Genomic DNA, 103,146 nt, shown 5'->3' with positions numbered 1-103,146 from the left:
GCACGCTCACAATTGGCCACTCACAGAAGTTTGCGGGTCTATTATACAACGTCATCAACATCCAGAGTCCCTCCTGCACTTTTTCAGGTTTATCCCGCTGTGAAAAAAACACCCAACTAAATCAGGTATTTTTTTTTAAAGCACAGAATCGGTAGCGTGTAATGCCGCCCTAGCACTATATTTCAGCCACTAGATGGCAGTGCCTCAAGGAAAACATAGGAAAATGCCAAAATGGGAGGTTTCAATTCAAACTACTTGGTTGCCCATGTCCATCTGTGTAATCCCACAAAGAATCAGGAAGCAGAAAGGTGGTGGGATTTTCCATTACGGTGGAGTAGCTCTGAGTAAAGGCACAATCCTATGCATGTTTAGACAGAAAAAAGTAATACAGTTCCCTGGGGAAAGCTGGGAGTTATAGGACTTTTTCTCTGTCTAACTGTGCATAGAATTGTGCCCTAAACATATATAGGATTGCACTATAAGGCAATGGTGGGGAAGGTGTGGCCATCCAGATGCTGGACTACAACTCCCATCAGTCCTAGCCCTCATAGACAGTGGTGAGGGAAGATGGGAGTTGCAGTCCAAGAACACCTGAAGGGCCACACCTTCCCCATCCCTGCATTAATATAAATAACCCATTTAATGAAAGTTGTTCCACACCGGCTTAACCCAAGCCAGTAAAAGCCAGGCCAGATGAAAAAGGTGACAAGCTCCATCAGTATGGTCCCATTGGTCTTGGTAGGAAGGCTTTTTGGTGTTGCACTGTTTTGCTTTTCTTGTGGGGGGCGGTGGGGGAGTAAGCCCTGCATTTTAAGAATCAGCCAGCTTTGGCATACATTTGACCATGTTCCAGAAATCTGCTCTGGGGGATTAAAAACACTGCTTGCAAAAACAGTACCACGACCCATTTCTCTGGGTTGCTCCACCTGTATTCCCAACAGGTCCCACTGTTTCATCTCTCTCCTCTATTTATTTTGGGACATCTTTTTCCCCCTCTGGACTTTGAGACTTCTTTGTTTGTGATCATAATTGTTATCATTAACGGCAGATGCCCTTAGTTAGAGCAAATAAAACGGAAAGAGATGTAAATAGCATAACACGCGGCACAGGAATGGGACCTTCATGATACACAGATGGAGGAATTTGCGGCTACAGGAAGCCACTGATGCTAATTGGGTTTAATAAAAGATTAAATTGCTTGAGACCAATAACTCCATTAGTAGTTATGCATGTTAAGAAAAAGGTCATCACGTTGCATGCAGCAGGGACTAATATGATCTCCATGGGGGCACCCAAGAAACATTTTCCTCCTTTCTCTGTCACTTAGCACAATAGGGCAGGTCAGCCCTGCAAAATTCTACTCATTCAGGGAGAATAATATTTTCTGACATGCGGGTAAAACACTGTTTGGTTATTTTCTCTCTCCCCCACCCCACATCATCACTGAAATAATGGCTGAACAGGAAGAGTTTCCTTGCCACCCGCTCATAACTTTTATGGACTAGTCATATTCTGGGACCCGTGTTCATAATAAATAGGAACTTTATTGTAGACAGACTTGTAAGGGGTACATAAGTTAGTATGTTGTTATAAAATCAACAAACACTACAAATATAATGGCCTGGTTTGCACATAATGCTAACTCATGGTTTATTTAATCCATGCTCTGTGGTTTGTTGTCTCTGTGGTTTGTTTCCCTCCTCTTTCACTTCTCCCTCCCTGTATCCCAAATGCCTTTGCAGTGCTGTAGTACTGGTGTGCAGAGCAGCTGGGTGTGTTTTTTTACCACTCTTGCCCACTTCCTCTGTAGCCAGGCAAAACAACCCATGAACAACCCATGGTTCTGGGTTTGCACGTAATGACAACCCACAGTATAAATAACCCAGAGTTCACAACCCAAAAATAAACCATGGATTCCCTTCCTGGGTTGTTCATCATTAACAGACCATGGTTTGTTAGCACATTATGACCAAACCAGGACATTGTGTCATAAGCTTCCCAGGGCCAGATCCCCAGGGGAGCTGATGGATCCAATTTCAATGGGGTGGAGATTCCATTCTAGGTTTTAGTTACAACCAGCCAGAAGTCTAAAGGAGCTATCCAAGGTGCCGGACCCATTTGGGGGGTAGAGTCCAGCACCTTGGATAATTCCTTTAGACTTCTGGTTGGTTGTAACTAAAACCCAGAATGGAATCTTCGCCCCACCAACTTCAGATCCACCAGCCTCCACTGCAGATCCCACTTCATCAGATGCCCAGAGTAGTCTCAAAGTATATATGCACAAAGGTAAAGAAAGAAAGAAACACTTTTTGAGTACATTTTTACAAAGTGAAGCCAATAGGCAAACAATGCAAGAGATAGAAGTGGGTGTGACACACCAAAAATTGAGTTGCAGGTGCCATATGTGTACGAACAAATCTCAGTAAGTCCCCTGATGTTATTTTCAAACATATGGTTTGGGAGGAAGAATGAGTTTCTGGATGCAGCCATGAGTAACAGCAAGAATGAGAATCTCTACACCAGCCTAAAATCCCGCATTTAAAACCGGGCTTTCTGCTTCCGTTTTAAATGCAGGATCACAACGGACTCCCTTTGCACGTGCTTCCCTTTCTCCCTCCCCTTTCCTCCTCCTTTTCCCCCTTATCTGAGTCTTCCGTATGTTTCATTGATCTCTCTTCTCTTCTTGCAGCTTTTCCTTTTTCATGGAGGGAACTCAAGCAGAACACAAGTGGGGTAATTTGATACCTCATTACCTCTGATCTATTTAAAAATGGAATAAAGGTCATTTAGTTCAGGAGACACAGTGGAGGTTCATAACGCCATCTAAAGGGCCCACAAACTTCCGCGAGTGAGCAATCTCAATAGCAGGATAAAGACTCCATGTAAAGAAGCTCAATGTCTTCCGAAAACTAGATTTAAATAATACTGTACTGATGTATCGTAAGAACATAAGAAGAGCAATGCTGGATCAGACCAGGGGTCCATCTAGTCCAGCATTCTGTTCACACAGTGGCCAACCAGCTGCCCACAGGAAACCACAAGTAGGACATGAGTGCAACAGCACCTTCCATTCCATGTTCCCCAGCAATAGGCTTACTGCCTCTGATACTGGAGGTAGCATATAGCCATCAGGACTAGTAACATTGACAGCTTCCTCCTCCAGGGATTTGTCCAGGCAGAATCCATTCTCATCCTTTTTATTCTGGTAGAGCTCCTTTGCTTCTAACAGCTGGTTCTTGGGCAGCAATTCAACTGATGGTTTCCACCATTACTGCACCTCCAGCTTCATCTGATGAATTTCTGCCATGTGGTGTCAATGCCAATAACGTAGAAGTCCCCCCTAGTGTGAAAAAAGGACCAAAGACAATCCACTTTATAATGGGTAAAATATCTGGGCTGCAGATGTGGCAAACTTCTGGGAGAATTTTCTGCCATTCACGCATCTCATATTTGAGTGTGACCAAACACACCTTACAAAGACACACTTCTGTGGCCATTTCAAACCAACAAACCAACAAACAAATGCCTATATTTTTTAAAGGATTTATGGAATCGGACATTAGCTCCTGCTGGCCTGGTTGGTGTTTCTTCCAGACTTTAACAATGCATGTCATTAACCAAACTTGGGGGCAATACCCTGTCTGGGAATTGACTTCTGTGTACTGCAAACAAAGCTAAGTGGAGTACATACAATCAGAACCAGCTCTCTGTATGGAAAACTGGGAACTGGACATGCACACACACAACCTCATATCGGTAACCATGGCAGAAGCAGTGGCTCTTCTGTTTCATGGGATCTAGGCCCCCATGTCCCCTCCCACCTGATATTTTTGTTTAAATATTTGTTTACTTCATGCTCCCGTTATTCCAAAGGCTTCCAGGCCAAACTGTACTCTGTCTGCTAAGCAAAGAGAGAGGGAGGAAAAGAGAGGCAAACTGACTGAGAGTAGAACAGAACCTTCACACGGGGGGTCAGGAAAGGAACTCCCAGTTGTGCCTAACAGAGACTTCCTGTGGTTCAGTCAGTGGGAACACTAAGTAAGAAATGGGAGGCTGCAGGAAAAGGAAACCTTCAACGGATGGGAAAGAGGAGGCTGTTTTCCTGAGGAGGAAGATCACCCTCATCCAGGCCATTGCGTTGGCTGTAGGCACTATGGTGGGCAGCGGTATCTTCATTTCTCCCAAGGGGGTGTTGCAAAACTCAGGCAATGTAGGGGTTTCATTGCTCGTGTGGCTGGCTTGTGGGATCCTGTCTCTGTTTGGTGAGTTATTTGGCTTTTTTTCTTCAGTCACTCATTTTTCCAATCTGAGGTTATTACAAAAGTGGAGGGGGGGATAGAGCCTCCCACCCTCCCCACAATGTGTGAAGAAATGGTAGTGTATCAACTTAGAAGGATGTGTCCACACAGGAATTTAGGGGACTGAATCCCTCGAAATGGGCTCCAATGGGGAAAGGGAGAATCTGCTGTTAAATGCAGAGAGTGGGTTGGATCCAGCATCTGCCTTCCACAAGAGGAAAGGCTTTGCTCATGGAAGGTCCCCCCATCCAGTTTTGGGGGATGCCCTCTTCCCGCACACACACACACCGCTGTTCACCCCATTGAGCATGATCTCCTGACTCTCTGTGAAGCCTTTCCAGGGGACTGGAGGGGGTGCCATGGGAAGGAAGGGATGGTCCACTTCTACCAGTGCCATTATCCATCTTAAATCTGGATTCAACCCCTTGAATTGGTGCAGAATGTGTCCTATTTGCTGGCTTTGTGATGACCCCCACCCCCACCCGTTGCCATGGAAATAGCCAGGCGACCATTGTGGGACTCAGTGCAGGGCACCATGTGAGGGCCAGACACACTGAATGAAAGAATGCGCATCTCTGGAGCATGTGTGTCTCTCTAGTTTGATGACAGTCTTTGGACATCTCTGTGTAGTCACTTCCTGCTGTCTCCATTCACCACTGTCTCACTAAGTACAGAAAAAGTGAGTGGGGTTGAGGAAGAAGTTTTCTTCCACAACTTCTCCACTCTACTCCATGCAAATGGCCCCAAATCAGCCAATGTGCAATGTGGACAGGAAGGCATCAAGCACAGGTTGAAGACTTGAGCCGATTGTGGGGAGTCACGGGTTCATTGAAAGAATGGTTTTGCAACCTGGATGCACTGTATGTCTCTCTCTGGGAGTCAATCTGATGTTCCTCTCCTCTTTGGGCTCATGTGACCTTTCCTTCTTGTTCACATCTCTAATCCTCCACGCTCCTCTACATGTCATGTAGCTCAGCAGTCCTGTGCCTTTCTTAGATCTATTCACTCTCAGTGTAGCAGTCACAATGGGAAACATCAGATCTATGTGGGCTCCCAACCCATGTCTGCCACTTGTGAGCATCCACTGGCATGCGGAGGATTTGAAAAGCCACTGCAAACATCACTATTCAGTCGATGGTGCTGGTGTGCCTGAGGTGGCCTTTTTTTTTTTAGCTGGCAAATTATGTACAGCCCAGCCACATGCCAAGCCAGTGAGCACAATGGGCTTTTCTACATGAGGCTATTAATCCACTGACTCTACTTTTGGTTTCATTGCAGAATTGAGATCTGGCCACTACACGAAGAGCATTCCCTTTCCTGCTTTTCTGCTGCATAACTTTTAGGTGGCACTGTGGTATAGCAGAATAGCACAAATAGACAAGTGAGAAAAGTGTTTTCTTCTGATTTCACAATTAAATGCTGCATTTCCCCTGCTCTAAAAACTCACACCAATAGTGCTCTTTAGACACAGAAGTGAAACTGGAGGGTCATAATATCATCTAAAGAACCTGTAAACAACCATGAGTAGGGAATGACAAGTGCACAATAAATGCCTTGTGTAGAAAAGCTCAATGAGGAAGACATCAAGGGGCTTGCTACAAACAGGAATATTTGTGATGTATGATCTTAATTATATCAACCCTTGTCGATAAACTGGATTTGGTGACTTTTGCCCATGTGCAGTGGGGGGGTAAGTGAGATCACATCTTCCCGCCAAGTCCACCTGATGTGCCTGTCCCACCTCTGACACCCATGGACATCTACATTTCAATAGGGTGTATACATGTACAATCCAATCCTGTTAGGCCCAAATTGCACAGTGGATTCATGAACTGAAAAGTCTGAGACGCCTTAGACATGCATAAAGTGCTTGCGGGAGCCAGTGTGGTATAGTGGTTAGAATCTCAGACTAGGACTTGGGAGATTCAGGTTCTAGTCCCCAACTCAGCCATGAAGGTCACTGGGCGACTTTGAGCCAGTCACTAACTCTCAGTCTAACCTACCTCACAGGGTTCTTGCGAGGATAAAATGGAGAGGGGGGCCATGTAAGCTGCCTTAGGTTCCCTGAAAGAAGAAAAAGGTGGGAGGAGGAGGAGGAGGAGGAGGAGGAGAAAAAGAAGAAGAAGAAGAAGAAGAAGAAGAAGAAGAAGAAGAAGAAGAAGAAGAAGAAGACGGTCAAGTATAATGCTGGCATGCTAAATATTATATGTAAATAGGTCAATGCATACGGTAAGTACAATTCACCATGACAGGGTGGGCATGGAATGCTTACATGCATATGTTCTTTACCTGTGACCCACTATGTCACATCTGTTTTAGCCCATAAAAAACGAACCGAACAACATTCTCATCTATCCCTCATGATCAGTAACAGTGAATCCTAGGGGTGTACATCAACCACAAGATTTCGTTCAGACCCTGACTGAATGATTTGGAAAACAGCCCAGTTCATCCCAGTTCACATGATTCATTCAGTGAATCAGCTGCCCAATTCGACTCCGCACAGATTTTGATTCGGAAATCCGAAGCTTTGTTCCTTCCACTGGAAATCAACGAATTACTATAAGTTTTCTGGTGTTTGATAGAACTGATATCTGCAGGCTCAGCAGCCCCTTGTGAGGAGCTGAGATCTGCTAAATTTCAGACAAATAGATGGAGGGACCTGTGTGCGAGGTGCCTATATTTTGCTTTCGTTAAAATGCAAGCTGCCAATAATTTTTTTTTTTCATTCTGTGGTGGATCTGGATAAAAATTTCAGGCATAATGGCCCCTTCTGAGGGGACCAAGCCTGCCATGTTTCAGATGAATAGGTCCAGCCCCTCAAACAGAGAACTGCCCTATGTAAAGTAGGATACACGGCAACACTAATTGACAGCATCAGCCAGGCATTCTGGAGTAGCCATTTTAAATTTCCCACAATGTCCCTGTTTAAATATCCTTCCAGGACACTGTGGGAAATTTAAAATGGCAAATGGAAGTGGCTTGGTGTGGGGGACTTACAGCATGTTGCAGTGCCACAGTGGACGGTGCTGTGGTGTGAGGGCAGTTGCCCAAGGATGTGTTTTTAAATAGCTGGGGCTATTTAAACTTGTGGTTCTCAACAGAAGAACAGATACAGCTCTCTTCATCCCATGCAGAACTATTTGTTGGGTGGGGAGGATAAGGGGGTTGTATTTTTATCCTTCTCTGAATTCAGAAATCTCCAGCGACAGCTCAGGTGACATAGTAGAATTCTTTTATTGGATTTTCCTTTTGTATTATTCTTTCTGCTGTTCTGATTATATTTTCAATGGTTCCTTTTGTTATACTTTATAGTTCTGATGTTGCTTTTAAGAGCCTTTCTAAACGACATTGTCATCCTCCAAGTGAGGACCTATGCTTTGTGACCATTATCACATTTTCCCCCCTAAATGGGGAAAGTGAGGTATTTTTTTCTGAATGGCCTCTATAATGCCATAGAAATCTCAACTGCACAATTCCCCTATACCACAGCGCCACCTAGTGGTTGCATAATGGAACATATAGAAAGGCAGAAACAGACACACACACCCTCCCCAAGGGTGGGGAAGGTATAAAGGAACCAATCTTAATCCTGCAAAGAATCCAGAAGCCTTGGTAAAGGTGTGGGTTAAAAGCTTCATGTAGAAAAGCCCTAAGTTTGTGAGCTGCTTTGGATGTAATTTTTAACAGAAAAAGGTGAGCTAGAAATATTTTTAAATCAATAAATAAATCGAACTGGAGAAACCCAGATTTGAATCCCCACTCAACCATGAAACTCATTCGTCGACCTTGGTCCACTCACCATCTCTCAACCCAACCCAACCTACCTCACAGGGTTGTTATGAAGATAAAACATGGAAGCCATGTGTGCTTTCAGTAGGGCTGTTTATATATTTGATAAATAAAATAAATGAGGTGAAACTTTGCATAAAGACTTTAACAGTGCCATCCTATACATGTCTGCTCAAAAGTAAGTTCAGTTGAGTTCCGTGGGGAAACTCCCAGGTAAGTGGAAGTTACCCTGCAGCCTAAATTTCTTGTTTTGTTTCTAGGTGCTCTGTCCTATGCTGACCTTGGAACGAGCATCACAAAGTCCGGGGGACATTACATTTACCTTTTAGAGACTCTTGGGCCATTGCCAGCCTTCTTAAGATTATGGTCTGAATTTGTTATGATCCGGTAAGGGCGGCTTTACTTTCCATTGTTCTGCAAAAGGGAGAGGCATTCTAGACGCTGGAAGAGTTATTGGGAGCTTTGTCTCTTTAAATCTCTCGACCGGGGGCATGTTCCAGCTGTGTTTTTCAAAGCAGCCAGCTGGTGAATACAGCTCCACTGTGATTTAACAAAGGTTGGGAAGAAGGGAGAGGAAAAGGCATCTAAGAAAGACACAGAGCAGTGGGGGAAGAATGAACCAAAGAAAGAACAACAGGGAAGGCCCCAGGGGAGAATAAAAATTGAAAACACCCACAGACCGAAGCCCATCTCCCTATGTCACGAGATAGATTAATATTTTCTTCCAATATGCAAGACACCAGTGTACTTTTTGCTGCGACAACAATGAAAGTGTTCTGGCTCTATAGAAATCAGCTTGATTTCTGTTCCTCCCCCCATCATCCCAGAGAGCAACTAGATAAACAGAACTGTCTGCCACAGAACATCTGGGAGCTGCCTTCTCCAAGGCAAGTGAGCTCCCAGCTTGTTCGAGAGAATCCTTGCAGCACTGGGATGGATTCTCTCAATGCCCACTGCCCTATTTCAGTGCCAATGCAACACACACAAATAGTCATTGGCCACCTCACAAAGGTCAGAACAATGAGTTCAGAGCTTGTTCCCTTTCTGTTTGTTTACCTTGTTGTCACACACAAAAGCCACAGCCTTTAGAGATCAGAAAATGGGGTGGAAGAGGAAAGATCTTTTCACCACACCAGACAAGAGAGACGGAGTATATTGTAAAGGGCTGGCCATCAAATTTCTACAAACACAATTCCAGGGGGATAGCTGTGTGAGTCTGACATAGCTACACTTCACATTTCAAGGCCTTTGCCCCACTGTGTACATTTTCCTCTCTCTAGCCACGTATGTATTTGTGTGTCAGCAGACCTGAGCCAAATATTTGCTGAATTTAGACTCAGGCCGTGAAATTTGAAAAAACAAAAACAAACAGGAGTCTATGGGTAGTACCCAATGTTAGTTCTACATAGAGTAGACCGGCTGAAACGAGTGAGACTTGTTAGTCACAACTACCTTAAGTCCCATTCATTTCAATGGGTTTACTCTATGTAGAACTAACATTAGATACTACACAATTTCTCGACCTTTTCAGGAGAACATACATTTCACTGTCAGTGGGTCATGGGTGGCTCAACATTAGCAGCAGTGACAAGTATCTTTCCCACCACCCCCTTTCGGGGGCAGCAGCAACACCCAAGCACTTCTTTCATCAGCTCGGCCACCATTTTGTGTCTTCCATAATGATCTGGATGCAGTATTTGAGGACAAACTGTGGTTTGCACAAACCATACCTTGTGCCATTTGGAATGGCAAACTTTGGTTTGCCGCAAATTAGAAGGATGTGTCTAACCCCACCACACACACACACCATGCACAGGGGGAAGGGGAGGAGAGAGTGCAAAGCTGAGGCTCACAGCTGCTCGTTCCCATTCTCCTGATCATGTTTTGGAAGCAGTGAAGGCTGGTGGCTCTGAATTTGGTGGGGCTGTAAATCTATTCTGGGTTTCAGTCAGAACTCTAAAGGAGCTATCCAGTGTACTGATTCTATTTTGGGGATAGGACAGCCCCTTGGAGAGGTCCTTTAGAGTTCTGGCTGGTTCTGACTGAAACCCAGAATGGATTTACAGCCTCACTGAAATTGGAGCCACTAATCTCCACTGTTCAGAAGATATCCTGAATGCAGCCACTGTTTTCATGTGTCATTATGGAAAAGGAGCGAAACTGGCAACAGACAGAAAACACAGCTGAGAGGAAGAGAAGGTAGCCAAAGAAAAAGATAAAAATGCCTCTGATGCAGTTTCTTGGTTACATATTCCAGCCCTGCAAATATGGCTGTGGTGTCTCTGGCATTTGGTCGATACCTCATTGAACCTTTCTTTGCCCCGTGCCACGTCCCTGCCCTAGCTGTGAAATTGATCACTACAACAGGAATCAGTGAGTATCAATGAATACTAAGTATCGTGGGCTGTCATTCAATCCTAAAAACAGACTTGCTTAAGGTTAATTCCCACTAAAGTCTATTGAATTTACTATTGAGTGTCTTTGCTCAGGATCAGGAGGCAAAGTGGCAAGACTTTAGGGCCACTTATTCCAAAGTAGTCCTATTCAAATTTGTGAGGCTATACTGCCATATTTCTAGAACATAACCATTCTCCATATGAGAACTGCTGAGCTGGGATAGTCTCCAATGTTAGCCCTACATACAGTAGACCCATTGAAATGAATGGGACTTAAGTTAGTTGTGCCTGACTTAAGTCTCATTCATTTCCATGGGTCTACTCTATGTAGGACTAACATTGGAGACTACCCCTGCTGTCCCACTTTTTCCTCCCCACAACTGGCATTGAATCAGGCCAGCAATAGCTGTGGTTGGTGCACACTCCGAACTTGAGTGCTTTAATGCAGGAGTAGGCAACCTGGTGCCCCCCAGGCATTTTGGATTACAGCTCCTATCAGCCCCATCCAGTAATGCCAATGGTCAGGAATCCTGGGAGTTGTAACCCAAAACATCTGGAGGATACCATGTTGCCTGCCTCTGCTTTAATCTCCCCAATAAGGGGCCATCCAGATGTTTTGGGCTACATCTGAGGGGCCCATATTGGCCATGCTGGCTCGGGCTGGTGGGAGTTGAAGTCCAAAAGATCTAGAGGGCACTACAATGGGGAAGGTTGAATTAAGAGATTAACGCAGACACAGGCAAAATGGTGCTCTCCAGATGTTTCAGGCTACAACTTCCTATAATATGGAAGAAGGGTTGTGGCTTCCCAATCTCCATCTAATACCAGCACTCCCACCAATTCCTAATTCCCATTTCTACCAGAAACCTTTTCTGGCACTTATCAGCCCCAAGCTCTATTTCAGCATGGGCAAAAGTGGTGAGAGCAGAGGATGTACGCTGGTGGAACAGGCATTTCCTCTAGGATGATGGCCACTGATGGAGCAGCTTATGCCGCCTTCTCCTCTGCATCCCAGCAGCCAATCAGGGGCAAGGGTGTCGGGACTCATGAAAGATGACAAACAGGAAGTGTCAAACAGTTGTGTGGGCCACAAGCTGCCTGCTTTCCCCAGCTCTCTAGTTCCAAAGCAGCATTGCGAGAACTCCCATCATACCTGGTGGCTGGGGCTGATGGGAGTTGTAATCCAAAACATTTGGAAGGCACTATTTTGCAGAAGGCTGAATTAGAAAGAAAGGCTGATTAGAAAGGCTGATTTAGTAACATTTAGAAAAAGGCTGATTTAGGGTCGAACGACACATTACGTTATCTCTCTTTTTACTAGAGTAAGTCTTTCCAGCCCTGATTTGGATCAGAACCACTGAACACCGAGAGGGGATTAAACTTTCCCCACCCCCATTGTTTGCTTCCTGAAATTCCACCCCACCCTGCACGGGGGTAAAAAAAAGAAAAGAAAAATAGCTTCCATCGATGCCACTTACTCTAGAGTTAAAAAGAGAGCAAAGATAAGCCTCAGCTACACACTATGCAGTAATGGTACAATGTAGTTTGTACATTAGAAGCATCTGGAGGGCACCATGTTGAGGTGAACATCTGATTTAGAATCATTCTGAGCTTTTAAATAGGTTGATTTAGAAACACCTGGAGGCTGATTTAGAAAGCGCAATCATGCAAACAGAGGATTTTGAATGTTTGTCTTGGAGAACTCCTCTGCCTTTAACAGTTTTGTGGCTGGGAGAAATACAGGTGCACCTTCCCACAGGGTAGAGATGCAACAACAGTCTGCTGAATTTCTGCCTGTCACACTGAAGTGCTGCCAGAAAAAATTGCCAAGGATGGGCGATTTTTCAATACTCAGCACTTTTATACAGAAAGCTTGCTGGGAATGACAGTGATTTGAAATACTGCCATCCCAACTAGTTGTTCTGACACCCAAGTTTGTGTTTGTTTTTTAATTGTCAATATTTTCAGAATGATGATCAAATAAAATTGTAATTGCTTGCCAAACAACAGGCCAAAAGCATAACTGGAACAAGAACAACAGCTATTCCTTGTACGTTTTCTAGTACATTTTCTCTCCTACGTCCCAGCCCTAGTAATAGCTCTGAATTGCTGGAGTGTTAGCTGGTCTGCCAACATACAGACGGTACTCACAGCTCTCAAGATGGTCACCGTTGGTCTGATTATCGTTCCCGGGATGATGGCTCTTGGCAGTGGTAAGATCAGTCAGAATTCTCATGTGAAGTGAAACTGGGAAGGGGCATTGGGAGGAGTGGAAGTTAGCAGTGTCAAAGACGCAAGGGAAAAAGAGAGGATGGATAGCCAGAGGTAAACATATGGTTTGACAAAGGAGGCCTAAGGGTGGAACATTTCTAGACAGGGGGTGGCCAGGTGTTCTACTTTACAGCAGACAGTTTTTTTATTTGAAGGGCTGTCCAGTTCAAGTTCGGTTTAATGATAAAGGACGCTAAGAACAGACAACAGAGGCCTTGTCATTGTCCGTCAACAGTTAACACTAGTGATGTGGCCGAATTTTGTAACTAGTTGGCTCACTGGTTGACCTTTGCCTGTTCATAACGCTCACCTTTTTAACAAGCCTGGACCGTTGTTTTACAAATTCACTATTAAGTTGGGAATTGATCGCAAGCTTCTGAGCATGCAGAGTCGATACCTAAACAAAGCCTTTTCTGTGCATGTGCTGACTTGGTTGGTTTAACCCTTGAATAATCCAGTGCGCCCAGCGCTCCCTCCCTCATTGTCGTTGTCACAGCTCCTTTCTTTTATTTTTCAAAAGAAATTACAAAAACACATCAATATTGATTCAGAATCCCTCCCCAATCCCTTCCCCAGCTTGGACAGTTTCAGGATTCTTCTTCTCCCCTCCTTTATTTTCTATTTCTATTCCAGGGTAATATATTAATTCATCCTGTTTCATTCCTTTATTATCTTCTTCTTTTCATGAGTCCCACAAATTTCTATAAGCTTCTACCAAGGTTATTCTATTCTTTTTTCGTAAAACCTATATATTTTCGCCAATCCTTCTTGAAGGTGTGTCTTTTCTTTGTTTCCTTTGTGCGCTCTTAACTTCTGTGTCAACTTTTCATTTATTGCTATGTCACAGAATTTCTTTTTCCACAATGATATTGTCAGCATCTGGGCTGTCTTCCAATTACTTGCAATTAATTGCCTCGCAGCTGTCAGCAAGAAACCAATTCCCCCCCCCCCTCTAACTTCTCTATTTTCTTATACAAACATATTCAGCAAAGCTAATTCTGGTGTTTTACAAATCTCTTCATCAGTAATTCTTTCTATTTCTTGAAAGATCTTGTCCCAGAATTTTCTGACCCTCCTACATTCCCACCACACATGCATTTGAGTACCATTAATTCCATATCCTCTCCAACACAAAGGTGATAGATTCTTATTCATTTTTGCTAACTTCACTGGTGTCAAATACCACTTTTGAACCAACTTTAGTGCAACCTCTTTTATTTTCGTGGATATTGTTTGAAAGGGAAATCAATCTAAAGTTGTTTCCAATCTTCTTCCTCTGTCTCCTCTTCAATATATTTTTCCCATATCTGCTTTATTGTTACATTTCCCCTTTTTTTGTATTTGTTGTTTTATATGCTTTTTAATATAAAACATATTCTGTAATTCCTCTTCCTTTAATCTGATCAATTCCCTGTCTATTTCTATCCAATTTACCCTCAGTCCTTCCTTCATTACTGTTAACATATGTCTTAATTGATACACATTGTAATATGTTTTTAAATATGGTATACCCCATCCCCCTTCTTGCATAGATCTATATCTGAAAACCTTTGCTGTTTGTGGCCTTTTAGTCTTACAAATAATTTTTCTATACTTTGTCATGTTGTAAACCTTTTAAATGGAATTTCTTGTGGAAGCACATTAAAAAGATAAGTAAATTTTGGTAATAACATCATTTTTATAGTCATAATCTGATCAGAAAATGTTTTAAAAAATTATTTTCCCATCTGGCTATATCATTCTTTATTTCCTTCCATGACTTCCCATAATTTAGTTTTAGCACATTCTTCTGTCTTTTAGGGACTTGGACTCCTAAATACCTAAATGCTTTTGTTACTAAAGGGATACCTGACATTTCTGAAATTTCTGTTTGTTCTTGTGGTCCTATACTGACTCATCAAATCAGATTTCTTTATTTACCTTTAGTCCTGCCACCTGTTGAAATTCTGTTAATTCCCTTATCAGTTCCTTATTCCCTTTTCTGAATTTCCTAATGGAAATAAAATGTCATCTGCATATAGGTTCAATTTAAATTCTTTCTTGCCTATGAGAATTCCTTTGATATCCTTATTTCCTCTGATTCAATCAGCCAGAAACTCAATTACCACTGTAAGCAAGAGTGGTGAAAGGGGACACCCCTGCCTTGTTCCTGAATTAAGCCTTATTTCTTCTGTCTCTAATCTGTTGTACCTTATTTTTGCTGTTGTTTGTACATATATTATCCCTATTATATGTTTAAACTTATTCCCCAAATTGTCATCGTCACAGCTTTGGCTCTGAGAGGAGGAGAAAGAGAACTCTGTGGGTCCATCTTCTTCTCTCCTCCATAGCAATCAGTGATGGCAAGTAAAGATCACATGAAATAGGCCGGCCGCATGAAAATGACCACCCAGGAAGGGGGTACATAACATGGTGACACAAGATGTCACAACACACTATGTGTTTTCACATAGGTCTTCCTGGGGGGACCTAGCTGGTCAGCTAGCTAGATGCTTCCAGGATGCTGGAATGGATCGGGGTGGTGAACCTATGGAAACAGGATGCTGGAATGGATCAGGGGTGATGAACCTGTGGCCCTCCAGTTAATGTCTGACTCCAATTCCCATCAGCCCCAGCCAGCATGTGCAATGGGCAGGGATGATGGGAGTTGTAGTCCAACAACATCTGGAGTGGCACATATTTCCCACTCCTGGACTAGAAGGATGCTGGATGTTGGTTTGATCCAGTATGACTCTTCTTGTATTGCCTGTTAGAAGGGGGAAAAACCTGTATTTCTACCTATTTTGATCAGGTCACTATGAAAATTTCCAGGATAGCTTTGACACAAGTTCGTTGACCTTCGACAAGCTGCCTCTTGCTTTTTACTCTGGGATGTTTGCCTATGGCGGGTGGTAAGTTTCTAAGTTATCACAGAAGTTCCCTTTGGCATTTGCTTAAATGACAAAAGGGGCAAACGTGCGCTTGCCACAGTTGGTGCGAGACTAATGATTGCAGCCGCTGCAGCCCCTCCATTGCACAGCATATTTTGACTCCGTGATTCTTTATTTCTTTTCTTCAGGTTCTATATAAACTTTGTAACAGAGGAAATCGTAAATCCGAAACGGTGAGTGTGAAGGAATGAAACTGCTCAGCCATTTTGTCTTTGTTCTTTGTGATAAAATGGTTGCTTTCCCTTCAGACTTTGGGCCATTTGGTGTTTAGAGATTGTTCTTGCCAGTTCATGAGGTCATGGAAGGTACAACTGGTCAGTCCCAGAAACTGAAACCTAGCAGGTGAGGGGGAGAGGAACGTAGTGACTAGGGGAACCAGAAACTTTGCCCAAAAAAAATCTACTGCCCCTCTGATGGGCTAAAATGTCAGGAGCTGGAGTTGAATAATGTATATAAGTGAAGCTAGAAAGCAGCCAATCAGTTCACATCCCTACCATTAGGCAGTCTAAGGCAGCTGGTTTGGGGTGTCATGCAAGGGCAGCAAATTGTTGATTATTTAATGTATTATTTTATTTTTACTGCCAGGGAGGGGGAGAGGCAGCTGCGGAATTTTCTGCCTCAGGTACCAAGATAACTTGACCAGCCTTGGGTACCATGTATCTTGACTTAGGTGTGCGGGTAGGGGTTGGGGTGGTATTGGATGCTCTGCCTCAGGCAGCAAAATGCCTTCGGCCATCCCTGAACGGGACCCTCCACGAGTGCCACATGATGATACCTGGTGAGATCAAACATTCATACGGAGCTCTTGTGATCAGTGTCCTCACATGCCCTGCTTCAGAAGCCAGTGCTAGGCAGCCTATGGCTCTCTCATTAGTTTCAATACCCTTCTCAAAACCCACCTTTCCTGCAAAGCCTTACGATCCCTTACAGCGGCTGCTGTAACAAAGCTCAAGAATATTTAACTGAAACAAATGCATTTTCTGTCACTACTTACCTTTGCCATCCTCTGCCTGCCTACCTGCTTGCCTGCCTGCCTGCCTGCCTGCCTGCCTGCCTGCCTGCCTGCCTGCCTGCCTTCCTTCCTTCCTTCCTTCCTTCCTTCCTTCCTTCTGTTGTCAACCCTGTGTACAAACACAGTTCAGGACCTGTTTTCTTGTACTCTGTAAAGCACCATGCAAATTGATGGCACTATATATCATTCTATAAATAGATTAATACAATTTAAGATAAACAGTGGAGAACCTTCTGCCAGGTCCTCAGGCTGAAAAAGTGACCATCATGGTGAGAACATTTCTATACCACCCTTCAAACTAATTAGGATTTCAGATTCAGAGTAGGTATTATGAATACTAAACTTGTTCCTATTTTCATGGTAGGTCCATTTGGAAATAGCTTAACAGTGTAGGAAATATGGGGTAGGAGGGAGAGAATTTGCCTTGAGTTGTGAACCAAGTAAAATTCTTGAACTTCTTTATTTTCCTGTTCTTACATTCATACATTCTGTGTTTATAAAGGAGAAAATAGCTATAGGCCAAAGGAAAATGTACATCTACAGATGAACTGTGTAAAAGAGATGCTTTTATTCTTCAGGAACATCCCACTGGCTGTTATGGTGTCCTTAACAGTGGTTACAGTATGTTACATCCTTACCAATGTGTCTTACTACACAGTCCTGACACCACAAGAAATTCTCAATTCCGATGCAGTAGCTGTGGTAAGTCTGGTAGTTCTTTCACTATTTGTATTTTATAAATCGGTATTATCAAGGTTAGGGGTGGAGAGGGAGATGGTTTAGCAGGCCTGTTTGGAAAGTCACTCAGGCTTATTTAAAGAAAATAACAGATTGTGAATTCTAGCACCTAAAGCAGACATCTGTTTCCATGGGCAGTGAAAAGGAAGATGAGCTCACCTCCCCAAACAAGAGTTTAAGAAGAATCTTTTGTTTGTATACCTATACGTGAGAAAAACCAGATATATATTATAGATTACTAGATTCTGAGCATTTCCAAAGCAAGTCACCTCTGCTCTGTGTAAAGTGATCATTTTTATGATATCTTTCTGCTATCAGACTTTTATGTTTTAACAGGCCTTTGGTCTGTCAAGCTGACTTAAAAAAAGGAAAGAATTATGTCTCACTTTAAAATGGCCTCTCTTGTTGGCTGGTTGTGTTGCTCTTCTATTTTATTTAGGTTTTTTCCCTCCAAAACATGATTTTTGAAAATTGTTTTATTGTGTTTTTATTGTTAGCTGCCTTGGGTAACAATTACAGAAAGAAATTGAAATAATAATGAATTTCTTCTCCAGAAAGATATAAAAATATACAGAGGAAAGGGTAGAGTGATGGGCTGATAAGACTTTCTGGATTTACTCCTAGAGCTTTGCTGATAAAGTTTTCAAGAGCCTTTCCTCTGTGATTCCAATCCTTGTAGCTCTATCATGTTTTGGCGCTTTGAATGGAGGAATCTTTGCTGCATCAAGGTAAAGGTTTCAGAATATCTTCTCCCAATGACAGGAACTGTGTCTGTTTCAGACCCAGTCTACAGTTCCTGATCTGACAATGGCTCTCCTCTCCCAAAATGGTAGTGCAGAAGGAAGAGGGAAAGCAGCTATCTTTCCACAAATCTTACTTCTGTACAGAAATTGCATTTTTAAAAATCACCATTTCATCCAGGTACATAGTTTCAAAAGTCTACATTTTGCTGCACTTACCCATTTAGAAGCTGTAACACAGAGGTGTTGAACCTCTTTCAGCCTGATGGCCAAATTCAATTTCAGATCAGCTTTTGGGGGCCACATTCCAGTGGTGGGTGGGGCTGAAGGCAAAACAAGGTGGTGCCAAAGGCAAAGGGGGTAGAGCCAAAATAGTCAAAATACCGGCATATTGTAATTTAAAACTCTCACTGCCAGTGACTAAGCCTGAGGAGAGGCAATTCAACCTTTTAGAATAAGGGAAAAACTGCACAAAACAAAATGGGTGAGGCATGGGGAAGGAGGCGTGACCATCTGGGGAACCTCAGAGCAGAGGACTGTGACCTAGTGTCGTGTTCCTTCATCCTCCCCCCTCACAATCAGCACACTCCAGGACACAAAGCTTTGGGCTACACTACTTTATTAGTTAAGGATGAGCTTCTTTACAAATGCAGATTCTAGGAAACTCTCAGACTGCATAGAACCACCTAATCCACACATCTATGGATATCAATAGAGGAGACGAAGTGGAAGTTAGAGAAGTTGCCAGCAGTCTGGGCAAGAACTTCTTGGCCAAACTAGCTTCGCAGGGATGCCCCTCCCTTAGGGTGGCTCCCTCCGACGTTGGCTTGCACAAGTGGCCAACCTGATGGACCATCTGAGCCCTGCCCCTAACTTTTCCTGCTTCGCTCTGTGACGGACCCTAGTGTCCCTCAAGTAATGCCCCTCACCTTCCTCCTCCTCCAAAACCAGGGTTCTCATGGTGGAGAAATAGCAGGGGGGCATTCAGGCTGGGCCATCTGTGTGTCAAGGTCTTGGGAAGAAAGTCTCGCCATATCTAGGCTCACCAGGGAGGGTGCCTCCCCCATTCTGGTTGTTCCCATTCTGATTCTGAATCTGAGCGGCCAGACATCTCCATATGCTCAGATTTATTCCCGACACCTAGGTGGCCTGGATTTGGCCCATGGGCCTCAGGTTCTGTACCCCTGCTGTAAGAGGAAGTAGCTTCCAAACATCAGCAAATTGTGGAAAAAGAAACGCCACACTAATCTAGCACATGTGTATATATTTTTCCCCTTCAAGATAAGGCCTCTGCTCTGCAGAAGAAAAGTCAAGCATGCTGGTGTGGTTACAAAAGCAGTTTCTCCCTAACTTGACATATCATACTCAATGCAATTCACATGAACAACAGCTGCTGCGTTCTGCTACTTGATCATTTCATGAAAAAATTAAAAAGGAATATTCCAGTCAATTGCCTGATGGTGGCAGCTTAAGACTAGGGGAAACTACAGGGTCATCTTGAATGATGGTTAGATTTCAGTCGAATAAAAACAGGTCTTCAACATTTCGGACATTCTAGGCACATTGCTGCTGAGGTTGTAGTGCAGCCTTCCCCATACTGGTGCCCTCCAGATGTTTAGGACTTCAACTCCCATCAGCCCCAGCCACAATAGCCATTGGTGAGATAGTTGTAAGCCAAAACATCTGGAGGGCCACAAGTTGCCCACACCTCTAGTAGTGCTTTTGCAGCTGAGGGTTTCTAAGATAAAATACATTGATTTATGCATCTTAAAGAGCCAGTGGTAATTCTAGCGCTAACAGGGGAAGCTTGATTCAGTGTGCAGCCATCACTTGACAATTTCAAATTGCACCATATTTAAAGCTGGCTTTGTTCTACAGGATGCCGTTTGCAGCTGCACGAGAAGGACAGTGGCCAGCTCTCTTTTCAATGATACACCTTCAAAGGCACACTCCTCTCCCAGCCCTGATATTAATGGTATGCACAATGGAAAGGTTTAGAATAAGCAAGGAACGAATCCGCCCAGCTCCCTACTCCTAAATGAATGAACAGGGCATTTGGAAATGAGAAGTAGACATTTCTCTTTTACATGATGGCACACTATGATCTATTCTTCCCATCACAGTCTTAAAAGCAAATGGTCCTTCCATGTTGTCATTACTTTCCTGCCCATTGGTAAAGCATCAAAGTACTTCGTGGCTCATATGCAACAGCCCTCAGTAACTCTTCAGTAAGCCCAGCTCACCATTTGGGAACAGGTTCATGTAAATGAACTCAAGGTGAAATTTGTTCTTGGAAACAAGTCCAATATACATTGGTTTCCACAACTCTCCTGTTGTGGAAACCAACACTAAGGAAAACTGCACACAAGGGAAAACTGGTCTGCAAATCAGTTCTGAGTTATACATGGAAAGGTATTAAAATAGTGGGAGATATAAATGGCTTTATAATATATTGACGTATTTCGCCACCACAAATTTTCTTCCTGTATCCAGTTGCCATTGATCTACTTGATGGTGTCCATTGGTGACCTCTATGGGCTGTTGAACTTCTATAGCTTCTCACGCTGGTTCTTCATAGGCCTTGCCACTTTGGGGCTTATAGTACATCGCTATCGGCATCCAGAAATCCCAAGACCTTTTAAGGTAAGAAGGTCAAAACTGACACTATTGGAGAGATGGGAAAAGGTAGAGCTGCATTTCTATGATGGCCTGCCTAGAGAGAGACATAGGCACATAGAGGAAAAGCCAAAGTGGAAAAATCTCAGAGCACACAAAAATGAACTTTTTTGCCTAGTGCAGGCATAAACCACTTAGAGATAATTTTAAATATGCTCAGTGGTGTCTAAATCTCTTAAATAAATGAGTAAATTAAAAAAATGCAATCTAAGCCTCTGAACTTGGATGCTTACAGCCATCCTATGCAGAGCAGGAGGAGTGGTGGTGGTGAATTTCGCCTCCGCGCTCCTCCCACTCTGCATTTGGCTAGATGGGCTTTTTTGCCTGTCTAGCTGGGGTTCTGCAGAGGAGGAGGGAAGGAGGCTGGGGAGGCCTGAGGGTACATCATAAGCCAGCCTCCCCAGCCCCCTCCCCACCCACCAGCATGCCCCCTTTTCTCTCTGCACCAGCTGCGAGGAGGAGGGGAGCTTGGATCCTGGCTCTGAGGTCAGAGTGCTGTCTCCAACCTCGAATCCAGGAATCCAAACTAGTCTATCCCCCCACCCCCCGACTCTGTCTAGGGGCCATAGGATTACTCCCTCTGAGTGGTTTGTTGCCCTGTTCTTATAAGATCCCAAACGTACACTGAAGCAGTGAAGCCATGGTTTACTTTGCCAAACTAAACCTTGACCTCAGAGGGGAACACTAGTCTTGGAACTTTTGCTTTTTTTACCATACAAGCAGAGAGATGCAAGAACTACCTTAACCACAGTTTGCTCAGGGCAGATGAAACTTTTAACACCAAACCATGTTTTGACATCCCAGTTTACAGCCAATCAAAGGATGAAAACTAAACAAAGAAGTGAATTAAGGATATGCCAGAAATGGAAGCAGGGAGAGACTGTCACAACCATGTGGGAGTATTTAGGAAGATGCCATGAAGAAGTCCAGAACTAGCTCCTTTTCCTGTATTGTTTCAAAACACAATGAGTTAGAAACAGCAGCATTACTAGAAAATGTTGCTTAGAGCCAGCGTGGAGTAGTGGTTAGAGTGCTGGACTGGGAATCAGGAGACCATGAGTCTCGCTTTGAGCCAGTCACGGACTCTCAGCCTAACATACCTCACAGGGTGGTTGCGAGGATAAAATGGAGCGGAGGACTGTGTAAGTCGCCTTGGGCTCCTGCAGGAAAGGTGGCATATAAATGTGACAAATGAATAAACAGTGCAGGGGTAGGATATGCACTGTACCATCTTCAAGACTAAGTAACAAATAACACATTTGGACCACTCTTCATCATGTTCAGATCAACATGATCATGGAATCATAGAATAGTAGGCTTGGAAGGGGCCTACAAGGCCATCCAGTCCAACCCCCTGCTCAGTGCAGGAATCCAAGTCAGAGCATCCCCGACAGATGGCTGTCCAGCCTCGTCTTGAAGGCCTCCAGTGCGGGAGAGCCCACCACCTCCCTAGGTAATTGGTTCCATTGTCGTATTGCTCTAACAGTCAGAACGTTTTTCCTGATGTTCAGCCAGAATCTGGCTTCCTGTAACTTGAGCCCATTATTCCATGTCCGGATGATCGAGATTCTGGCCTTCCTGATCTGTTGCCTATATGCTTAAAATAGGTTTAACCAGTATAGGTTGTGCTCTTGATTCCCATTTGACCCTCTTTCCTTTAGGTGCCTCTGTTTTTCCCACTGATATTCACAATAGCCTGTTTCTTCATTGTGGGGACATCCCTGTATTCCGATCCTGTGAACACCAGTATAGGTTGTGCTGTAACTCTGTCTGGCTTGCCTGTCTACTATCTGGTGGTTCAGAAAACTAGAATACCAGGCTGCTGCACATCCAAGTTCAGTAAGTATGGCCAGTGGTGCTGCTAAGTTTGAGGAGGCTCTGAGCAATGTGCCCTCCTGTCCACCCACTCCCAGCCGCTGCCCTGCTGTCTCTCCCCCTCCCCGCCCGCCAACTTGACAGGCACGGGGCAAGCAATCTGTGAAAGAAATGGAAAAAGAAACATGTGGCCCACTAGGTGTGCACTCCTGGTGTACAGTGCAAATCCTCGGCAGGGAGGAGCAACAACCACAGCCTATGTAACAGCTAGGGCCTTTTATTGTGGCGCATGGGGCATGTTTGTATGAGGATTAGGCCAGAAAGTTAGTTGAATCCCAGGGAGAAGCTTCATGGGTGACGGTTGTCCATCCTAGACCGAACTTAAATAAGGACTGTTGTGCTCCACGTACACTGATGTTTGGAGCTCTAGATTCTGATAAAAGGAAATATTGGTTTCTTACTGTATGGAAATGCATGTCTCCCCCTCACACTTTGAGCCATAAACACTGGCATACATGTGTCAATTGTGAAATTCTCCCTAATTTATGCCAATTTTGAAGCCTCCCTTTAAGGGTTTTGAGCTGCCATAGTTGATCCCATATGTAGGGGTGTACAACTCACGGGCCACATGCAGCCCCTGGCTGTGTGATGTGCAGCCTCTATGCTGCCACCACCAAATTCCTCCCCTCTCCCACATTTCTTCATTTATTTTCATTTCTATACCACCCAATAGCCGAAGCTCTCTGGGCGGTTCGCAGAAATTAAAACCAAAAAGTGCAGGATAAATTATCAAATATAAAAGCATTAAAATCACATTGCTGAATTTCTCCTATCCTCATATGTATGCATACGTGTATCTTTGTGTGCACAGCCCCCAGCTGACACCAGGTGTGGCTATCAGGACCAAAAAGATTGGGCACCCCTGCTGTATATACATGGTCAGCTTTTGGTTAAGCTCATGCAAATTAGGAAATGAATAAGACTTCCAGGAGCTCTACAGTGGCAGTAACATAAGAGCACTTAAGCAAATAGCCCTTCTTTCCAACAAATTATATACAGAAAGGAGCACTTAGGAGGAAATCTTCCACAGGCATTCCTCAATGCCATTTCACACCTTACAAAAATTAGCAAGCATACACCTGAATGGAGCACTTATCTGCCTTGTTAATGAAACTCACAAAAGCCATACTGGTATTTTTAATTACATATACACAGAGGGAGCCAAGCAAGATAGGTGCATCCTTCATAGAGAACATCAGGGTTGATATGTGTAAGTCCAATTGATGATGCGGCCCAAGTTTTGTTTTTTGCTGAAGAAAAATTCTGAACGATGGCTCTCTCAAACTAAATCCTTCTTCTTTATTTATTTCTTTGTTACATTTCTTTAGACTCCATGACAGTGAAACTGCAGATCCTGATGAAAGTGGCTCTCCAGGAAGTCCAGACTTACTGAAGGAGTTGTGCATCTGAGCAAAGAATGTACAGACCTCAAGGCCCCTTTGCATCAGTTCCTCTGGGAGCTCCTCACACTCCCAACAGTGAGGAACACACCCCCAGTCCATTTTTAAGCAATGAGGAGAGAAGTACAACAAGCTATTATCTCCCTACAAATTATCCAGAGTGGTTATTTTCTGCACAACAGCTTCAACAAGCACATCCTAGCTTTGCTTATATGCTAGTATTTGAAGCTCAGTATATAGCAGGGGTGGGCAAATTGTGGCCTTCCCGATATTTTGGCCTACAACTCCCATCATCCCTTACCACTGACTATGCTGGCTAAGGCTAATAGGAGTTGGTAGGACAAAACATCTGAAGGGGTGCATGTTGCTGGGCCAGACAAATGGTAAATCTAGTGCATACCAAACTTTGCAGCATATTAAAAGCTGCTGCCCAGGTGAGGAATTTTGTTCACCTCTATGCTGACAGGGACTGAAAATGGAAAATTCTGTATCAACACACAGCCCTACGAACAGATCAAAGTGACTGTTGCATAAAGACAGGCAACTGGATTTTCAGGGGAATCATTATACAGTGGCTACTCTCCAGGGCTGGGGTAAATGGAAAAACAAACCTAGCTCCAGGTTTGCCACCACTAGCTTAATTTGTTTTATATTCTATAAAACTTAACATTGAAGAAACTAGTAGCTGTGAAACATGGGCATACCCTAGAATGCATAGATCTGAAGGTTTGCGGTCAAGGATATGTAAGCAAGGAATCAAAATGAATCAAAATGCTTGATATAAAAAATGAATGGTATCAATATCTCCATAAAAATAACTCGGAAGCTTATCTGGCCCAGAATATTAAGACACCTGACATCCTTTTGGAGAACCCAGTTCATTTTTGGAAGTCAGGAAATTGAAAGATTAAACTTCTAGGTTATTCATTTAAGGGTAAACCATGGTTAGCAGACAGTGTGCAAGACCGATTTGGGCAAAAGCATTCAATTTTCAGTATAAAAAGATATTTGGTAAGAGGGCGTTTCACTTTCTAGAGATGTGAACATTAAGGAGAAAGGTGTCAAGATTAGTCAGTAGGCAGTATCCAATCCTTACTGCTAGTGCAGCGGGAAGCTAGTGGCTCCAGGAGCAAGTGGAAATACTAGTTTCCACAATGGGGCAGTTCAGCAGAACTTACAGAAGGAAGCTCTGCTGATGAGACCCAATCCAGAAACAAGCATCTCTGCTCGTTTCCAGGGTTGCTTTAAGAACCACTAGCTCTCTGTTGCACAAGCAATGAGATCAAGCAGGAGCGCAGAGTCAGCATTAGACACTGTCCATTGTTACTCAACTCTTGCAAAGTTAAAAGTAATTTATAGGTCAGGAGAAAGCCTATGGTAGGCCTGTAACCAAAAAGGGACTTTTTTCCCCACATCGATTCAAAACTGTTAGCAGGAACTATGTAATACCTTACAATAGTCAACAAGTCCCAAATCCACTGTTTTTTACTGTTTCATTCAGTACATGGTCATTATGTGCTTATCAAATACAGCTTTTCTCATTCTTTCTCATAGAAACTAAAACAGCTTGCAGGGCTACCAGTGAAGCCACGGACACATAAAGTGTTCCTCCTCCTCCAGAGGAAGCTCTTGTGTCAAGTTACACAATATGCCTTGCTCATCCTGAAGATTTCCTTCTGACATTGCTTTTCTAGTTTACAAAACATTTAAATGAGGCACGTCTTCATCAACCCCCAAACATATGTTCTGATTTTATAAATGGAACCTTCATTTTTAATCTACCAAGACACACGAGGGTTGATCCTAAATGAGTAGTATATGGTGCTGGAAGGTTTAAGATATATATTTCAGATTAAAGTATTGTAATGACTTGCTTTAATATTTGTTCTATTAGTTATTACTTTAAATTTTAATTGTACATTTTAATAATGAAAATAAAATATAGTTATAAAAACATACCTCGACAAATTAAGCCACTCTACGAGATGGATCCCTGCATCAGAGCAGGGAGGCCCCATGCAGCACTGGTCTCACCTCTCTTTGCACCAATAGATAGGCAGAGATTTCTGAAGGCAATATCAACTGGGCTATCTTGCATCTGTAAAGAGATGCCTACCTATTGCTCTGGGTGTTAAGAAAATGCACATCTTTGAGAGTGAGATATGTCTCTAGTCCTAATCTGGAATAAAGCACTGTGCCCCAGGAATCAAAGTCTGAGAAACACTCACTTATACCATGGGCTACTGCCCATGTGCATTTTGTCAGCAAAAGCTGCAAACAGTAGGTAACTGTGATTCATAAGTGATGCTATTTAAAAATATTGTGTATGTTCACCTAAACTTTAAGTGAGGTTTCCCATGCCTGACCCAAAGTAACATATGATGCATCCCTTCCAATTGGAGAAGCGGAGAACCCAGGAGTGAGAGACTATGAGTGAGAAAGAGGGGTGTGCATGCAGGGTTGGGGAGAGACAAAGGAGAATTCTCAGTGGCCACTTCTCCATGGATCCAGAAACATGCCTGCATGCTACCCTAGAAGATAGGAACCAGGTCCCTCTGATTCACCTCACACAGGGACAGGATTGGGAAAAACAGGCTGGTAGGGAAGGGTATATGAATGCCAGTCTTCAGAACGCAACATTTATGTCAAGCAGCCTGGATTTCTCCTAGATGTTTGGTTTGTACAAAGTCTAATCTTTTTAATCCAGGTGCAACAACTGCTGGGAAAGCAGATGACAATTTATATCACCTGTCAATTTAGTATTTTGTACCTCAAAAACTTTTAGAAACAGTTTGGTTTAGCCTGTGCATTCAGGATTCCCAGAACGGATAAGTTATCGTAAGTTCCTTCATCGATAGGAAGCATCGTTTTGCCATTTCATTTTACAGACCAACACCTCATATGCCTAAACTGCATGATTACATGTCAGCAAACTATTGCTTTCCTCTTTAAGTCAGGGGTGTCCCCGTATCTTTGATGTTCTGCTGCAAACTCTTACGAGCTGAGCCACTAGACAGAAGCCTGTTTCACGTGCTCAAGGAAACAAAAAAAGGTGGTCACATGGAAGCCTTTATATCCTAAGGGAAGTGACTGGCAACAAGCCAAATTTCACAGGCCAAGTTTGCTTGGAATTCTACTAGGGCCTATAAATACAGGTTGCCAAGCACCTGGCATGGTGCAATTTGTGGCTGTTACATTACGTACAACTTGGCAAGCTTGTTGAGTGAACAAAACAAATAAGCAAAAAGCTCTAAGATTTTATAGGTACACATTTGCCTCCCCCTCCCTACAGACACTACTGGATATTAAAGTAGATCAATTTCAAGATATCTGACCTCCAAATCCTTCCCCTTATTCATTTCACAAAGATGTTTGGCATGTTATGCACTACCACAGCTGTATCCCATTCTCAGATGTTTTTGAAATAAGCGAAGCTACTACTCTTATTTTGGGAATACATTCCAAAGTCAAGTTTGCTCAAAATCAAGAGCAATGGAATAACAGAAACAAAGGCTACAACAATCAGAAGTAGAAGTGAATTAAGCAATATTTCATAAGACATTCTGTTTCACATTCAGTATTTACACAGTGAACAAACATGAAGAAATTAAACACCTGAGTGCTAAAATCAAAAACATAAGTAATACAGATTTTAATTTCAGTATTTTAAAGTACAGAAAGTGGAAACTATGGTCAAATACAAATTTAAACAAGCCACTTGTCCTCCCAAACAGTAAATCAGTAAGCTACTTATAGAAATGTACAAATTTCAAAGTAAAATTGAAACGAAATAAATACTGTACATACACTTTCCCTGCCTGCAGGCAAAAATGGGTTGGGAAACACTGTTATAAATTGAAAAAAATGCTCTTAAAGCTGCAGCATCGCATTTCCCAGCCAAAACACTCCACACAGTAGTGTGCTTCTGTAAAAAGGAGCAGAGGACACACAAATCCCTATTCAGAAAGACAGCTATTTCACAAACATTCAAAAAAGTTAGAAATTAGACCGACAATAGAAAAAAGGTGTGTGTGGGGGAAAGACACATCAGCAAAACACTACTACAAAACTAGTAAATATAGCCAAGACCTATCCCCTTTTTTCAAATGTAATGAATATCCCCAAAATGCCAAAGCACTGGCAAAGTTAAACTTTTCCCAGCAGAAGTGATAATTCATAATAATATAATCTCTTAAAGTGATTTCTTTCATTCCCTTCCCACAGCAAGAAACTATTATGGCTTAAAATTTATCAAAGTCCTTTTCCAGGGAGAAATGCAGCTTTAGCAGCAGCTACATCCCCTAATCAGTGCTAGTCTCATTCCTACTCAGTACTGCACAATTCACTCATTTTGTACACAGATCTTTGCCTTTTTGGAAAAACAGATGTTGCAGCTTTTAATCCAGTTTAAACTACAAACAGTAAGGCCCTTAAATTCAGTTTATATTTCTTCCACAAAATAAAGTTGCCCAGGATCATGAACAGTTTTTAATGGTCTGGAAGTATGCACATAAGTTATTACAAAAAGATGCCTTGAGATTTTTTGGTGGCACAGAAATTGTGGGTGAAGAGAGGCACTATGTAAAGGATTGGGCCTCCTCAGTTTCCTCCAAGTTACCAGTTACAGAGTTGGCAAAACTGTTGAGTCAGGCCAGGGGTTGTGTGTTTTTTGAGTCCTACAAAGATTACCGAGTTTAATGACTACACATCTTGGTGAATGAAGGCAGTCTGTGGCATGTTAAAAGCTTAGGTGAACTAAAGTTTCTTTAATGTGATCATGACACTGCGCTCTTATCCTGAAGAACATTAATATAAGCACTTCAGCTATGACAAAATTGTGGCTGGAAAGGCAGGCCTTCTTGTTCCACCCTCTTGAAATGGTTTGAGAATGATCATATGTCAGTGTTACTGATTGCATAGGTAATCTATCACAGAGGTTATTTGAGGCTACTTTGTAGCTTGGGTTTATTAATAAGTATTGTAGAAGGACAAAGAGAAACGCTGCTGGAGTTGTTGCTGCTAAAACCACTAGCCCTATTTTCTATCTCCTCTCTTCAGCAAAACCCAAACACTTAACTTCATATTACCTTTTCACTCTGCCTGCTCAGGAGAGAACTGGTCTATAGTAATTCTAGCCTACAGCTGAAATTCTTGTTCCGATGACTGAAAAATGTCTCCGTTTTAAAGTGTGGTTGCACTGAGGACACAGTAACTTTCTGCCAAATATGGCTTAAGCACTGTTTCCTCTCCCTCCAGGAAGTGAAGTAACTACAGCAGGGCTACAGAATCTAATTCAGACCGTTTACTACATATGAAAAGTCTGGTGCAAGACGGATTTCTACCAAAATAGTTACTAGCATACAAACACGACTGCCCATTCAGCTACCAAAATAGTTGTTGCCACTTTTCAGAGGAACATATTTTGAAATGCACAAAATAAATTTGATTTGTTTATCAAAATAAATCTTATCCAAAGCCATATTTCAGTCAAAGCCTTATTGAAGTGGTGATAGAAAGATATTTGCCTCAATTTGAATCTGAGACATGGAAAGCTGGAAGAATCTTTTAAAATAGTGTATTTCTTTTGGTAAACTATGAAGAGATGTTTGTATGCTCATAACAATGAAGAGCCATGGGATGAGGGGGCAGAGGTGCAGGGGGAGGGGGAGAGAATGAGAAAAGTGATTGGAAATGCCACTTAAAATATAGTTCTAGCCAAAGCCTTCCCCTCCTTCTCCACCATCACCATCTGTCCCCCAATATGGCCATAGCTATATATTTTATTAATTAGGATGCTTAGAGAAACTAGATCAGTTATGAGACCTGTTAGCTACTATGGTCTAACAAGAGAGAATTTATTATTCTTATATATTTATCATTGATTGAACTGTGTTCTCAGTTTAAGAAGTTTTATTCCTCTGATTTTTTTAAGCAAACAAGTAATTTCCTTAAAATATACGGCTTACTAAAATTAGAACTGAACCAAAGCTTCAAAACCTGGAACCCTAGAACTGTTTTTCTGTCTACATCAAAAGGATCACTATTGTTACTTTATAATGGTGTTGAGAACACACAATACAAATTAATATTTCTACTTAAATGAACTACAGCTCAGTTAAAATATATATTGACTGCTGAAAGGATCACTTTCTTTTATCAATACTGGAAAGTGTGTTGCTCCAGATTTACTACTTTATCACAGTTGTTTCTAAATGCTAGTATGGTGTTCTCTCTTTAATCAGCTCTACTTATAATGCTGGGAACACGTAGGTTCTCCAGTTTTGTTGTACCTAAATAATTTTGACACACACATGCTGAGAAAAAAACATGTGCTGAGAAAAAAACTATTATTCAAGAGGAAAGGAGGATGAAGAAAAACTGTATGATAATTTTCAAAACCTAGGACATATCACAACCTTGTTGTCTGATTTGAGTTTTATCCACTTACACTCCAATCCTGATCATATTTACTCAGAAGTCAGCCCCATTGATTTCAATGGGGCTTACCTCCCAATTAAGATTGCTACCTTGATGTTTTTGGCTGCCACCCTGGACACAGTTATACACTGATAAGTTCTATTCAGTTAAATTGGCTTAAGAGGCAACTTTGTTAAGGACTGCAGCCTTGAAATGCCTTCCACTGAGAAATTTGTCCAAGTCTTTATAGCTGCAGTAGCCAAGAACGCCTGACTATTCTGATATGGGACAAGGACATAATGTATAGTTTAATACAGATACACATACATAGATGCAGCAAATACTGAATATATAAAACGGTTTAAGCAAAGAAAAGTCCTATTTTTGGACTTCTATATATTTTATTTTAGATATAACCTGAAGGCTGGGAAGCTTTTATTGTAGTCAAGCAACTGAGTAGCTTTGGCCATGCTTTAACTCTTGATCAACAGGAAAAAAACACCAAAGCAGGTCTCTAGTATTCCCGCTTTAGTATTGAATAGCCCTCTTACCAAAGTAGTAGTATAGGTACCTCCCCCTTTCCTCCCAAAAGAGCTTAAATATTCAATTTTATATTACAAAAATACAAATTTATCATCTAAGTTATTTACATGCATTTTAGAATTGGCATTTACTACCAGATCTTTGCAAAGCAAGAGACAAAATAGTCATTCTGAGATTTAGCAAGCTATCAAACACATTTACATATATACAAAAATGACTTAAGACCTTTAATTGGCTGGCATGTGTAGACAATCAAGCAAAACTCTGCCACCATAATAGCCTTTCTCCACAAAATGCATTTAAGTTTCTATACTTAAATCAATAGCTGTAGTGCTATCCTTGGTGTACTGCTACCCATGCTCCGCATGGATCATTCTCTATGACATGGAAACAAGTAAGGTGGGAGGGAGCACATATATGTGCAAGAGCTGTTGCTAATATTATACCAATTTATAGTCCAGAATAAATACGGTGAAACACAAGAGGAGGAAGAGGCAGGAGCAGGGATAAGAGAAGAAGGAAAGGTTAACTAAACTGGCAGAGAAGACGTACTTCAGAAGTCAGTGGAAAAGCTATCCATGACCTTACATAAAGAACAGAAATTAACATGTGATTTCATGTGCCTTAACTTAATGCATCACATCCATGTTTAAGACTATAACCTGTATATCAAATGCTTGAATCCAGAATAAATCATTCATGTGGCTCTCCACTGCAGAAAAACAGACAGACGGACATTAAAGACAAATAAAAACCTTCACATTCTTCACATCTAAAATTAAAATCGTAATTCCCACAAAAATGCGTTCCAAATAAATAGTTTAAAAATGAATTCAATAGTTGCCAAAAATCTGTCAAATAAATTATTGATAACCACCTTCATCACACTCTTCCATTCGTGAATTAGCTCAGATACTACCAGAAACAATAAAATGATTGAGCCCTGAAAAAAGACCATCTCCCAGTCCACAGTCTCTCTGAATATTCCCCTGTTTCACAAATGGTTATTGCTGAGCAGGTGTGGCACAGTGAAAATGCAGCATTGGGTTTTTGTTCATCAGGCAGTGTTCTAATAAGGTACATGCATTCTGCTTCAAGCAGATGAATAAAACAGGAGCTCCAGGCACTGTTACCCTCAATACTGGTCTGTGTATAAAAGGACAGCAGCAATGGAAGCAGCTACTGCATCAAACAAAGAAGCGTGCATGGCCGTTTCGGTTCAGCTTTAGAATCTTCCCAAGACGCTGTTTGGCAGTTGCCATTCCTTTCTTTGGACGCTTGCCTGAAAAAAGAAGAAAAAGCTGGTACTTCTGAACACCACCACAACACAGGTATATACAGTCCCACATTGGCCCAACATAGAATTTTATAGGCAGGATCATGAACACGAGGCAACACAGGCTGTTGGGCAGCTAATTATATTGGGTTGTCTCCACTGCTGTGATTCCACTAGCATAAAGCTTCTTCCACTTATGGAAACGCTGTTTTTATCATTGAAGATGTCAAATCCAATACTTTAATTCTGCTTGCGCAAGCTGTTTCACAAGCCATTACACAAGCTGGTCTGCAAATCATTGCACAACTCATTATGACTTCATTAGACTAGGTGTTGCCTGCACTAGCTGTGCTAAGTTCTGGATTATATCCAGTGTTATGCTAAAAATTACAAGCACTGGCACTACTGTGCTAGCAGTTTCACAGCAGGCCTGTAAGTTAGGCCATTATGATGATGATGATGCCCATATTGCTGATATGGGGTGGGGGGTGGGGGCTGACAAAGAGACAGAGGCCTGACTAAAGCTAGCAAACTCATACTCAAGGCAAGATTTGGACTAAGTATTCCCCAGCTTGCATGTTATTTAAAGATATAATGCAACACCAGCTTTACATCTTTAAGGGAACTTTTCTAATGTGCTTTGAGGGTTTTTGGGAGGGGCGAGAAATTTGTACAAGATAATCTCCCATGTTAGAAACTATGGGAGTTCACAATTTCATAAACACACATGAACTGGGTGATCCTGGGCGTGAACCTGTTTTCTGAATGTTCACATCTTAAGCTAAGCATCTGCTGCAACTTGGTTTGCAAATAGCAATAGCCAGTAATTTGTGGCTAACAGAAATGAATACAGATAACTACACCACCTTTTGTTGCCTGGTTGCTGATAGGGGGTGGATTTGATGCTGGCCTCTTGGTTGGATGAAGAGGTATAGACAACGACGTTTCACCATATGGCCTGTCAGGGCTGAGGCTACCATCACTTAGCCTGCACTCCCCTTCAATCAAGCTACAGTCCTGTATACATTTGCCATGTGGGAAGTTCAAACCATTATTATGTAAGTGACTCCTGCTTTCTTGAATTCTGTAACTGCCATCCAATGCACCTTCTTTCTTAATGTATTTCTGAGTTTTATTTGTATCCTGTAGAGGGAAAAAAGCAGTTTGGTTTTGTAATGCACCTAATGAACTACTGGGCACATGGAGCATTTATGAATGCTCGTTTGTAGGCTTCCACAAAACAGCAGCAGTGTTTTTGTAAAATAAGTAACTCAATTTCTTGTACCATAATTTATCTACAGTTCAATGCTATAAGCAGAAAAAGTTACACAAACTAAGGTTGCTATCCTATACACATTTACCTGGGAGTAAGTCTCACTGAACTCCATGGGACTTACTCCCGGTAGACATTCATAGAATTGCACTGTAAATAAAGTAACTGATTCATGTCAGTAAGTGCCCGATGGACTTTCATTATTGAAGCTGAGCAAATCTATCCAGAATCAGGAGTCATAAAGTGACTTTTTTCAAGCTGGTGCACTCGTTCCCTCCCCTCCCCCTAGCCTTCCACTAGCTGAGCTGGATTTAGACAGCCTCATTATTATTATTTATTACATTTCTATACCGCCCAATAGCCGGAGCTCTCTGGGCGGTTTACAAAGATTAAAAACATTAAAAATACAATACACAGAGATTAAAAATCATTTACATAAAAAAACACATGAATAGACAATATACACAAAAGCAACATGTATCTAAAACAACTTCAAACAAACAACCTCAAAAACCAACAACCATAACCATAAGACAGTCCAGGATCAATTAAACACTTATCATATACTGCCGAATGCCTGGGAGAAGAGAAAGGTCTTAACCTGGCGCTGAAAAGATAACAAAGTCAGGGAGATCATTCCTGGTGGCCCATAATTTGGGGGCCACCACCGAAAAGGCCCTCTCCCTTGTTGCCATCTTCCGAGCTTCCCTCAGTGTAGGCAGCCGGAGCAGGGCCTTAGATGTTGAGCACAGTATAATGGTAGGTTCATGTAGGGAGAGGCGCTCCATCAGGTACTGTGTCCCAAGCCATGTAAGGCTTTATATACAGGCAGCCAGTGCAAGCAGGCCAGAGTCAGTCTTATATGTCTGGACCTTCTGGTCCTCGTTATCAGTCTGGCCACCGCATTTTGCACAAGCTGCAGTTTCTGAACCGTCTTCAAAGGCAGCCCCACATACAGCGCATTGCAGTAATCTAACTCGGATATTACCAGAGCATAGACAACTGAAGCCAGGTTAGCCCTGTCCAGGTAGGGGCATAGCTGGGTCACCAACTGAAGTTAGTAGAAGGCACTCCATGCCACTGAGGCCACCTGAGCCTCAAGTGACAAAGATGGCTCAAGGAGAACCCCCAAGCTATGAAACTGCTCCTTCAGGGGGAGTGCAATCCCACCCAGAGCAGGTTGAGCACCCACCATCTGGTCAGAAGAACCACCCACCAACAGCATCTCAGTCTTGTCTGGATTGAGTTTCAGTTTATTAGCCCTCATCCAGTCCATTGTTGCAGCCAGGCACCAATTTAGCACATCCACAGCCTCACCTGAAGAAGATGAAAAGGAGAAATAGAGCTGTGTGTCAACAGCATACTGATGACAACACGCCCCAAAACTCCAGATGACTGCACTCAATGGTTTCATGCAGATGTTAAATAGCATGGGGGACAGAACTGACCCCTGTGGCACGCCATACTGGAGAATCCACACAGCCAAGCAATATTCCCCAAGCACCACCTTCTGGAGCCAACCATCCAAGTAGGAGCGAAACCACTACAATGCAGTGCCTCCCACTCCCAGCTCAGACAATCGTCCCAGAAGGATACCATGGTTAATGGTATCAAAAGCCGCTGAGAGATCAAGGAGAATCAACAAGGTCACACTCCCCCTGTCTCTCTCCTGACATAGGTCATCATACAGGGCGACCAAGGCTGTTTCCGAGCCAAAACCTGGCCTGAACCCTGATGGAAATGTATCTAGATAATTGGTCTCATCCAAGAGTGTCTGGAGCTGGCTGGCAATTACCTGCTCAAGAACCTTGCCCAGGAAAGGAACATTTGCCACTGGCCTAAAACTACTAAGATTTTCTGGGTCCAGGGAGGATTTCTTTAGGAGTGGTCTCACTATTGCCTCTTTGAGGTGGCCCAGGACCACCCCCTCTTGCAAAAAGGCATTAATCACCTCCCTGGCCCAGCCAAATGTTCCTTCCCTGCCAATTTTTATCAACCAAGGGGGGGGGGGAAGGCTCCAGTACAGAAGTGGTTGCATGGACCTGCCCAAGCACCTTGTCAATGTCCTCAAGCTGTACCAACTGAAACTCATCCAGGAGAACAGGACAAAGCTGTGCTCCAGATACCTCACCAGATTCAACTGCTATAACACTGGAGTCTAAGTCCTGGCAGATGCAAGAGATCTTATCCTGGAAGTTTCTAGCAAATGCATTGCAGCTCTCATTGAGAGCTGTCAAAATCCCATGAGGCTGACACAGTAAGTGCGAAAAGGGGGAGATGCACTTTTCAATGAAAATGGGTCCTGCCAACTTGGAGTAGGGTTGAATAGAGGAGGCACCCCCACTGGTGGGGGCAAGACTTTAAATCGAGGTGGCGCTTGGTTAACTAGGGGATCTTGAGCACATTCCTCAGCTGTCAAAAGTGCTAAGATCACACAGTTAGCCAAGGACCCCTGCAATTTAAAATGCCCCATTCCCCTGCCCTATGGATCGCATCCTCCTAGTCCAGCCCTCCTGGAGTCTTGAGCATCCCATTTCCATATAAAAGTGGGTGCCACCCCATTTTCCCTACCTTAAAGGAAGTAACTGCTTCTATTTTGACAGCTTTCAAAATAAAGCAGTGACAGCGATTTGAGGAGAGGAAGGGGGTGGGGGATCAGGCACCCATAAAAACTGGCGGAGGGGACTCAGGCAAGTGCAGATTACTAGCAGGTACTGCCAAGATTCAGGGCAAGGTATTGAACCCTGGGGATACCCTTGCTAGGGGGTGATCTACACCGTTTCCCCACCCGTCAACTGTGCAAAGCTGTCAAAATAACCTTGCTACAGTGTTACTTGAGATACAAGGGTGCAGCCAAGGCAAGCCCCTATATTTCTGGATACCCGTGGTTGTGCACTTCCACAACTGCAAATAACTGCAATTAAAAATACATACATACATATGTAAAGGGCAGCGGGGGCTGGTGGCTCCAATTTTGGTGGGGTTATGAATCCATTCTGGGTTTCAGTTAGAACTCGAGAGGAGCTATCCAAGGTACCAAACTTATATTGGTGACAGGGTTCAGCACCATTGATAGCTCTTTTAGAGTTCTAGCTGGTTCCGACTGAAATCCAGAATAGATTCACAGCCCCACCAAAACCAAACCCACCAGCCTCCACTGATAACGGGGCCATTTGCACACATAAACAGGGCTGGGAAAATGCGACAAAACTTGTCCCATCCCCATGTTTTGCACAACTTTTTAAGGGGTTCTGACTGGGATTAGAATTGCAGTCTGAGTCAGGATGGGGGTTTGGCAGGAGCCAGGGGGTCAGGGGCAGCCCCCACAAAATGCCTTTGGGGCACTTCGGAGGGGCTGCCACTGGCAAAGGGCACTGGGGAAAAAGGGGCTCTGGCCATGATTGGAGAGGGGACAGGGGGCTCGGTGGTAGGGGTTCAGAAGAAAGGTTCTGCCGCCAAGTCCCCTGGGATGCCAGGCAGAGTCAGCTGGAGAACTGGGGGGGAAGGGGAAGACAATCTACACACTGTGGGTGGTGGGCTTGATCATCTGTCAGGCACATCAACCACGCACTGTGGGTTGTTTGCTAAACAACCCACAGTGCATAGCTTGTCACCTATCATGGGTTAGCCTGTCATGTGAACGTGCCCACCATGGCCATTCTTAAAGATTCGCACACACACTTAGGAATACAAGACACATTACATATTCCAACAAAATATTAAAGCAATTCACACACAGATGCTTGAAAGTTCAGCACAAACCTTTCTGATAGAAATTTCCAATACAAAATTACAGGTCATTAAGCTAAATATCAGAAGTCTTACCAGCTATAAAATCTGCAAATCAACATGCTTTTTGCACCAGCTGTACTTAACTTCTTTTATGTGAAATCCAGTCATGCCCCCTATATTTCCCCTCATGCTATTCTTTAAAAAAATCAGAAATACCTCTGTCTCCAAGTTAATATGGCATTTTCACAAACAGTACATTCATGTTAGAGACTTCCACATATTAGCCAAGGGCAATTGAAAAGTTTTCATTTGTAGGTTTGCAGAATGGGGCATACCTTAATTAAAAAGCTAAACACCTCTGAATTTTAGCATGCTATGTATTGTACATACTGTTATATTAAAGGCAAAATATTCTCTTACCTGAGGATTTACTTTACAAACTGCATGTAATGGTGTAGTTAATGTTGAACCTCCTGTATCTTTTCCTTCTTTTATGTGCTTACCTAAATAAAAAAATGAAATTCTCAGAAATATTTAAAGAATATTATATAGCTCATAAATACCTGTTTTAAGATAGAAAGTATTTACTTCCTAGACAAGCCACTTTCCAGGGAGTGGACAGCAGTAGACATCTTGTTCACTGTTTGTTCATTCTTTATTTATTCTCCACAACACAATTTACACATAACCTTCCACCTAGTGCACAACTAGAGTAATTAACTGGAAGTTCAACTAATTGAGAAAGGGATTATCTCTACTATAGCGTACATACCTACTTCCATGATAACGTTTTCATTTAATTTTGTTTATGAGTGAAGCAGATGACCCCCTCATATAGCTGGTACCTAAAATCAGATTGCATATTCCAAGATAAGACTTTCCCTCTCCTGTAATGCAGTATAGAATGCCGCTCAAGAGCAAAATCATGTGATTCACTGCTATGGTTTATCTACTGATAAGTTTTTATCCTATTAAAAGCACACTTCCTACTAAAATAATGCAATTACTCATTATCTAGTTAGAGGACAACCATTTCCTTCATGCAAGCAATTGCTAGCTTACATAGAACCAAACTGCTTTAGGGCACTCTAGTTTGTATACAAAAAGGTATTCAGTTCTACTGACTGGTATCAATGAATCTACAAAGTAACCTAGATTGGCTCTCATCTGCAGCAGTGAACGTGAGGACATAAATGTGAAAGATCACAAACATGTCATAGTTATCAAAAGCTCTCAGGATCAGCTTTAAGATTTCAGGCAGCATTAGATTTCCCCCAATATGCAAACGTAATTTGAATCATAGTGGAAGTTACTTTTTCCAGCCAGAAAACTTAACCATTTTGGATCAATATAGTTTGCCTTTGCCATCTGGATTTCTTAGTAACCATAGATATGGGGGGGGGGGGGGTGAGCATCAAGCAGATTACAGTTGAGACAACATCTGCTGTCACAGCTGTCAACTTACTGTTTTTTTGTTTTTGCTAAAAGCAAAAGCAAACATACTGCTGTCTCCCTAAAAAGATCAAATAAAGTAGTTATTGGGGTAATGCAAAAATATGACCAAGTTCTAGATTGACAGCTAACCCACACTACTGATAACCTTGTATTAAGAGTATTCATGTACAGTAAGGATCTTTTTTGCTGTATATATATATAACACAGAACCGTTTCTTTCACTGAAAATGCTATCGTTTTTTAACCTCTGACAAAAGGCTATGATTTATTAAGTAAAAGAAATTCCAGTATTCCAGAAGCAGCAACTTAGCAACCATTTGATGGCTCACTGGAATAAATGGTACTTCTCCATATTTAGGGTCAGAGAATAAGCAATCCCACTATATGCCTCTGTTTTTCCATTATTCTACTGTAACTCATTCATTTTCACTTAGCTGGGAGATTTGGCATTACATGAATTCTTTATTTTTTTTTAAAAAAACTAGTTTTAAGACTGTATTAAGAAATATGGCAGATCAATAATTCAATTGATAAATGGGATTTTTGGATGCTGCATTTTCTATCAACCTTAATTAATGAATATGATGTTAAATCCAATTTAAAGACTTTACTAAAGTGTTGTTCACAGTCATTAATATCTGTATCAAATGCTATACTTACTACTTTAAAGACTCCCTACTGTGGTAGTATTAACATTTAATACTAGTAAATATAGTGTTAACACAGATATTATTAATCCTGTAAGCAGCCATCATAGGGTGGTGTGTTTTTAACCCTCATCTTACATTGAGTAATGTGATAATATGAATGCTAAGAATTTAATTACCTCTCTGGCTAGAAAAAGAAATCCATTTGTTAATGCAAGAACACATGAGCGACTGCAACTGTTTGTTACCTACTGAAACCTCTTCACAATACTGCCAACTAAAAATAATTACTTCAAGTGTAATAGATTTAATACATTAAGAACTCAATGTCTTAAGCACTTTATATTAAAAAGAAAAACTATAGCATTTGAACAATATGCCTTCTAACAGTACAATTCCATGCATGTCTACTCAGATGTAAGCCTCATTGAGTTTAATGGGTCTGGCTCCCAGAAAACTCTGCACAGGGCTGTAGCCTTAATTTAGAATGGGGGAATATACCTATGCATCATGTTTTCAGCAGTCAATTTTACTAGAGATTGCTTGACTAACTACAAAAACTATTTTTGGCCTTGGCACAAATATTCAAAGTCAGATGCTTCTATTTTGCTTCTACAGGCAACATATAAACTCATCAAGTTGGCTTAGAAACCTAGGGAATCTAAATCTGAGCAAAAAGACATATTACAGTTATTCTGTCGATCCATTAGCTACCTGAAGGGGATTGCAACGTTCAGCTAATGCGTCCTACTTTCAGAACCTACAGTTTAGGCATATTTTAGGTCTGGTACAATATACAACTGCAAGACAACCTACCACAATCTGCTTTATGACTCTGAGAAGACATCTTGTCTTTATGCCTACTTTTGGGATAGTTTCTGTGTTCCTGAAGAGAGCTTCTTCTATTAGTGCAGTCTGTGCTCTGTGTATGACCTGGTAAACAAGTGGTATAGTGCAATCCTGCCATAGAAAGCATGCCCTGAATAGCTTCTTCCTCCATACTTGTCGAGGTAGGACATTCCCTGAAAAAGTAAGTGGGGAGTAGAATGCTGTTTCACAAGCATAAAATATATTACATTCCTATTCAACAGAATGCGAGAAATACAATTTTGCTTGAAAAGCCTCCATTAATTTTTGGATTTTAAATCTCTCATTCTTATACTCACCTTTTATTTGCAGTTTCATGTCTAGATGGCTTCTTTGTGGTTTGGAAGAAGTCATTTGTTACTTTAGATTCCTCTTTAAAATTTGAAGTTACTTCCTGTTTCTCATCACCTGAGCTTTCTGACTCCTCTAAAGAGGAATCCTTTTGCTGAGGACAGAGGGGAGGAGGGAAGATAGGGGGGGGAAAAAACCCTAAGCATTTCACAGAACAAACACAAAAAACTTCTACAGTAATTTATACTTAATATTTTCATCATAGTTAATTGTTACCAGTTATATAAATAACAGCATATAACACATGGCTGCAAAAGACTAACAGAGGGTGAACACCTTTGCTCCTATCCAAAATAGGATGTGAGAAACTAGCACTTTAGTGGGAATCCTACACTTCTAAATACCAGAGCTCAGGACAAAGCCACCCTGAAACTCAGGAATATCTTTCTCGGTGATTTGCAGTCTTGGGATTGCTTCACAAATATACGTACATCACTTGATGACTTGCACTTGCATGTGTGAACTGCATGGTCTGAAGGCACATGAGGCAGCCACCTTGCTGAAGCTAAGCAGGTGTGGGCCTGGTCAGTGTTTGGATGGGTGACCACTTGGGAACCATATGTAGCCACCTTGAGTTCCACGATGGAGGAAAGGTGGGATATAAATGTAATAAACAAACAAGCAGACTTGGGCCAAAAGCATTGTGTTCTATCTCTGATATTTGATTTGAGGTAGCAAATTCACATGTTTTAAGTCACCATCTTATGCTGCAGTTAAGGACCAAAGAAAGGTGAACCAAAAGGGGGACCAAGTAGGAAAAGCAGAAACTAAGTGCAGTCAGGAAAAAGAGCAATGACCATTCTACAAATCTTTCAAATGCTGGGTATGGTCATATAACCAAAAGTGGTACCATATGGTATCCCTGCACAAACCATCCTCATCCCCACTTATTCTCAAAACACCCTCCAAGATTTCTGACTGTGCATAGATGCCATAATCCATTCACTTGAAGGTGTGATGCTGGTACAATACCAGGACACACTATTTCTTCTCCAAGAAGATTTCCTGTATTGTTATTAGTGCATTAGCTAGGAAACTAGAAGCACAGCAAGGTCCTCTGCAAACAAGTTCTAGAAGTGCAGGGGCACCCCTTGGAGAAACAGAAGATGAAGACACTGCAGGTATAGTCTAATACGTATCCCTGGAGTAGATGCTAAGTTAGGAGGAAGGAGTTCCCTCTGGAAGCCAGATCTTAGACAACAAAAGATGCTTGGTGTGCTGCTTGACTTTAGTTACAGATCTAAAAAACTAAAAATTAAATGGATTTTTAGAAGGATTATTCTACAAGACAGTTTCTGCTTAGCTGACTTCTTATCTAACCTATTTTTTAACACACAAAATTATTGTCCATTTTTTCCATTAGCTTTTTTCAGAGCTAGATATTCTTTGAATACTGAAAGTTTAATGCTTCATTTGACCACCACCTGCGATACTCAAATATTTACCTGGTTAGTGCAATCAGGCTCAGATTCTTCTGAATCAGAAATATCAGAGTATTCTGAGTTTCCATTCCTGAGTTCTGATTTCACACTTTCAAAGAACACTGGAAGAGGGAAAAAGAAGGGAGATTAGGAGATTTTCCACACATTCTCCATATATGATCTCTTACACATTCTTGTCCCAACTGACCCTTTCATCCTGACTGCACACTGCTTTGGGGCCAGTTACACGCTTATAGTATACATACACACACTCCAAAAATGATATTTGGTGACACACTATTAAACAATATAGGAATGAAAGCTAAGAAATTACTTCTAGTTTTAGGAATTAAATTATTTCCTCAAGAAGTGCTATAATTGTGAGGAAACACTATATCAACTATAGATTAAGGGAATCTCTATTAGAAATTATACTAAAGGTAGATTAGATCTGATTTTCTTCCATCATCATAAACACAGTCTATTTCTTTATGCAGGAATAACACATTGCATGTATTAATAATCAGCAGCTCCATCTCCGGCTTGCTTTAATGGGCTATAAAATCTGTTTTGTCCTGCCTGGCTTTTGTTGGTTTTTAAACTCTGTTCACTGATTTGGTTTTTTAAAGATTGTTCTGTTCTGCTTTTAATTGGTGGTTTTGATATATATTATTGTTTTTTAAAATGTACATTGCCTTTTGGGGTGAATGGCGATTCAAAAATCTTTTTAAAAAATAATTAATAATACCTTAATTAAGGTCCCCTACAGATCCAAGCTCACAAGTCTCTTGAAACTCAATCCTACATATTCCCAATAAAAGACATAGGCCTATATTTATCAATGCAGCTATGGCTCGCTCGGCATGTGCAAAAACTATACGTCTAAATTGGAATTACAAAGTAACAAGTTTAATCTTCTCCCCAGCATTATACATATTGAGGAATACTGAAAATTCATCCCACAGTCTCCTTTGGTATTGGTCGATGGAAATTAAATTACCCTGATGAAAGATGGCACATTCATCAGCAATATATAAAGCAACACTTTATAAAGAGATATGTACAATAGCTCTGGATTACCTAGTTCAAGGGAAATAAACTTACTGTTCAGTGGTTTCTGTGTATCTGCATTGCCATCTGCTTCCTGGGAGTTCTGATCTTCTGTCTTAACAGTTCTTTCCTTCTCTGACTCTGTCCTGTCATCATCTTCACTGTCTGCGGTGTAAAGACTTGGATCTCTAAAGGGATGCCTCTCATCTCTGTCACAAAATAATCTGTTATAAAGGGTATCCATTGAGGCTTTTCTCCATCTTTCTTCCCTATCTTTTTTGAAGTCATAACCAATTTTCACTGCTTTTAAATACCTTCTTAGAACAATGACAGTAAAAATTCTAACTGCTGTCTAACAAGCAAATGCTACAAGCGGTTCATTTTATTAAATATTAATTCAGTCATGATCCTCCTGAATTTGGTCATATTGCATTTTTGCTTAAGAATTTTCAAAAGACTGCCAATTGTTGGTTCTTTTTCTCTTTAACATAAGGGTTTAAATCTTTTTCCATCAGTTTAAAACAACTCAAGTTGTTTGCTGATTGGTGTCAGCAAATGGCATTTTCTGGCAGGACCCACCACCGATGCCTGCCCTGGGCTCTGCTTTTTTTTTTCCTGGTCCAACACTACAAGCAGCACCAGATAGCTGGGTTTAATCTCCATTTTAATTTCCCACAATACCCTGACCTAATGTTCTTCTGAGGCATCATGGGAAGTGAATACGGTAACTAGACCCAGCTGGATGATACTGCTTGGAGTGCAGCTGCTCTCTTCTGGGGCCCACTGCAGAGGAGGGGGCCCAAAGGGCGCATTGCCCTGGATCCCCTCAAACCTGAAGCTGCCCTACAACTTACCACCACGCAATAAGTCTCCCTTTGTTCCCCAAAGTATTTATCTTCCTGAGTTTGCTTACAGCTGTATTCTGTTATATTCCTTTCTCAGCCCAGATATGTCAATAAAATACAAAGTGGACAAGATTTGCAAAATTGCCTAAAGCAAAAGACATGTAGCATGACACAGGCTGATGTATTTTATACCTAATTATTCTTCCATTTGACAGCAAAAGCCGTAAATCATTGTCCTTCATTCTCCATTCAGGAACAGTGGAAGATGGCTGAAGAGGCTTGTTAAACCTTCCATTTAATTTATAATTTGCTGTGTCCTAAAGCAAGAGACAAAAGAGAGAGTTCACCTTTATTTAATAGTACTTTAATAAGCGACTTCTCAGCATAATCCACATCAGTGTTGGTGTGCTGCCAAGCCATACTGATAACATTGACAGCAAGCAAAGGAAGAAATATTATATTATTAATAGCTTCTATGGCCCAGAGACGTGAGTTTCATGTGTACAATTATCTGACATACACATATACACTTACTACAACACTTTCCTCCTCCACCACACTGGATTCCTCTTTCGTTCTCTGGATTCTTAGGGCTTAGTACACATATTCACTATCAGCATGTCTCAACTATCCATCTTGGGAAGTATTGCTGGATGTGATTTCCTCCGAGTGTTATTTTAAGTCACAAGACTGCCACAGTAACTTTTACAGCTGAATTTTAAAAACATATCAACGCAAATATTCTTGAGTTTAAACATCACGAAGTTTCATTTTTTTCTCACCACATCAGTGGTAACCCATGACATGGAGCAGTAGTGGGGAAAACATTGTGACATCAAGAGGTTACAGAGATGGAGATAGAAGTTTAGCATAATGTCTAGTCTGGCTCGCTAGTTTCCATATCCTAAATTTCATTCCATTCCATCTACATTTTTTCTGAATTATTTTGGACTTAGGTCTATCAGTATGAGCACAATTTACTAGTTGAAAATTAACCACTGATGATGTATCATAATACTTTCTACCACAGCATTTATTTAAAAAACCAAGAACTTTCCATGTTTAGTGTGGCATCTGGTTTGTATATTTACATGTTTTGTTTGTGCCTTACTTTATTCTAATATGTAATACTTGCCTCTTCCCATGGGGACATCTCTAGTCTTTTGAGAACTTCTTTTGTGTGGAGCTCCAGGATGTCCAAATTAGAAGGAGCTTTGATGGCATGGTCTCGCAACTTCCTCGCTTTTCGTCTGGAGTGATGAGCGGAAGCCGATTCATTTGATGACCGTGAAACTTGGCACACACTTATTCCCTGAGTTTTAACTGGTTTGCTGTTCTCCTCCTTTATATAAGAGAAACTTATTTAAAGCAGCCCATTTGACAGTTCAATGCAGTTATACCAAATCTCCACTTTCAAATAATGGTGTAGCAGTATAAGAAGCCAAAGAGTTTGACTTGGATTATTTTATCCTCTTCCTGTACTATGTCTATTACAACAGTACCTTGTGAGATTGTGTGCAATAAGTGAAAGAGAATTTTATACTCCAAATCAAAGTAATTTCCATTTGATTCAAATAATCACTTACTCCAATCTTACTTTATAAATTTCTCATAAAACTTCAATCCTTGAATTCTGAATTTTAAGATAGGGTAGACTATACTTAGAATATTCTATGATCATATCACATTGCCAAACATGTTTACTATCACAGTTTTCTTCTTACCTCTACAGAACGAATCACCTTAGAGAGTTCTTTAATGAGCTGCCCAGGCCTAATATTGTCCGGAATTTCAAAAGCATGTTCTGTTACAAGCTGTAAGCAAAATACAAAAATCAGCTAAATTCCCCTAAATATTAATCAAAATAATATATACAGAAAATTTACAAAAAGGCATTGCATTTATAAGGCTCTCCTTTAAAGATAAAGCATAAGTTCACTAAAAATTCTGATGATACATTTGAACTTACATCTTTTTTCATCCATAACTTTAAAGCAGTAAGTAAAGCTTTTACTCCTTGTACTAAGAAGGTTTGGGGCTGAAATCCATCTTCTCTCAGCTCTAGAAGAAAAAATGCATATCAGATAAATATCAACATCAACAAGGATTTATCAACTGATTTCTCTCTAAACCTCTAAACCTGTCAAATATGACCCAAGCATTCAAAATAATGAATGGTAAAATGTACGTTTTCTGCATCAATACAAAGAACAGGGCCTCTTTTTAAAAGCAAGTGTTTATAATTTACAAAAATATGCATCATTCTTAATAAAGTTACAGGAGAGAAAGGTAAAATGGCTGGGGACAGATGATATCAGTGGAGGGGGTGGGTCCAAACTCCCTGACATCATTCGGACTGCTGGACTGGGGTTTTTTTTATGGAGGGGGGCAATCCTGAAAGTTTCCCCACCCTTTTTCTTAGCTATTCTCTCTCACCCACCTGCAATATGGAGATAATATTGAAATACTTTAAACATAGCACTTAAAACAAATTCCAAGCATCTTTGGGGAATGCTGAAACTTGTGTTAAAGTAACTTTAACTAGAGATTAAAACAAAAGCCATAAGGTATCCTACGATTCTGACTCTACGATCCTTCTTCCTCCCTCAGTTATTTCAGAGGCTATTCCCAAATGTTATGCCTTAAGAGATAGATACTTCCTTCTAAATTTTCAACCTATATTAATTAATAGCCAATATATAGGGCAATAACCAAGTCAACACAAGTGCTAGCATAAATTACACTGCATTAGCTTTAGGGATCTGTAGCACAATGCCAATAGCATTAGCTGATGCAACAGGATTCCCCGGAACACCTGCTGCACTCGCTAACACTATTGTTGTTGTTGTTCAGTCGTTCAGTCGTGTCCGACTCTTCGTGACCCCATGGACCATAGCACGCCAGGCCTTCCTGTCCTGTGCTCTCTCCCGGAGTGTGCTCAAGTTCATATTCATTGCATCGGTGATACTATCTAGCCATCTCATCCTCTGCCGTCCCCTTCTCCTTTGGCCTTCAGTCTTTCCCAGCATCAGGGTCTTTTCCAGAGAGTTTTCGCTTCGCCTTAGGTGGCCAAAATATTGGAGCTTCAGCTTCAGTATCTGTCCTTCCAATGAGCACTCAGGGTTGATTTCCTTTAGGATTGACTGATTTGACCTCCTTGCAGTCCAGGGGACTCGTAAGAGTCTTCTCCAGCACCACAGTTTGAAAGCATCAATTCTTCGGCGCTCAGACTTCCTTATAGTCCAGCTCTCACAGCCATACATTACTACTGGGAAAACCATAGCTTTGATTAGACGGACCTTTATCGGCAAGGTGATGTCTCTGCTTCTTACTGTGCTGTCTAGGTTTGCCATAGTTTTCCTCCCAAGGAGCAAGCATCTTTTAATTTCATGGCTACAGTCACCATCTGCGGTGATCTTGGAGCCCAGGAAAGTAAAATCTGTCACTGCTTCCATTTCTTCCCCTTCTATATGCCAGGAAGTGATGGGGCCAGATGCCATGATCTTCGTTTTTTTAATGTTGAGTTTCAAACCAGCTTTTGCACTCTCCTCTTTCACCCTCAACAAGAGGCTCTTTAGATCCTCTTCGCTTTCTGCCATTAGGGTGGTATCGTCTGCATATCGGAGGTTGTTGATAATTCTCCCAGCAATCTTAATTCCGACCTCTGATTCATCCAACCCGGCGTTTCTCATGATGTACTCTGCATATAAGTTAAATAAGCAGGGTGACAATATGCAGCCTTGTCGTACTCCTTTCCCAATTTTGAACCAATCGGTTGTTCCATGTCTGGTTCTTAGTGTTGCTTCTTGACCCTCGTACAGGTTTCTCAGGAGACAGGTAAGGTGGTCTGGTATTCCCATCACTTTAAGAATTTGCCACAGTTTGTTGTGATCCACACAATCAAAGGCTTTAGCGTAGTCAATGAAGCAGAAATAGACATTTTTCTGGAATTCTCTTGCTTTCTCCATGATCCAGCGAACATTGGCGATTTGATCTCTAGTTCCTCTGCCTCTTCAAAACCCAGCTTGCACTTCCGGTAGTTCTCGGTTCGCATACTGCTGAAGCCTAGCTTGTAGGATTTTGAGCATCACCTTGCTGGCATGTGAAATGAGCACAATTGTACGGTAGTTTGAACACTCTTTGGCGTTGCCCTTCTTTGGAATTGGAATGTAAACTGACCTTTTCCAGTCTTGCGGCCATTGTTGAGTGTTCCAAAATTGTTGGCATATTGAATGCAGCACTTTAACAGCATCATCTTTTAGGATTTTAAATAGCTCTGCTGGAATACTGTCATCTCCGCTAGCTTTGTTGTTAGTAATGCTTCCTAAGGCCCACTTGACTTCACTCTCTAGGATGTCCGGCTCAAGTTCAGTGACCGCACTATCATGGCTATCAGGGACATTCAGATCTTTCCTGTATAGTTCTTCTGTGTATTCTTTCCACCTCTTCTTAATCTCATCTGCTTCTGTTAGGTCCCTGCCTTCTTTGTCCATTATCATGCCCATCTTTGCACAAAACGTTCCCTTGAGATCTCCGATTTTCTTGAAGAGATCTCTAGTCTTTCCCATTCTGTTGCGTTCCTCGATTTCTTTGCATTGTTCATTTAAGAAGGCCTTCTTGTCTCTCCTTGCAATTCTCTGGAACTCTGCATTCAGTTGGATATATCTTCCCCTTTCTCCCTTGCTTTTCGCTTCCCTTCTTTCGTCAGCTACTTGTAAAGCCTCATCGTTGCGCTAAATGTCTCTTATGTTAGCACAATATAATTTACTTAGCGCTCATGTCAACTTGGATACTGCCCAGAGTTATTAATTCCTATACTTACAGTCTTCTTTAACTTGCCCCCCTTCCCCACATACAATGTGTTCTCATTCTCTCTCTCTTTCTTTCTCTCTCTCTCTCTCTCTCTCTCTCACACACACACACACCCCTACCGCTCAAACTTAAAAATGTCAAAGAGGATAATAAATAAGGCCTCTCAATAACCCCCTTTCTAGTAATCTATACAAATGGATAATTGAACTACATTTCAAAGTATTTTCCCATGGTCTTCTAAAAAGGAGTTTTAACCGTTACAATAAAAGAGACAGATGATGTAGTGTGGTGACTGAAACAAGAACAAAATCTTGTGGCACTTTAAAGACTAAGAAATTATGTCAGTACCTGTGTTACTGAGCTTTGAATCAAGAAGCCAGCCTCACCCCCACTAGCTGAAGGATAATTACCACTTTATCTCACAGGGGGGGTGTATGAAATACAAGACTATGAAGTACTTTGAGCATTCTAAAGTGCTATGTAAAAACATAGTATTAATATATGAATAGACTGTTGTGCCATATTATCTAGAAATTCAAGGCCAAGTGCATTTTCCTTGTACAGCATTCATAAGTGTAAACATGTTTTATCTCTTTCTCATAGGTGGACATTCTTTTTACAAAAAGAAGAACTGTTTTACTTTGCTATTATCATTTGAGCTACCAATATGTCTTGTGGCACCTTAAAAGATGAACAAATTTATTATGGCATAAGCTTTCGTGGACTAGTCTTCATCTGATAAACTAGACAGTAGTCCAAAAAAGCACATGCCATAATAAATGTGTTTGTCTTTAAGGTGCCACAAGACTCTTTGTTGTTTTCCTACAATAGACTAATAGGGCTACTACTCCATAGTGCTTAGGTAATACTACCAGTATGGATGAGTGCCTATCTCCCAATCTCTTTACAGGCCCTATTACCTGTCCAGTTCTTTGGAAAGGGTTGGTGGGCTGGTTGACCTGGGAATGAAGGTATTTCCAGATTTGATTTTTAAATTGAATTTAAAGAGGATTTGGCTGCCTGGTTCAATTCTGAAGAACAGGTGTGGTCAGACATGTTTTACACACATGCACACACACACACACACACACACACACAAAGAGCATGTCTTCTGTATCATATCAGTTGAACAGTTTTGAGTCTGAAGTAGCCTTTGTACCTTCATATTCAGTCTCCTGTTGATGGGCACTGATAATCCAATAGTCAGTCTTAAGTTTACTGATTTTAATGCAGATGTCAAACAGTCTACCAGCTTTGGTTATTTTTTCCCAGTGACCTAACCTTGTCTAAGTTCCTGATGCTTTGAGCATCATTTACTGAACATGTGTCTTACAATTACTTAGGAAAAAGCCAGTGTTAGAGAGACTGGCTGAGACCTTAAATCACATGTGGGCAACCTGCAACCCTTAGAAGCTATCTGTGCCACCAGCACATGTGTGCAAGCTGCCAAACTCCCCCCACCCCAACTGCCAAATTGTGACAGAGACAACAGAGTGTGAGGATAGTCATCCCTGCACATCATCCCCCATATGGAAATCATGCTCCCCAGACACCAAAAAGCTGCTTGGTGGGCTGGGGGAGCAGGTGTGGGGAAACTGTGGACCTCCAGATGTTGGACACTAACCCCATCATCCCTGACCCATGCTGGCTGGGGCTGATGGGAGTTGGGAGTCCAACAACATCTGGAAAGCCACAGTTCCACATCCCTGCTTTAGAGGGCTGTGCATTAATGTGATCCTGAATCAAGTATTTATTTTCACTTCCAAATAACTATATTTCACAGTTACAGATCACTGCTATTTCAAGATATACCTACTCTGCAAAGAAAAGCCTAATACACCTTCTTCCCTTGTCATATCTTTTGAACTCTACTACTCATGGATCATATGCACATTTTTTGCTGCAAACATTTTTAATTTGTACAATTTTTGAATTATATCAAAACTGAACAAAGTAGCTACACTGACATTTCCCAGTTACAGATTCTAAGTAACTTGCTTCTCCTTTGACTGTGATGCACATTAGGCATGGGTTTTCCCCCAAATGATAATAAAAAGCCTAGCTGCAAGTTCTTCTTAAAATATGAAATGAATTACCTTTCAACGTTTCCAGTAAGTTTTTGGCCACAAACCAACAGATGGCTTCAAAGAAAGGGAATTTAAAAAGATCTGGGGTTTTTAGCCTTTTCTCCATTTCATAACACCTAAATAAACAATTCAGAAGGATTATTTTATCTGATCACCATTAAATATGTTCACCCAAATTACATGATATGCAGCAAAAATGAAGCAGTCTGTCAGGGTGGACACTGAGCCCATAGAACCTCAGAGCAGTTCTGATTCTGAGGAAGAACAGCCATCCGTGGGGGAGGAGCGCGCTCGTCCCTCACAGGCCCTGCAGCTGGCAGAGATTCCTCCTGCCGGCATTCCAGAGATAGATAGCGGTCCTGGGAGTGAAAGAGTGCGGGAGGAGGGCCTGCTGGATGCTTGACGCAGACGCAAAGAGCGACGAGCTATGGAGGGCACGGAAAAGAGTCGTAGCGCCCGTTTGGCGCGCAAGCAATGGTCGCATCCAGAGGACCCAAGGGAAAAGGGGAGGGACCCTCCCTAGCCCATAAGTTCAGGGTCTGCAAGTGATTCTCATTCAAACGGGGACCAACTGTTTCTAACCTGGGGCATAGGTTACTCTGCTGTTCATAGCTTAGTCACTGGTGATAGAGTTATTAAGTTGTAAAAGGAATAAAGCCTTGAAAAGAATCCTTTGTCTGTATCTGGAGTTGGCTACTGGAGTAGACTGAAAGAGGCCGGCTAGGGCCCCCTGACACAGTCCTTAACAAACAAGATGCATCAAGATTCATAGTCAAGTGTAGTAAGACCAAACTTGACAAAGTTGGGATACCCTTATCCAGGCTCTAGGCTTATCAGTCTCAATTGCTGCACAGAGAGCTACGTAGCTGGACTTCATAAAACTAATATATAAGCCCAACTTTAAAAAGACAGAATGTAAGCAGATTTTACTATTAGAGTAGGTTTAGAACAATAACTCACTCTGAAGTAATGCTGAAGAAAAAAGTTATTTTCCTCTTTCCCAATTGAGCTTACCAAATTTAACTTTATTTTTATGTAATCTCCTGTTATCATGTTAAATGTCAGGGGCAAGTGGATTCATTTCTTTCTATCTGGAGATCAGTCTTGCAATAATCAGTCCATCCCCAGCCAAATATCAGCGTTGTCCCTTTATAACAGCCTCACACCATTTTATTCCATTTAAAGTTATGATATTAACTGAATGGAAGAAATATTTTCAAGCTTATGGAAGAAGATAATTAGACAAAAGCGAACATTCCAGGACTAACCTGAGCTGCATGCCAATATTGAGGTTGTGCAAAAAGTTCCCTCCAAAAGCCATACAGTCCTGAGAAGTGAGCACAGCATGAATCCAGCCTGAAATTACAAGTGAAACATGAATATCTCCATGATACCTGAAAACATGAACTACACTTTGCATTTCAACAAAATACAAGATAGGACAATTGGTCTGAAGGATTTACATACTGCTCGTCAATGTTTTACAACTGTATTGGTATCCCTAATCTAACTGGGTGACAAAGACATCGGCATCCTATTAAACTGCCTCTAGCTGTAGCAGTCTGATTCCCCAGAAGAAAGTTCCAGACCCACTCAAGCAAGCCAGGGCAAGCCGTACACATTATCTTGCCCCAAATTCAGACATCGCTGTTCATTCAAAACCCTTTTTGCAAACAAACTCACTCCTATTTTCCCCCAAGGTAAGGGGCCTGGGCCAGCTTGGAGGAAGCAACAAATGAGAAAGGCCTCTGGCACTCCATGCGTGTGTGTATATATGAGATTGGACAGATCTACCTAGACACACTACTGCAAAGGTTCAAAAATCCCTTAACATTCAGAACGTGTGTACATGCATACACACACCTGGACAAGCCTTTGGCAAACATTATATCAGTGTTTTACCCTTTTTATCAGAAACCTCCTTAGCTTCTATAGTTGAAATTTGTAATTTTTAATTGTACTCGATTAATTTCTTGCACAATGTTGAATTAGTGCTTTACAAGCAATCATTATGTGACACATTCAACCTATGAGCCAATAAATATACATTGCAGGTAATTTAACATGGCCAAAACAGAACAAGTAGACATGGAGGGATGATTGCTGTTTTTCTGGATTCTATCTGTGGAGCCCTGAGCTCCATTATGTCCTCATAACCTCAAAGCTAGACTGTAGCATACCCTGTGCTGAGCTTTTTACTTCACAACAGGCAGACCATTTTACCAGTAATCTAAGATTTGCATTCACCTCAGACAGTCTTCCAGGCACACACCAAACTGGTGGCATTGACCTACAAATCATTCAGCAACCTCATCCTACGTATTATAAAGAGGTTGTTCAGACGATCAGCAGGGGAAACAATGCAGCCTCGGTTGTTTCTCCCACTCATGCCAGTTGTGTGACCAGGATTACCCTAATCACCTGCGCCATGCTGCGGGTTGCTGTGTCGTCCAAACCTGGTGGGTGAATCTTCACCCACTCTACTGCAAGCCGTGGGTTGTAGAGTGGGTGAAAATTCACTATGCCTGCACCACACACCAGGTTCAGACAACATGGCAACCCACAATGCAGCATGGGGAATTAGGGTAATCCCGGTCGCGTGACTGGCATGGGTGGAGGAAACAACCAACATGTGTTATTTCCCTCGCTGATCATCCGAACCCATTAAAAGATTGTTGTAAGCCAAGCTTGGTCAAGCTTTTCTCCCAACAAACAATCCTGAAGCACAAATCTAGGCAATCAGTTGAAACACAAATTGAAGCTCCATTGTATTGCTAATGATCTTGCTAACTTGCAAGATAAAAGTTACAAATGGTTATCTATTAATTCTTGCAGTAAAGATTTACTATAATACTGTAACACATAGAGCCAGGAGCCATTTTCTTTATAAGCATTTTACTGTTCTCATTAATACAAACAGTATGTTAACTAGTAAGATCAAGACTAGGATTCTTTCTCAAATTTTAAATGTACAAAGATGGACAATATTCAGGCTGGTAATAATTCACTAATAATTTACTAATTTTCTCACTCAAATTCTTTACTGGTCCTACCTGCTGCCTTTTTTATAATTAATTCAATATTCAAACCCCAAGTCCCTCTCCTGAATTAGTCTAAAATTGCTAAATGCATTAGCACCATTGAGAATAAATTGAATTAAGAGTTCTCTGAATGCCAGCCACCAAATGTAGCATATTTGAGAATGGTAATTCATTGGGGAAGGCATTTTACCTGTTGGAACAAATAAGGTATGTCCTTGCTTCACAACACATTTGTAACACTTGTCAACTTTATCTCCGAAGTACACTTCACTCTGGGTGACAGATGAACTCCAGGATTCATAAATTGCAAGGTTTTCATCAGTAGGTTTGATCAAGTAGAAGATCTTCTCACCCTATACATAAAAGACATTGAATGAGGGGCTGTATATCGTTAATGCCATTTAATAACTACTAATGTCAAACAACCCTGCAACTTAATGGAAGTATAAAATGCAGTAACACCATCTTGATTTAGGGCTGCCATTTAGGAAGAACTGAGAAGCAGTGGAACGAGAAGTTTAAGGGGAGGTAGGAGATGACAGGATGGAATCCGTGAGGGGAAATAATTTCTGAGTTCCCACCCAATTGGGTATGTAATTGTTTTGGACCTAGCAAAACAGATAACTCAATAACATACAATTAGATGAGGCTGTTTTTATTAATTTCTCCAAACATTAGGCTTACTAGTGTTCAGGCGGCGTTTTTAAAGTTATCAGGTCAATAGTCACAGAACGGTAAGAAATATGATCAATCTTCCTTCATGCCTTTACTTGAACTAATGGTTTCAACACAGTTACAAGATGGGGGATACTTGCCTCAACAACACTACAAGCGAGAAGGATCTTGGAATTGTTGTAGATCATAAGCTGAATATGAGCCAACAATGTGATGTGGCTGCAAAAAAGGCAAATGCTATTTTGGGCTGCATTAATAGAAGTATAGCTTCCAAATCCCGGGAAGTACTAGTCCCCCTCTACTCAGCACTGGTTAGGCCTCATCTGCAGTACTGTGTCCACTTCTGGGCACCTCACGTTAAGAAGGATGCAGACAAGCTGGAGAGGGGTCAGAGGAGGGCAATAAAGATGATCAGGGGACTGGAAACAAAGCCCTATGAAGAGAGACTGAAAGAACTGGGCATGTTTAGCCTTGAGAAGACAAGACTGAGGGGAGATATGTTAGCGCTCTTCAAGTACTTGAAAGGTTGTCACAGAGAGGAAGGCCAAGATCTCTTCTCGATCATCCCAGAGTGCAGGACACGGAAAAATGGGCTCAAGTTACAGGAAGCCAGATTCTGGCTGAACATCAGGAGAAACTTCCTCGCTGTTAGAGCAATACGACAATGGAACCAATTACCTAGGGAGGTAGTGGGCTCTCCCACACTGGAGGCATTCAAGACGAGGCTGGACAGCCATCTGTTGGGGATGCTCTGACTTGGATTCCTGCATTGAGCAGGCGGTTGGACTCGATGGTCTTGTAGGCCCCTTCCAACCCTACTATTCTATGATTCTATATGCAGAACATAACCTTCAAGAATATTTTTTAAATGAGAACACTGTACATTTTAGAAGTCAGCTATGTTTTCTTACCCAGAGAACATGATACCAGACAGAAGTGCCCCCAAAATCAATATGAAAATCTGTGTAGCTATCTTGAACTCCCATTAAGCAGTACTTTTGAACAAAAGGCTTAGGAAAGACTGAATCATCTGGCCAGTAGTTTTCCACCCATGAAAGTTTTCTGGCAATATCAGGGACTTCCACTAATTCAGACATCCTTAAAAATAGAAAACATACAAGATTAAATAAGAACACAGTGACTGAGTTTTAGTGAAGGCATGGAGATGTAACAAGTGTTTTTCTCCTAACAGTATTTTGATCTGTATCATCAGCTATACTGAATAGCTCTACAGTAAGAGACCAAGGAAAGACAGACTTTCAGTTCATGATATTAAATGTAGCATGTTCTCAGATCTAGGACTCACATGCTACACTATATCATAGTATATTTAAATACAATAGAAAGGCAATAAAATAACTCATTTAAATCCAATTTCTAGTATTTGGTTGTAAGTCAAAATGTTTTAATGGTTATATACCCAAAATAAATGGTCTTTTATTTCAAAATATGAACTTTGTCTCTTTGTGTTCAAGATTTTCGAGAAGCAAAGGCTGGAGGTTAATTAATGGATTGACTCCTGTTTTATGGATTTTTAATCACCAACTCACTGCTGCAATATTATTTGTTATTGTTTTTACCATTTTTATTATTTTTATTTTATTATGTAACTTGGTGGCTGTGTTGAGGTTTATTCAAAATGTAGGATATGAATTCCTAAAATTAAAATAAATAAATAGTTATTGGGAAGAAGAATATCTTCCCATGAGATAGGAAATAAGTCTTCATGTTGTTCAGTTTGTAGGTAGGTTCAAATATTTATTATTTTAGTATTAAGCTAATTGTACAGCTTAAGTAGTTAAATGGCATATAACAGGATTGGATACCAAGGTGGACTCCGTAGATTATCCTCCTGAAATAGGACAGCCTCTCATGGAGGTTGATCCCAATGTGTGTGATGACTTGTCACTTCCTGTCACTCTCCCAATATAGCATCCATAAAAAAAACATTTATCTTATTTATTGCATCACATGTATAAAAACCCTGATTAAGGTAGAATCTTTTTCCCATCGCTCCCTGCAATAGCAAATCTTTAATGCAATATATTTGACAGTGGGTCATGGATTCAATTAAGAGATTCTAAGTGTACGTTTTGTTTTAACAGATTTGTATTAAAAATTAACCGCACTATTTTTAAAAAGACATTTACTATAACAGAAATCATTTAAAATATTTTTATTTCCTTTGCTATATAGGGATCATATGTAGCCCAGTCCTTGTTCTACGCAAAAGAAGATCAATAGAACTCATTCACTCTTTCAAACAAAGTTTGATTAGGGTAATCCCTGCTAAGCTTGAAACGCAAGTATCATAGTCAAGTTACTATTAAACTTTCATTTATCTGCAAATTGCCACATGCCAGCCTCCAAGACCAACTTTCCTCCTTATTATTGCAAGTCTTTAGGAAACGAAGCAATTATATTGCTACATTTAATAGTTTATCTTTAATGTAATCCTCTTCCTGTTATTACAGGAAATCCAAACAAGCACATGAAAACTGTATACTCACTTTGTGTCTGAGAATTCAAGGCTGATCACATTTAATACTTTTGGTCTGTCAGAGTTTGTGAAATACTTAACATAATTATGGAGCTTCATTTTACTGTCTGCTTGTCTTGCCACATCAATAACATCTATCACTTTATCACCGCCTGGAAAAGCAAGACATTTTAAAGTCTCTACGTAAACAGGAACCACCAACCAATAAACATAACTGAGAATCACATTTAGGGATTTTAGCAAGGCGTTACTTTCTACATAACTAACTGCTTCTACTTACTTAAAGCTATCTGAAAACAAGAACCAACTTCATATTCTCGGGCTGTTCACACATAATGACAACCTATCAGTTTAAAAACCAATGGATTGTCAGGGATGTGCAGTGTGCCCACCACTTCCACTTTACAGCACAACCCACGACTGACTCCTTCGTACGTTTGCAGCATGACGTGCAAACCACAGGGTTGTTTAGGGGCTAAACTACTCAGTGGTTAAACCAACAACAAACCATGGGTTAACTGCTGGGCTGTTTATCCCCTAAACAACCCCACAGTCTGGGTTTGCACATCACATTGCACAACCAAACGAAGGAGCCGATAATGGGTTGTGCTCTAAAGGATTTTAAACCAATGAGTTGTCGTTGTCATTGTGTTACTTTTTAATGGTAGAAGGCATTTAAAACAAAATGTGTAGTGCACTGACATAATTCTATAGTGGTCATAGAAACCTGAAAGTTGTCCCTCAGAAACTGAAAGTTGTCCCTCACATACCCACTAACTTATCTGTTTTATTGCCAGTGTGGAACTGCTACTCCAAAGACAGTGAAGACACTAAAAATGTACATATCAAACTTTTACTTTTGGAATAGTGTCACTAATTCTGATGAGATTAGTTTGAAAACAAACATTTAAATTGAAGCACTAATGTGTCAAAAATTCAGCTTAAATGCATTTTTATCTTATCACAGTGTGCTGCAAACAAACAAAAACAGTGTCTAAACTTCCAAGTGTGAATTTTTATCCTTCCCGTCACGTTCAGTTTTAACTGCAGGGGCCCAAAACCCAAACACAAAAATGATTGTTTCACTGACTACGAGCTGACAGGTTAAACTCAGCACACCACATTCACAGAGTAGACTGGAAAAGGTTAAACCTCCATTAGCAACTGCATGCATCTCCTTAGGTAGCCCCACCTCAAACTATAAGAACCACAGTCTTAATTTTTTTCAGAAAAATTGCCATTTTAACTCCTAAGCCCATTTTTACCCTATTATGTGTATCTTGAAGTACAGTCCATACCTACATATCGTTCCACATCCAGAACAGAAAAAGTAGAGGGTGGAAGTCTGAGACCTAAGCCATCTAATTTAGGAATCATAATGGGAACATCAAACCCATGTTTCTCCAGGTATCTTTGTGTCAACTGGCTGCCATGCATTTTCAAAATGATTTCATCAGCACTAGAAAAGAAAACAAACACTAACATTTAAAAATTAACCAACAGCAGAATTTAAAAAGAACCTGAGTTTAGTTACACCACATTCAAAAGTGCAATGGGTGCGTGTTTAATTGCTGCAGTTAAATAAAGCAATAGAAACATCTTGTATTCTCTGTGAAAGTCAAGGCTTCCACCCTCCCTAACATTTGTAGTGTACATGTACACAAACTGGGTATTTTCAGTGGCTTGCCTTAACTGACTATAGTGTTGTAAACTGCCACTGCAATTCTGATCTACTGACATCAATAGGATTTTTGCAGGATGATTGTCTCTAGCATTATCAGATACCTTGGTCAAATAAACCACACTCAATTTCCATGGTTTCTGGAGTGGTAAAGTTTAAAGCATGAATGCAGAATTGATGTTTGAAGCAGTTAGATATACCAAAGACTTTTCCCTCTTTATATGACTTCTAACTTCTAATGCAACTTATCTTACCTTGGGAATGAACGGGTGCGTAGCTGTTTAACAAATGCTCGTGTTCCAGCTTGAACTGGCTTGGAACCATCATCAAATTCTGTATAATCATGTCTGTGCCAGTTCCTTCTCTTCTTCACTAGACAGTGAGAAATAAAATACAAATTAGCTTTTAGAATTAATCAGTACCACTACATTTGTGGCATAAGGATTTGTGTGTCAGATTAGGACTGGAGAGACCCAGATTCAAATCCCCAACCAGCCATGAAGCTCCCTAGGTGATCTTCTGACAGTCACTAACCTGGTTCAGACACTCAAATCAGCCACGGTGGCTTGTTTTAATCCCAGGTGTGTGGTGGCACGTGCCAGGCACCATTACCCTAATTACTCGCCCAGGCACAGCTTGTCGTGTGGTCTAAACCCAGGAGGCATGGCTTGTTGGAGGGGGAAACAACCCACAAATAACCCTACAACAGGCCTCCACAGAGCTGCTGGCAAAATATCAGTAATCCCATCTAGACATTTCATGTTCATTAAGGTTTCATTATTTCAAAATTGAGAAATACCATTGCTACAACTAATTAAATGAGAAGAGTATTACTACAATAAATGCTTGAGTGACCTCCAATATTTTCAACATGTTCACAAGTCACATTAATACTAACAAGAAGTTTGAAATCTTAATGAAAACAAAACGCATACTCCTAGCCAAACTCTGCACAGTGATCAAATAGCTACTGGGCTACTTCAAGGAATACAGGGCTGTCAAGTAATCTGGGACTGGCAACAAAAATTTGTGTTTGCCTGGATAGCAGCCTTCCAAAGACCAGTGCTCACAGGATGGTCAGCACATGGAAACCATTTTCAATAGATTCCAAAGAAAGCTGTCTCTGTACTACAAACCACTGTATGTAGCAGCTCACCACAGGGACCATGGCATTTTCTCTACACCAGCACAGGTCTTTAGGGAGAAAAAAGAATGTGGTATCCTGGATGATGCAAACAAACAGCTTGCTGTATAGAAGCAGCTGCTATAGGGAGCCATTTAAAACAGCCTCCATGTGGCAACCGTTTTGTAAGCGCCAATCTTCAGTGAGCATATTTTTGTGCAGAATGATGTATATCATTCTTTCCATGTGTACACACCTGTTCCTTCAAGCTCAATGACCACTTTGGAAAGCAGCCAGTGGCATCTGACAGTTATTAAGGTAGGCAGCTGCACTACAAAAGGCGCAAGACAAAGCCTCTGATGTAACTGAACTCCTCTAAAGGACAAATCGGTATGTCTGTTAAAAGGCTAGTGTTACTTACAACTAGTTATAGTCTTACAAAGTGCATTTTTAAAAGGCAGAGATTACTCTATCTAAAGTGTTGAATATTTACTCTAAAAAGGAGTTAGATTTATTCAGAGAAATAGAAACAAACCTCCATTTCAACAGGTGAAGAGGAACAAAATAAAGGCCCAGCTGTTATATGGTGTTCCCATATGGATACTGCATTGAACATGTTCTTTCAGTTTTTTTGTACTCTATATGGTGTGCCTAGATGTATATCAGCAGCAGTACTTCACTTGGAGGCTGGGCTCTCTTCTGTTGAATGTAGAGCACGGTCTCTAGCTTTTAGTTTCTGGTTAAAGCTTGTCTTCGCTGAAACATCTGAGTTATTTGTACCTTATTCAGCAAGATCAATATGTCAGCTCACTGTGCAAAGCCTTTAGTAATTAAATACAACTTTTAGGTTTCTCTGTAAATTTTCTGCTCACACGGGGCCATTGTCAGGCAAAATCCATTGTTAATTGCCAGATAAAGGATATGGACAAACTGTGTCCGCAGCCTGGGAAACTTGTTCTCTACTCCATTTAGAGGTGTGCATGTTTTACCTTCCAAAGAGTCAGCAAATTCTGGAGAACATAACTGTCCCCAAATACCGCTTGATTTTTTTCCCCAGGGCTGAGTTTAATGGTCTGCCCTCTGCTCTACGGCCATTTCTCAGGTACTCCTTATAAAGAATGGGTTTGCCCCTGTGAGGATGGGGTTATAGAAACACTGGCCCATGTCTTTTTTGTATGTAGCTTCTATAAACATGACCGAAACAGATTACTGACTCCTACTCTACTGAAAGTCCCAGGTAGGACTTTTGAAAAGTATCTGGTCTATTTACTAAGGACAAGGAAAAAATAAAGAAATAGTGGCCAGATTTCCTTTTTTTAGCTGCAAAGGCACATAACAGGATTTGATCTGCCTAAACTCAATTTGTTTCTTCCCTAGCTTACATATGTACCATATATTTTAATTTCTATATTCTAATTTATTATTGTATACATTGTAGTTTATACATTTTAATACATTGCATCATATAACATAACCTCGATATTTTTAATTTAGCACATCATATTTTTATCCTGGTAATCTTAAAGTATTGTGTTACTTATTTCAGTCTGTACAGAGTAATGAATTTATGTTACATTTGACTGATTCTGGTGTGCCTCTGTTCATTGAATAGGCCTGTGACTGGATAATAAACTTTGATTGATTGAATTTAAAAAAATAACTATTTTGGTATGCAGCAAAGCCCATCTAGACGGAATGCACTTATACACTGACTATTAAAAAGTCTGGCATCCAATTAATCTGGAACTTCAATGAAATACTATATATCAAAGGTAATTACCATAAAATGGTACACTGATGTCTTATTCTGCCTTCTAAAATATACTTAACACATTTTGAATCAATGAAACATTGTGACCCAACATGAAAAGCAAAGTTGTAGAATTAATTTAATGATCTGCAGGTTAAATAATATTCGGGAATACTTCATAGATAAAAATCAGCCAAGTTTAAAATATCTGAAACAGCCAATACATTGCTTTGTACTTCACTAGTGACTACATCAAATTGAGATTCTCAGGGCTCTACACTAATACAGATATTAGGGCAGATGAACAAGATACATGAAATCAGGGTGGATCCCCACCTATTACCACAAGAGAAGACAGACAATAGACTTGTTCAGGGATTCAGCAGACAGTATCCAATGGTACTCCTACACAGAGTAGATGACCCATTGAAGTGAATGGGCCTGGGTAGGGCTACGACTGGATACTGCCCATCCAGTCCTCCATGGAAGGGTTTTTCCAATACCAACAGTTTGTAAAATCAGATTGGACTGGCAGCCTTTCTCTGACACAGTGCCACAGAAAGCTAACAATGATTTCTTGACTGCCCCTCTTGATTTTCTGGCACTAGAAAAGCAACCCTCTGCTGTTCTTCCTTGGGTGTGACCAATTCCCACAACAGTAGGCCATGTGTGTGCATACAAGAGCATGCTAAATCTTGAAAGCCATCTCCCAAACGGATCTAGCATCCTGGAGCCTGATTCAGAGACTTGAAAGTAACACTAAGCACATTGACAAGTGTGAGGCTCTAGAACATGAGACAAAGAAGTTAGGAGCTTGGGTGACATTCCTACCAACAATGATTCAACCAGAAATAGGCAAAGAAAAAGTTAAAACACTTGGCTGTGCAGGCAACTCTGAGAATTGACCAGATATTTATTTATTTAAAACATTTGTGCCCCTATATTATTAAAATCTCAGGCCAATGTACCGATAAAATCAATTTAAACAGTATAAAACAATAAATAATTGAAACAGCTAAAACATATTAAACCATTAAACAAGCTAATGCCAATTAAAATCTAAAAGATTACAGGATACATTTTATTTTTTTTAAATGTGTTTCAGCAACATAGTAAGGAAAGGCTTTAAATTGCATAGGATATGGAGATGTGATCTCTTAACTATTATATTCAAGAGCGACGGCACATGCCACACCCCAAAATAAAGGCAACAATTGGGCCCCATAAGAGACTATTACTAACGAGAGATTCTAATATACAGTCAGGCCAGAAATATTGGAACAAGGATAACTGTTTTGGCAGTTGGCCTCTGTACACCACCACATTGAAGTTGAAAGGAAACACACCCAGATGGGAGCGAAGTCAGGACTTTCAGCTGTAATTCAAGGGGTTTGACAAAAGTGGGGCACTAGCCATTCAGGAAGGACAGCCAGTGGCATACACACACACCCATCATTGGTGGCTCATAAGTAATGGAACAAACCAACATCATTTCAAATGTAAGGATCGCCTTTAATACTTGGATGAAAATCCTTTGCGGTCAATGACTGCCCGAAGTCTGGAACCCATGGACATGACCCAATGCCGAGTTTCCTCCCTCAAGACGCTTTGCCAGGCCTTTACTGCAGCTGCCTTCAGCTCCTGCTTGTTTGTGGGTCTTTCTGCCTTCAGTCTTATCTTCAGGAAGTGAAAAGTATGCTCTATTGGACTGAGATCAGGTGACTGACTTGGCCATTGAAGAACATCCCACTTCTTTGCCTTGAAACTCTTGGGTAGCTTTTGCTGTACGTTTTGGGTCATTATCCATCTGCAATATGAAGCGGCATCCTATCAGTTTGGCAGCATTCGGCTGAATCTGAGCAGAAAGTATAGCCCTATGCACTTCAGAATTCATCCTACTGCTTTGATCAGCAGTCAAGTCATCAATAAACATCAGTGACCCGGTTCCATTGGCAGCCATACAAGCCCATGCCATAACACTGCCTCCACCATGTTTGACAGATGATGTGGTATGCTTTGGATCATGAGCTGTTCCATTCCTTCTCCATACTTTTCTCTTCCCATCATTTTGGTACAAGTTAATCTTGGTTTCATCAGTCCGAAGAATCTTATTCCAGAACTGGGCAGGCTTTTTTAGGTGTTTGCTGGCAAAGGCTAATCTGGCCTGTCTGTTCTTGAGCGTTACCAATGGTTTGCACCTTGTTGTGAAGCCTCTGTATTTACATTCATAAAGCCATCTCTTGACTGTAGATGTTGACAATGACATTCTTACCTCCGCAAGAGCGTTCTTGACCTGGCTAGATGTTGTGAAAGGGTTCCTCTTCACCATGAGTAGAATTCTGCGGTCATCCACTTTAGTTGTCTTCCGTGGTCTTCCAGGCCTTTTGCTGTTGCTGAGCTTGCCAGTTAATTCCTTCTTCTTCAGGATGTTCCAAACTGTTGTGTTGGCCACTCCCTATGTTTTTGCTATCTCTCTGCTGAGTTTATTTTGTTTCCTCAGCCTAATGATGGCTTCCTTCACTCGCATGGACACCTCTTTGGACCTCATGTTGGGAGTTCCAGTGAACAGCTACCAAATGCAAATGTAACACTCAGAACCACCTCCAGGCCTTTTATCTGCTTGACTGGTCATGGGGTACCCAGGAAACAGGCCACACCTGGCCATGCAGCCACTTGTCAGCCATTCGTTCCATTACTTATGAGCCACCAACGAGGGGGGGAGGGTGTATGCCACTGGCTGTACTTCCTGAATGGCTAGTGCCCCACTTTTGTCAAACCCCTTGAATTACAGCTGAAAGTCCTGACTTCGCTCCCATCTGGGTGTGTTTCCTTTCAACTTCAATGTGGTGGTGTACAGAGGCCAACTGCCAAAACAGTTATCCTTGTTCCAATATTTCTGGCCCTGACTGTAGTAATACAGGAAATATGTAAAACAAAGTAGGCAGGGTACACACTGTCAGTAGGCAAAGTAAATGCTGAACTCGTTAGCAATACCAAGACAATGACCTGGTTTGCAGATACAATCCATGGTTTAAACAACCAATGGGTAGCTGTGCATGAACAGGAGAGAGCAAGTGCACAACCTCCATGCATGACTTATGGAGGTACCAGTGGGGACTGAGGCTAGCCAGCATGATCCCCTCACACATATTTTCAACACGTAACAGGGGTTGTGTGAACTCTTATGTGAGAAGGGAAAGTAATTTAGAACACAGAATTCAAAATGGGACACACAGAGCAGATAAGGCCAAACTACCCAGTGCCTATTTAATTTCCTTGTTTCATAATAAGTGTTTAGTGAGGAAACATTTAGAAACACATTTGTAGAAGGAATGGGAGAGATCACATTTCAGAAGTAGAAAAGTTTATTTCCTAGACATCTGGTTCACTTGTAGGACTGATAGGGTTCACCCTTAGGGTATGCATGTGTGTGTGGTGTCTGTCAGTGTCAGAAGAGGGAAGTGCATTGTGTCTCTGCAAGCTGTGCAGAGACATCTTACATTGTCCCTGAAGGACCTGCCAGTGCAGGCCCTGCAGCAAGGGTGGAGGGCAACCTTTGCTCTCACTGAAGTGTTTCAAGTGCTTTACTTTTCTCAACAGAAGTGAATGGCAACCATTCAAATTTATCTGAGAAATAAAGGTGTGTAGTTGGAACACAATATATATAGTATGTTATTCTCTGAATTCCAAGGGTAGGGGAGTGAGCTCAACTTGCTTTTGACAGTACAGAGAGATGCCTTTGTGAAGACACGTCCTTATACCCATCACACCAAGCTAAGTTATGGGGGAAGGAGGCTGCAGGAGAAAAGGAGATTGTAGTTTGGCTCACTGCAGAGCACCCTTGCAGGAATTCCTTCATCTCCCATATCTGTTTTAGTGAACTGGAATCAGGCTAGAAGAAAGGGAGAAAAATAAAGCAGCCTCCTTTAGTTTTACCCTCCGACTCCTAAGGAATTCAAAGAAGGCTCACTACCAAGGAAAACATGCTTCTTAGTCAAGAAGCCATGTTTACCAAGTAACTTGTTTCCATGTTGGGCAGCAGTATGCCTGCAGTGCACCCTAGGTAGGAGATAAGGAACACCCCATGGGCTCACACACTCCTCCTCCTTCTCCTGTCCCTTTCATTTCCAGAGCCAACCATGATACAGTTTAATGTCTATGCAGGCATTTTCACAACTGTAGTTAGCTTAAACAACAGTTTGCAAACTGTGGTTTGGAGTTAAAGATAGAGAGAGCATTCGTGCATATGGAATGCTGCACCATGGTTAGCTCCAAAAATTCATTCTTGTGCAAGATGGAGGAGAAGGAGGGAGAAGGAAGGCGTGAGTCTGCACGATACTCCCGAACTTGCAACCACGGTTAGGAGTTTCAGCAGCACTGCATTTGTACTGATCCACCATTGGCGGCATTAATCTGTGCTGGTCCAGCATCTCTTAACTTGTGACTGCCTCTACACACGTAATTGTAGGTGTGTACATAAACACAAAAAGTAAGGGCCTGTGACCACAGGTACTTTTTACTGAATTTGGTAATTAGCACAAAACACAGATTTATTACTACTACTACTACTACTAAATGTTTAAACCTTGCCAATAATTCTGTTTCATCTGCTACTTGTTTTATTATTTTAATTTTGTAAGCCACTTGAGAACCAATCTGGTGAAAAGCAGTAAAGAAATATTTTAAATAAAAGAATACAACTTTAGCCATGCTTCAAAAAGATATTTGTGTGTAACTAGTTGCACGAGAGAGTGGGTGGGAATGCACGTTAAAATACAAATTCCAGTGAAAGTAATGCAGTACAGATTAATATTTTGGGATGCACTTTTCTATGTGCATCAATTTTATGCTGATAGTTCCTGATCCAGCAAGTGAAACACCCAAAGGGGCTGTTTGCACGTCACAACAAGCCATTGTGGATTAATTTACTGGTGGGGCTTGTCATTGTGCGCCAGCCGATATGTTTAGAATGCAAGCTACAGCGTGAATGTGCTTGTCATGTCATGTGAACCCAACCAGGGTGGGTTGTTGGTGTAGTTAATGAACTACCCATACCTCTAAATGAGACATGGTTTCTGGGTGGCTTATTAACCACGCCAACAACCCACCCTGGCTGGGTTCGTGCAATACAACAAGCTGCAGCGCACCTGCGCTGCGACTTGCATTTTTAAAATGTCGGCCAGTGCACAACGACAACCCCCAGGGTAAAATAACCCACAGTGGCTTGTCGTGATGTGTGAACAAGGTCAAAGAAACCTGTTTACATGCATGGATCTCATTTGCTGGGTAAGGATTTAATTAATTAAATTTCTTAATCGCCCATCTGGCCGGTCACCCAGTCACTCTGGGCAATGTACATCAATACAAACAGTTTTAAAACAATAAAATTTTACATTAAAACATCCTATTTCTAAAAATACTCTAACTCACCCCAAAAAGCCTGCCTGAACAACCACGTTTTTAACGCGTGGCAGAAGCTCCTTAAAGCTCATGACAAAACTCCTGCAAAAAATGCCTCTGGATGAATGTGAAGCCCTTCAAATGGATACTATCAAAGATTATGTGGATCAAGTTTACATTTTCCATCCCTTTCTACTGCCAAGAAATTGCAATAGGTTTAGTAACTGAACACAACAGGGGGAAATTCAGCAGCAGATTTGGAATCATTTCCCACATCCTTAACCGATGTATATTCCCTTTGCCCCAAGGCTCAGAGTTCCTTCCTCTTTACCTTAACACCATTCTTTTCATTGACATCCCCAAATGATCCCATATCAATGACCATGATATACATGCAGAGCCATATTTCAAACACTTATCTGTAGCAAGATTCAATTTGCATGAACTGAAACTCATCTGATACAGTTCCTATTCCATTAAAAAATAAAATATAATGTATCACAGCTACTCAAATCAATAGGACGAGTTTTCAACATATTTCTGTTCAGTTTTTACACTGCATTTTTTACAATAAAGATGAACTGGGCAGTATATCAAGAAAAGTTCGTTATGTCAGATTAACTTTTTATGTCAGATTATTTTAAAAGTTACGATTTATGGTTGAGTTCTCCCACTTCTTCCCAATTATTTTTCTTATTCTGAGATGGAATGATCTGGGAAATATAAATAGTCAAGTGGAATATGGGGTTGGGTGCCATCAATATGCTAATGACAACCAGCACTCATTCGGCGTGTTCACTCATCACGACAAGCCACCATGGGTTAATTCATTTATGGGGCTTTGTGACATGTGCCAGCCAGAATTTTGCATATGACAGTGACAGCAGGGGAACACTGTGGCTTGTCGTGTCATGCGAACCTGGTGTCTAGGCATAGTGAAGGACTGGACGTGCGTTAACAAACCGAGGCTTAATCCAGACAAATTGGAGATGCTGTTGGTGGGAGGAAAACTAATCTGGATTAGGAGTATCGCCTGTTCAGAATTTATTGCACTCCTCCTTAGAGGACCAGATTTATAGCTTGGGAGTACTCATGGAAGACTAGGCAGAAACTATGGCCAGGAGCGGATCTATGCAGCTTTGGCTGGGGCAGCTGTACCCTTTCCTGGATAAAGCAGAAATTACCACTACCAAACCTTCCTTCGTTGAATCCAAACTAGGTTACTCAAACACACTATACATAGGACTGCCCTCGAAAAGCACTCTGAAATTGCAGCCAGTGCAAAATAGATAAATAAGAGTGGTTACTGGGGCTAGCTTTTTGGAGCATATGTCTCTGGTTTTGTTTAAACTGCATCATATTACAGTTTGTTTCTGGGTTCAATTCAAGGAACTAGTTATTACATATAAAGCTCTAAATGGTTTGGGATCAGGGTATCTGAAGGACTGCCTACTCCCTTATGAACATGCCCATCCACTGTACTTGTCACCCAATAGCTTGCTCCACATCCCATTAGCTTCAGAAATACAGTTGTTTGGAACATGGGACAGGGCCTTTTTGGTCATTGCACCTAGGCTGTGGAACTCCATCCTCTGAAAAGGTTGATTGGCTCCCTCTCATGGTTTTTAGGCAAGCTGTAAAACCTTTTTTTATTTCTCCAGGCATCTGGCCTGCCCTATACTTCTTTCTGTTGTTTGATTGTTTATAAATGTCTCTGCTTTAAGGCTCTCCATTTAAAAACAATATTATATCTGTGTTTTTTATGCTTGCAAGCTCCCTTGGAGGCCCTTTAAAGGCTGAAAGGTGGGGCGCACATAGGGATGTCAGAGAATTCTGCCACGAATCTCGGGGAGGCCGAATGGCAGTGCATTCGGCCCCCCGAAATTGGTGGCGGAACGGTCTGCCCCCCCCCCCGACAGGACTTACCTTGGGTGGATCTTCCTGGCAGCAGTGGCTCCGGTTCGGTGGTGGTTCGGCAGCGGCAGCTGCGGGGGCCGGTCTTCTGACCGGCTGCCGCCACCACCATTTCCAGTTAAAAAAAAACAAAAACGTGATAGGCTACGTAAAGATTTACGTAGCCTATCACAGCTAGATTTTTAAAAAACACCGTGATAGGCTACGTAAATGTTTACATAGCCTATCACGGCAGATTTAAAAGAAAACAACAACGCGCGTACGCAAATGGCGGTGCCCATGGGCGCCGCCATTTGCGTTCCTTATTTTGGCACGTCTTAGTCTGCGTAAATGTTTACGTAGACTAAGACGGCGAAAATAAGGGGAACGCAAATAGCGTAGCGTCTACACTATTTGCGTTCCCCTTATTTTCGCCATCTTAGTCTACGTAAATGTTTATGTAGACTACGACATGCCAAAATAAGGAACGCAAATGGCGGCGCCCATGGGCGCCGCCATTTGCATACGCGCGTTGTTGTTGTTTTTCTTTTAAATCAGCCGTGATAGGCTACATAAACATTTACGTAGCCTATCACGGCTGACTGCAGGGACGCAAACGGCGGCGGCTACAGCCGCCATTTGCGTTCCTGCTAGCCAGCGGCCGGAAGTCTGGCCGCTGGCGGAGCCAGCTGGCGGCTCCGCAGAATCCCTGCAGAGCGGAGCCAGCCGGCCAGAATTTCAGGGGAGAGGGACGGAGCGCCTCCCCCCCCACCGCGACTCACCCCGTCGAAAAGGTAAGTGACTTTCGTACATCCCTAGGTGTACATGATTTTATAAATAAATAAAATAAAGTGCATCACTGCTTTAAAATCCATTACTTACTTAAAGAGGGTCCATGAAGAACTGCACAATTGGGACAGTGGTAGAGGTCAATGTCAACAGCATGGTGCTCTTCTACTCTGACACAACTAAAAAAGAGAAGAAAAAATCTTCAGGAATTCTACATTGTAATTGCACCTATGTATGAAAATTATCAGGAGTTACATATAACAACTTTAGGACATTCTAGATGCCAGGCGCTGAACACAGTTTCAACATTTTATTCCTAGGCTTCTAATAAGGCCTAGAAAACAAATAATTACCCTGGGTTGGATCCAGAAAAAGTTATTTTAATAGGACTAAAGCATGACTAACTTAGTCTGGGTCCAACCCCCTGAAAAAGCCATATTGACAACTCTACCCCCATCCCACTTCACAACTGATTCAGACTCTAAACCACAGCCTTCCAATATGGCAGCTGCCCTGCCTTATGCTCCCACAGCTAGAAAAGTCACTCACTGCTCCCTCTTTGGTATTCCTAAGAGAGGGAAGGCTGTTCAAATGCTTCATGCTACTTACACAAGTCATGACAGCAAACCACTATTGTGTAGTGGTTAGTCTGCCAGGCTGGAAAGATCCACATTCAAACTCCCACTTAGTCATGAAGCTCACTGGGTAATCTAGGGCCAGTTACAAGTTCTCAGACTAACCTACCTCATAGGATTATTGATAAAATGGACAGAAAGAGGAAAGAAACAAATACGATGCTTTGAATTCCTTGAAGAAAGGTGGGATATAAATGTAGTAAATGGATCATAAGAACACGAGTTTTCTTAGGCCCTATGGAAACGGTATACTCGCTGAAGCCATAAAGAATCAGTCGCAATTGCACTGAAGGAGCCGCAGTGTTAAGTGGGATGATTTTATCCCACTTACCAGCTATAGGATACCACTTTAGCAACTGCAGCGCAAACCTGTTTGTGACACAGTAGCAGAACAAAATGTGTTAAGAGCAATTCCCTGGGTATTTATTTTTCACTGATATCAATAGGACTTATTTCAGCAAACTACAGCTGGAATAAGGATCCAGTTGCTAAACAGATTGAGGGTCGATTCAACCCCAGAACGCTTCTGGGCAGATCCTTTGGCAAGAAGCTATTTCCAACCAGCTACTCAACTTCCCCACACCACCTGCTTTGACATCATGCAGATTATCAGAAGAAAATTCCTTTTTAATGAGAACTTACTTTCCTACAACCAAACCTAGAAGAGAAGTACTAAACAGAAATCTTACCTGGGATTTGGTGTAAACTATACTAGCTTCTCCCAAGACATATTCTGTGAGGAAAGTCGGTATGAATTCAACAAGTTTGTTAGATGATGCCTTATAAATGCACTCAAAATAGCTAGACCCATAGAAGTATGCTTAAGCACAGGTTGGAGAAACTTTTTTCTATAAAGGGCCAGTGAGCCCAGAAAGAAACTATGGGGGCCAGAGCCAACACCTTCAAAGCTGAGCCTTTTGTAACGGGGTCTCCCGTATCTTCCATCCCCTAACAGCCAGTATCCAGAAAGTACTTTAAGAAGTGAGTTACTGGCATCATAGAATTGGAAAGGCCTTGGAGATTATCTGGTCCAATGGCCTGCTCAATGCAGGCAGTTCATCAACATGTTAAAAGCAAGCACACATGGCAAATCAATTGGACATAGGGTGACAAAGTAGATGTGGATGGATACCAGCTTCAAAAATGACAACAAAGGTTGTTTTCAAGGTCACATAACATGGGTTTGGCTACTCTAAGGGAAACTGTCACAGTTCTGAAACCCTCTTTGTCACCCTATGTATAATTGATCTGGCATGTGTGCCTCCTCTTAACATGCTGATACAAGAAAGAAATGACATTGTGGCTTGCCTACTACACCTTCTCTACTACTGACCTTGGCCAAGGAGAACCACGTGCTATCTAGGCGGATGTCGTTTCAACATGAGCCACTCTTTGAGCTGAACTGCAGTGGAGGTTTCCAGCCTCCATTACATGCTCACTGGTAGAAAATGAGAAGCAGTTGTAAGTAGGTAAACTCACTTCAGACAGAGCCTTGCTTAACTCAGAAGCTAAATGTATTATTAATTAACCAGAAAGGGAAGAGTAAAAGCCACAAACGAGGCATGCAGCTGAAATGGTGTTAACATGCCTAACAACAATGCAGCCTACATACTGGAATATTGCTTGGGACAAGGTTTTCAGGCTTGCTCACTCTCTGATATTCAGCCCACATGCAGTCCTCTCTTACTCTGCCTAGTATTCTATCTGTTTTTGCCCCTTAAACCTCCCTATCAGCATTTTCCAAGGAATTAAGTAAACACCATTTTATGTAGTAGGAAGAGGGAGGAATAGCATGAATCCTGGGTTGGATCCAGACTAAGATAGCTGCACTTGTCTCATTAATTTCAGTGGGAACTAAGTCATGAGTAACTTGTCCCACTGATCTCAATAGGACCTACATTAAACTAACTGAATTTGGATCTAACCTAATATCTGTCGGATTAAATACTTTCACATTTGCAAGGAGAAAACTGTTAATATCCTGTACCAAACAAACAACTAGAGCAGCAATACAGAAATGAGCAGTTGAACATTCACAATTGTACACCTGAAGTAAGATTCAATCTAATGCTTGTGAACATATATGCCGATAATTTCATTAGGTTGTCAGCCAGTGAACTGTAGTACACCTGTAAAAAAATTACTCACTACATAACCCTGAATGTAATTTGATGGATAGGTAAATTATTATAAACAGTAGATAATAGGAATGTGTAGTTAAGTTTCATTCAATAATATTGCTGCCAATGCTCTCCATTAAGCATTATCCTGAACACCAGCTTTAAATAGCGTTCCTATGAAATAGGCTTATTCTGTTCTGCCCATTAAAATGTAAAACTCCAGGCACTGTCTATTTTAAATGCTATGTATTGTAGAATACTTTATGTTGAAAGTGATTTAGAAATAAGTATTACTACTTATCAGTGCAAGACTAAATTAAAACAAGTTAAAAAAGAGGAAAGGATGAGAGATTTGGATAATAGACACCAATGTTTGTAAGCTTCAGACTTCTACTGCTTAATTAAAATGCAAATAGCCAGAGACTGCATTGCCCCAGCTGACTGAACATATCAACACATTACTAGATATTTTCAGTATGCTAGTAACTGACAAGCCTATTTTAACCAAATCAACAAAGTGCCTTATTAATTCTCTTTCTCACATACACACTTATCCAGTTTATCCTATTTTCGTAGCCTTAAGATAAGATATACAGTTCTCAAACTGGGAGGCCATCTTCCCACAGGCAGAAACACTCCTCCCTGAACCCCAAAAGCATGGACTTCTGCCATAAGCAGGACTTGTTCTGAAAGGAAAGGAAGTAGCAAAGTGCCCTCTTGCTGGCTTGGCAAAAAACATCACACCAACTCTTGGCAGCAATCTAATCAGCCAGTGGCCATGAAATAAAAGAATCATTAGCCTTGGAGAGGCTTCTGGAGGTTTTTTTTCAACTTAGGAGGGATGGTACTGAGGAGGGTTTTCATAGAGGATAAGGCTATCAATGACTACTAATTTTGATGGCTGCATATTGCTCCCAGTACGCCTCTCAATGCCAGTTGCTGGAGATCATAAGTAAGTGGGTGCTATAGCGCTTAAATTCTGCTTGTGGGCTTCCCACAGGCATCTAGCTGGCCACTGTGGGGACAGAATGTAGAACATGCTTTTGGTCTAATCCAGCATGGCTCTTCTTATGTTCTTACTGACAGGCTAGAGTACCTTCATTTGATGTACTTGTTTCTCAAAGTGCAAACCTTACTGATTAAATTACTAAAATAACTTTCCAATAAGAGTATGGAAGCTGCCACACACTTCCACCTGAATACTCACTAGTCCAGCCCACCTACTGCTACCATACACATGCCCAATGAGGCCCAAACACCACAAATGGGCTGCTGTGCCAATTTCACAAGAACAGGAATAATGACACATGCTTGGTCATTAACAATTATCAAATTACCAAGAATGTTTTTCTGCCTCCAAAGGTGTGATATACAGGTGGCTCAGGGATCTCTTTTATGAACTAGCCCCAAATACAGAGGTAACAAAAAGGCGACCTGCGCTCTCTCACTTTCTACCATGCTACTTGTTACCTTCTTCACTTGTCCTGTACACAGCTTCATTTCTAACCCAAATACCTGCAGATTTTCCCCAACCTTCCTATTAACATTTAGAGGTTCAGATTTCATGAGAAAAGGAGCTAAATCCCTGACGGAGGCGGGGAGGGAGGGAGAGAAAGAGAAGAAGGTAAGGTCTTTCAACATACATACATATTCCTTCACTCAATAATAAGCTTAAGGCTACAGATTATAGTTCTGTATATATGTTTGTGTTTATGAACAACCTAGGCCAGAAGCAGGCCTGGTGTTTGAAGCTTTCAGTTCATGAAATGTCATCCTTCCATTTCCCCACTTTGAACAGCCTTTAAAAATGAATAAAACATGTAAAAATAATAAAGTGTATGAAGTGAGTTCAGCAACCTACTTGCAGTATGTCACCCAACAGCTTTAGATGAAAATAAATAGATTTTATTCCACAATATATTAAAAATTCATGACACTTTCTTACTGTAGTTAGCTTTTTAAAAATAATGTAAAAGTGATTTCATGTAAAAGCTTTTCGCTTTTGTGGCAACATCAGCATTCTACCCTGCTGAGCAAGAATGAATTCAACATTTTCCGCAAGAATCGCCAATTTAAAGGCCTACTTTACTTAATGTCAGACTAATGGAGATTAAATACTAATTCCATTCAAAGCAGACCATGACCTGGAAAACTAGTGCTATCTATTTAGAGCCCCTAGTACCAGTATGAGGCAGACTGAAGACACATGGAACTTCTAAAGAATTAAACAATAGTTTGGCGTATTTTATGTCAATGGTCATATCACTGATATTAATAAGATACTCAAATGAGTTAAATCCCCATTATCCTGAATTGCCAGTGCCTCAAGCTTCCTGTTTCACCTCATTGTTTAATGTCCCCTGGTGGGGAGACGGACAAGCTGTGCCCACACTGTAAATCTATGTTGACCATTATAATAATGCAGTGGGCAGGAAGCGCAAGGTAATTGTGCTTCCTGTTTCCTTTGGTTTTGTGCAATGTACGAAAGCCATGGGGTGGGAAGGTGTTTTCAATCCAAGATCACTCTTTCAGTCAAAGAGGTCTGAACATGCACATGGTGAACCAGTAGCTTGATAGGTTCATGGCAATTCCAGACAGAGAGCCTGTGATACACAGAGAGATTTTCAAAAATTTCAGCTGGACAGATCAAAAAGGAAATGGCTAAAAAGCAAATGGCTTAGAAACAATAGCAAACACAATATATTTAAGTCTCTTGAAATGTATGCATTTCGGCATTCAGATTAACTCAAGAGTTGTACTATATTAGGTACGGTGGATTTAATTATGTTGAAATATAATTACTAAATCATAATGCAGAAAGTTTTGATATACAAATTGAAAATTAGATTACATCACTGTATGTTCAGAGTAGGGATATTTTAGGCTAGAAGTTACTGTGATACAAATGCACAAACTACATGAAGCCCTCTGAATTGGAGCCTTGGTATATACAAATCTTAAGGGTTTATCAAAGAGAACAAAAAGAGCCTTGTGGTATCTTAAAGACTAACAGACTAACATAAGCCTTCATGGGCCAGAACCCACTTCAGATGCGTAAAGTGCTATCCTAAGTGTTCTCTCTCTCACACACACACATGCACACACACACACAGCACAAAAAACAAACCTAAAACCAAGTAAAAGTGGGCCAAATGGCTATGAAGAATAAGAAGTACAGTCATACAGATCACGTATTTGATTAAGTAGGTGCTAATGCATGAAAGTTAGTCACAACAAATCTATTAATCTGGAAAATGCTACAAGACTGTTGGTTCTTCTGCAATTTTGTTGTTGTTGATCAGTCATTCAGTCGTGTCCGACTCTTCGTGACCCCATGGACCATAGCATGCCAGGTCTTCCTGCCCTCCACTCTCTCCCGGAGTGTGCTCAAGTTCATATTCATTGCATCGGTGATGCTATCTAGCCATCTCATCCTCTGCCATCCCCTTCTCCGTTTGCCTTCAATCTTCCCCAGCATCAGGGTCTTTTCCAGGGAGTTTTCTCTTCGCATTAGGTGGCCAAAATATTTGAGCTTCAGCTTCAGTATCTGTCCTTCCAATGAGCACTCAGGGTTGATTTCCTTTGGGATGGACTGATTTGACCTCCTTGCAGTCCAGGGGACTTGTGAGAGTCTACTCCAGCACCACAGTTCGAAAGCATCAATTCTTCGGCACTCAGCCTTCCTTATAGTCCAGCTCTCACAGCCATATGTTGCTACTGGGAAAACCATAGCTTTGATTAGACGAACCTTTGTCAGCAAGGTGATGTCTCTGCTTCTTACCGTGCTGTCTAGGTTTGCCATAGTTTTCCTCCCAAGGAGCAAGCGTCTTTTAATTTCAGGGCTACAGTCACCGTCTGCAGTGATCTTGGAGCCCAAGAAAGTAAAATCTGTCACTGCTTCCATTTCTTCCCCTTCTATATGCCAGGAAGTGATGGGGCCAGATGCCATGATCTTTTTTTAATGTTGAGTTTCAAACCAGCTTTTGCACTCTCCACTTTCACCCTCAACAAGAGGCTCTTTAGATCTTCTTCGCTTTCTGCCATTAGGGTGGTATCATCTGCGTATCTGAGGATGTTGATAATTCTCCCAGCAACCTTAATTCCGACCTGTGATTCATCCAACCCGGTGTTTCTCATGATGTACTCTGCATATAAATTGAATAAGCAGGGCGACAATATGCAGCCTTGTCGTACTCCTTTCCCAATTTGGAACCAATCAGTTGTTCCATGTCCAGTTCTTAGTGTTGCTTCTTGACCCTTGTACAGGTTTCTCAGGAGACAGGTAAGGTGGTCTGGTACTCCCATCTCTTTCAGAATTTGCCACAGTTTGTTGTGATCCACACAATCAAAGGCTTTAGCGTAGTCAATGAAGCAGAATCCAGCGAAAGTTGGCGATTTGATCTCTAGTTCCTCTGCCTCTTCAAAACCCAGCTTGTACTTCCGGTAGTTCTCGGTTCGCATACTGCTGAAGCCTAGCTTGTAGGATTTTGAGCATCACCTTGTTGGCATGTGAAATGAGCGCAATTGTACGGTAGCATGAACACTCTTTGGTATTGCCCTTCTTTGGAATTGGAATGTAAACTGACCTTTTCCAGTCTTGTGGCCACTGTTGAGTGTTCCAAACGTGTTGGCATATTGAGTGCAGCACTTTAACAGCATCATCTTTTAGGATTTTAAATAGCTCAGCTGGAAGACTGTCATCTCCGCTAGCTTTGTTATTAGAAATGCTTCCTAAGGCCCACTTGACTTCACTCTCGAGGATGTCCGGCTCAAGTTCAGTGACCACACTATCATGGCTATCAGGGACATTCAGATCTTTCCTGTATAGTTCTTCTATGTATTCTTTCCACCTCTTCTTAATCTCATCTGCTTCTGTTAGGTCTCTGCCTTCTTTATCCTTTATCATGCCCGTCTTTGCACAAAACGTTCCCTTGAGATCTCCGATTTTCTTGAAGAGATCTCTGGTCTTTCCCATTCTATTGTTTCCTTCAATTTCTTTGCATTGTTCATTTAAGAAGGCCTTCTTGTCTCTCCTTGCTATTCTCTGGAACTCTGCATTCAGTTGGGTATATCTTCCCCTTTCTCCCTTGCTTTTCGCTTCCCTTCTTTCCTCAGCTACTTGTAAAGCCTCCTCAGACAGCCACTTTGCTTTCTTGCATTTCTTTTTCTTTGGGATGGATTGAGTTGCTGCCTCCTGAACAATGTTATGGACCTCTGTCCATAGTTCCTCAGGCACTCTGTTTATCAGGTCTAATCCCTTAAATCTATTCCTCACCTCCACTGTATATTCATAAAGGAAATGATTTATAAGGGATATGATTTATGATTTATCCTATCAGCATAATAATTATTAATCCAAATATTAATCAACATAGTTGTTGTTGTTCAGTCGTTCAGTCGTGTCCGACTCTTCGTGACCCCATGGACCATAGCACGCCAGGCCTTCCTGTCCTGCGCTCTCTCCCGGAGCGTGCTCAAGTTCATATTCATTGCATCCGTGATGCTATCTAGCCATCTCATCCTCTGCCGTCCCCTTCTCCTTTGGCCTTCAGTCTTTCCCAGCATCAGGGTCTTTTCCAGAGAGTTTTCGCTTCGCATTAGGTGGCCAAAATATTGGAGCTTCAGCTTCATTATCTGTCCTTCCAATGAGCACTCAGGGTTGATTTCCTTTAGGATGGACTGATTTGACCTCCTTGCAGTCCAGGGGACTCGTAAGAGTCTTCTCCAGCACCACAGTTCGAAAGCATCAATTCTTCGGCGCTCAGCCTTCCTTATAGTCCAGCTCTCACAGCCATACATTACTACTGGGAAAACCATAGCTTTGATTAGACGGACCTTTGTCGGCAAGGTGATGTCTCTGCTTCTTACTATGCTGTCTAGGTTGGCCATAGCTTTCCTCCCAAGGAGCAAGCGTCTTTTAATTTCATGGCTACAGTCACCGTCTGCGGTGATCTTGGAGCCCAAGAAAGTAAAATCTGTCACTGCTTCCATTTCTTCCCCTTCTATATGCCAGGAAGTGATGGGGCCAGATGCCATGATCTTCGTTTTTTTAATGTTGAGTTTCAAACCAGCTTTTGCACTCTCCTCTTTCACCCTCAACAAGAGGCTCTTGAGATCCTCTTCGCTTTCTGCCATTAGGGTGGTATCGTCTGCATATCGGAGGTTGTTGATAATTCTCCCAGCAATCCTAATTCCGACCTCTGATTCATCCAACCCGGCATTTCTCATGATGTACTCTGCATATAAGTTAAATAAGCAGGGTGACAATATGCAGCCTTGTCGTACTCCTTTCCCAATTTTGAACCAATCGGTTGTTCCATGTCTGGTTCTTACTGTTGCTTCTTGACCCTCGTACAGGTTTCTCAGGAGACAGGTAAGGTGGTCTGGTACTCCCATCACTTTAAGAATTTGCCACAGTTTGTTGTGATCCACACAATCAAAGGCTTTAGCGTAGTCAATGAAGCAGAAATAGACGTTTTTCTGGAATTCTCTTGCTTTCTCCATGATGCAGCAAAAGTTGGCGATTTGATCTCTAGTTCCTCTGCCTCTTCGAAACCCAGCTTGTACTTCCGGTAGTTCTCGGTTCGCATACTGCTGAAGCCTAGCTTGTAGGATTTTGAGCATCACCTTGCTGGCATGTGAAATGAGCGCAATTGTGCGGTAGTTTGAACACTCTTTGGCGTTGCCCTTCTTTGGAATTGGAATGTAAACTGACCTTTTCCAGTCTTGTGGCCACTGTTGAGTGTTCCAGATTTGTTGGCATATTGAATGCAGCACTTTAACAGCATCATCTTTTAGGATTTTAAATAGCTCGGCTGGAATACTGTCATCTCCGCTAGCTTTGTTATTAGAAATGCTTCCTAAGGCCCACTTGACTTCACTCTCGAGGATGTCCGGCTCAAGTTCAGTGACCACACTATCATGGCTATCAGGGACATTCAGATCTTTCCTGTATAGTTCTTCTGTGTATTCTTTCCACCTCTTCTTAATCTCATCTGCTTCTGTTAGGTCTCTGCCTTCTTTATCCTTTATCTTGCCCGTCTTTGCACAAAACGTTCCCTTGAGATCTCCGATTTTCTTGAAGAGATCTCTGGTCTTTCCCATTCTATTGTTTTCTTCAATTTCTTTGCATTGTTCATTTAAGAAGGCCTTCTTGTCCCTCCTTGCTATTCTCTGGAACTCTGCATTCAGTTGGGTATATCTTCCCCTTTCTCCCTTGCTTTTCGCTTCCCTTCTTTCCTCAGCTACTTGTAAAGCCTCCTCAGACAGCCACTTGGCTTTCTTGCATTTCTTTTTCTTTGGGATGGATTTCGTTGCTGCCTCCTGAACAATGTTACGGACCTCCGTCCATAGTTCCTCAGGCACTCTGTCTATCAGGTCTAATCCCTGAAATCTATTCCTCACCTCCACTGTATATTCATCAGGGATATGATTTAGGTCATACCTGAACGGTTTAGTGGTTTTCCCGACGTTCTTCAATTTAAGCCGAAATTTTGCAAGAAGCAGCTCATGATCTGAGCCACAGTCAGCTCCAGGTCTTGTTTTTACTGACTGTATGGAGCTTCTCCATCTTTGGCTGCAAAGGACATAATCAATCTGATTTTGATATTGACCATCTGGTGACGTCCATGTGTAGAGTCGCCTCTTGTGCTGTTGGAAAAGAGTGTTTGCTATGATCAGCATGTTCTCTTGGCAAAACTCTATTAGCTTTTGTCCTGCTTCATTCTGTACACCAAGGCCATGCCTGCCTGTTATCCCGGTGATTTCTTGACTTCCTACTTTAGCATTCTAATCCCCTATGATGAAGAGGACATCTTTTTTGGGTGTTAGTTCTAGAAGGTGTTGTAGGTCTTCATAGAACCGATGAACCTCAGCTTCTTCGGCCTCAGTGGTTGGGGCATAGACTTGAATTACTGTGATGTTGAATGGTTTGCCTTGGATTCGTACTGAGATCATTCTATCATTTTTAAGATTGTACCCCACTACTGCTTTTCCCACCCTTTTGTTGACTATGAGTGCGACTCCATTTCTTCTAAGGGATTCTTGCCCACAATAGTAGATATGATGGTCACCTGAATTAAATTCGCCCATGCCTGTCCATTTGAGTTCGCTGATTCCCAAGATGTCGATGTTCAATCTTGCCATCTCATGTTTGACCACCTCCAGCTTACCTTGATTCATTGATCTGACATTCCAGGTTCCTAAACAATATTGTTCTTTACAGCATCGGATTTTCTTTTCACCACCAGACACATCCACAGCTGAGTGTCCTTTCGGCTTTGGCCCAGCCGCTTCACTCTTTCTGGCGCTACTTGGAAATACCCTCTGCTCTTCCCCAGTAGCATATTGGACACCTTCCGACCTGAGGGGCTCATCTTCCGGCGTCATCTCTTTTAGCCTTGTGATACGTTCCATGGGGTTTTCTTGGCAAGAATACTGGAGTGGGTTGCCATTTCCTTCTCCAGTGGACCACATTTTGTCAGAACTCTCTGCCATGACCTGTCCGTCTTGGGTGGCCCTGCACGGCATAGCTTATGGCTTCACTGAGTTACGCAAGCCCCTTCGCCACAACAAGGCAGTGATCCATGAAGGGGAATCAACATAGTAATGGGTAATTATTAACACTTCTTTTTGTAACCCCCCCCCCCCCGAATTATGATAGGCTGCTACCACAGGCTGAACATGGCCGTCTAGCTGTTTGGGAAGTTGCAAAGCCGAATTGCAAAGGACCTGTCCTTTCAGGCTAGAAATATTAAACATTAAGGAACTTTGGATTTACTTTTCCAAAGCAGAGAGGACACAGAACTTACAGAGCTTTGTGAACTATCCTTGGAACACCTAAGAACCATGCAGCCTGAGCAGATGTGGAAGATTTTAGTGAGAAATTCCATTTTAAAACAATACAGCTAAATATAAAGGTTTAAAAAGAAGTTTATTTGGGTGGGATAAGGGGGAAAGGAAGCGAAAGGACAAGGTGGGCACCAAATAACACACAGACTTCAAATGAAGATGTCAATTTAACTTAGTTTGGTTCAAAGTACCTGTTTGCACAAAGTTTTGGGTTACAGAGTATGTGCAGAGTTCCTTCCAGAGCAGATGGTCTGAGGAAGAGTATCTTTGGACTCCTCAACGAAGGGTTCCAAGAAACAAAATACTGATATGAGGCTTCACCTATTTATGTGAATTTGAGCCCAGCAAAGCTGCCCCCTTGATGAAAATGGACGGTTGTTTTGTAGGTGCTTTCACCATCGGACATCTCTGATATAAGTAAGTGGTCCAGCTAGCCAGAAATTTACTTAACAGTTTGCTTCCACCTCCTTAATGATACATGACATACATTACAAAAGAACCAGCCAGTTAGACTAGCCGAGGTATTGTAAAAAGGATTAACCTCAGAATGTATATTGAGGAATAAAAGATAGGGTATTGTTTGTTGTGGACTTCCAGAGGAGCGGTTTAATCAGACACTCTCTGGAACAGTGCTGGTCTGTTCAGAATATAGGGTTTGTCACATCTGCTAAATGTGAAAAAATTAATGAAAAATGTACAAAGATAAATCATATATTTGAGGCACCATAGCTCAGCGGTAGAGCACCTGCTTTGCATGCAGAAGGTTCCAGGTTCAATCCCTGACATGTCCAGGTAGGGCTAGGAAAGAATCCCACCTGAAACCCTGGAGCGCTGCTGCCCGTCAGTGTCGACAATACCGGACTAGATGGACCCATGGTCTGACTCAGTATAAGGCAGTTTCCTATGTTCCTATATATAATGCCTTGCATTATCTTTGCATAAATTAGGGGATTCTACAAAGTATATTAAGTAATAACAATGTATAAGAAAATTATAGCCAATAATATGGTAAGTGGATAGAAAAGATTAGAAATCACGAATTAAGACACTAGATAGAACATGATGAATGATATGAACCTGCTCTATGAAGTCTAATTAGTATTGTAATTTACTGGCTTGTGGTTTCTGCATAACTGAAAACCAATTGATAAACCACACTATACATACCCATATAGAATCAAACATGCTTTCCGCTACACCTGTTTTCTACACAGACAAAATATAGAATCTATTAAGTCAGAGATGCCATCAAGCTCTGATTCAAACTGGGTTTTTTTTTTTCTAGTGATCTGATCCAATGTGTTTCCTTTCAAGGGGGGGTGTCCACCCAGGGTCTAGAATCTATATTTGGCCTGAAACAGGGTTAGATCTCCCCGAAACCAGTAGGCCCTGGCAATAACGCTATCACTGGATAGTGGATAACAGAGCACATAAGCTTCATACCCTACTGATAGCCTTAACAGTGCAAATTGAGTCCTTCTAGCCATGTTTCTGTCTGTCTCATATTTACATTTCACTAATCATACATGGCTTATCAATCACTGGAAATTCTGTTTGATCCAAAATGGGCTCTTTTGCGTGAATCACATCTTCTCAGATGTCCACACTACCTTCAGCAGACAATCCAGAGAATGAAACCTGTTATTCTGAAATCATTTGCTCAAGGGTATGGTTAGTTCATGTATCACTACTAAAAACAATTAAGTTTCCTTACTCTATTCTCAAGAGATTTAAAAAGTTTCTAAAGAGATCAAACATACATGTATGTCTGTTTAACTTGGTAGTTGCTCATTGGAGAGAACAAACAATTTCCAAACAGGCATACTGAACAAGCAAAAATAGTATCACATACACACACCAAATAATTTTTATCTAAACTGTACAATATGTATGCTCCCAGAATGATGACACCATTTCAGCCAAGATAAACAGACTACAAATGCTCTAAGAACAATTCTAGTGCCTCTAATTTAATCCAATATTAATTCAAGAAGAATTCAATGAAAGAATGATTGCCACGTTTTCAGATAATATAAGCAAAACACTTTCTATATCTGAATATAGAAGGAAAGGCTTGGTAAATGCCTGAAATCCATGCTATGCCAGCAAGGATGCAGCTCTGCTGATATTTCCATGTTATGTAATGGGATCGTGCAGAACAGATTAAAGTTACTGTTCCAAGCAGGTAGAAGCTATTTGCAAACTGACAGCCCCACCTGTACACTTTAACACAATGACCTCAAAGATCATGGCCAGATGGACAAAGCTTGCTGCCAAAAGTAGACAGATTATATCCTGATGTAGCTGCTCTAGTATTGCCAAGAAAGGAAAAGCACATGTTTTCAAGAGATACATGAGATGATCTGGACTACACTGAGGAATTTACGGTTTGCAGCAGAGGTGCATTTTACATTTGTATCCTAAAGGGGATACATAATGGGAAACGTGGAACACAGAATAAACACGGGCCAGGGAGCTCTACTGGGCTGTGTCTAGAGATATAAAATTTCTGGAAATTTTGAAGCCATGGAAAAAAACCATTTTTCCCATTTTTTCCCCCAGAAAAACTGATGGGGGGGGGGGATTGAAAAATAAGCAATACTCTTTTTTAGTACTCTTATGGATTTAAAGTCACTTTGTTGCTTTAGGACAGCCTTCCCCAATCAGGTGCTCTCCAGATATTCTGGACTTCAGCTCCTATCAGCCTAAGGGTCAGGAATGCTGGGCATTTTAGTCCAAATCATCTGTAGGGCACCAGGTTGAGGAAGGCCGCTTTAGGAACATAAAGCAGCCTTTTTGTTCCTGATTCTTATATTTGAAAACTTTAAAAAGTTAACTCAGTAAATTTGTAATTGTTGTCTGAATAAACTACACTTTAAAAAATATACCAAACATGATTAATTTTATGCGCAAAGCAAGTTATGCAAAACATATTTTAGGTCCATAGTTTATGTCTGACCAGAAGGAACTTCAACAAATAGTCCCTGAAACATCTGAATCATCCTAGAAGCCAGAAGAATCAGGAAGAACTAGAGGCAGAAGGAGACAAGTCCAGAAACACAGAATGCTCAACACAGAACAAAATCCAAACTGTCAAGAGTTCTTCCATTTAATGCTATGGTGACTTGATTCACATGTTGGGAAACTGAGCATGACTTGGAGCATCCCAAAATGTTTATTAGTAAAAGATACACTGGATCAATAATTTTAATAAGAAATGGAAGAAATAAGAACACTGAAAATCTTACAGAGAGATTTAAAAAAACTTTTCCCCATGGCTTCATTACTTCCAAAGATTTTACATCTCTGGTCTTTCTATAAAAGTGTTGTTATTACATAGTTTTTAGAAATCACTGGTGGGTGGGGGGAGTAAAGGCTTGGTGACAATATATAAACACCTTGTCTTAAATTTAAAAAAAAAAAACCTATTTCATAATCCAAAGCTGTTCAATTTTTCAGAAAAAAAACAAAAACAGTCCTTGAAAAAAACCTGTCCCGTCCCCGTCCCCCCCCCGAGTTTTTCCAGGGGTTTTCAGGGCCTTCACATCTCTAGCTGTGACTATCTGGCTCATGTATTTGCATGTTTGGAGATGTACAACCACCCATCACACTTTGGCTTGATTCATATATAATGCCAAACCACAGTTTGATGCTACATTATTAAGTCACAGTTTTGGACAGTCCCTTCTCCCCATGAATTTCTTCCCTAACTTCCTGGTCTGCAGCAAACCAGTTTCCTGGTTTGGATGGAATGGCAATGTATGGTTTGTAATTCTATGCACACTTACTTGAGAGTAAGCTCCTTTGAACTACACCCAACTTACTTCTGAATAACACAAAGGATCCAGCTGCACAGCTGAAGAGGTTTCTTCTTCAACTTTGATAAGGACACCACTTTGATAAAGAAACAGCATTTATATTATGACTACAAGCATTAGGGTTGGCCAGAACTTTTCTTGGACTGCTGCCATAATTAGGAGGATGCAAATATATCAAATTATACATGCTTGAAGAAAATTTAGGTTTTTGTTTTGTTTTTGTTTTTTTAAGAATAGGGCAAAATAAAAATGCAACCCGCTCTTATAAACTCCATTGGACATTTGGCCCAAACATACTTGCTCAATGAACCATCAAATACTGTCAAACAGCAAAGTATTTAATGTATTCATTTATTAGATTGACAGGTGCAGGTTAAACCAAGTTCTGGAATGATCTAGTGGCCTCTAGACAGTATCTGAGGGGCCACAGGATAGTTTGGATTCTCAGATTTGAGTTTGGGAATCAGAGCTCCAACCACCATCCCCTTTGCAGCTGGCATGGAAAGAACCATGCTGGTTGCTCTCCAAGGATGAGAATATAACCTCAGAGGGGGAAAAAGGGGGCATTTCAGTGGGCAGGGAGGAGACTGGAGAGGCCAGGATACAAGTTATTCTGATGCCTCTCCAGCCTCCTTCCCTCCCCCTCCAAAACACTTCTGCTAGGTGGGCAAAAAAGCCTGTCTAGCAAAAATGCAGGGCAGGAGGATGGGGAGGCACAAATCACCTCCAACGCTCCTCCTGCCCTTCATAGGATAACCATAACCCGCCGAGTTTGGAAGCTTACAATCATCACAATAGGACTGCACCCTAAGTCTGTTCATTCCATTTCATAATAAATACTGAGCCAACTGCAATAATTATTTAACAACTGAAAAATATCATGCCTTCCCCAATCTGGTGCCCTTCAGATGGGCTACAATGCATCATCCCCAGCCAGTATGGTCATAGACAGACATTACAGCATAGCCATAGACTAGAAGTGAGCAACCTTTTTTCTATCGAGAGCTGCACTCCCTTGTGGGTAATGTCAGGGGCTGGATGTTGGCGGTTGGCAGGGCCAGAGCCAAAAGTGGGTGTGTCACCATGACCTCTTTTCTCTTTCTGCTATATATTTTTCACTCTTTTCCTCTTACCTCCTGCCGAGCAGGCTGTCAGGAAAGGGACAAATTATTCTTGCCAGAGGTCTGAAGTGATCACATACGAGGGCTTTGAAATTAGGCTGATGGTTGCAGGTTGCCCACTCCTGCTATAGATAAGACATTAGAGTATCCTTTGTTACTATGACATACAAATCAGATAGTAAGTCTAATAGTTTGAGATAATTAAGATGCAGCAGGTATTCATTATGAAAAACAGATGTGTCCTGTTGCCCTTATTACCTGCAGCGATCATACGTTTTATGACAATGCACCATCTATATCCTACCTATTTCACCAAACAACTAGAAAACTGATTCTACTACTGACTAACAAACTAAGGGTGCAATCCTATGCATGTTTAGACAGAAAAATGTCCTACAATTCCCAGCAGTCCTTAGCCAGCATGGCTGGCTGAGGAATGCTAGGAGTTGTAGGACGTTTTTCTGTTTAAACATGCATAGGATTGTGCCTTACGTCACTTCAGAGTAATAGTAATACTCAAGATATATGTAGGTCTTTTAAGTGTTCAAAGCACTTCACATGCATTATCTAGTTGTAATCCTTACAACAACACTGTAAGGTAAGCCAGTACACTGCCCAGAGAACTTAAGCTATTAGACAGTACAGAAATGTAATAAATAAATAATTATCGTCCATATTACAGATAGGGGTACCAAAGATAGTGGCCTGCCTAACGTGTCCTAGCAAATTCAACAAGCAAACTTGCAAAATCTGCTGTTCCAATAGAATTCCCAAACAAAAAGAGACAACTATCACTGTAATTCTTATTAAAAGATGAGGATGCTTAAAAACACCACTTCCACCAGCTTGGCAATGATTCGACTGAATCCTGCTGACATTAATAAAACATCTTGTAGTTAGAATATTTTAATAAAGCACCTGCAGTATTTCACGAACTTAACATTTTTGGAACTGAATTTACACCAACAAGACCAAACATTATTGCCATATTTATTTATTTAAAGTATTTTAAAGCTGCGTTTAAGGACTATGCCTTCCCAATGGGACATACAGGAGAAGTGAAAAACAAGGTACAAATTACTGGTGATCAGAACAGATGACCAGGAGTTACTTACAAAGCTGTTCTGCCAACATATGGAATCAAACACAGCCTTGAAGAAGGTCTTCTAGGCCTGCCTAAAAAACAGCTGAAAGTGCATGGCAGAGGTTGCTTGGAAGGGAGTTCCAAAGATTTGGAGCCATCTTTAAGAAGGCCCTGTCTCTGGTTTGTGCCACCCTTGCTGATCTTAATGGCCATCATTGAGAAAGATCCCCAAAGTAGGTCTTAGGATACAGGCAGGATTATATTTGCTACTGAATAGGAAAGCTAAAAATGTACAAATGCAGTATATTATGTCTAAAGCAGGGGTGGGAAACTTGTGGCGCTCCAAATGTTTTCGCCTATGGCTCCCATCAATTCTAGCGAGCATAGCCAATGGTGAGGGATGATGGGAGTTGTAGGCCAAAACATCTGGAGGGCCACAAGTTGCCTAGTACTGTATACATAAAATTCTAAACTAAAACACACGAATTGTAGAAAGTCCTTACCTGAAGGAGTCTCAAGCACATTCGGTTAGGAGTAAACCTCACTGAACTAACTCAGTGGGACTTACTGCTGAGTAAACATGCATAGGATTACATTGCACATTTAGATTAACAAATATAAAAGATGTGTTACTAGCTGGGATGGTTATTGAGGAGAGAGGAGAAGAGAGGGGAGACCTAGAATAGTACCCAGCCTGATCATGCTAGCGAAAGAAGAAATACATCTGGACTATGTTAGCCAACTGCAAAAGCAGTAAATGCTCCATGATTTGTCAGAGACCAAACAGGGCTAGAAAATGGAATGGCTACTTGGATGTTTCATAAAAACTAATTTAAGAAAACAAACCAAGACTGTCATTATATAGAATATATAGCTACTGATGCATGTGGGGGGGGGGGGGAATGGGTGCCTGTCCTACCGCACTTTCAAGAATACATATAAATCTAAAGCTGCAGTATCCTTCTTCTGAAAGTTATACTTGGTACACCAGCACTAAGTATTTAGAATAGGGCAAACCAATAGCTGTACTAGAACATTATCACAGCATTTCTCCAGCACAGCAGGGTGACGTACAAGTGTTTAGGAAGAAGCAGCAATCTGTGAGGTGACTCAATTCTTCTAAACCCACTAAAAAGATTATTTTATACTAGGCTGGAAAGCATTACCAGTATTAAAGGTGACAAATCAAATTCCCAACACCCTTGCAACCAAGAACCTGAGATTGTTCCCATCCAGTGTTAGGATGATTAGCGATGGATCTTCAAACCAGCAGACTACCAAAACTGATTCAGTTCCCTGCATCGACCTCCTTGAACAGACTGACAGCTTTGGTAGTGCTAACGCAGATCATCTGATTTGGCTATGAGTACGATTTCCAGTTCAGCGGGGGATGCATGTGTACCACTCACAGTGGATTACTGTGATCATATAGATTAGCATTTTCTAAATACATAGTCTCCAGAACTAATTCTGAAGTATTATGTAAGATCTGAGGCAGCCAACTCTGAAGAACAGATTGTTCAATACATTCTTCACAAACAGTGAAGCAAGTAGATAAGCCAATTCATTTAAGTAGGCACCTGAGTATGAATGAGGATAGTTTAAGTATAGAACAACACAAACTCTTGAGGCCCAGTACATTGCTTACCCTTGAGGTCTTCAACATGGTACCTTCAGGCATCAGTGCACCAGTGAAGGCCAACTCTGGCACACATGCAGACCTATGATATCCAAGCAAAAAACAAAAAGCAAACCCCAGGCTTTTTTCTCCCTTCTGCTGCAGGTAGTCCCTCCTTACTCTGTTTGGACCTGCCTGCATTTCATAGCTTGAACATGTCATCTTCTTCCATTCAATTCTGACCCTCCCTTCCATTCTGAACACCAACAAAAGGTAGAAGAAAAGAAGCTAGACAAAGCTAGGCTTCTGTAAGTGAGCAAGTAGCCGTAGTTGGACAAGGCAAACATAGGGACCTAGACACAAGGCAAAGGCAGGAGACCAAAGGGAACCTCTGGAGGTGTGTGTGTGTGTGGGGGGGGGAATTTCCATTAGCCTATCCACCCACCTGCCTCCTCCAATCCATAGCAAGAGACATTCCTGAGCCCAGATCAGTTGCACCAGCCAGTATAAAGCAGACCTGGCATTTCTGAGCAAGCCTCCAAGCAACTAAACGTTGATATTCAGGCCATGCCTGCTGGTAGTGTAAAAAAACAGAAGAGCACAAGAGGCTAAAGGGTGGCTACTGATGGGGGGGGGGTCTTCAGTCTCCCCAATTCCTGTCATTCCAGATCTCCAGCCACATAAGAACATAAGAAGAGCCATGCTGGATCAGACCAAGGGTCCATCTAGTCCAGCATTCTGTTCACACAGTGGCCAGCAAGCTGTTGACCAGGAACCCACAAGCAGGGCATGAGTGCAACAGCACTCTCCCACCCATGTTCCCCAGCAACTGGTGTACACAGGCTCACTGCCTCTGGTACTGGAGGTAACACATAGCCATCAGGACTAGTAGCCACTGATAGCCTTTTCCTCTAGGACTTTGTCGAACCCCCTTTTCATGCCATCCAAATTGGTGGCCATCACTACATCCTGTGCTGTGTGTAGAAGTACTCCCTTTTATCTGTCCTGAATCTCCCACCAATCAGCTTCATAGGATGACCCCAGGTTCTAGTATTTTAAGAGAGGGAGAAAAATGTCTCCCTATCCACATTCTCCACACCATGCATAATTTTGTAGACCTCTATCATGGCTTCCCTTGCCCTCCTTCTTTTCCAAGCTAAACAATCCCAGCTGCTGTAACCTTCTCTCATAGGGGAGATGCTCCAGCCCCTTCATCATTTTAGTTGCCCTTTTCTGCACTTTTTCCAGCTCTACAATAACTTTGTTTAGGCGTCCAGAACTGGACACAGTATTCCAAGTGTGGCTGCACCATAGCTTTGTATAAGGGTAGTATGATATTGGCAGTTTTATTCTCCATTCCTTTTCTAATTATGCCTAACATGGAGTTTGCCTTTTTTTTACAGCAGCGGCACACTGGGTTGACATCTTCATTGAGCTGTCGACCACAACCCCAAGACCTCTTTCCTGGTCGGTCACTGCTAGCTCAGATCCCATCAGGTTATACTTGAAGTTGGGATTTTTTGCCCACATGGCTTCCACCCACCACCTCAGTTTCCCTGGTCCTCCTTTGCCCCTTCATAAGCTTGTCCTCAGGGGCAGAGGGGCATCCTTGTGTCACTTCCCCCTACTCAGTCATGTTCTGGCTAACTTCAACTAAACATTCTTCTGCCAGCAAAGAGTTAGCCCCATTTCCTGGGCTATGAACATTCCTTAACCATGGTCAGGAGCCATGGTCCTAACCACCAATCCCCCAGTGGTTAGTTCTGAATCTGAGTTCAAATTAAAGATGGACCTGCATGATTTTTACATGGAATCCAAGCCATCAAATGACAGATCACATCTTTCTCTGTGATCTGAAATGAAAGAACAAAACAGATCCAGTGCTCTCCAACACCACTATGGTAAAAAATGTGGATCTGAGACAGAGATCCTTACTGAGCCTCATGATCTTTACTGGGGTCCTTCCCAAAGCCACAATGAAATCATAAGACGTCTGTGTCCACAGATGTGTTCTGTCATTTGATGGTAGCTTTGGTGATACTCCATGTCAAAATCATGAGGACCCCTGCTTCTGATCCATGTTTTTGTACTGTGGCAGTGGTGAAAGCACTAAATCAGGTTTTTCTTCTTCTGTCCATACAGACAAGTGTGGTAGTGGTCTGATGCACATTCAGTGCCCATGACACTTTCACAGAATTCCACATGTGCCCACAAGGTTGGGGACCCTGGCTTACTGCATTTTACAGCCTATTTCTAAATATGTTTATTGGAAGAACATACCACTGAATTCAGCAGTAAGTATTATGCAGATAGTATAAAAGCTTAAGCTTGTTCTCTTATAATAAAAGTTAAGCTCAAAACCTTGGAAAAACTATGCAAATGAACTAACTATACTCTAAGACATTGCCTGTCAGTATTATATTATGGTAGACTCTTTAAAAGTAAGTTTTCATGATGTATGAATTAAGAATATGTTCCTTGCTTAAACTGAAAGCAAGGAACAATGGTAACAAACAATGGTAACAAACAGTATATGAAAATTATATATATTTGAACAAGAACCAAAACAGCTTACTTGCATATAAATGAAGTTTCAAGATTTGCCTTTTTGCATGCCAGATTAAGATCACAGGCCTGATCTAAATGCGACACTAGCATGTATGAAAACATTCCTGCCATGCAAGCAGTTCAAGTGTAGACAAACTGCAGGTTTAAGTGAGACAACAGGTGTATAGAATGCTACATATTTAAGGGAGCAATCTGATAGCCACTAGCCACTGTCTAGAGGGCCACAGGATTTTTTGGTTTCTGGGAACTGAGGTTAGAGCCCTGGCTCCAAGCTCGGTTCCTAGAAATCGCACTCTCCACCCGCTCCCCCCATAGCCAGCTCAATGTTGGCTACTTCTCCACCTTTGGAAACAGAGCGCGGAGAGGGTGAAAAGGGGGTGGTCTCAGGAGCGGGGAGGAGACTGCAGAAGCCACTGTACGAGGCTTTCTATGTACCGCACAGCCTCCCCCAACTCCTACTCCAAAATCTCCGGCTAGATGCACAAAATCGCACATCTAGCCAAAAATGCAGGGCAGCCAGAGCATGGCGGTGAGGAACATCTCCATGCTCTGGCCACCCTGCATTGGACAGACATCAGCCTCTGAGTTCGGAAGCTGATGTCTATCTCCATTGGATTGCACCCTTAGTTATTCTTATACACTCTTGTCACATTTAAAACAGGTTTCAGTTTTAAACATGAGCATCAGTTATTTGGTGGTATAGAAATGTAATAAATAAAGCAAATAAGTATCCCTCTGGCCTGTAAAAAACTTATATGCAGGGCATCCCAGATGCAGATATTATTCACTGCAAGTCACCAGGGGAGAAAATATTTTAGCCAAGGTATAAAAAGGTATCATGCCTAGCTTACTCTGACACTCTAGGTGCTGAAGGGGTAATTAAAAGGTTAATGAGAGTTTACAAGCAGTTTCAGATTTTGTACCTGAACAAGTAGAAGTGACCAACATATAATCCAACTACATAATTCAGGGTGCTACAACAGTAAACAAATAGCAACAGAAATAATAAGAAAACGAACCAAGCAGCCAACATTATAGCAGTTCAAATTAAGCTGAAAGTTGCTTGTGAACTTCCTTGTGGCACAAGGTTGGCCACTGTAGGAAGAAAGCCACAGCAATACTGTTCTCAATCTTGTTGCTGCATACTCTGATTTCAGGAGCCAAGTTATATGCTGAAACATATATTAAAATACAAGCAAATGCTCTTACAGGACAATCCTATACATCTCCACTCAAAAGCAAGCCCACCAACTTCAAAAGGACTTACTCCCAGGTAAGTATAGGACTGCAGCCTAAGCCCCCCACTTAATGCAGCTGGTCTTACATCTGAATAAACATGTATAGCAAGGGTGGGCAATGTGTGGCCCTCCAGATGTTTCAGCTACAACTCCCATAATCCCTCACTATTGGCTATGCTGGCTAGGGCTGATAGGAAATACAGGCCAAAACATCTGGAGGACACTGCCCACCCCTGATGTTTAGGGTCGGGGTGTATGTCATTTAGATGTAGTTATCTAAAGTTATTGTATGCAACACTGATCAATATAAAGAAGTAGAGGTTGGTTTGTCCTCTTTTTTTCCATTTTACTGCTGTTTGCACACACATGAATAAAAAGGAAATTAAAAGCCACTACACAATACACTCCTCAACTGGACACAATTCACAATTTACATCTGCCCTACCATAACTCAGGAGTATCCTACTGCCCTACATGCCTTCTTTTCCAACTTTAAATTGAACTAACTTTTTAAAATGTTCAACAATACTTTGCAACATAAAACCTGCAGTATCAGTACAAATATTCTTGCTATTCAGTAAAATCTGATACAGAATATTCATGCGATGGTTTCTTCAACTGCATCAAAAGGTTGCTTACATAACCATTTAGAAGCCCTGGGCTTAGATGTTTTGATCTAATTCAGGAGAATTGTTTTTTCACCATTTTCTTAGAAATGCAGCAGTAACAGAAGTAAGTTCATTTCATTTATGACTGAAATGAACACTGGGGTGTACTTTCACCTATTGGCGTCATGGAACCACCATCCCATAAGGCACTTCTGAGAGCACTTACAATACAATCCTGTGCAGGTCGACTGGGAAGCAAACCCAGTTTAATTGGACTTACTCCCAGGTAAGCGTGTGTGTGTTTGTGTGTGTGTATAGAATTGCAGCTTTTCTTAATAATCCCAGTGTCAAGATCCCACTTGAATCTGTTTAAAGACAAATACAGAGCTACATGGTGACAAAACATGTGCACCTGCAATGGCAGGCTGGTGCATTTTGGAGGCGGGAGTCAGCCTGGATTCAAATGCGAACAATGGATTTGCAGGAATCATTCTGTGTGACTTGACTCTTGAGGCACGGTTACAGACGCCTTCAGTTATCTCTGTCTCTTTTTCTTTTTTGAGTATACATCTCTCTGATCCGGGCACACACAGAGACGTGGGGTCTGGCCCTTTAAAATTAGCTTCCCCTCCAAAGCCAGTAGAGGGAGATGAGGCTGTCTCGCCAGCTCCACCGTGACTCTGTTTTTGTTAAATGGGGGGTATTTAAATGTCCTGTTGTCAATCAAGGCGCACTTCCCTTTACAGCCGCAGCAGCAGCCGGGATTCCGTGGATAAATATTCCCAGATCGCTGCCTCTTCCTCCAAACTTCAAAACCGTCAGCCAGCTTCTGGCTCTGGCCAGGTAGTTGGAAGATCAAAGCCAACCCGAGGGAAGAGAGCCACTTGCGCCACCACCAAGGCAGCCCTGAAACTTACTCCTTTGTTTAAATGCCCATGGATTCCACCCCCCCATCCTCCCTCTCAGCCAAGAGGCGGCTGCGGCTACCGCTAATGCGCCGTGTGGCCTTTTTTATTAGCCTCAAAGCTCACACCTCCCCCTCCACACAAAAAGAAGAAAACCCACTCACGCGTGGGCGACGGGCACAACGTCAGAAAGTGTGCGTAGCGCAAGCAACTCGGGCACTGTGAGCCCGAACAGGCAGGAAACCACCTTCAAAAGCCCCACTCATGGGGGACGGGCCCGAACAGGTCAGGGAGCCCCACACGCGCGCCCCCCAACCCTCAATACACACCCCCACACACTAAAACACGCTCAGAGAATCCTCCTCTCGAGGCTTGAAATTACCCCGAATTAATAAAAACACGCAACTTTTCGGCCACCTCCGAACTCCTCAAAAGCGCTCCCCCTGAAACCTCTGCTCCGGAGTCCTTATGTAACTCCCGGGGGGGGGGGGGGGAGAGATCGAGGATACAGGAGCGACGGCTCCCAAACGCCGCTTCCTGGTTAAGCGAGAGCCCCGTAAACACACAAGCGCACCAGCAACACGCACAGACCGGCCTCTCCCTCATTGTCTTCCTCTGTTCGCTGTTTCCCCCTCCGCGCCGGGCGAGGGTCTCTTCCCCCCTCCGAAGGGGGAAGCAGTGTTTTGTTGCTGCTGCTGCTGCTGCCGCTTTCCCTTGAAGGAGGACAAGAGGCTGCCAACCCGGCCCTTTTACCTGCCGTGGAACCAGTCCTTGCATATGTCGCACTCGATCATGAAGCGGCTCACATCGTAGGGCTCCCGGCACACACAATACACCGGGGTCGCGCTGGTCGCGGCGGCGCTGGCCGCCGCCGCCGCCGCGGTCGTTGTTGCCGTCGTCGTCGCCGCCGCCGCTCCGGCCATCTTTAAGGAACTCGCTCGCTCGCTCGCTCGGCTGACTGACTGACTGAGCCACCCCGCTCTCCTCTCTCTCGCGCCCCCCCTCCCCCTCAGAGCCCCAACCAACCGCCGCCGCCGCCGCCGCCAGCCCAGCCAGCCAGCCAGCCGGCAGCACCAATAACAACAGCGCGCGTGCTAGACGCCTACATGGAGCGCGCGCCCGCGCGCCCGCGGCTTCCACAGAGGGCGCGCGCCCGCGGCTGCTGCCGCCGCCGCCGCTCCCTCCTCCCTCTCTCCCCCCCGCTTCCTGGAGAGCGGACAAACGGCAAGGGCACGCGGCGGAGAGGGGCAGTCACGTAAGGTACACTTCGGTACATGCGCCATAAAGAGGCGGAGAAGAGCGCGGAGCGGAGGCAGCGAACGCCCCCGAAGCCAAGACGGCTGGAATCGTACTCCGCTCGCTCTCGCTCTCGCTCTCTCTCACACGTCAAAATGCGCGCGTGCGCGCCAAGGAAACAAAGTTCTGGGCCAAGGCGCGCGCATCCTTGCCGGAAGCGGCTCGAACGTACAGCCAAGAGGGGCGAGCGCGTGCCGCCGCACAGCCTCCGTTTTCTCGGCCCCCCCTCGTGGGCGGAGCTCGAGGCTGAACAAACGGATAAGGTCCCGGGCACACGTTGGCTCCGCCCCGTTTCAGCCCTCTCCTCCCCCTCCCGGAGTCGTCACGTGCTGATGAAGGAAGGTGCCGCGAGGACAGAGCGATTGCAAAAAACAAAACAAAACAAAAATCCTCGAACGCTCGTCGGACGCCGTCAGTGTTGGTCCGCGCCTCTCTCGCTCTCTTACGGACTCCTTACGGAAATGGCCGAAGTAGCCCGAAGCTCTTGACTTCGTTTCGTCGGAGTCCGAGAGTAGGGGAGCTATGACAGCCGGGGTGGCAGGACGCAGCGCGGTGCCCTAACCTTGAACACTGACGTGGGTTCTTACACCAAAGAGCTGAGGGAAAACAGCTAAGTGTGTAATGCTGCTGCGTTCCACGGTGCGCGTATATAAATAATAAATATATATGCATCCCTTTCCATCAAAACATTTTTAACATGTTTATTTATTTGTATGTATCTGCACACCTTTCTGCTTATTTTTAATTCACTTTTTCTATATCCTTCCACAGTTTGCGTGTTACCTTTTGAAGCCATCAATTTATTATATTTCTGCAGAGATTTGAAGATGCTTATGGCAAGGAAAGAGGCAGGAAGAACAACACCAGCAGGAGGACTGGTTCATCATGCAACTTCTGGAGATGGTTTTGAATATAATTTCAACCTTCCGCTGTGGGCAACAGATTCTGATACAACCTATCACAGGCAAATGTTTCCGTGTGGTTGAGGATCTGTGCACAGAAAGTGCAGGCTAACAAAAAAAAAAAAATTAGCTTGAAAGGCAAGGTGAAATGATTTGTGTCTCTGGGGATTCCCCAACCAGAATTGTGTTGCTGTTTAAATAAAGGATATCTTGCTTCTGTGGTGTCTGGTATTATGCTCTGTAGAAAAATATTTATTTCATTTCTATGCCACCCAATAGCCGAAGCTCTCTGGGTGGTTCACAAAAATTAAATGTTGAAATCATCCATTGTGTGCTATGGAACAATGATGATGTTCCAATATAAGTGCTAACACTTATGCATTAAGTGGCGATTGATAATTCTAGGGGTAATACAGGTACATGAACAGGGAAACATGTTGCAATGCTAAACATATTAAGGGCGCAATCCTATGGGTATAGGCGGCCGCTTCTGAACTCGGAGGCAACCACCAATGCAGGGCAGGAGAAGCGCGGAGGGGATCGTCCCCTCCATGCTTCAGCTGCCCTGCATTTGCAGCTAGACAGCCGATTTCAGCTGTCTAGCCACAGAAAGGCAGAGCAGGAGAGGGGGCTGCCAGACAAGACATAGGATGCGTGGTACTGGCATTTCTGCCTTCCCCGACCTGGAATGCCCCCCGGAACGCCCCGTTTTCACTGCTCCGCACTCCTCTTCCGAGTGTGGAGCCGTTCTGAGCTGTCTGTGAGACAGCGCAGCAGGGAGGGAAGGTTGGTTCTCCAGGAACTAACTTCAGAGCACGGACTCTGAGATCAGTTCCCAGAAACTGACATATCCTATGGCCGTCTAGCCACTGAGTAGCGGCCATAGGATTGCTCCCTCAGGCCCAAAGATTTCAAGTGGCATTTGCTTCTGGGTAAACAAACTTAGGCTCAAGCTGCAGGAACTGTGACTAACGTAGTCACTGCAGTGCATAAGATATTCACACCCATTGAATGAATGTAATTAAATATGATCATTAACAAAAAAATTGTTTTTGCTTTCCTTAATGCTAAGCACTTCAGAAAACTGAAGATGTGCCAGATATCCAGTTCAATCTGGACGTCTGCCTGTGATGGAGTTGCCTAAAATGAGCTGTCCTCTTTGGAGGCCAAACAGCACTGTCAACATTGGCATCTTCTAGAGAAGGGGTGGACAAACCTCAGGCTTGCAGGATCTACTTGATTTTTTTTTTTTACTCCAATCCCAGGATCTGCCAGCAAGAATCAGACGCAAAAGACATACACTGAATGAAAGAATTCTCAGTCCAGGAATTAGTTTTGAGTACTGGAACTGAATTGAATTCACATTTCTTTCACACACAAAATCCACTCCTGGTCAGCCGCAGCCTGTTTTTACGTTTCAGCAATACAGTTGGCAGGGGAGAGTCATTTTGTTGTTGACATTGTTAAACAATTGGGAGTCAGAAATCTTTGCCAATGTCCTGCAAATCACTCAAAGATCTACCAGTAGATCCTGGTATACCTTCTGTCCGCCCCTCTTCTGTATCTGGAAAGTTGAAGTGAAGGGACAGCAATTCATGGAGAAAAGGTTATAAAATTTAAGATTTATATCCCAGCACCTGAGTGTGAATCTTCACCCACTAGGTCCCAGCATGGTAGGTGATTCTGTACTCTTAGAAGGTGTCCCCAACCAGTTGTGTCCGACTCTCGGGTGCGTTGCTCATCCCCATTTCTAAGCCGAAGAGCCAGTGCTGTCCGAAGACGCTTCCGTGGTCATGTGGCCGGCATGACTGAACACCGAGGTGCACGGAACGCTGTTACCTTTCCCGCCGAGGCGGTACCTATTTACTTGCAATTTCTTGCTTTCGAACTGCTAGTTTGGCAGGAGCTAGGACTGAAGACGGGAGCTCACTCCGTCATGCGGCAATCGGGTCTCGAACTGCTGTCCTGCCGACCTTCCAGTCTGCAGTTCAGCGTCTTAACCACTAAGCCACCGCGGCCCCTCCTCTGTCCTCTTAGGTTGCTTTATTTGGCAAGCAGGCCTTCTTCATGCCTTGCAGCGGTACCTACTACAGTGCCTATACCGATGGATTGTGGCCTTTACAGACACAGTGTTTCTGAATTTCCTAAAACCCAGTTCTTGCTCTGTTTTGTTTTTCCAGGCACAGATCCTTCTCTCTCTCTCTCTCTCACACACACACACACCCCCGCTCCCACCCCTCAGAATACAAGACAAGAGAAAGGGAAATTTGGAGTCCTCATGGACATCAGTATGTTCTGTCTGTGGCTTTGCAGGAAAAAAAAGGCACCAATGAGGCCACAGCTGTGGATTACGGAGGACCCTATTTCATATGTACATTGGAACCAGCTTCATATTCAGTGAAATGGTGGCTCTTGCACTTTTGGTATTGTTTGGGCTTAGAAAAAAGATGGTGCCTGACAGAGTGAGTTCTGACATTTTAGATGCTGACTGACAGCATGATGCTGCCTCTGAGACCTGTCCTCTCTTTGCAGCGTGACAAGTCCCAGCTGCAAGGAACTCTCCATCTCATAAGCCAAACCTCGCTATTCAGTGAGGCCAGCTGCAATCTGCTCCATTTTATGGTAATTAAAAATAGCGTTTGGGCACCTGGTAGGCTGCCAGTGCAGCTGCTTCAGATACACTAAGTTTGAATGCCTTGATGCCATACGTACACCCTCACCCTTCCGTTCATCTGGAATATGCGATACAGCAAAATGTCTTTGGCTGCCATTTTCAAACTGTTCATTTTAGAGCAGTCTCAAGCTCTGGAATAAGCAGGCTATGGATTTGTCCTGAATAAGGATACTAAGCCAGCCGCAGTGGAGATTCAGTATAGTCCTGTTTGTTCAGTACCACTATACTCAAACAATATAGCTTTTTATAGATCTATAGGACTCTCTTCCCATTTCCTGTATATTCCAGGCACACTCGTTACTTTGAGATTCAGAGTGTATTGTCAGATAGACGAGAAAGAAGCTGCTGTGGGACTTATTTATATTTATGCTTCTGTAGGTCCCCACCTTTGGGGGTTTCACCTGTTCTGGTGCAGTTTGGGGAAACAAACCAATCCTTTGCACATTTACTCAGAAGTTAGTTCCACTAAATTGAGTGGAAATTACAGTAAGCCTGCAATTCTTTGCATGTTTAGATAGAAAAAAGGCCTACAATTCCCAACATGTCCCAGCATCAGGACTGGCTGGAGGGATGCTGGGAGTTGTAGGACTTTTTCCTGTCTAATCATGCATAGGATTGCACCCTAAGTGTGCTTCTGACTGAAGCCTTTGACTGGTCCTTCAATCCTTGAGGTTGGGACAATATGGTTTTCTTCACCAATCCTTTGTATTTCTTCCTCTGTCTACCTGCTTCTGGCTCTTGGTAGTGGCCCTTGCCTGACCCCTGTGTCATCAGATGACTTGCCTCATCTCTAGTCAAACAGGTGTTGCATGTTTTGAATCACTACAAAAACCTGTAAATCTTGATGATAAAAGGATAACTATGGACACCACAGGCAATGTTGCCTCTGTTATACCAACCAACTTTGAAAAAGCTATTTTCTCTCCAATACTGTATGTATTGTTACTTGCATGAGCATTTGGGAAGCCAGCTAGAGAGTAAAAGCATATGAACAAAAACTTTTGCTAATAAAATAGGACATAACCGCATCCACACGTACTTAGATTCAATAATGCCATAGCATCAGACAGGAAACAGGTTATGCATCTAATATTCCAATCCTAAGTCCATTGATTACTCAGTAGGAGACTCTTTGTGACAGCAGCATTTTTTGTAAGCTGATTTAGGGTTACAGAGAAAATTGAAATTAAAGGTGGATATTATGGGAATAGGCCAGAGGTGGGCAACTTGTGGCCCTCCAGATTTTTGGCCTGCAACTCCCATCATCCCTCACCACTGGCTATATTTGCTAGAACTTATGGAAGAAGTAGGCCAAAACTTCTGGAGGACCACAAGTTGCCCACCCCTGGAATAGGCCATGCATACAACTTGCTCAAAGACAAATCCATTATGCAAAACATACTAAAAAAAAAACCTCTTCCCTTATGCTCTATTATGTAGTACAGTATGTATTTAATAATATGTGTATACCCCTTTTCATTTTCAACTATAATGGTTCTCAAAGCAGTTCACAATCAGATTTATAGGTGAGTGATATTGTCCTCTTTGTAAAGCTCTCACACCACCAAGTTGCAACACTGTGTACACCTAGAGGGGGAAGAAAGATGGGCCAAGGATGCCAACACATTTTCCTATCATTTAGGCCGCAGTTTCGCTTGCACAGGAGGAACCTTTCCTTTCCTTTCCTTCCTAGGCAGCAGAAAAATACAATCCTAAAGCCATGCTTGTGGATTCCTTGTCAACAGCTGGTTGGCCATTGTGTGAACAGAATGCTGGACAAGATGGACCCTTGGTCTGATCCAACAAGGCTCTTGTTATGTTCATGCTGGGCACACAGTGTACCAACTCCAGGATTTTTAGGGCCCTTGGGCACCCCACCCCCCAATGGGCCACCTCCCTCAGTAAGTCTACCTTCTCACTGCCATTGTCACCAGCTGCCATTGTCATCCCCTTTCTCATCATTGCTACCACTTGTTGCTGGAGAGGAGCAATTCCAGGGGGTTCTTGTCAGTGGGCCCCTGTTGGGACATTGGCCCTCAGCAACTGCCCAAACATGCCTATTCTTGACACCGGCCATGGGCACACAGAACTTGTTAGTTGCGTGATTCTATTGATATCAGCTCAAGATGTCTAGGACTGGTTGAGGTAAAAAATTAAATGAACAAAATAAATTAGAACTGGCTCTAAACATCTTTAGAAAGAGACATAAAAAACCTTATGGAAATTATTAATAAATATGTGGGTGTTCACATTCTATTTAAAACTGTGTCTTAAAACTGTTAACGCTGGAGGCTTCCCTCTACAAAAAAGACAAAGCTATAGATGAAAGAATTATTGAGACCTCAATGTGAAGCCTTCCAAAATGGGCCATGCAGTCTTTTTGTCTGCAGAAAAAAATACTGAGTCATACTTGTCCACCCACACAGGCCTTATGAAAATAAAAGCTGAAATGATTCAAGATTCACCCACATGGTGCTAGAAGAAAATATAAGCCGCACAGTCAGGCCCCGTGCTGCACAGACTGTTAGCAAATACGCAGTGTACAGAAAGAAATTATCTCCCACGCTCGGCCTACACACAGACGTTCTTGAAAATAGTGAGATTTCATCTCATTCACAAGTACATCTTGATTACGCATGAGAAAAGGAGGGTTCTGGGGAGGGGGTCAGAATAACCAAAAAAGAACAGAATTGAATGAGAAACGTAAGGCCCAATTTGAAACTTTAGAGAGGAAGCTAGAGCCAAACTTACATAAGTCTTAATTTATGAGAGGTAGCATTAAAGGGCAGCACTCATCAGCAACGCATACTGGCAAAAATGAAATAAGAATCCAAGGATTCTTGCTGAAGCCTTAAGTTTTCATTCCTTTTTCCCATTTCTCCATTATTTATGGTTGCTTCCACACTAGATCCCTTTAGTGCTGCTGAAGCTTTGCTTTTCCACAATTAGCAGAACTGAAACAAAGATTCCATATTGTGTTTAATATATCACTATATTATCCAGTGATGCCCAGCCCCCATGGCCAAAATCTTCTATAATGTTTACTCAGAAGTAAATGTGATTCAGCAGACATACTTTTCAATAGCATCAAGGATCTTATAGCACCTTAAAGACTAATCAATGTATTATGGCATAAGGTTTAGTGGACTGCAGTCCGCTTCAGCAGATGCATTAAGTGTTGTCCTGAACTACAGGTGTATATGCACATTGGGGGGGGGGGGAGGGAGAGAATTGCTAACTGTGAGATTAGGAAAATGAAATGCAGAAAGTAAAGACAGTGATAATTATATTATTGACAGTAGCCATTCACAAAAACATTTGGGGATAAGACAGGCATCTTGCCATTTATAAGCTAATTAATGCATGTGGTGTGTTAAGAAATCTTTATCATAATTTAATCAACATGTGATAGAAGTGTACCTGTTAATGAATTGCATTTCAGTGGTTTCATGTTGCAGTCCCTTTTTAAAGCTCCATTGTTCCATAATAACCACTTTAAGGTCAGTTACAGGATGTCCTGGGAGGTTGAAATGTTCCTCCATTAGTTTCTGAATATTGGCATTTCTGATGTCTATTTATTTTGTTGTATAGAAACTGTCCTGTTTGTCCTGTGTGCCATGCAACAGCCCATTTTATTTCTTCATGTTCAGCACAGCACTAATTCATTTAGTGGTGAATTGAGCCGTATTTAGTCAGGCTCTATTATTTGCAGAGGAAGGGGTTTTTAATTACTTGTTTCCTTGAATTTGTTTTCCTGTTTTTTCTTTTATAACAAAATAGTACTATAAAGCAAAAACATGGGGAAATAATATAAGGAAATCAGTAATTAAAGATCACCAGGAGATCAGAAGCTGAGTAAATAAAATGCAATTAAGGAGCTCTGAATAGGAAATAATTAACAAGGAACTTTTCATTAAAGACACAGTAGCCCTTAAATGTCTCAATAACACTTT

The 103,146-nt window shown here is 42.0% G+C and overlaps 2 protein-coding genes across 7 annotated transcripts; one reads left to right on the top strand and one right to left on the bottom strand.

Moving 5' to 3' along the window:
* The first annotated feature begins 3,903 nt into the window (after positions 1-3,903).
* LOC146339489 (cystine/glutamate transporter-like) lies at positions 3,904-25,461 on the top strand. Its single transcript, XM_084809543.1, has 12 exons — positions 3,904-4,262; positions 8,351-8,477; positions 10,348-10,463; positions 12,574-12,699; positions 15,549-15,648; positions 15,816-15,860; positions 17,278-17,401; positions 18,062-18,165; positions 20,056-20,152; positions 20,671-20,820; positions 22,515-22,692; positions 24,057-25,461. Exons 1-12 carry the CDS (start codon positions 4,046-4,048, stop codon positions 24,119-24,121), a joined length of 1,449 nt encoding a protein of 482 aa, XP_084665669.1. The 5' UTR covers positions 3,904-4,045; the 3' UTR covers positions 24,122-25,461.
* Positions 25,462-27,758: 2,297 nt separating this feature from the next.
* KDM7A (lysine demethylase 7A) lies at positions 27,759-95,709 on the bottom strand. Of its 6 annotated transcripts, none has more exons than XM_084809536.1 (20): positions 95,075-95,709; positions 69,850-69,935; positions 59,056-59,173; positions 58,419-58,579; positions 57,131-57,272; positions 55,532-55,718; positions 54,136-54,298; positions 52,173-52,260; positions 50,914-51,020; positions 45,975-46,066; positions 45,730-45,819; positions 45,141-45,347; positions 44,198-44,322; positions 43,215-43,384; positions 42,135-42,232; positions 40,638-40,783; positions 40,288-40,493; positions 37,790-37,872; positions 33,231-33,507; positions 27,759-32,370 (listed from the first exon to the last, which is right to left on the bottom strand). In XM_084809536.1, the coding sequence occupies exons 1-20, from the start codon at positions 95,242-95,244 to the stop codon at positions 32,276-32,278; spliced, it is 2,811 nt and encodes a 936-aa protein (XP_084665662.1). In that variant the 5' UTR covers positions 95,245-95,709; the 3' UTR covers positions 27,759-32,275. The 6 variants fall into 6 exon arrangements, with proteins under 6 accessions (XP_084665662.1, XP_084665663.1, XP_084665665.1 ...); XM_084809537.1 differs by having other exon boundaries at positions 43,215-43,369; XM_084809539.1 differs by lacking the exon at positions 95,075-95,709 and adding an exon at positions 94,704-95,067.
* Between the last annotated feature and the right edge of the window lie 7,437 nt (positions 95,710-103,146).

The sequence above is a fragment of the Heloderma suspectum genome, chromosome 7 (genome assembly GCF_057233095.1).
Source record: "Heloderma suspectum isolate Gila_16-S chromosome 7, 16-S_ref, whole genome shotgun sequence".
NCBI classification, from domain to species: Eukaryota; Metazoa; Chordata; class Lepidosauria; order Squamata; family Helodermatidae; genus Heloderma; species Heloderma suspectum.
Note: the sequence above shows the minus strand (reverse complement) of the source record. Positions and strands in the feature narration are given on the sequence as shown.

What these genes read in the sequence shown, in the direction of transcription:
- KDM7A (XM_084809539.1), bottom strand. Translation starts at nt 94,927, where the DNA reads ATGAGGGAGAGGCCGGTCTGTGCGTGTTGCTGGTGCGCTTGTGTGTTT. An exon ending in CGCACCCGTTCATTCCCAAG is followed by an intron (nt 58,580 to 59,055) that starts GTAAGATAAGTT and finishes TTTCTTTTCTAG; the next exon opens with TGCTGATGAAATCATTTTGA. An exon ending in CTTGAATTCTCAGACACAAA is followed by an intron (nt 55,719 to 57,130) that starts GTGAGTATACAG and finishes TCTATTTTTAAG; the next exon opens with GATGTCTGAATTAGTGGAAG.
- LOC146339489 (XM_084809543.1), top strand. Translation starts at nt 4,046, where the DNA reads ATGGGAGGCTGCAGGAAAAGGAAACCTTCAACGGATGGGAAAGAGGAG. An exon ending in GATGATGGCTCTTGGCAGTG is followed by an intron (nt 12,700 to 15,548) that starts GTAAGATCAGTC and finishes TATTTTGATCAG; the next exon opens with GTCACTATGAAAATTTCCAG. An exon ending in ATGTTTGCCTATGGCGGGTG is followed by an intron (nt 15,649 to 15,815) that starts GTAAGTTTCTAA and finishes TCTTTTCTTCAG; the next exon opens with GTTCTATATAAACTTTGTAA.